The 118,271-nt window shown below is 39.1% G+C and overlaps 8 protein-coding genes and 1 non-coding gene across 26 annotated transcripts in view; 5 read left to right on the forward strand and 4 right to left on the reverse strand.

The window, feature by feature from the left end:
- hps6 (HPS6 biogenesis of lysosomal organelles complex 2 subunit 3) overlaps positions 1-2,315 on the forward strand; it is a 5,530-nt gene extending 3,215 nt beyond the window's left edge. The window contains exon 1 of the mRNA XM_030155591.1: positions 1-2,315. This exon is cut by the window's left edge and continues 3,215 nt beyond it. The gene's annotated coding sequence lies outside the window, so the exon portion shown is untranslated.
- Positions 2,316-3,796: 1,481 nt separating this feature from the next.
- Positions 3,797-16,667, reverse strand: prom2 (prominin 2). Its single transcript, XM_030155592.1, has 24 exons — positions 15,241-16,667; positions 14,136-14,475; positions 12,463-12,527; positions 11,901-12,106; positions 11,614-11,734; positions 11,092-11,155; positions 10,883-10,972; positions 9,828-10,021; positions 9,190-9,264; positions 8,902-8,965; positions 8,653-8,809; positions 8,414-8,566; positions 7,755-7,878; positions 7,576-7,661; positions 7,312-7,396; positions 7,051-7,194; positions 6,893-6,958; positions 6,696-6,788; positions 6,516-6,569; positions 6,336-6,416; positions 5,342-5,410; positions 5,120-5,209; positions 4,873-4,985; positions 3,797-4,744 (listed from the first exon to the last, which is right to left on the reverse strand). Exons 2-24 carry the CDS (start codon positions 14,395-14,397, stop codon positions 4,693-4,695), a joined length of 2,508 nt encoding a protein of 835 aa, XP_030011452.1. The 5' UTR covers positions 14,398-14,475; positions 15,241-16,667; the 3' UTR covers positions 3,797-4,692.
- A 3,058-nt stretch (positions 16,668-19,725) lies between these two features.
- Positions 19,726-39,245, reverse strand: ldb1a (LIM domain binding 1a). Of its 16 annotated transcripts, none has more exons than XR_003937444.1 (13): positions 38,894-39,239; positions 36,494-36,594; positions 27,200-27,302; positions 26,247-26,291; positions 25,943-26,018; positions 25,056-25,158; positions 24,207-24,379; positions 23,989-24,111; positions 23,820-23,897; positions 23,567-23,690; positions 23,238-23,389; positions 21,227-21,332; positions 19,726-21,188 (listed from the first exon to the last, which is right to left on the reverse strand). XR_003937444.1 is itself a non-coding variant. In XM_030155601.1 (13 exons), exons 2-12 carry the CDS (start codon positions 36,519-36,521, stop codon positions 21,279-21,281), a joined length of 1,059 nt encoding a protein of 352 aa, XP_030011461.1. In that variant the 5' UTR covers positions 36,522-36,594; positions 38,894-39,239; the 3' UTR covers positions 19,726-21,176; positions 21,235-21,278. The 16 variants fall into 16 exon arrangements, 11 of the variants coding, with proteins under 11 accessions (XP_030011461.1, XP_030011459.1, XP_030011463.1 ...); XR_003937445.1 differs by having other exon boundaries at positions 19,726-21,196; XR_003937446.1 differs by having other exon boundaries at positions 19,726-21,168; positions 21,225-21,332.
- Positions 39,246-45,310: 6,065 nt separating this feature from the next.
- On the forward strand, positions 45,311-55,495 carry pprc1 (PPARG related coactivator 1). Its single transcript, XM_030156632.1, is given in 22 exon segments — positions 45,311-45,556; positions 47,407-47,502; positions 47,633-47,782; positions 48,444-48,524; positions 48,620-50,407; positions 50,471-50,645; positions 50,772-50,825; positions 51,986-52,046; positions 52,344-52,411; positions 53,173-53,184; positions 53,187-53,279; positions 53,282-53,439; positions 53,441-53,480; positions 53,483-53,856; positions 53,859-53,884; positions 53,974-54,100; positions 54,102-54,178; positions 54,287-54,362; positions 54,450-54,468; positions 54,471-54,570; positions 54,822-54,973; positions 55,150-55,495. Coding segments are annotated over 22 exon segments (3,972 nt in total). The 5' UTR covers positions 45,311-45,412; the 3' UTR covers positions 55,251-55,495.
- On the forward strand, positions 54,601-54,740 carry LOC115434801 (small nucleolar RNA SNORA50). The gene has a single exon (XR_003937599.1). It is a non-coding gene; the product is annotated as a small nucleolar RNA SNORA50 (small nucleolar RNA).
- A 2,119-nt stretch (positions 55,496-57,614) lies between the features above and the next one.
- oga (O-GlcNAcase) lies at positions 57,615-71,745 on the forward strand. Its single transcript, XM_030155606.1, is given in 24 exon segments — positions 57,615-58,147; positions 58,773-58,824; positions 58,921-59,018; positions 59,295-59,318; positions 59,321-59,425; positions 59,555-59,634; positions 59,636-59,724; positions 59,829-59,866; positions 59,869-59,925; positions 60,012-60,187; positions 60,189-60,300; positions 60,462-60,620; positions 60,755-60,945; positions 61,559-61,837; positions 61,943-61,992; positions 61,994-62,144; positions 62,390-62,564; positions 64,100-64,153; positions 65,631-65,716; positions 66,826-66,930; positions 67,334-67,425; positions 67,504-67,696; positions 67,780-67,939; positions 69,054-71,745. Coding segments are annotated over 24 exon segments (2,829 nt in total). The 5' UTR covers positions 57,615-57,981; the 3' UTR covers positions 69,191-71,745.
- Positions 71,746-72,154: 409 nt separating this feature from the next.
- npm3 (nucleophosmin/nucleoplasmin, 3) lies at positions 72,155-76,604 on the forward strand. Its single transcript, XM_030155605.1, has 5 exons — positions 72,155-72,313; positions 72,487-72,575; positions 72,757-72,876; positions 74,380-74,473; positions 76,051-76,604. Exons 1-5 carry the CDS (start codon positions 72,241-72,243, stop codon positions 76,158-76,160), a joined length of 486 nt encoding a protein of 161 aa, XP_030011465.1. The 5' UTR covers positions 72,155-72,240; the 3' UTR covers positions 76,161-76,604.
- A 12,416-nt stretch (positions 76,605-89,020) lies between these two features.
- On the reverse strand, positions 89,021-98,763 carry LOC115434674 (E3 ubiquitin-protein ligase TRIM8-like). 2 transcript variants are annotated; one of them, XM_030156748.1, is made up of 7 exons: positions 98,447-98,763; positions 97,228-97,835; positions 92,316-92,411; positions 91,316-91,549; positions 91,142-91,173; positions 90,425-90,540; positions 89,021-90,309 (listed from the first exon to the last, which is right to left on the reverse strand). In XM_030156748.1, exons 2-7 carry the CDS (start codon positions 97,795-97,797, stop codon positions 89,651-89,653), a joined length of 1,707 nt encoding a protein of 568 aa, XP_030012608.1. In that variant the 5' UTR covers positions 97,798-97,835; positions 98,447-98,763; the 3' UTR covers positions 89,021-89,650. The 2 variants fall into 2 exon arrangements, with proteins under 2 accessions (XP_030012608.1, XP_030012607.1); XM_030156747.1 differs by having other exon boundaries at positions 97,228-97,818; positions 98,447-98,762.
- Positions 98,764-102,503: 3,740 nt separating this feature from the next.
- On the reverse strand, positions 102,504-113,814 carry sufu (suppressor of fused homolog (Drosophila)). Of its 2 annotated transcripts, none has more exons than XM_030156142.1 (12): positions 113,468-113,814; positions 112,990-113,124; positions 112,591-112,727; positions 110,555-110,697; positions 109,607-109,692; positions 109,224-109,296; positions 108,257-108,410; positions 108,029-108,131; positions 107,544-107,678; positions 106,542-106,680; positions 106,383-106,451; positions 102,504-105,581 (listed from the first exon to the last, which is right to left on the reverse strand). In XM_030156142.1, the coding sequence occupies exons 1-12, from the start codon at positions 113,614-113,616 to the stop codon at positions 105,492-105,494; spliced, it is 1,413 nt and encodes a 470-aa protein (XP_030012002.1). In that variant the 5' UTR covers positions 113,617-113,814; the 3' UTR covers positions 102,504-105,491. The 2 variants fall into 2 exon arrangements, with proteins under 2 accessions (XP_030012002.1, XP_030012001.1); XM_030156141.1 differs by having other exon boundaries at positions 108,257-108,413.
- Between the last annotated feature and the right edge of the window lie 4,457 nt (positions 113,815-118,271).

Consider the following 118,271-nt stretch of genomic DNA (forward strand, 5'->3'; position numbering starts at 1 on the left):
ATTAACTTGTAATATTTAACATGAACAAGCACAATGATAATACACAAAATAGAACCACAATCTGACCAAATCTGACCATGTGTAATCTGACCAAACTGTGAGGTAGGGCTGAATGATTTGCATTAAAAAAAAAAATCATATTGCAATTATTATGGTTGTGACATCATGTCGTAATTTTAGTGGGAATGACTAAAGAAATTTAAAAATGGTGTGATCTTGCGGGGATGGAAGCCTGAGCAACTGCAGTGCTTCATTTATAACATTAATTTATGACACAGTTTACTTATATATCACCATATTGCAATTTTGACAATATTTGAATGAATTGTTCAGCCCTACTGTGAAGTAGTTTGTTTTCTGCCTAAACAGTACAGTATGACAATCAAAAGAAAACAATATTGTTGTTTTGCAGGTAATGACAGTGTAATGCAGTATATTTGGTATAATTCCCATAGTGTTTTTAATAGGTTGGTAAAGTCACATGAAGTATGACTACTAGAAACTATGAAATGACTACTGAAGATCATACCAGGGTAAATACTGGATGTAATTCTAAGTATTAATATGTATATACTGTATATGCCATGTTATTTATCTCTTAAGCCTTAAATGCCCATGGGCATGTGCATGTTATAGCATAATCTTGCATCAAATATGCTTAGCCTAAAGCAGAATAGCAGTGTTGATGATAAAGTATTGTGTTAACACAGTATAGTACCTAATTTACTCTGTCAACAACAAAGCCACTATCTTCCATTTCTGGGAATCTGTGCGTAGAATACAATCACAATCAGTCTTGGCCTTTAAAGTAGCTGATTCCTGCTAATTGTAGCCAAGTATAGCTGCCTTCTCTTGTACCGTGCGCTTAATGTCAAAGTGCATTAGACATTCATGCAGCCGGTAATCTACTGAGTGCTATTCAGACAAGCTGGTCTTTGTGTTTGAATGTTTGTTTAGAGTGAGGTATGTTTCAGAAGCGGACGGAGGGAGTCCAAGGTTCCTTTTGCCAATTTTGTTTTCATATTAAACATAAGAGCTCAATCGTTAACCTGGTTCCCATACACTCCATGCATACATCTAACATCTGTAAACCAAACTTTAAAACTGTACTGCCTGTCCCACTTTATGTTTCCGGAGAACATCTTGTCCGCTCTGCTCCTTTCACAGTTCGACTCACACGACATTCCAGGCAGAATACCCAGTAAAAGTGACTCATAGTTTGACTTCAAATTAAATTTTGAAGGTAATTTTGTTAGTGCTCTAGTGAGGCTGAGGCACATTGTGACTAGCACAGGCACTGTGCTCAGATAAGGTCACGTCTCCGTTATAGGACCTAGTGACTGTAATGATAATACAGAATTTTGGTCTCTGTCTTCCCCCCTGCCAGGTTTCCACAAGCAGATTGCACTTTTATATCTCAGACAGTATTGTTTGTGCCATTCTTTTGTTGCATGTGGTGAACGTGTTTCGATTTAGTGATGTTAACAAAAGTCCTCCAGTGCCTATATGTTGGCTTTTCTTTTCAGCAGTTTTGTACAGAAATGGAAGCCCTTGAAACAAATTATTTATTTCCTAATTGTCATTGGAAGACAGTGATTTTAGTTTCGCAGTCTTCCATGGACATATGAGGTACTGATAAAAAAAACAAAAAAAAACTGACATGTCTTAATTGTTTAGTGACAACCTGAAAAGACTCTAAAGTGCTGCAGAACAATCAGAGTGCCTTTTCGCAGTGCTGCTCTTCATTTACAGGGTAGTGTCACATTTCTGCTGTGTCTCTGCAGCGTCACTCAGACTGAGTGTCAAACCGGTGTTATTATATTCAGTATTGAGAGGTTTTCTTTTGTTTTTTTTGTTGTTGTTTTTTTATGCAAATCAGCTTTATCTTTGGGGGCAGTTTTAGATCTGTTTAGTCAGAAACTGCTTATATGTGAATTTTAATATCGAGTTCCTCCGCTTTGGGCTGGCTCATATTGGTATATATTTGTATCATTCAAGTTGTGTGCAGTTGAACAAGCATGAAAAAATGCAGGGGACTGAGAAGTACAGTACGGTGCTGTAAACATGTTTGAGCCCAACCCAGAGTCACTGGGAACTCCCTGACTTTACCAAACAGGCTCCTGAGCCTGATGACATGTATGAAAGTTCAGATGTTAAATATTAATTAGCCTTAAAAGTTGCTTCTGGTTTCTATTAACAAATACAGTTTCACACTTATGCTGTTGTGACTACAGACTTTTTGGTGATGCTCTCCCTTCACAAGAAATGTATTTATGATTGAAAGCTGTCAACTATTAAACTAAAGATAAAACTTTGGTGTTCTGTTGTGGGTTTTCTGCTTTTAGATAAACTTTTTGATGTCAGCCCTCTGTCATACCTACCTTATGTAACAACATAAATATCTGTCAAGCGGTTCTTTTTAATTGGCACTTTCAAACATGTCATTGTCATACACCTGACAAGTCCACATCCCCGTAAATTGCTGCAGTGCTGGTTTGTTCAGCTCTGTCAGCAGAGTCTATTTATATGACTGCAAAACAGGAGGTCTGCCTGACAGATAACACACTCTTCAGTCTCAGTGAAATATTCAGGGATGTTTTACTGTAGCTGGGTTTATTTTTAAAGTCTTTTTAATCTAACCTGAAAAAAAGTAAAAGTGGTTATCTGATTTAAAGGCTTAGCTGTGTAGCCATTTGAGGTTTTTATACAATTAATATTCATTCATGATCCTCTGTCTCCAAATCCACTTTAACTACAGATGTGTGTGCATGTGATCTAGTAGAAGGATGTGTGAAAATATAATAGATTTCCATGCTTATGGCCTTGAAGAAGAATGTTCAGTCTGTTACAATTTAACTTCTGAGTCACAACTTACTAACTTAACTCATATAACAAGTGAATCTATATGTGTGTCTGGTCCTCACAGTCAATATTCAGGTTCCACACAGACATGTGAAGGTATAATCACAGGAGTGGAACAAATGAAGTGGAAAGTGGAGGTTAGTAACTCCTGTATCCTGTGTTAGGGTAATAAGACACTGAGTAATGGCAAACAGCAACAAAAAAGGGAGCTGTAGCAGCAGTAAATAAGGTTATTACACACATACCTCATTTCCTCATTTTTACTGTGCCTTTTCATCTCCTCCCCACTCTCTGTACCATTTTTCTTTCCTCCAGATTGAGTTTCTTAGTGTCCATCTTCTCGTATTACCAGGTTTCAAGTCATACCGTAATGCCATTGATTTCACATATTCTATTCATAGCATTATAAACAAAAATAACCTGAACAGAAGCTGGCTGTGCTACATTCTGCAGTGTCCTCTGACTATAAACAGCTGACTTTAATCCAATGAGCCGCACAAATTGATGTATGAATTTAATGAAAATATTTAACAGGAAGCCAAATCAGCTATAGGAAGTCTGTACTGAACCCTGTAGAAGATAACTGTTAACTACTTAACAAGGGATTCATAGATTTTTGAAGGTCATATTTATGATTTGTAGTTACATTAGTGCAGTTCATGTATTAAATAGCTGCTGCTCTTGTACAATAGTGTTTAGATCACATGTACATGAGATGATTGTGTGAAATAAATCTGTCACAGTGTGTTAAAACTTTTGCTGACAGACTGGTGTGTTACAGTGAAGGTTCATATGAGATCCTAAGGGATGTACTATGCTCCTAAGGTACCTTGTGAAAAACACTTGCATGGTTTCTGTGGAAAATAAGATACGGACTGACCTTTGAATTCCAATCATGTTACAGTTAAGGTAGGAAAATGCGCAGCAGAAACGACGTGTTAGCCAATCAGTGGCCATTTTACTTACAGTAGTTTCACAACAACTGGTAGAAATATTTACAAGTTGTTATCACATTGACCAAAAATAACATTTAGAGTGCTGTGTAACAGAACATACACATTACACATAACATAGTACAAACAAATTCAGAATAATATTGGTCAAAATCAACAATTGTAAGAATATTTAAGACCACAAAAAAAAGCAAAAAATGTATCATTTTTTTCACAAAAAAGTGAATTCATTACATATATCACAGAATTAACAGCGGTAAACAGGAAACTAATTTTCAATATTAGTGCAAATATAATTAAGGATTCATTTTAAAAGTGTTTTCATTGGGATAGGATTGCCAAACAACAGCTATAAAAATACATAGGCTGGCACAACATAAATGCCACGTGGCACAACACACTGCTGGCAGAACACTGAACACCAAATGACTGTTTACTTTGATGTTAGATGTGAGCATCTGTGTATTTAACACTTTACAGAAAATCAGCCTTATAGTTTACATATTCACTATGTGATCTCACAGTTCAACAGCAGCTCATTTTATATATGTTATATATAAACAAATAGAGTAACATTCTTGAAATGCTCATTTAAAATATTGAAAAAATCCCTGCCGATTCCCTTATGCCCTGTGTCCCCCTAAGGTTAATTCCTCTTATAGGCAGAGTATGCAAAATACTCTGATGACTGTCACAAGTTATTACTTTGCTTCTCCACCCAGTAAACACAACTGGAATTGAAATGTAACCCCTCTTTCTGTGTTTCAGCTTGCGTTCCGCATCTGTTTAACAGTGTACCATATGTTTTTATTTGTCAAACGGTGCTTAAGTTGTTGCTACAGTTGTTTAAAAGCTGCACCACTTATGAGCTGCCTCCTCAGCTGAATGTCATTTGGGCTCGTGGGATGTGGTTCATTATAATGCGGTCACTGGAAAAAGACATCAACAGTCGTCAGAGACAAGGTTAGAGTGGAATGAACCAGACATGTGATTCTTGTACTGTGTGTGTATATGTTTTGAAAAAGTGTGTTTATTGGGTTTTGTGTGTGCTACTCACTCAAAGACATCAGAGTACTTCATCCTCCTGTAGTATTTGGCAAGTTTGATAGAGAAAATGATGCTGGGGATGAAGAAGATCAAGCACCATCCCAGACACAACCAAAATGCATTCTAAAGAGAGAGGATATAAGGAGGAAGTGATCACCACAAATGCTATAAGAGGAGTAAAACAACAATTTATCCAAGTACTCTAACTCTCGATCACTTAGGTATTGCTATAGGCAGAGATAACATCTACCCCTCACCAGAGATTCCACCATGTTTGAGCAGATGATGATCTGAGCCGAGTCAATGGCTCCTGCAACTGGCCCACAGCGACCGACCTCCTGTGTGATCTACAAAACAATAAACCAGGGCCATTGTGTAAAAGGCAATCTCATAGAGGTGAAACCAAACAAACACATAAAACACAGGCTTCACCGGACGTGTACACTGAGAATTAAAAGTGTAAATACATCACACTTTACCGTGATATTGGCCCAGTCAGCATAAGCAGTGAAGTAACCCAGCTGACAGTCCAAAAACGTTCTGCTCTCCTGGAATAGAGGGCGAGAGAGAGTAAATTCCACACATTTTTAAACTACTTTACAGTGGGAAGTCATAAGGAATCAGGGGAACCCACAACTACTTCAGCGAATGGATTTATGGATAAATCCTCTGAGGTGACCCGTAAATAACTGCATGTAGCAGACAATATGATTAGGCTGGGTTAATTTATTTATGTGGCACACAAAGGGTAGCTCAACATGTTCTATACATAAACAAAAACATTGAAAAAGATTAGATAATAATAACCTTCTGAGACCCAGGAAAGTGAAAATTTTAGCTTTTTGACATTAAACAATTGTCTTGATTGAAAATTGCATAATGCAACAGTTTTTTCAGATACACTTTTCAAATGATTTTTATTTATTTATTTTTTTAATGGAAAGTCCTTTGCAATGGACAGCATTTTTAAAGTAAAACTGTCACACTTTTGTCCCCTACAGAGGACAAAAATGCATTGCTGGGTGCCAGGAGGTTAAGATAAGTACAAAATAAATTAACATAAATATAGATATGTGTAATTTTAATTTACATTTAGAACTATGTGCGTTTAAGGACAGTCTTTGCTGGTCCACTCTGCTCTGACGATATTAACCAAGTAGACTTGTCCACTACTACCTGAGAGGTTTAGCAGATAGAGAAGATTTATTTAAAAGGGTCCTTCAAGTACTTATGTTTATTTCAAATCTGCCTGTAATGCATTGTTACAATTCATAACAGCATTTGAGGATACTATGAAGACCATGGTCCAAGAAGCACATTGTTTCAGCTACAATAAATACACTTATGTTAACTGAGCTGCAGCCCCTCCTCCTCGCTCCCTCTGGCTAAATGACTGACCGACCAAAGGCATTAAGGAACCACATGGAGCACTTTTTTTTCCCCCTGACTCATGTGACTTCTGGCTCCACTCACGGTCTTGACGATCTGTGTCGTATTTGTGTTGAAGAAGTCTTGTGCTGCTCCCACGTTGCTCAGCACCTCCCCCACTGTTCTCTGGAAGAGATAGAAGAAAGAAAGTGAGCTGCAGAAAGGGAAAGGAAAGAGAATGATCTCTATTCTTAGCAGTTCCAGGTGTTAAGTCAGTGTATTCACATTGATTTTCTCTGCCGTGGATCGAATTGCCTCGATGGTGGAGTTCAGCTCTTCCTAAGGGAGAAAGGAGTAGAGGTCTATGTTTAAATGTCTGTAAATTAATTTGGATGGGTAGCATGAAAAAGAACTAGGAAAAAGAGATTAGGAGTGATGACAGCCAAGATAGGGCAGACTGCTCACCAGCTGTGGGATGATGGTTGTTTCGATGTCAGCTTGGATCTGCCTCAGGCTGTTGGCTTCATTTTGGAGTTCTGTCTGAGTACTACCACTTGTCTTAAACAGAGTAAACAAATTGTGGATGAACACATTTTAGTACTAAAATATAAATGTGATACTACAAAAAAAATTGTAAAAACTATTCATTTCTCATGACTCACTTGGGTAGCAGCAAGATCAAGTTTGTCTGCAGTTATGTTCAGATTAATGCTGGAAATGTTATTCATCTGAAAAAGACAACAATAGATTGTATTAACAAAAATATGAATAATGACAGCAGACATGAATACCACAGAAAACCAAGTGCTAAATAATGTACCTGCTGAATTAAAGTGGTGAAGTCAATATTGTTAGCCGTGGAAGAAAAGTTGCTTAGTTGGTTTTTAACTTCAGGGCTCAGAAATGTGACAGTGGACAGAGTGATGTCTGTATTGTCAAACTCCTGCTTGATCTCCTCTGTGTACTGTGTGGGAGGGACAGATATATGTATATGTAAAGAAAATGCAATGGAAAATAAATGTGTTTTACTGCACAAAGCGATACATTAGGATATTGCTTATATTCAACAATTCAAACTCACTTTGGATATATTGAGTAAGTTTTCCAGATCTATCAGCTCATATAAATGAAGTGCTGACCACAGAGGCTCGTTTTTCTCACAGTCGCTGTAAAAATAAAGCTAAATTTAGCTGTATTTTTTAACCACATGACTGAAAGTACTGTACTGAAACTTTAAATCCACAATGACACAAAGGAATTCATAAAAACTTGGAGTAACATGAAAGATCTATTAACCAAAATTATAAATATGTGTGTTTCTGTGTGTGGATGAATAATTACGTACCTATAAATACCAGAAATACTGACGTTTTTTACTCCTAAAGTTGTACTGATATTCTGTTCTAGAAGTACACCTGGCGTGTCAATAACCTGCAAAAACGAGGTTAAAAAAGCTAGAATATGAATGGAATGATTTATGAGTTAAATGTCCATGCTGTGTGTGCATTTGTGTCTTTCGAATACCTTTAGTAGCTCCCCACTTTTCCAGGGCTGACACAGCAAAGTATAAATATTTCCACCCAGCAAGAACAACAGCACCACCAATATCATGAATAGCCATGAGAAGAGGAAGCTAAATCCAGCACCCCTGCAACAACATCCAGGTCAGAGGTCAAACATAGGTCCAACAGATTAAACAGTGTTCTATGTAAGTCATGAATACTAGCATTAACCACAAACTAAAAATTAACTTGAGTTTGCAGTAGAGTAGAGATTTTTTTAATACATGTCTTTCAGTTTGGTTTTAGTTGGCATAATGAGTGTATCACTAGTTGTATTTTGTGGAAATTATCAGTTTTAGTTATCTTTTATCTAGGTTTAGCAGTAGCTTTTCAGATATTAACAGGAAAGATTAGTAGAACTTCAAAAAGGTGGGATGAAAGAATGCACAATACGAAATTTGACATATGGTACACAAAAACAAAATCAAACAAAAGAAAGACAAACCTGTTTACAACTGCAGTTCTATATCATGGTAGTTTTTTTCCCAAATCAGCACATGTGAGTGTTTTGATTATTAAAACTTCAGTTTACTATTTTTTCCTCACTGCTCCTTTTAGTCTAGGTTTTCATTTATTAAAATAAAAAAATAAAATAATCCTACTGTGCAGTCAAGCACTCACATCACAAAAAAGGTCCCTCCACAGTCGGCTGTGCATGACCGCTTTGCTGGGTCCGCTTTGGGTGTCAGACCCAGAGGACCCAAAACCAAACCCAGGAGGTTACACACCACTACCAGGAGGACCACACAGCACAAGGCTAGACACACTGCCCATCTAGGAGAATATGCACACATGATCACATCACTGACTTGCCTTTTTTGTTTGTTTATCTTCTGTGTTATAACTACTGGAGGTTGTACCTGATGTATTCTGCTCTCTCAGCATATGGGGTGAACTTGCCAATGTCTCTCTGCACCCGATCCAGCGTATCCGTCACATCATCCAGGGCAGATAAATACTTTCCATCGGTCACCTGAGAAATCTGATTTTGTATGTCGTTCAGCGCCTGCTTGCTTTCTGTAAAGCACAAACACTTAATATAATACAAACTATTTGGTAATGAGTCTAAACATTATTATTATAAATAATATGCTACTAAGCTCACTTACTTTGGACCACATCCTTGGTGTCATTGGTCACGGTCTGGGGGATATTGTTGAAGTTGTTCTGAATCTGTTACAAAAACAGTATATATACATATATATATATATATATATATATATATATATATATATATATATATATATATATATATATATATGAGAATGTGTACTTAATCTCAAAGGTCAGGCTAAGCAACAGAGCCAGGTATAAATCAGTGCCTTTCTCCTATCTGTTCACTCACTCTGATATGCTAACAAGGGTGCTAATTTTCTTTTTGGGCAGGTTTTACTGACCTCTTTGATCCTGGATTTGAGATCAGCTTTCATAGCTTCATCCAATGCAGACTCAAACTCGCTCAGACCAGGAAACTGTAGAGAAAGACAGAAACGCCAAATTACATACCAGTGTTGTACTTTAAACTAACAGAAGGGGGCAGCAGACATCTGCATACCAGATTTAGTTTACATTTATTTAATGCAATACTCCTAAGTAAGATAAAATGAACTGTTGTCCTCTCGTTTTCCTTTCTGATGATGTCATATATGTGTTGCAAATAATTACCTGATTACTGAATAATAAAGGGGGAGGAAAGTAAAGCTGCTATGCATCAGAGTTAAAGGTGTAAGAGGAATACAGAGAACAAATGGAAGACAAATCTGCTGTTTATACCAAAGATAAAAATAAAGAGTAATTATCATGTGTCACAATGTCTATGTCTGTATGAGATGTAACACAATTGCATAAATCATATTTCCTTTCGGTTCACTGCGAAGCCAAGGCTGTTTTCTGAGTATAGTCAAATCTGACTTCTTTTGCATGAACATTTGACTTAACAGTGGCAGTTCTATTCAAGAGGAAGAGACATATCAGAATATGCTATCCTGTATACTAGGCTGCAAAGCCAAAATTTATATCAGTAACTAATACTTACCGTGATGGTGTCCAATGTCATTTTCTGTAGCTCTGGCCTCAGGTTGGTACAGCCAGTGCAATCTGGCTTGGATATGGTCTGGCTGGTATCATTTTTTACAGCTGTGACATTCGCCTGGAGGATATCTATACTGGACTGCAGTTTTGCCAAAGTTGTGTTCAGCTCCTTCAGCTGAATACTGGTGTTTACGATCTCTGGTCATACAAATGCCACACAGAAATGAGCATACAGTCGCGGAAAAAATTATTAGACCATCAAAAGTCATCAAAAATAATGGCTATGCAATCAAGTACTAACTCCTGTGTGTATTGTGTGACTAAAACAGACAGAAAAGAAAACATGGAAGGCCTAAAAGCACTGTTTTTGTCAGTACAATGCCATAGCTATTGATGTAAAAACTTAAGTGACTTTGGTTATTATCAAGAAAACCATGGAAAATGGCTAGATATCAGCTCTTAAATTAAACTCTTATGAGCTATTTTTGTTGTTATTATATTTGTCCAAACAAATGTACCTTAGCAGTTGTACCAGGCATTAAAATGAACAAGAAATTGATGAAAACAAGGGTGGTCTAATATTTTTTTCTGTGACTGTATTTGTAATTTCAGAACAACTGAAGGTGAACGATGAGCAAATGAAATATGTTATGAAGGAAAACATGACATTCAGACAACTTTTGGAGAGTATCATAATGTTTTCCAAACTTCTCTAACATTCCGGCTCTGTATTATTCTAAGAATGGGTGGTGGATGTATGAATTCCAACAGCAAATATCATATTGTTTGAAACTAATTATATTATACTTAGTGTTCATAACATCATGTATGAGTCATACAGATTCAAGTGAGATAGGAAAATACAACAGATGCTGCACAACAGGAATCAATTTGAGGAATTCTAATTTTAATGCTAAATTACTGACAGACATGTGATATAAAAAATTCATATCTGTGTCTGAACAGACTTGTCTATGTGATTACTGATCTCTTTTTGGATTCAGTCAAGCATTTACATGCTCAGACTGAAGCAAGATTGAGCATGCAGGTTCTCTGTACCTTGGTCCATGAGTAGAAGTGATTGTAGAGCTGGATTAAAGGTTCCTCTGAAGCGGTGCTGTATCTGAGAACCCAGCTGAGGCCCAATGGCTGATTCAGACAGAAAAACAGGTGTGACAGGGTTTATCATGAAACCAGAACATACAGTCTACGAGTGTAGTAAACAGGAGTGGTTCCTTAATTTTTCTTGCTCAGTTCCCTCTTCTTACCATCAAGGTTCTTTGAAACTTCCTGGACTGTGCTGTAGCTCTCATTTACCACGTACAGGACTTGCTGGAGATAAGCAACAAAGAAAACAAACTTATTAAGTGTGCACAAGAGATACGGGTTGAAAAACAGCTTACAGTACGTCAAAGAAATGTGCTAATTGTACATATAAACAACAAACAGCACTGTCTGTCTTTCCAACGCATTCCCACTCTCTTTGATCTTGAGATAAGCATATTGACACTGCAGAATACAGAGGTGGTATTTAATCAGTGGGGCGACTGGAGAATTGACGTTCTATTTGCATCACACACAAAAGCTGCCAAGTTACAGTAGATTGATGGCAAGGATGCAGAACTAAATGTGACTAACACTGAATAGACAATGGTATTTTATTTTTTAACAAATGGTAAAGAATATTACATAACCAGTACTGACGCTACAATAACGAAGGATGTGACATTTGACCATTGTATATTAGAATAGTCATAGCAATGGTTTCAGTCAGTTACAGTTTGTCTTACCTGAGGAACAGTAGTGAGGTAGGTGTCAAGGTTATCTATAGTTTTGTTGATATCCACTGCACTTCGATCTGCAGCCACTTTCAGGGCTTCATTACTTCTGAACATGCAAATGTTTCCAGCCCTACAAATACGCACACACAATCAAATCTGTCTCAACATAATATTCCGAGCAAGAGGCACACAGACAGTGACGCATGCATATTCAGGATGTCTTTTTTTCCTATCCAAATTTCAGATAGCATATCATTATACTGTTAAAAAACACACATTAGCACAAACACACTCACAGGATGATAACAGTGGTAACAAATGTGCTCCAGTAAAGGGTTCTTCTGCAACAGTGAATGGAAGATGTCTGTTTCTGGTACATCTTTCCACCACAGTTGCCACAGCAGCGACAGCATGCCAAGAAGAAACCAACTATGGGCATGAGAACGATGTAGACAACGCCAATGGCTATACACACCAGGAACCCCACTTCATATATCAGGATCTAAAGAGACAAACATAGCCCAGTAACACACATCTTTATAAAAAATATAACTAAAATGGCATAGATATCAATTTCAAGGCCAGAATGGCAGAACAGTAGCAGGTCTTTGTGGTTCACTGTGACGTCAAACAGTGAGACAACACTCAGAAGTAGTTTTGCTTTACTGTGGTTACAGTTCACAATTAAGAGTCTATGAAAGACTCACAGTAACTTCAGTGGAATAATGTTCATACACACAAAGATGCTTTATAGCTAAAAAATCTCAAATTACAACCTATAGGGGCTCAGAACATGGTGTGTCTGTTTCCCCCTACCCCAACAACCTCAACTATGTCTGGTTCATTTATTTCACTTACTTTGTTGATGAGCGCTTTATCTGACTGAACCTGGTTTACGTCCTGAACTACCGTCAGGATCAGATCTAAAAAAGAAAAGGGACAGAAAAAAAGTTTACATGCCAGGGATACCTGACTTTTCCTTTCCAAGCTACAGGTTCCCATCCTATCATCCATGTACAAAAGCCTGGCCAAAGGAACAATGTGTTCTCTGCTCCAAACAAAGCATGTCAATCTCCTGCATTGTAAAAGTAGAAATCTGACACCTCCATCTACGGTAACTAGGAAACCAGGACAGTTTTGAGGAAAGATTAGATTTTTTACACACAAAAAAAACCCACAATACAAAGCCTGCTGTTTATGGTCAGACTGAAACCCTGTTAACGTAGATATTATGTACAAAACAGGCGTGGACGACTGAGAAGACATGTTGTTCAGGTGCTTTTCACAAGCCACAAGCACAAACCTCCTGACTCATTCCTGTATAATGAAAATGCTCTGTGAATTGACATTTGACCGGCCAGTAATTGCTTTCATTTCTCTTTATCACTTATTTTTAATACTTAAAATTCCTCATTGTTTTTGTTCATTTCAGTGTACAGGTTATGTGACAAACATAGCATGGGAAGAGCCAACAACCCAACTTCCTACTATGAATCATTAAAACCTGTCTTAACAGTAGTTGAATAGATGTCTATTTCCACCACCGACTAATGTATGCTTTTATGCATCATTAAACATACTGTGAAAATATGTTGTCAAACTGATTACATTTCTTCACTCTATTCTGTTAAACAGCATTTGTAAATACATTTCATTTTCCCTCCAATCTACTCTGTCAAATCAGTAGTGAGGTATAAAGATGCAAAGGTAAAGTGAAAAATCTGTGTCTCTAGGTTGAGAATGCACAGCAGAACATTTACTGACCTACCACTGCTAATCTCAGGTTCTCTGGCTTAATGTGAAAAAGAAAATAACAAAATAAACCATAAAGCAATTTGCCTTATCATATGATGATAGCAGGCAGCGTGTGAAACAATTGTTGATACATTCAATTTAAAATAGTAGTTTCTGAGTGTAACTCCAGTGTATTTGTTTTCATTTGTCTACGACATCAGTATTGCAATCAGCTATATCCAACAACCATTGTTGTGGCTACAATGAGTCTGACCTGGTCAAAGGTATGTTTGTTCAATTTGTTTGCTTTTTGAAATCTATACGAAGCCGGAAGAAAAGAAAATGGGGAAGGATTTTATCAAGCAATTACAACCCTTCACAGGGATAGACAAGGAACCACAGGTGTAAGTTTGAGTCACAGAAAACACTGACATCAGAGCAAGACATAAAGGTTAAAGATTGACTGAAAAAATTCACATTAGCTCAATAATTAACCAATACAGTCATCTTTTGTAAGACCACAGTAGCACAGAGCAGGCTGTCCTAAAGGGATAAAGTGATGTCCTACTCTAAATGGAAACTCTGAATGGACCATGAAAGCCACATAAATTTTAATATGATTTCCATTTGATACATACATCTGGTTGTTCTGTGGCCTGGAGCATGTATGTACAATGACAAATGTTTTCAAAGAAGCAAAGTAAAACTATGAGTAAGTACGTACATCAGCACAATACTATGGACTATGGACTACTATGGATGTTCAGTTACCGTGTAACAAAAGTGAAGAAACTGACCTTTAGGAAATGGGTTAGGCTGGACTGTATTGAGGAAGGAGTGGACAAAAGCTGCTATAAAGCCCACTCCAGGGTCCTCCTCAGTTGAGTCCTGATAGTCTGGCTGGGTGAGGCTCTGTGGGGCCATGGCTGCTGGACAGACAATTTGTGGAGGGACAGACTGGGCCAGACTGAGCCCAAGCAGTAAGATTCCCACTCCAGCTCTGAATATTCCAGCACTGCCCCACAGCTTCCAACCCCTCATTTTCCCGTATATCCCCATGACCACTGGTGAGGACAACACTTGACCAGTGACAACGGTTTACAGAGTGATCAGCTCATCACGCATGTCCTGATGTGCCTAGAAACGGAACACAAAGACAATGACACATACTGTATTCACCAATCATACAAAGCAAAAGATGTAGTGACTGTGACTGGAGAAGAAATTCTCTGAAACCCACAGACTGAGTCACACAGAAAGAGGTTGTAGCACAGTTGGTTACAGAACAGCAACAGAAAAAACGACTCCTGTTTTAGAGAAGTAATACAAAAATGGCATTTGTTAAGGGGAAATGTAAATGTTAAGTCAACACCTGCTTGGTTTCTGATAATAACAATGCCCTTTAAGCCCCTATTTCAAACTATAAATACATCCAGAAACTTTCTGTAATGACATACAGCAGGTACTGACATTTAAAAGTTAAAAGCAGAGGGAACACAAGTGAAGAACACCAAAACCTGCTGGGCTCTGGTATCAGAGCTTTGTATATGGTGTAAACATACAGAAACTTCCTCATCTCACATCATCTGTTTATACAAATCCATGTTTTTCCACACAGTATAACATCTAACTGAAAAACCTTCTAGTAGAGAGTAAAAAGTCATCTATCTGCATACAATTCCCTTAAAACTAGCCTTTATAAACCGTACACAGTCTTAATCCAGTCATCCTTTAAACACACAGTATCCTAGGGAGTATTTACATACTCTCAAGACAAACGGAGCTGTTCCTGCAGTTTTAGCCGCTAGTCAAGGTAGTGTTGGTCTGAGCATGACAAGGGAGGAGGTACAAGATGAGAGATAAGGATATATAGAAATGCATATGAGAAAAAAGTCAACTGACCTTCCTTGGCGTGACACTGACAGACAGTCTTGCAGATTTGATCTTCAGTAATTTAGTAAATAATCCTGTGTAAATGTGATATGTTCTGCTACAGCTGTGAAGTTGAAGTTGACTGTGTGTTTCGTGTGGAGAGAATGGGCTCTATGAGGAGAGGGAGGGAGGCTTGACAAGGGATGGGAGGAGGGGAAAAAGGGTGGGACTTGGGAAAGATGTGAGTGAGAGGGTGGGGAAGAAACATATAACGGGAAATTAACTTCAGATATCAAGGTGTATAGTTTCATTTTTGGGAAGAGCGAAGAGATTTAAGATTTAATATTACATAAGCATTTCCTGAAAAAGTTCAAAACAAAGAAAAGCAGAAAGAATTTCAAGGAAGTAAACAAATCAAATCCACCCTAATCTTAAGATTATGGGGAAATGTATTTGTTAAAATGCTAAACCCTTGTTTAACTGAATTTTTCAGGCTTTCACACATTGTTACTAAATCTCTACATATCTGCAATAGCATTGTAACAAAACAAGTAAAGACATAGCCCAAATATGCATGATAAGATCGCTGAAAAGGAGACACTTGGTAAAGGGAGGTGAGAGCACACCAGATATGAAGCCAGTTGTGAAATCCTCAAAAATATTCCGTGAAATATAAATGACAAAGGAAATACAACTGTTCTGCAAGGCTGAGGTTCACTTTGACAAAAATCACAATCAAGATTTAATCATTACATACCCTTACCATTTCTAAAATTGTCTCATGAGGTGTAGTTAATGAACTTCACACACAGGATGGACTGCATTGTAATACTGCCAGCTGTGTGTAATAAGACACCCACAGTCCTCTGTCACAGTGATTATTCAGCCCCATTTGCATGACATGGCATATGATTCCTCACGCACTTACATCCCATTTCCCTCACTAAGCTCTATCAGCCCAAACAAAGCCTGGTCTACCTTTAATGCGGTGTGGTAGAGGTTCATATCCTCTGTTGTTGATCTTATGAAGTGTACACTCACCAATACCTGGGTCAACCCAAAGTCGTCAGTTGTATAGATATCCTGGAATCTGCTACGTAGACAGCACTATGCAGGTGTAAGAGTTATCGAGGCCTTACAAAGTTTCATTCAAACAATCACTGCCCCCCCGGTGACTGAAGTATTCAATCAACGTCCATTTATGTCATGAAAGATTTTGGTGCTTTGTAACTGTGTGGCTAATGAGCAATGAGAAAAATCACAGGCGTTAACGCTAGCTACTTTACGCTACTAACTCTTGGGCTACGTGCTATGCTAATGCTCAGCTATAATTGTGGTGGCTGAATTTGTCACACATACTTGACAAGAAGAGAACTTAAGAGCTCAGACCCCTGATACGTCCACTTTTCTTGTGTGACAGTGTTATTACACACACAAACCATAAATTATTACTCACGTATTACTTCTTTTCAGCTGTTAATGACAACGGTTATTTCAGCAACGGTGTTCTTGTTCTAAGCTAGCCGGGAAGTAGCCGTTAGCCTTTTTTTGTTGTTGTTTTGTTTTTTTAATCCATTGACGACAATGTTTGCCCGTTAGTACCCAAGTTCTAATATATTACTCCTATTGAAACATTTATTTTTCTTGTGTAAATATATGTGTGTATTTTGATAAGTTAAAGCAGTGTTTTTCAACCTTGGGGTCGGGACCCCAATTAGGGTCGCCTGGAATTCAAATGGGGTCGCCTTAAATTTTTAGTAATTGATCAATAAATAAATAAATAAATAAATAAATAAAAACTTACTAATAAAAAAATAATTTTTAATGATTCAATATATTTTTCATTATAATTAAAACACCACACATTTTTCCTTCTAAAAATCAAGTTCAAATAAAATGCAGGATATAGTATCTGAGAGGGCATATCTTGATTGACCGCATGCATTACTACACTTCAACCTGCCTGGACACAGTTGCAGTCAAAAAAAAAAAAAAAACAGGCCGAACTAAGAATGGAAAGATTTCTTCGCCTGCCTGGCCCCGCTAAGACATCTCAAAGAGAAAAATGTCTCTGTTTTGAATGTCTGGGGTTGCTAGAAATTCCCCATGTTAAAATGGGGTCACGAGCCAAAAAAGGTTGGGAACCACTGACTTACAGTAACTTTCTAGTTTCCTCTTAGTTGCCTGTTTGTTATTTTGTAAAACTAGCCAACATTTGAGCTCATGTATCAGGTCAGATATGTGGGACTGTGGCTGTGACTCACTCATCACTGAATTAGGAACAGCATGCTAATACTAGGGCCTCGATTATTTTCTCAAAACATTCGCAGTTCTTTGTGGGGTGTATGTAGGAAACTGGTCACAGAGCTATCATGGTCGTCGGAGTCTGTGAGCTCGTTAAAATGTAACTTCTCATAAACATGGCGACTCCTCTGAACAGCCTGAGGGTTGTGCATGAAAATCCCATGAGAGCATGAGTTTCAGAATCACTCATACTAGTCTGACACTAGCTGTCAGATAATGGTCAGATTCAATCATATGGCATTTTGTCTCCAGTCTGACATCTGAATTTAACAGTAAATATAACTCCTGGTCTGTTCTGTTAGATTGTATGCGTTGTACTGTTGACACATGATTAGTCAGCTGAATAATAGCACCAATGTGTGCAGTGTTTCTACTTCTAATTATTCTTTCCTGCGATTTTCTGTTTTTTTTGTTGTTTTTTTTATCCAAGCAAACATTACTTTATATTCAGTGTTATATTCACCCTGCCAAGAAAAATGTAATGACATACTAAAAATGGCAGTGAGATGGGTCACATTGTTTTTAACTCACAAACAAGAGCTACAGTGTCTTCCCTCCATATTTTGTTTCAACAAGAAAATCCAAGATGCTACATTGAGCAACAGCTCTGGAAACCGTTTTGTTTGCCAGGAAAATCTTGCCTTTTTCAGTATGTTTTCTTAAGAAAGCACTGGGGACTGTAAAAATTCACTGAGATTTCATTATCAAAACATGAGTAATTGTTTTTCTAGGATTACTAAAGAAAATTAGGTCTTTTTAGGCTTTTGGATGCACACTTTCACATCATTATTATTTTTTTTAAATATTACATTTCTGTCTTTACAGTCCTACGGAAGAGGATAAGGGCCGCTGGAGAAAAAAAAAAGTCTAATATATTTTTATATTATTATTATTCTGAGAAAAAAGTCAGAATTCTGAGATTAAAGTCAGTATTCTGAGAAAAAAAAACATTTCTGACTTTTTCTCAGAATAATAATAAAAAATATATATTGGACCTTTTTTATCTCCAGTGGCTCTAATCCGCTTCTGTACCAGTCAGATACAAGAAGCTATAGAATTTCAGTCCTATCTCACATATCACAAATTTATTAGTAATGTGTAAACCTCTGAAGAATGTAGAGTTTGTAGGTCACCTTTATGTTTTACTCTGTCAACCTTGTGAACTTCTACAGCACAAAAGTAGGAGAATGATTAAAGACATGACAGTCTGCTACTGTGTGGATTTACAGATAAAGTGTTTCTTCTAGATGCAGTAATGGGAGGATTTCTCCCAAGCTGCTCTTTCTGTCCTGGTGCTTTGACAGACCCCTGCTGGGAGCATGTGCAAATGACTGTGTTGGTGTAGGATGTTATTTCATTTTATCACTGTACATCACTAAGCATAGCAGCTAATGATCACATCCACTCTTCTTTCTGTCCTGAGAAACACACCCAGTGATCAGCGTTATATTTAATGACCATTTTGTTTTCACACAATCAGATTTGTAGTGTATTTAACTCATAAAGACCCAGTGTTTCTTTTATGTCAGTTCCCAAATGAAATTTCCTGTACATCTAACCTTTAAGCAATTTGTCACCATTTATTTATATTATCCTCTGTATATTGTATTTTAACAGTATAAATCGGGTATTTTCCTATATTTATTTTACTGATCATGTAGATGTTCATAAAAGCTCAGAATAAGGTTGAGAATTATATCAAAAATAGAAAAAAACTGCAGAAAAAGTGACTTTTTCAGTAAAATACATCATTAACTGAACATAAAACAGGCATTTCCATCCATTGATATTGATTCAACTTCCTGGATATTTGGTGAATCAATGTTGTAGAAGATAACAGTGTTTCTATGTTCACCATGGAGCCCCTGAACATCCAAATGGGTCATATCTGATGATCATGAAAAGATGACCAACTGCATTTGACGCCAATTATTTACATGTATTGAAAAGATTAGTCGATCAACAGGTATTCAAGATTTTAGATCAATGGATGCTTTTGGTCCACAGTTGAGGTTTGGGTCTTTATGGGTTAAACACTAAGGGCCTCATTACTGGAGGGTTTGTTGCATTGTTGTCATTTTATTTACTGTGAATTGCACCACTGAGGAAAATTTTCAGCATCTGTGGAGTACTTGGTTCATCTTCAAAGCATAACTCAAGATATAGTAGCTTCACAGTTGATTAAAAAAAAAGACATCTTAGAAGTTATCATTGTCTCTAAATGGAAGTTATTTATTGATTTTAGTGCATCTGGTACGTTTTCAGATAGAGCAGAAACCTACAACAGCAAAAAATGGCTGTCAAATCTGTCATTATTTTAAACATAGTGATCCATTGTAATTATTGGGTCTGAATGACCCTGGAGCCGCCTGTCAAAAAACACAAGTAATGAATGACCTCTAACAGCATTAACTGACTCAGCAGCCCCACAAACTCCTCCATATATTATCATGAGTATTGTACAGGTGGGTTGGACCTAAACAGAATGTCAGTACATAGAAAAATAAATACAGTTTGCTAAAATGAGGGCAAAATTCTTTTATCAGTGATTGTACCATTAAAAATCACGTTAAAAAAACTTTAAAGAGGCTTTTCATCTCTTTACATTAGATTGAGCTTCTCATAGTTCTAGGGAGCAATACATAGAATAACTTTTACAGAAATTACTACCTAAAAATATACAAGCACAGACACAAACATGAGGAGTAAAGCCAACAAATTGACAGCGCAGTGTAATCAATATCTAAAGAATCTTTACATGTAGCTCCTTGGTCTGCAGCTTTCATAACTGTGTTTAAAAACATTTTTTTTGGGAAACTTAAGTTAATACAAAAGTCTTTTTTCTTATTTTACAATCCTGTCAAAATGCATTTTTAAAATATTTTTTTGAGTAGCAAATTTGAGAAGTTTGTGTTATTCTGTTCTCTCAAGAGAGCACCCCCAGATAGATAATAGGAGACAAAGCAAACAGTTCTGCAATGACAAGACGACAGATCCAAGTCAGGTGCGTGATGGAAATTTAGTGGGGAAACTGGTATCCAGTGTGCTGCTTTGGACTCACATCAAACAAGATGTAGTACAGTATTAAACACTAGCCTTGTTCTCCCCCAGTCTGTCTTCTCTGAAGCCACGGACCTGATGACAGTGTGAAGTCTGACACAGATGGATGACATATCAAGCATAGACTTACATGAAAGTTATTACCATCACAATAAGAATGATCTAACAGCAATACTTATACATTAATATACTGCAGGTTTCAGATGTTTTACAGTTCTTACATTAGCAATAATAGAAAAGAAAAATACACTGTCAATTCATAAGAAAAATAGATTGGCGTTAATAGTGGAAAACAGTGCAAAGAATATTTTGGGGTGTTTCGTTTGCTTGCTTGTCTGTTTATTTTTAGAAATTGTTTACAAAAATAAAAAAAAAAAAAAAACAACAAAACAACTCTAAAACATAGAAAATGAAAACACACTCCTGTAGCGCCTGGTGCTCTGGTCCAGACATGCTGCGTACCACCTCTCCAGTACCTCATCGTTTTATGCTGTACGTGTAGGTGACTGTATTGGTGTGTGTACTGGTATGAGTGGGTGTCAGTGTATGTGTGTGAATGCTTGTGTTTGTGTGTGGGTTGGTGGGTGGATGTGTATGTGTGTATGTATGTGTGTATGTATGTATGTATGTATGTATGTATGTGTGTGAGAGTGTGTGTGTGTGTGTGTGTGAGAGAGAGGGTTTAAGATTTAGCGTAGTGGTTCTCAACTCCGGTCCTCAAGCTCCGGCACTGTACAGGTTTTTGTTCCAACCAGGTCCTACAAAAACAAATAATTGAGTTTTTACAAACCGAACGTTGAATTTTTTAATACTAAGAGTGCACACAGTTTCTGCAGCCTGCAAAAAAATAAGTTAAATAAAACCTAAGCATTTTGTTCCCTGGGACATGAGCAGAACAGAAACAACGAGGTGCGTTGTCAAGGAAAACGCACGCCTGAGAGACCCGAGGTTGGAACAAGAACCCACTGACACGGTCGCCATGGCGAGCACTCGGACAACAGGAATCGCCAACTCTGGCTCCAACTCTGTGGTGAGCGGGGGGATAAACACAAATGTACACACACCGACACCCCGCCAGGCTCACCACACCTCTAGGATTGACTGATAAACCAGAGGGACAGAGCTAAGCACACAAGGGCCAAGGCTGAGCACCACTGAGCATGTGCAACAATGTGAGGGAGCGAGAGTGGGATTCTGCTGAGACTGTCCTTTATGACAGCTTAGAGCTATGAGTCCATCAGCTAGCCTCCCTTTCCCTAACCTCTCTCATTTTGTCTTTAAAATAATATAATGAAATAAAAACAAACAGAAGTAACTGAACACAAGTGCTCGAGGCCACCCTCCCTGACTCCTCTCGCTAGTGTTGGCTCAGGTGAATCCCAGTAGCTTTAAGCATTGAAAAGGGGCTGGCTGGGCCCTCAGCGCTCTCTACTGGGATGACTGAGAGTTGTCATTCTTGCTCTCCTGACTGGAAGGGGGCTTGTTGTTCCAGGGCGAGTGTGCCCCGAGCGCAGGGGAGCTGTTGAAACTGTCCTCGTCTTCCAGGCCATTCACCCCATCGTACTGCGTGTTCTCCAGCCGCGTGATCAGACGCTCGTCCTCGTCACCAAACTCCCCTCCCATCAGAGTGGGCTCTCCCACCATCATCACGTCCTAAAGGGGACAGCAAGGGCCGGTACATATTATCCCCATAATAGAGGGGGTGCGCGCAATGACTCTTACTTGAGCTGTAACTCAAGTTTGTTTTTTTTAATTTGTGGTCTAGATGCGATCTAACTGGATCCAAATCCAGCTTCATTTTTAAACCTCTGACTTGTAATTTTACATTTAACTTCAAAATCATTGTGATTAATAAAAGCTGTTTTCAGGGACCAGTGTACCCCAGCTTTAGGATCCTGAGGTATTAAGTTGTTCTCATCACCACAGGACATTGTGGTGTTCCTCTGGTATCAAAAGGCGCTTTAACCCTAAAGTCCATCTGGCCCTGACTCCCTGCCCCCGCTCCAAGAACCAGGGTCGAGGGGCTCTTCCTACTGGCCAGCAGTGGGCATCCCTGATCCTTGAGTGCTGCATCAGGGGGTTTTTCATTCCACCTCGGGTCTCGTTCTCTCAATCAAACAACCAAGTATGCAAAGACAGCAGTGCTGTGTGAACCATGAGCTCTGATACTCTTAGTGGTAACTGTGCGCAGTAAAAGTGAGTGGATTTAAAGAGGAAAAACCTGTCCCACTAGAAATCAGAGCAAGGTAACCCTTCCCAGTGGCCCCCAAAATGTAACATAAGCATTTCTGAAGAGATGGAAGTCATTTGTACCTCCTCTATTTAAACCCATAAACCTGTGGCCCCAGAGGACCAGGGACTGCCCATCACTGGTTCACATCAGGGGTCTACTAACTCAGTCTATTCTGTCTATGCAAAATTACACACAGTAACTTCTGGACCCCCCACCTACAGATTCAATCCCACCTCCTGAGGCCTCCCTTTACTACTTCTATCCTGCCCTGCTACTAAACAACCCCAGCAAACCCCCTACAACCAAAAACCACCTCCCCACAAATTAACTTCCTTATGCATACAGCCCCTCCACCCTCTGTCCTATTCCTCCTATGCCTTGCTCAGCTGAATTTGGAGGTCAGTCAAGTTCAAGTAGATGTAATGCTTACAGGTACCTGGCTGGACAGAGAAAAACTGTTGGCTGGACTCTTCTTTTTGCTGTTGCTGTTGTTATTGCTGCCTCCACCTGAGCTCACGGTGCTTCCGCCGGACACCTTCCTTTTCCGCCGCTTGTTTGGTGCTTGTCTGGCTGGCTCAGCTGCTTGATGCAAAGAGAAAGTGGCATTAGCAAGAATTTGATAAGCCTTTTCAGGATGTGGATGCATCTTTTCCATATGCATTACAGATGAAAAATAGCGGATGGACTTATTTGTAGGCTTCATGAAGACACACAAACATAACAAGATGTGATGTCAAAGGGTTCATTTCAGCGTGTTACCTGGAGGTGCTACCATTCTTTGCCACTTTTGGAAAAGGCATGTCTTCAGGCAGTCTCTGGGGCTCAAACTATAGGTCTTATGCCTGGACATCAGCTCTTGCATGGGCTCCAATATCACACAAAGCTTTAATGGAGATTGAGAGAGGATCCCAAAGGACATGTTAGAGGATACTTCTGAAGATTTATTGAGTTGAGCAATTCAAATGACTGATGAGATGAAAGTAAAAAGGTGATTTGCAGGAGATCCACTTACACGGAGGTAGTTGAGTGTTGAGTTGGACAGCCCACATCTGGTGATATTTTTAGCCAGCTGATCGAGCATCTGGGGATCCTGCGCAAATGAGTTAAAAACATCGTAAACAAACAAGCTTATGTGCTGTGTTTTAGTATTTAGTCCATATACACTGAAGTCTGAAACTCACATGCATGGCCAAAATGCTTCTGGGGAGCACTTCTCTGTGTTGTCTGATGCTGAAATGCCACGTCTTGATCCTCATCATGTCATCAAACATGAACTCTAGGTACAACCGACCCTCCACACAAACCTTCACACAAATTTAAAAAAATTAAGTTCCACAATAAAAAGCAGAAGTGCAGACTGTATTTCAGTCACAGTGTAAGGAAGAAATATTAACTGTACCTGTGTAAACATGGGTTTTCCGTTCTGAGTCACCATGGTGCACTGGTCACAGTCGAGAGAGACGAAGTTACTGTGGAAGGATTCCTTTGGATGCTTCAAAACATAAAACAGCTCTGTGGCGCCCCCCTCAAAGATACTTCGGAAATATCGTGGAATCAACGTCCTGCCGATTGCTGCAGACAAAAGATAAGTTTGACAAACATTTCATCAGCAAATAAAACAAGTTAGTGATAAATTAGCGTTAATAAAAATAAAAGACACATTAGTAAAATAGCTCTACATTTAGATCATCTAAAGAGACATTTTATTTCTTTATGTTATGAGCAGACAAATATAACCTAATATAAGTTAAAAAATACAGAAATTAAAGAAAGAATATGGTGCTTATACAGCATGTTCAATGTGAGAATTTGTAAATGCAGATATACAGTCTTTACTTGAAATTATAAAGTTTAGGGGCAACACCTAAGCCATTTTTGGCACCATTTCAAGTAAATTAATGTAAAATTACATGTAGAGCATTTAAATTCAACTGAATGGCCCAAGATACAATGGTCACTATTAACCTAAGCAACTTTTGTTTTTAAGCTTTTTGGATGTTTATTATTATCTCTAGCTATTGTCATACACTGATGTGTACAAATAGTCCAGATCAGGTAGGTCTGAATTATGTAAAATTGTCAAATTTTTATTTAAAAATAAAGGACGGAAAAAACCTCGAGGACCCCAAGTGATCCACAAACTCAGCGAGAATGTGAGAACCCAGACAGCACATACCTGAAAACCTTGGGTAAAAGCTCTAATATAAAAAATTTATGCACCATTATTTTCACTTAAGATAAATCTTACTGTATCGTTTAGGTCCATCTTCCAGACAGAAGGTGATAGTGAGCATGGCATCATCCTCAAAAAACTCTGTGGTGAAGGCATCCCACCAGAGATTGTCACAATCCTAAAAGCAAAAGAAGTTCACGCTTTTATTTCCTTAAAATCCAAAGGAGAACAGTACAAAATGACAGAAGTAATAGTAGATGCAGAATAAAGAAAAACAGTCTTGGTTGGTTTTACCATCAGAGGAAAAACACTTTTATTCAACCTTACTATTTAAAAGATCAATTATCAAAAAGCAATAGACAGCGTGTTTACATAAAACAGACATGAAAGTTACTTAAAGATCAGAATTGAATACTACAAATATTATATTTTAATAAGGAAAAAGGTTCTACTAACCCTTATGTGTATTTACGTTCACCTATATAGACTCTATCTATAGAGAAACAGTTTGTGGAAACCAGTGAGAGTTTTACAGTACAGGACACTATGTAACTGGTTTAAAACCTTCTCTAAAAGACATATTTGGTTGAAATAAAGGGTGAAGGCTTGTTTTAGACTACAGACTGACACACAGAAAAATGATGGTTTTAACAGCTTCTCAGTTGCACGCTCAGGCATATAAACAGTTGGCACTCCAATTATGTTTTAGCCAGGTTGATCAGATAATCCTATTACAGCTTGAATGTAAATTAAGTCAGTGAGTTCTCAGGCTTAATTTCCCACAAAATCCCTAGCATGGTTAGCTACTCATAAACAGCAGCTGGAGGAAAAATCTGAAAACAATTCAGAGGGACTGAAAAGTATAATTCGAAGTGAAGTGGAAAAATAAAACAAGAACCCTGTGTTTTTAGATGGCATATTTTCAAAACCGTTTCTGATTACTCTTATGACGCATCTCTCACCTCTGTCCAGTTCTGTAGCCTTTTGTTCAGCTCATATATCCGGTAGTCTGTCTGGTTCCCATACGGTGTGGGTCTCCTGAAACAGAAAACGCAGGGATTTAGCACTTCACACTTTGCAGTGTGGGTTTGGAAAATCTACTGACGGATCTCAAACAAACTCTGGTGTGTCTCAAGAGTTGGTTCAGGAAAATTAAAACCATTACATATTCTGTGGCTAAATTTATACCTCCCTGAATAAATACCAAATAAAGTATTCATGAGTTGTAGCCGCCCAAAACTGTACCATCAGTGTAGGTGTACTCACCCCATTCCAGGCTCCATGTATGACGGAGGGTACATGGGTGTAGGCCTGAGAGGAAACAAAAACACAAGATTCAGCACTAGATTTCTCAGAGGAGAGAAACACACATCCAATACAGCCAATTTATCATTTGCCTAGGAAGAAGGTGTTTACCAATGGCTAGTTGTAAATTCCTGGCTTTTTAAACTGTAGGCCTGCAACTTCATTTTCCATCATTTTTATTCTAAATTAATTAGCTGTTTAATTGCTTACTCACAAATAAGGTGAACATTGAGGAAAAGAACCATACAATCTTGTACTACCTCAAGCAAAATCAGTTTTGTTTGTTTTTTTTACAAATTACTGGTTCAAAGCCTAAAGATGTTTCAATTACTTGTGCAAGACAAGCATTTAAAAAGAAAATGTTTGTAACTTTTGCTTGAAAAGTCACAGAAACAATGAATCAATAAAGATAGTAGTTACCAGGCATTATTGTTGTATTACAGTATGACAGCAAATAATTAAAAAAAGAAAAACAACTGCTACAAAATTTGTAACAGAACAACATTTGTCTGATGTGAAATTTGATTTCCCTCTCTGATGTTGCTTTAGCTCTGTTTTTACCTTTCAGGTAATATATTCAAAACTCATCTGTGCTCCCAAGTGCTGTCAAATCTAATTCTATTTTATGCCCAAGTAAGAGGAGCAAGGATGTACCGTATTATGTGCTGATCAAACAGTACTATCTGACAAATGCACTTAACTAAAAACAGACATGCTGCACTCTTCAATAATTATATCTAGGTCAAGTCATCAACAAAAATATCAAAACTCAGTGGATGAAAGGCGTAGAAAAGAGGCACAAAGAAAGTGACAAACAATTTGATGTTACAGCTGAAAATACATCAGCCTGCTTGTATTTTTCAGCTTTTCTAAGCAGCTAACGTCTTAATAATCAACAGTATATCCAGACCTACCCCACATCTCTGTCCAGCATAGCGCCTGGGTGGAAGGGGGGAAAGCTGCCGCCGTTGGGGGGCTCCTTAGGAGAGTACAGCTTGAATGACTTTGACGAACAGCCTGCACACAAGTACAGAGGGGAGGGGGGAAAAAAAAGAGAGAGATTTAGGAGAGATTTAGCTTACTTAGATTTAGCTGGTTTAAACTCACAGCATCATCTAAGTAATCTAATGTTGGATGATTTGGTTGAGATTTACTCAAATAAAAGCACGCTGCCAAATCAATTTCCTGCTGCCTTCATTATCTAATGCATCTTCAATCTGGTAAATGGACAAGAAAACAAATCATTCTGATGAAAAAAAAAGGCAATATTTATTAGCCTGCAGATATCACAGAAAACAATCAGTGAAATGGAGGAGAGTAGGGAGGACAGGGGCTAACATGTTCACCATCTAACTGTATCATCCACAGTATTATAGGGAACCCTCTTCTCTACGTTACAGCCACAACAGCACCTCTGCAATGTGCGTCTCCCCTCTAGTTGCCTCTTCTACCCATCCCCCACTCGCTGCCCCGGCTGTTGTTAACCCTTGTCTGCCCAGATAAAGCATTCAGCCCTAAACAATCTGGGGCTCTGGGAAAACATCTCGTCTACAGAGCAACTAAAGACCTCACACAGACAGAGACAGCGTGTAATTAGGTCTGAAAGATATTTAATACTTGAACGGAGAGTAGTGAACTGGGATATTTGAGAAAACAGCCACTGGAAATGTGACCCAGCCCGGTCCATTAGCGTACTCTTTATCACAGATACAACCCTTCAAAGCATTAAATAAGTGGTGAACTAAAGGAATTTCATATGTTTACCAGTGATAGAAACATGAACTTGAAATCTAACTTGTCTATATTTGTGATCCACACACACTGAGGCTCCTTACCCATGCAGAAGAGCACATAAATTCAGTTTACATATACATTTGTGACCTCTGATCCGTGCGTTCTCCAACACAGCTCAGTTTCCCCTCCTTCATTTACTTAAACCCTATTCTTCTTGCTTCAGTATGCCCGAGAGAGCCATCGCAGGTCATGTTCCCCTCCCCATTAGTATGTGCATGAACCTGTTCAGGAGAACGCTACAATGGTTTTCTATGCGTTACCTCTGACCTTTAGGCCCAGCCCCCCAATCCTAACAACCATTAGGCCTCTACAAACCCATATGATACGCCTTTGTTCAATATGATGCATAGTGTGCAAAACAAAGTTAACTAGCACAGATAATTTTTCAAAAACCTGTTTGTAATTGTACCATATTAGTCTAGAGATGGTGCATTTTGTGAGGATCACTAATTATTCACTGAATTGGAAATGTGCTGACATCAAGAAACACATTTTCTTGGCATAGTAATAACATATATCATAGATAGATTTTTTTGTAAATTAATGCAAAAGTGCACAGTGTAATAACCAAAAAGCCATCGCAGCCCCAAACAATCTAAGGGAAACAAAACATGCTGGACTTTATTAATGTGCAAAACAATCTGAAAGCATACATTTCACATAAACATCAACTGACACAAGTTACTTAATTAGTCTGAAAATATCTACCAACAACGTCTGACCATGATGGGGCCCAGACTATGAGGAGCTCATGTAAATGACAGGTCCATTGACAAACAAGACAGCATTATGTTAAAAGCATCATCCGGATGTGCTGATCCGTGTAAACGCAAGAAAGTGACATGAACTAGGTGCCCTCCTTTTGCACAATAAACCGATTAAGATCAGATCAGACTCATCAACTTTTAATACTGTGAGTTTTGGGACAGTTTAGGCCGCCCAAACTACTCGTTGCTAACAATAGATCTGCATCCAGACGCTGCACAGTGTAAATGGCCCTCCGCCAACAAAACAACCAAAGCTATGTGCAAAGATTTCAACTTATCCATACTGTCTGTTGGTGTTGGGTTATTCTTCGTTTTGCTGACATACACAGTCGACATTTAACTCAGAGCAGATATTCACTTTATCTCACTTCACGGGGCGTAAATTGAACTACAGGGCCGCATTCATTAACCGTTTGCTGAGATCGGATACCATTGCTAAGCTATTAACCTAATTGCTAAACTGCAGTTATCACCGCCATCCATTTATCTACACATATTATTAAATTCGACTTATTTATAGCAGTTTGTCGAGAACCAGCAGTGGCGATACACTAAAGGGGATGAAAGCTTGGGGTTACCTGCAGAGAAAGGTCCACTGAAACGCGGCGTTGCCCAACACCTCCGCTCGGTGTTTCTTTAGCCTGCTAGCCTCGATGCTAGCCGGAGCGTTTGGATGGTTAAAGCCCCGGCTCCGTCTGTCGGTAATGCGGTCCGTCAATCCCGGACAAGGCGGCAAATGATGGAAAGTAAAACCCAATTGCTAGTTCCTCAGAGTCCGGTCAGTTTGCAGTTCCCAACTATGTGCTTTAAGCCGCATTTGTTTGGGGGGGACGGTGCTACCTATCTACTACTACTACAGGACCCTTTGTTCCTGCCAGCCGAGACACGAACAAACAAAAGCCCCGCCTCCTCCAGCCTCCTCCGCCCATCCCGACGCACATTCCCGGCCGCAGACCAGCACAGACACGGGCCTACCTTCCAACTTTTCATGCCCCAGGATACGTGCCAGTGGCCCCCGGAGTGGCACAAGAAGAGCCCCCGGCGAGAGGAACAACATCCTAATTAAGGTAGTGTATTGTTGTTGCGGTTGTTGTTTTCACATTATTACACCAGGCCTGCAGACATAAACAATCATCTTGCTATTAGTTTTATTTATTTATTTAGATTTAACCATTTTTATATTGTTCAGGACCTAAAAGAATTGAGATATACCTACTGTTTCTCTCTCACCAGTTAAAAAAATAGGGGTAAAAAACAGTAACAGTGATGAAAGGTGAGGAGGTGCATAATAATGGTGAAAAAAAAAACCCAGCAGATATGACAACAGATTGTAATTCTGCTGAGTCTTATGTGTGCAAAACAGTTGAGGTAGAGTCCTTGTGTAAATGTGGTGGTGGGTTACAGTCCAGGGGCGGGCGACAGGGGGAAAAGAGTTCTGCATCCTGACAGCCTGATGGACAAAGCAGTTCAACAGGATTGAGGAAAGGACCTGGAGGCTAAAGGCAGGATGCTGAAGAGGGAGTGGGAGTGGGGGAGGTGTCACTACTGATGCTGATGGCTCTATATATTTATTTTGATAATAGGCTTCTAATAGTCAAATGACCTACTGAGGCTTAAAACATAATAAAGAGAGCATGCAAGTAAGTTAGGGGTGTCAAACTCATTTTAGATCAGGGGCCATATACCAGGAGGACAGACCAGTGTAATAATATGCATAGTAACCTTTTTTTACATTGTTTTAGTGTGAAAAAAGTAAAATTACATTATGAAAATGTAAGTAACCTGAACAACCATGTACAACTTGAAATTTCTAAAGAAAAATACATGTGATTTCAACAATATTATGTCTCAGCTTATTATTAAAAACAATTTACAGACCACAGTAGATCAACAAATGCACAAAACGTTTAGTAACAGGCATAATATTGTTACAATTGCATGTTGTTGTTTTTTTAAATATATTTCAGGTTGTTAGTATTTGTTCAGGTTATTCAGATTTTATTGTTGATGGATAGTTTGTAAATGTAAATATTTTCATAATGTAATTTTACTTTTTCACATTAAATAATGAAAAAAAGCATTGTCATCACTTATAAGTTGCTATGCGGTTATTTCACTTTAGCTTGAATTGGGCTGTATGTGGCCCCTGATATAAAATGAGCTTGACACCTTTGATGTTTAACATCTTAAGTATAATTTTTGCATTTTGCAAATTCATCCATCTGACAGACCGGTTTTGGCCCATGGACTATATGTTTGACACCCTCGACTTAATGTCTCAGCAATAAAATATGGACTAAAAGATGCCACTCACATTTTAGTAGATTGCCCAGGCTGCACATCTAGGCATGGAGATATTTGGAAAAACTTTGCTTAGATTTAGAAATGTTCACAGAACAGAGTTGTTACTTGATTTCAAAGTGAGAGAAGCCAGACTGAGATGGTGCAGAGGAGGGATTGTGAATATATTGGAAGGATGATGAAGGCAGGATGACCTGGCAGGAAGCAAAGAGGAGAACTAAAGAGGAAATTCGTGAATGTGGTGGAGGAGGAAATGCAGGGAGTTGGTGTGACAGCGTCAGAAGAAGGCAGATGATTTGATGTGGTGACTCCTAATGGGAGCAGCTGAAAGAGGAGGTAGTAGTAATATTAACAGTAGTTGTTGCTTCATTTATCAATCTGAATCTCATATGAAACATTCTGCTGTAATAATCAAGAAGAAAAAAAATTCTCCAGTTTGGACTGTCACATGACATTTGACATGATTGCCACTCCCCCTAAAACCATGTGGTATAATTCAGACTTCTGTTTACATTTCATAAACGTAACAATGCATGCATCACTAAATGGTCTGGTTTAATTCTAGAAACTGTATGAAGGCTTATAAAAATCAATGAAATCCCTTAGACCACAGACCTGAGCCTTTCATAGCTTCAGATTATGTAAGGATATAATCTGCAACCTCACTTTTAATCAATAACCACTCCAATGTTTACAAGCAATATATCTGAAGGCCGGAAAACCCTTTGTGGTCTCAAAGTGCACATGAAGCTCAGTTTTCTTTGGCATTCACTTGAGCTGCGGCCAGTTTGCAGAATTATATAAACCAGAGACAGAGGAGTAAAGCAATGCCATTCAATGAAAGGCTGAGCATAAATACATTTGACCCACACTGTGTTATTACTGCAAAAACCCCACCTCAGGCACAGAGCAAAGACGTGAAATGACAGCTACAGATCATGATTATTTGTTCGTTCACATTGGAGGAGAAACCACAAAAATCTGTCATAAGCCACATGTAAATAGAATCTCATTATAATAGACATACTTGTTATCCAAATGTTGCTCACGTACAATAAAATGTCGCAGCTCATTTGTAGCTGTAACAGTTAAGAGAGCTGGACTGATTCGCCTGTTAAAACACAATAGACCGAAACAACATGAGTTTTAATAGAACAGCATCTCCCTCTGCTGGCTACATTGCAAGCATCCTCCTAACGCTGAAGAGAAGAGGAAAATAAAACGACCCCATCTTACTGTGGAAATTGTTCCTAAAATTATAAAAATCGATCATGCACCAAAACTGCAGCTTATGTCATTTATCTCATACAAAGAACAACCAATTGGTCTCACCCGGACAGAACTATTTATACTTTAAGACTGAAACATCTGAAAGAACTCAGCCTTATATAACAGGCATTTCTCACACATTTCCCTTGTGATTCACAATTTAATCCCATTTCATCTGTATACAATAAAAGTGACATTTAGTACCTACATATAAATAGTGCCTAGCAAGAGGGGCTGGCAGGCAGAGATAACATTAAAGGGGGAATCAGAGTCATATTTCAGGACTAAAGAAAACTGTTTGGTCTGCATAAGATCAGACATTCCTCACACACTCTTAACACTTTACATATTTTATGCCTTATATGAAGAGTTAGATTATACCACATTCACCCTGAGGACCTGTGCACCTATGTATTATCAAGAAATGCATCGGCACAGCAACATTTCAGCAACATATTTTGATTTGGTTTATGACCAATATACATTTACAAAATTCATAGAAGCAACTAACATGAGTTATAAACTGACTTCACATTCACAGGCCTTCAACATCCAAAACCTTCAGACGAATTCAGTCTATGAGTTCACTTGTAGGCAGTTGAGAGATTAGGAAAAGACATCATGTTGAGATTCCTGTCACTGCTTTACTTAACACCACAGTGGTGGAAACACAACCCTGTCAGGGAAACTGTTGTGACACCTGACTCGGTGGCAATAGCAACGAGGCATCAGACAAATTGAAACAGACTGCAGCCAGTGGATGCTACTAAGACCTGACAGGAGGAAGTTTGATGGTGTGATGCACTAAAGATAGCAAAAAATGTGTCAAAGTTGGTGGTGTGGGCATGTATGAACAAAATCCCTAATCTGAAGCAGCTGAGGCAAATGACAGCAGCCTGCAGTTGAGTGACACCTTGTGTGTGAGCTGATTAGTAAACTCTGCAGGTTGTGAAGCATTTGTTGTTTTTCAACATCTAGAAAATTAAAATCCATGTAATGAAAAATACCTTCTAAACTTATACTAATAAAGTGTGTATAGAAAAAGTGAAAATCTCACAAAATGCACAGTGGGATATAGAATGCATTGTAGTTTGACTGTATTATAAACTGCTAATTTTGTTTTATGGTGGAAAACCTCTTTATTGGCTTCAAAATCTATATATTTGCTTTAATTTGCATTAATTCTATAGAGTGACATTCATCTATATGTATGTGTATGGTTTAAAATATCCATCTGCAACATCGCTGAGCAACCTTAACAGATAACATCCCCTAGTCAGTGGTTCATATACTGCACAGACTATTGAGCCTTTATAGCCTTGATCCATTCACCCACACAAACACATCTGGCACAGAGATGCTCAGAAAACAACTGCGCCGCTGTCCTTGCACCTTTTCTTTTCAGCTCAACTCTGTTTCAGTCTGAGCATTCCCACTGAAGTTGCTTTCATGTTCTAAAGACATCAGGTATGCTTTGCTAAAAAATCATTTTCCTCTGCCCACGCATTTAGTTTTTCTCGCTATCCTCCCCCTCCTGGCTGCGTGGCACATGCCAGCTTTCCTCTGCCATCCTGTCAGCCTGCAGCAGATGTGACATCACTACTCAACTCCCCCCACCCCCACCACCCAATCTCTCTAACTCCCCAGCATCTCTGTCTCCCACGCATTCCTCCTTCCTCTCTGCCTCTGCACACACAGCCATTTTGATCTTACAAACAAGATCTGAGATTCTCCCATGTAGAGAGAGGAGGGGAGGAGGAGAGAAGAAAAAGAGGAGGAAAACTAAGAGGTACAGGCTTTCAGTGCAGAGAGATAAAGCTGAAGTAGTCGTGTTGTTGTGTAACGGTAATCAAAAAAGCCCTGGCTGTTTGGCTGCCATCTTGGCTATGCTTTAAGTCACTTTTCTCCAATCAGGAGCCATGTGACTTTCTGCATGAGGTAACACCACTGTTGCTGCGAAAGGCAGTGAAGGAGGGATGAGGGAGCGACAAAGGAGGAGAGAGATGGAAAAAGAGAAAGGGGGAAACAGTAAGATGAGGAAGGAGGAGTGAGACATGGTGAGAAAGGGGGAGCTCATGCTTTAGTGGATGCATGTGAAAATGGGAGGGGGGGTCTCTTCAGCTCACAGGCAATCTATTTTTACCATTTAGTCTGAACAAAGGATGTGATTGGTTCATCTGTGTTATGACGGATCTCCTTCATGCAGAGAACAAAGCCTTAAAAAGGCTGATTCACAGTAAAGTCACAACAACACCAGGATGCCACAGGGTTGTCAATGAACTAGAGACATAAGAGAAGTGTCTTCTTTATCATGGCTCACATTCTGCCACATATAGAAACGCAAACATTCCTCTATTCAGCTATATTTCCTTGTTTTGACCTAGAAACAAAGAAAAAAAAGGGAAAAAGATGAGAACCAGATGAACAGAGGAAATGATGTCAGGATAAAAGAGGACATTTGTTTTTCCAGTGGGGATGGGGAGGATCCTCTATCCACCTTCGTTTAAGAATGTAAACAAACTAGGCTTCAACCACAGTCATGTACAGTACATGAAGATCAGTGTTGATCAGTGTTGCTTGTTGTTATCGAAGATATCCACCAGCCTGAACATGCCCTGGCAGGCTGGTCATGAAGGTGTATGCGTGACAGAGGATATATTATGTATATGTTGGACATTTGCATACATGCCTGCTTGATAAAACCTGCATAGTTTTAAAGTCTGCTTTAAAACATGCTTGTGGCAGATATTGTGGTGGACCGCTTTGTTTCTCTCTGCTCCCTTTAAAAACATGTGGATGTCATTAAAAGTTTCCTCTGCACAGAAAAGTCAGGCTAGAGAAGAAGTGAAGGAGGCAGTGATATAACTACAGGTGAGAGGAATCAAGGTAGCTGAGACCAGAAAAGATGTGAGAAGAGAACATCAAGAAGCCGCTCTAATATTATTCCATCTGATAGCTGACTGCCAATGAATCAGAGGAGCCCCATTAAAATGATACTGACACCCTAATTCAATCTACCCTCTCTGAGATCCCCCGGAGCAGATGCTACGATTCAATTTATATCTGTTACTCACTCCCTTGTGCTGCCAGAACCCGTCCCCTGGCACTGTGGGGCTTTCACTGTGTACAATGCAGCCGTCTCTGAAGCCTGCCTCTTCTCATGGGGTATGATTAAAGACAAATTGGTCCTGAGTCTAGTGGGATCAGAAACTTTATGGGAGAGAACAAATTATTTGATAAAAATAAATACCAAAACATGTTGCTTGCCAAATAACAGCATGTGCAGACAGACGAAAGATGTCCTCTTTCTTACTTGCATACAGTAGGAGAAGAGAGTGCCGAAACTAAGTACTAGTAAGACACCATAATTAATCCTGGGAACATCAAAAATCTCATTTTCGGGAGAGGGTTTAACCAACCAAAAACTGCAGAAATGCAAAATGCAAAGTCACAGTGACAAAAAGCTGTCATCCAAGCAAAATCCAAATGGTAAAGTAACATCCAAACTCCAATTAAATGTGCTTGTTTGCTAAATCTTCTTAAATGGTTTAAACTCATCAAGAGAGAACAGCTTTAAACCATTTTAGAGTAAGAGTAATAAGGAAATGAAAGCACTTTTGCCTTGGTATGACAAATAATTCCTTGGACCGTAAGCAGCAGCAGTTTCTATCAAGTCTTTTACAAATTCAAGCTCAAATAATCAAGCAGACCTCTGGAAAAGAGTAAGCATATGAAGTAGACTTTTGATATTTCAGTGTCTATTTCAGTGTCTCTGTATGTGACTAGCTAAAAGAGCCATCGATCCACTGCACAGCAAGCTTATGTGACTAAGGGTCTGCTGAACAACTCAATCTTTAAGTGTGGTAGCCTCAGTCTATATAACCTTGTCTTAGGACATGTGTTGAGAACACACACAAGCATGCACACACAGTCTCACACAGCTTGACACTGGCCCTAGGCGGCTTTGCAGCACTTTTACATAAGTCATCTTTCTGACAGCACCACTGAGCACAGAGACGGAGAAGGAAAGAGGGCAAGAGAGGCAGAAGAGAGTAAGCAGAGAGAGTAGGCACTCACCGGGACAAGCACAACCTCCAACAGACATCTTCTCACATGTTGGGCTCTGCTCTGAACAAAACAGCTGCACTCAGTCCACACGCTGCTCGCATGGGCTAACTCTGTGGAAAACAACACAGGCAGAGGGGTGGAGAGATAAGAGGGAGTGGTACAAAGCAGGGCATGCACACCAGAACTACACTCCTCTCTCTCTGTCAGAGGCAGGAAGTTGGCAGTGGTGCTGTAGCTGCATCATTAATAGGCATATTGCAACACAAGTGGGAGGGAAAATGAGAGAGCAGTGAATTACGAAGAAAGAGTCCTAACGGTATGTAAGACTAGAGTAAGTAATATGGAATGGAGTGAAGGTCTGTGTAGGGAGAATGCAAGAGGGAGGCAATTAGAGCAAAGGAGAAGAAAAAGAGAAATGCACAAGGTGTATATGTGTGTGTGTGGCAGTGATGCATCATCTATTTTTGCCTGGTGCTGCTGTGGGAGATAAACATACTCAGTAGGAGCCCAGAGGCAGAGGGTCATTACTGCCAAACAAACACACATGCACATACACACACACACACACACACACACACACACGGAAAACACGTACACACTCAGTCACACAGCCTGCCTCATGTATGACAGATTTCCATCTCTCTTTCTGTCTTTCTTTCTCGCTCGTTCCTTCTGTTTTTCTGCTGCAGAGAGAAGAGTGGTGTTAATCACTACAGACAGTATCGATTAAAAATGCAAAGCCCACCTGGAGCGCAGGGACACTGGAGACCCATGGGAGGCAGGAAGAGCGTGCACGTACAAGTGTGCACACGCGTACACTGAGCTGCATGTAAACAGTCACACTGTTTGCCCAGCAGCCATCTCATCTCTCTCTTTTCTACTCTTTTCTCACTTTTTAATCTTACTTTTCTGTGTCAATTTAATCTCCTCACCCTGTTGATATTACCTTGACCTTTCTGCAGCTTGATGTGATTTCGTTTCATTTCCTTTCCCTGCTTCACGTCTCTGGTTTCCCTTCTTGTTCATCCCATAACTTCTCTGGCTCGAGCGTGCCTGTTCTCAGAGCAATAATCTCATAATCTCACACTTCACTACACAAACACACGTGCACATAACTGATGATCGCGAGCAAGATGTCTTTCTTGCTCATGTACCTCATCCTGTCTAAAGGATAAGAGGCTCAGCTGAGTTACTAACAGAAGATCAGGCATAGCAAAATTGTCACATACCTCATCCAAAAAAAAAACAAACCACGCAACAAAAATAACAGTATACACATGCAGTCTAGTCTGGTGCAACTCCTTTACTACAGAACCCCTTATGTGAGTTGAAGCACATTTTAGAAAACCTCAGATCTCAGTTGTCTGTCACTCAAAACCAATTCACTAACAAAAGACAAACAACTGTCTCCACTGAAACGAAAGCTGACAGGCACATTCCCCATACACGAGCTCACTGGCAGAAGCATCACAGTTAAATGTCATACACTATGTCAGACAGTGTTTCACAGGACTGAGACACAATGAACAACCCGCAGGCCTCTCCTTCTTTTTCCTTTACTTGTCTTGTCGCCCCTTTTCCATTTTCCCTCCACACACTATATTTGACTCTTTTTGTTTCAACAAGGTCTGTCTAATTCTCAGTGTTCTCATGTTCTCTGTCAGCATTTGGCTCTTTTTGCGCCTTGCAGGTCATGATCTGCGGGTTTGACATTTACAGAAGATCTCACTACTGTAAAATTGTGAAACTGAACAAAGGCAGACATGAGAGACAAAGAAAAGCATTATCAACTCTGCAACAGAGAGAGAGGGAGAGAGGAGAAGAAGAAATAGAGGAGGGTGCATGAATGTGATTTGGGAAATGGCTTCTGTTTCCAGGAGCGATTTGGCTTTGAAGCTGAACACTTCACCACTGACTGCACTGTCAGGCATGCTCTCTCTTCTTTTCCTCTCACTCTCCTGCTCCTCTTGCAGCCACAGAGATTCCCACTCTGTCAACACATCCACACATTGCTCAAAAAAGCTCTCTGAGAATAATGAAGTTCCCCCCTCTGTTCGCCTCCTTCTCTCTCCACTGTGGGAACATGCAGCAGTTCCATAACACTATGTGACAGACAGTAAAGTGCCTGTACACACTGACTGCTTGGCTTACACAGGCTAATACATTCTCACCCATTAGTATGTTGTCCTCTGACAGCAGAAAGGCACATGCTCTCATGCCGACCTTCCTGAATTCACAAAAAAAATTCCTTAAAAGGCTCCTAGTGGCACACTTGTTATCTCAGGTGAGTTGATGCTTACCTCTCTTTTGTCTTGCAGCTGTTTTGCGCTCCCCTTCCTCTCTCTTCCTTCTCTTTACACTCTATCTCACAGACTAACACATTCAAACATCCTCCATTTCAACGCTTACCTTTGTCTTCCTCTTTCTTCTGCACCCACGCTCGCTCGCAAAAAAAGTCCGCCTGGGTCAGCCACGCAGAGGAAATCAAGCTGGGCCAGCAGAGAGAAAGAGAGGGAGAGTGTGATGAGCAGATGCAGATATGAGACACAAACGGAGGGGGGGGGGGATCTAGCAGTGTGCAAATTGGATGATGAGAAGGAGGAAGGAGGGAAGGAAAGAAGGAAAGAAGGAAGGGAGGAAGGGAGGAATGAAGGGAAGAAGGAAGGGAGGAAGGAGGAGGTGGTAAAGAAGGAGGAGGAGGGGGGGGGGGTGAGGGCAGCTGCACTGGTATGAATATGACGCAGAGGCAGAGTCACTTCTCTCCTCTCCTCTCCTCTCCTCTCCTCTCCTCTCCTCTCCTCTCCTCTCCTCTCTTCTCCTCTCTTCTCCTCTCCTCTCCTCTCTTCTCCTCTCCTCTCCTCTCCTCTCCTCTCCTCCAGCCCCATACCCACCAAGAGAGGCGAGAGGGGGAGAGAGAGAGAGGGCACTGTATCCATGGCAACGGCAGAGCAGCGGTAGGTAGCAGTTGGGGAGTGTGTTGGGGCACAGTGGTGTTCCTCTCTTTCTCTGTCTCTCTTACACAGACAAGCTCATAAGTCTTTCAGCTACCACAGACGTACATTATGCCTCCTGTGATATACCAGAGGAAATGCTGTATACAGGAAATATGAGCTGCTGCAAATTCACTAGGACATGACAGGTAATGAGAAGCCGAGTAATTGGGCCTGATGTGTGTCAGAGGAGAAACACTCGCGGTAAATGTTATGATAAATAATACTGGAAATACCTCACAACTTTTTCGCCCTCACCAGATACAGTTCAGGACAATTATACTATGAAAGACTGCCAACGCAATGATTTGCAAGGATTGTTTTGGATTTTCTGAAATGGTAAACACACTCTAAGCTCAGTGATTTATAACTTCCCCCAAAACTGGAAGAAAACTCAAACCAGCCTCATTCTTCAACTGTCTTTGAGAGTGTAATCACAAAAGGTAAAAAAAAAAAAAAAAAAAAGCAAGCTTCAATCAGAACAATGCAAATCACACAGTAAATGATTCCCGGCAATCAGGAACACAATTAGTGGTAAACCACAATGGAAGGCCGCAGTGTGTGTGAGGGAGTGAGTGTGGTTCACCTCTAATCTATTTCTGCCGGTGGGACACAGGGAATTGCCCGTGGCTTTTCTGTGCCATGCAGCATCGGCTCTAATGAGGTACGCATCTCCCCCACTTTGTATTTGACCCAATTAATCCCCACCCCTGTTTCACATCTTCTCCTCTTGTTCAGAACTTACCTTCCTGTAAGTGTTTACCTCCCCAGATATTCACGTGAAGAGACACATTTTCCTTTCTGTTTCATCTTTTGTCAGAGAAATGTTTCCACAGTGGTGTCCTTGTGGAAATTAAGTGTTTATTTATTGCGTGCAGTTATTTAAATGGCACAATTTGTTGTTGTATTTTGCACAGCTTTCATGTGCGCTCTATTGTCTTGTGTAACCTTTCAAAATCCACTTACCTAACCTAACCTTAGTACAGGGTTATGGTTATAAAAGAAGTCAGGGAGTGCAAAGACTTAATTTGAAAGGGAACCGCATCTAGTTTCCATTGAACATCTATCTGAAAATAACCTAAACTATAAGTTCAAACATGGCTCAAATGTAATCCTATCCCTAACCCTAGAACAGGTCACTGGTGTTTGGTGGATGTGAAAATATGGTTATAGGTGTGGGTGTGGTAACTGTCTGATATGTGTGTGTGTGTGTGTGTGTATGTATATGTGTGTGTATATATATATATATATATATATATATATATATATATATATATTAATAATGAACCAATAAAACCAGTTTCAAAATCAAAGTGTGTGTGTATAAGAATAGAATAGAATAGAATAGAATAGAATAGAATAGAATAGAATAGAATAGAATAGAATAGAACAGAAACACTTAATGCAAAAGGGACTGTATAAGCAAAAATTTAATAAACTAAAAAAAATATAGAGTATTAAAGAAAAAGTAGGACTGTGCAAAGGCTTCAGAATAAAATAGTAATACAGCTGAGGAACTGGAGGAGGTGTCTGGGGAGAGGGAAGTCTGGGCATCCCTGTTAAGACTGTTGCCCCCGCAACCCGGCCCTGGATAATGGATGGATGGATGGATGGATACATGTGCTACTAAAGTAATACTAGAACTCTTGAGATGAACAAAATATACAGAAAGAATATACAAAAGCTAACTCTATACTACAGATGAGCGATATGTACAGCGAATAGGATATATACAGGTAGTAGTAAGGTGCATGTGTTGTGGCATTTGCACTGAGGTAGGGTGAGTATTGCACTGGCCATTACTCTGTTTTTGTGTCTTTAAGCACATGAGAAAAAATATAATCATGTGATTTTAATATATTCATATATTTGAAGATCTGAATAAATTTATGGACATAATTTCTTAGAATAACTAAAAACTCATGCGTGTGACTTTCCTGCATCATTGCTTGTGTCAAGAGAGGTTTCAGAAAGGAGTGCATTTTAACTGTGGTGCAAATAACACAAAAGCATAAAGAGGAAACTTGTGCCACATATATGTTTTTTCTTTATTTGCAAATAATGTCTAAGTGTCCTCCGTTCCTACAGAGCCTTTGTTCTTTCTTTGTTTTCCTGGTCCTTGACAGAAGAAGACGCATTAAGGCCAAAACTGCAGGAGCAGAAACATCAAAGAGGTGGAGAAAGAACATTAGCTTTTTATTTTTCTCATAACCTTCAAAACCATTAACAGTGTTTAGTATAGTAGTACTTTTTTTAGGTTGTTTAAGGGGTATTTTTCTGAATTTGTACAGAATTTTGTGCAAAATTTTGATAGTTTTCAAACTTCATATCATGTAAAGTGAATTATTCATAAGCAATGGTAGAAACTATGAATATATATGTGTGTGTGTGTGTGTGTGTGTGTTGTGTGGGTGTGTGTGTATATATATGTATATATATGAATGAATGATGAATGAAATTGAATATGAGTGCATGCTGATAGCACTGCATGTTTAGCATAGTGTTTGTCCCATCTAGTGTCATCAGATGCCTGAAAGTGTGTGCAGTAAATTTGGTTTGGTTTGGTTAACTAACCTCACCAACTTATCCCTGACCCTAAAAGTACTTAACCCTTTATCGGGCAAGTGACTATTTTTTCGTAATTCTGAATATATTAAAAGACAGTGACAGCAACAGTTCCAGTGAGGACAGTGAGGCAACAATTTCAGGTCAAATGTGGTCTACATGGTCTGTAAGGTCCACCTCTGCATGAACAGTGAGTCCAACTGCTTTGTTAGGTACCATGAGTGATGGTATTACTGTAGGAATGATGTTCAAAGGAATAATGTTGACAGGTGTCTGTATCAGCACTAATGTTGTTGTAATGTTCAAAAAGTAATGTTCCAATGTTTTAAAATGTTCCTTTCACATTACATGTGTTTTTCTTGTTTGTTTGTTTGTTTGTTTTTGCCACTTATGGGTAAGGAACCAAATATGGCAACTTCACTGACCTTGATTTTCTGCATAACAATAACAATTTTTGAAAAATTTCACAAAAGTAATAAAGTTCTTGTGTATTTGTTTTCACTATACATTTCCTTTGTTGGTCTGTAAATATCTGTACATATGGAGAATTTTTGTTACTATTTTCTATTTTTATTTGCATATTCTTATTTAATCACTATCTTTCCTGTTCTGCATGCTCACTTTACTGTAAATGCTGCTGTGACACTCGAATTTCTCCACTGTGGGATAAATAAAGTCTTATTTTATCTAATGTTAATAATGTGATCTCTGCGAGAGGTGTTCCTAGCGTTCAATCATGATTTCACCTTTATTGCAGCTCTGTTACTAGCATTACAAAGTCGCGATAAAGGTGGGACCAATGATTCCACCATTTCATTTACACAGATGTCGTTCTGGAATAAAGGCGAAATATTCCTGTAACAGAGGTGCTGTGTAAAGGGGCTCATGATGACAGCCCACAAAAGGCACCATGGTCGGTCGAGGAGGTTCAGACATTTCTGTCCTTAGTGGCTGATTAGAAGATTCAGTGGGAGCTTGATGGGGCAACATGCAATGAGTTTACAGTAACTTATTAGCAACTCTCTGAGCTGATGTCATGGAAGTTATGCGCAGCGTCGCTATGACATCCAGGTACTCTAAGGTCAGTAGTACCCTGTAATGGAAATGGTCTCCAGGAATAATACGTGATAGTCAAGTCGAGCCAGTTCCATGTAGTGGAAACGCTTGCATTTTATCCTCCTGAGACCCAGGAAAGCACAGGTTTTGGCTTTTTTACAAAAAACAATTAATATGATTGGAAACAGCATAATGCAACAGCTTAAAAAAATCCATTGCCACCACATCTTTTTAGCTGTAGCTTAACCCTTTCATGCCTGAATTATGAGAACCTTAACCTCAAGATTTTTTTCCTGAGTGTTTTTATTCCTCTATAGGCATGAAAACAAAAAACAATGCAATTGATTTTTTTATGAACCTGTTTTTCACGGAGATGTAAAAATGTCCTCTCAGCTGGACACCATGCGTTTAACTCTTTCATGTATAATGGTCACTACAGTGGACAGTATTCTACAGCTGTTCTCTTGTATATTCATGGGTGTTTGTTTGTTTTAGTTCCATATCGCCAACACAGTGGACACTTACGCATCATCCCATACACTGTAATTCATACCATTACTGTAACTTTGCTGTTATTGATAAACCTGATCTGCAGTAACATGTTTCAGTGTAAATCAATTATTTGTTTTCAAAAAAAGTTTTTTGTTTTTTTTTTGCATATTATCTCCATGAAAAGAGTAATAATTAGCATTAGAATATGCTAAAATGTATGTAAGCAACATTATTATTATTTCATTGTTTTAATATCAATATCTGATATTGGGTTTTCAAACAAGTTTCTTTACTTCAGGAAATTCAATGCAATGGACATTTTTGTAACTCCATGAAAAAAAAACAACATGATCACATTGTTTTTTTTCATGCCTATGGAGGAATAAAAACACTCAAGAAAAAAATATTTACTAAGGTTCTCATAATTAATGCATGAAAGGGTTAATTTTAGAAGCAAAGAAACATGTATTTACTGATTTACTGTGAGAAAACTATGCAATAAAAACATTTTTAATGCTGCTAAACTTGATATTTTCTCACATTTTAACATACCTGTATAGAGGAGATAATATGCAAAAAAACAACTTTTTATTTAAAAAAATAAATAAATAAAACAAAACTGTCAATTACAGTCTATTAACAATTAGGATTAGCATGAAACTTTGCATAAACAGCAAAGTTACAGTAATGGTATGAATGTCAGTGTATGGGATGGTGCATAAGCGTCCACTGTGTCAAACGATATGGAACTAAAACAACAAATTCTTTATTCTTCTATTTTGGTTTTAATTATTCTTCTGTACAGCACTTTGGTCCACTATGATTGTTTTAACCCTTTCATGTGTGAATTATGAGAATCTTAGTCAATATTTTTTTTGAGTGACTTTATTCCTCTTTAAGCGTGAAAAAAAACAATGCAACTGAATTTTTTATGAACCTATTTTTCATGGAGTTATAAAAATGTCCACTCAGCTGGATACCATGCATTTAATTTTTGAAGCAAAGAAACATTTATTTAAAGCCCATCATTAGAAAGTGATATACTGTATGAAAACTATGAAATAAAAACATTTTTAATGCCGCTAATTCCATTTTCTCACATTTTAGCGTACTCTAATACTAGCTGTTACTCACTTCATGGAGAAAAAAAAAAAAAAAAACTTTTTGTTTAAGAAAACTGTCAGAGTCTAATAACAATTAGCAACTGACTTACACTAAAATGTGTTAGTGCAGATCAGGTTAATCAAGAACAGCAAAATTAGAGTAATGGTCTGAACTGCAGTGTTTGGGATGATACATAAGCACCCACTATATTGGCTGATATGGAACTAAAACAACAAAACCCATGAATATACAATAGAACAGCTGTCCACTGTAGTGACCACTGTGCATGAAAGGGTTAAAGTGCTTTACAAATAAAGTTGGATTGGATAAATATGCATGATCCCTATTAAATAAACCAATAAATAATACAAAAAAAAAAAAAAAAAACAGAACAGCTGTCCACTGTAGTGACCACTATGCATGAAAGGGTTAAATATAATTTGTGCTAACTTTTAGTATTTTTTAGTTTCTGTACCCGACTTTGTGAATTATTCTTTATTATTGGCTTTTGTTTTGTTTTTTTTCTGTAGTATAAATAATGTTGTATGGTAGTTGGATGGAATGTACTTTGTGGGCACTTTGGCAACTTGCGCCTTTAACGCAGACAACTCCAAAAAACTACAAAGAAACGTGATCACGTATCCCCGACCCCATCGTCACTTTGCGTCATTTTGCCGGGAATGTGGGACCACGTGTCTCTACCGGCTCGCTCGTCCCTCCAATGCGCGATTCATTACTTTTCATTCCGAAACGAGTCGGTGCAGGGAGTTGCTGTTCTCGCAAGATGGCGGTGCGGTGGGGAGCAAGCGAGGGCACTTTAACTGCGTGCAATATGGATTTTTTAACTTTGGATACACTAGATGAGGTAAGGAACTGATTATGTCCTTCATTTCCTGCTGGTTAATCCAACTGTTGAGTATTTATGTGAGTGTTTTAACAGCTGATCAGCGTGTGTTGTGTGTACTAGGGCTCCACTGCGCATGGAAAAGTGACACGTGGATGCAACCATAGTATCACTAAACTTATTTTAAACACTAGTTATCCTGTCAGAGTTATTACACCCAGTTAAATAGTATCTTATGTGTGTAATATTTACTGTATTTGCTTTATTGTTCCTCAGTCAGTGTGTATTAGCTGTGAGTAAACAGCTAGCTTGGGGTTCATTGTAGCTTCACCGGCCGGCTAGTGAGCCATGCAGTTTCCTCCTCTAAACTAAACTATCTTTTCATCAAATGAGGTGACAGCCTTGTATTTCTTGTGTAGTTGATCTATTGTGTGCAGCACTGGAGCAATAAATATATAACTTTTACTTTCTAAGCTCCTTTCAGGGAGTTAATGTGTCAAAGTACTTTGTGTACTGGTCATGTACTGATTCATACACACGTGGTAACACGCGCAGCAAATATGCTAGTTGCTAACTTTGGGATCATAGTCGTATAAATGTATTCCTTGTGCACATGCTCTGAGATTTACAGGCTGTTGTTCCGTAGTAATAAGCTATGATTTAGTGTTTTGTGCTGTAGGCTTTGTGCCAACACGTTGCAGTGTGTGTCATTATTTCAGTTTATCTGCATTGAGAATACTGCTTTTATACAACCACCATGTACAGGCTTACCTGTTAAAAATTTCTGTTGGGGTTTGATTGTGATATTGCTGCAGCAACTCAGATTTTCATTCAAAACCTGTATGTACATTCACATGTGGTTCAGTCATGGTGAATCACATGTTGGCTTCCGCACATGCGCAGAAGAGGCTTTATAGTTAATCCATTCCGTTTGTTTTTACTACATCTTAATGCGAGTTATTCATATCATTACATGTTGTTCTACCTCTAAAGTTTAAGTTTTAATATGTTTGTTTACTTTTGGTCTGTTACTGTTAACATTTAGTGAAAACTGGCCCTGCACTTGTTTGTTGTAGTGCAACACGTGGTCTGAGTGGGTCTCCTCCCTGTGGACAGGGTGAGGCTGGGAGCAGACATGTCTGCCCACTGTCTGTGCATGTGTGGACAGAAACACGTGGGTCACTGTACAAGAACCTGTTTCTGGATGAAAGTACATAATGTTATCAGCTGTGTTTCCATTAAAGAATGACCTTTATGCTGTAGTTTTGTTATTTTAAACTGAGGGAAGCCCTTTTTTTTTACTACTTGAACTTTACACTTGTATAATAAAGTTGGTTTTTACAATTCAACATTGTCCATTCAACTTTGCCATTGTAGATTGAAACGGACATCTGTAATATAGATATGAATAACTCATTAGATTTCTAGGATTCATTTTATATCAGTTGAAGTGCTATATATCTAATTAGCACTTCCATCATTTTATTTGTTAATTATAAAAGTGCTCCTGGTATTTTGTTTTTCCTCCTCCTCTTAAGCTGGAAAGTGAAGCTCGTGGCCTCTCTTGGCCTCCAGCGTTTCCTTTTCTGACTCTAATTTTCACATGTCTGGCTTTAGCTCAAGCGTCCCCTCTAACCACAAAACAAATACTCTTGATTACATTTCAGACTAATCTTGACTTGAATCTTTAATGAAATTTAAATGTATTCCACTTTGCATGACTACCACGTATTGTGGCATATAATTGCGTAGTTCATTGCAATTCCACTATGATGTTCCTCAGTGTTAGGCACTAAGTTTTGTTACTTCACTTAAAAATAGTATCTTAGTTGTTTATTCCTCATAATGTAACTGGTTTTCTCCTCTTTTAGGCTGCTGGACTGAACTCTGGAGACACTCTGGAGGCCCTTCAAAGCTCCTTAGACCCTTCTATCCTTTCTTTCTTTGAGGACACAGCAACAATAGAGGCAAGATTATATTCACATGCTGAAACATACAGTAACCAAAGGGACATCTGTAAGGTGTATGCACTGCCCTGGTGTTTGTTTACACTCCTTATGTTGCATAGTGTGACCTAATTCTCGTGGGCTTATTTAGACTAAAGGGTTGGATGAGGAGAGCGAGGCCACGCTGCTGACTGCCCTGACAGAGATCCTCGACAATGTGGATGATGAGAACCTGTCTCCGTTTGACACACTGCCTGACTCAGACCTGCTGTCAGGTCAGAAGGGCAGGGAACACTCTCCGGTTAGTACCCAGCTGTTGTATATAACTCTGAGTGATGTACCAGTCTGCCTCATAAGTTTGTGGCAAAGGGGGAAGGAAGGAAACCTGCCAACCAGATTTATCCTAGTTTTTAAAGAAGTGGATTTTTAAAGTTTGCTGTATAGTTTATATTTGGAAAGGGCTGATGATCCATTCATCAACTGATATAACCACCCACTAAAAGATTCAGCACTGTTGGATATGTACTATTTTTGATGTAATCAGAAATTAAGACAGCATTGAACTGAGTATTCTTGTCTAAGTAATGATTCCTTAAATAAATCAGTCAGATAAATCTGACGCTGTGCCTAAAACTAGCTAACAAAATATTAGCGCACTTTATTTTCTCAGCAATTTGCCTTCAAATTCATTACAGTTCAGACTCATGGTGCGTCTTATTACTCAGTATTGGATCCTAACTGCCAGAACCTATAGTTTGAAAACTTATCAGCACCAAAGCCAACTAGTCCCATCCCTATTATTTAGTCTTTATTTTCAGTTAAAGATAATGTATTTTTCTGCAAGTTGTAGTTTTTATGAACTATGTATCCAGGTCATCAGGGTTATTTTAAATGTTTATAAAATATTTCAAGAAGTCAAAATTTTAATGTTGTCATGCCTTTTTCTACCTTTGACTTTGTAGCTCAGGCGATTGCTGTGTATGTCCAGATCCCCTCCAGAAAAAGATGCACTATGTAGTGCAAGACCCTTATTAGCCGGAAAGGTAGTTTTCCACGTTCCTAATCAGCATACATAAATGTGTTCTTTAGACATAATTTCAGAATTTGACTGGATGTTTCTGGTCCCGTTTGTTGCCAGAGCCTCCCCAGGATCCACCTAGACTCCCAGCAGAGGAGTGATGGAGAGGAGGAAGAGGACAGCTCCCTCACTCTTAGCCCAGGTCGACTTGATTCACCTCCTGACAATGAGCTGCTAGACTGGGAAGGTCTTCCCATCACCTTTGAGCAGGAGGGTGAAGATGATGTTTCAGTGAGTCTGGGGGAATTGGTCAGGCATATGCACCCGTACTGCATGGCCATTTGTGTGGAGAATGACAAGGGAGAACAGATGCTGCCTGAAGGAGGCATTTTACTTGAAGTTGTAGATCAGGGGGAAAATGGAGAGCCCATTCTGGCCATTCCAGACATGAATCTTCCAATCTCTTTGCAACAGCCCTCAGAAAATGAGCAGAAATGTTCAGATGTAGCAGAAGAAGTGTTCTCTGACAGTTCAGAGCATATAGTAGTTGATGATGAAGATGTAACTGTTAGTGAAGCCCCAGTGAAAGTTGCAGCAGCTGCGACACCACGCCTATGTTTAGATGTGAAAGATGAAATGTCTGTAAAGACACACAAGGAAGAAATTAAAGAGAAAAGCCCCTGCAGAAGAAAAAAGAAAAAGGATAAGAAAAAGAAAAATCTCCAGCATGAAGTTGTGGAAGGAAGGGTCCTTCGAAGTGCCTCAGTAAAGAAGGCACCACAGGAACTGTTGAAAAAGGCTGAAAAAAGATCACACAATAAGAAGCAAAATAACATCTCAGTGACCCCTGCTGCTACAACAACTCCTACTTCATCTACAAAACCTAAGAAACTAAATGTAAACCAAACTGAAACCCAGCCGGAAACCACCACTACAGCAATATCGTCTGCCACATCTGCACCGTCAAGTCAGGACAAAGTTCTGTTGAATGCAAGCGTTGCGATATCTCAGTCTAGTTCTCCTCCAGTGTTGAGTTCTCTAAACCCTGATGAGCTGAATCAGTCGATCCCAGAGGTTGAGAAGCTGGAGGACTCCTCAGCAGCTCCCTCTGCTGTCCTGTCAGCAACACAGGCAGACCACATGTCTTCAGATGGCTCGGCAGCTGCTCCTAGCCCCGCCTCAGCTGTTAGTGATCCCACTCCCCCTCCAGCGCCTGCAGTCCCAGAACCTAAACCCAAGTCCCTCAGTCTGGCAGAGTACAGACGCCTCCGACAGCAGAAAAAGCCTGCGCCAGTGGAAAAACAGGAGAACTACAGCACCAAGTGGCCCAGCCTTCCAGAGCTCCCGAAAGAGCTCACCCCTATTCCCTGCTTGCCTGACCCCAGCCCCAGGGACCCTCGCCGACCCCAACACCAGTCAGCAAAGAAGGAAGTGGAAGAGGTGAAAGCTGCCTGGCAGCCCCGTGGGCCATGTGCTCCACCCACCCCTGAGGCGCTGTTGGTGCCACCAGCCTACATGGTCGCCTCATCCAACAAGGCTTCTTCTCCTAAACCCCAGCAAACACCAGAACCACAAACTGTGTCAACCCCTAAGCCTTCTCAGTCCCAGAATCCTGCTGCAGTTTCTAGTTCAGTGGAGAAACTACCAACAGAATGTGCCACTGTTCAACCTGTATTGCCTTCTGTGCCTCAAAGCTCCAGTTCGCCATCTGCTTTGAAACCCTCTCAGCCTGTGCAACATTCAAAGGAGAGGAGTCCTGCACCTTTAGGAGACGAGGACGGAGTCACTAATGGTCCAGACAATCAGCCTGTATCCTCAAAGTCTGTAAAGCTGCACTATGCTGAAACCACTACAGATGCAATGAAACACGATGCCCTGCTGCTGCTGTGTCAGCTCCCAGTGCCCCCCTGAAGACCACTACTATCCCAAATGTGCCTGAGGTCACCGGTTCTGCCTCATTAAATTCACTGAGCATATCTGCAGAAGCCCTCTAAATCTGCTGACTCCAGAAGCCTACCCAGCTCTTCTCCTGGTTCTCCTCTCCCGGAGACCCAGAGTCTACAGGCCGAGCCTACCCCAACAGCTAAACCCACCAGAGCAAAGAGTCCCACACAGGAGCTGATTGAGGCCTTCACCAGTGAAATAGGTAAGGGTTGTTTTTGTGCCCAAACTAAAACAATAGGCTAAAAAATTTTCAATATCCCGGGCTCAAAGGAGATTGGTTGATTTTCAGTGTGTTTGTTCTAATATATCATGTGACTTAATCTTCTAGGAATTGAAGCTGCTGATCTTACCAGTTTGCTGGAGCAGTTTGAGGAAACCCAAGGTGAGTAGTAGGTTTTAATTTGATCTTTCACCTCTCCTTCTGTTTTTTTTTTTTTCTTTCTTATGCATGGTCTGTTACTGTATCAAGGGAATACTTCCTGCTTTACAGGACTTCCCAGTGCATTAATGTAATTCCAACTATAAAGCTGGAGTGTGGTGCCCAGTATCTTAGTGGGTCCCATGCAGGTGTAATGGGGTAGCCAATATGGCATTGTATATTATGTAACAGAAGAAATGTGTGCAGCAGATATTTGGCAATATCATTACTTCCATGAGAGCTGTCCCTCAGTATCTGTGCTATATGAAGGATAGGCTTTGTAGCAAATGTGTACATCATAAGATATGAGAGCACCTTTAATTTGTCATGTGTCTATGGAATACTAACAGGCTATAAGTGGTCAGAGTATCAGTTTCCTGATTTTTCTGTCTTTGGTCAGTGGGTGGAAGGACACTTCATTTGATAAAAAGTACCCAGTTAAGAGCTTTATTTGTCACAATTTACACTTAGTTTGTTCACATGCTCAGGAAAGGGTCATCTGTCATGTCACACGATTATCGACTTCAGTCTTGGACCAACAGATGCAAACAGCAGGGCTGCCATTGAGTTTATAGTCCAGTAGAAGTGACCTATGAAATGGATGTTATCAGGACGTTCTAAAAACTAGACGCTTATCTGACTGCCATGGTGACATGTGCTTAACAGTTGTGGTTAAAAGGACAGAAATGAGTGGTTTTTAGTTTAGGTTTTCCCTGACACATTCCACTTTAAGAGATGGTTCTGCGGGGGGCAGAGGAGCTGCTTTGTGCTCTTGTCTGCTCAGCTGCTGGAATTTTGCCCTGTCCGCAAATCCATTTAACTCTCGCCCTGCTGTCTTTGTTTGGGCGGATGTACAAGCTCCAGCCCTAAATTGGCTGGACACTGCCATCACTCACATCAGCTGTTCTTGTTATTGAATCTTTACATTGTGAGCAACTCATGGTGGCTCACATATATTGTTAATGTCTCTCATGGAAAATACACTGTATCTCCAAAGAAATGACACATTATACATGGAAATAAGACCCAACCTGCTGCAGCATTCTCTTCACCTTGTTTCAACCTTTCAGGTTTTCTAACATATTTTTCGTGTTCACTCATTTCCCTCTTCCTTCTCTCTTCAGCCAAAGAGGAGCATTGTGTACCGGAGGTCTCTGGTAGAGCAGCAGCTGTAGGAAACTCTAGGTGAGTTACCCTACAGCCCTAAAGCTGCTCAGTGTGACTGACGGAGTTAACGGTTTCTCTGAAAACTCCTTACCGAGTGAAACCTGTTTACGTAATGTGTGAGTGTGTCTGAAAGTGGCATAGTCCACATTTTGCCAAGACCTACCGCAAACCCTGCTGTTATCCCATACAGCTAAGGGTCATCTGCAGTTTGACTTTGTAGATGTTGTTTGGTGTGGACTTTGTTCTATCTATTCTTATCTAGACTCAGACTAAGTTGTACATGTAATATTCTAAGATGCTGTGCTTACTTTACAGCAATGAGTTGGCTCCAGAAAAAACGGTTGTGGAGCGTGTGAGAGCTAATGATCTCTCAAGCACTGCAGGTAATTCAGCATTTTAATCTTGTTGATGAGTATATTCAGTCAAATGGATAAGGAACTTTTTATTCACATATAATGTCTACTTTAAAAGTTCAGTGTGAAAGACTTGGAAATACGTATGTCTAATTGTTTTAATTTAAGTGTAAACGCCCACAGATTAAGAGTCATTGTGTTTGAGTTTCCTTAGAATTAGCTGTTTGATATTTACAGAGGGAGTGGGTCACATCTAGTCAACCATGTTTCTACATCAGCTCAAAACAGACTGGTCCTTTATTTCTGTTTTATAGTGGATGGCATCTGGAATTAATCCTGCCAACTATGACCTTTAGTATATGGTCCAGAGCCATAATAGCTAAACCAATAAGCCCAAAATGGACCACCAAACACTGGGTCTAACCAAAAGCCTTTTGTATTATTTAGCACCTATTTTAGGGAGGGGTGATGCAAGGGGTGTTTAGTTGGTTGTAGATGGAACCACAACATCTTACTCACTGAAGCGTTCAGTGGCACAGTCATCAGAAATATTGCACACCGTATTTGTACTGCTGTGTATATGCATGTACATAATATATACATATGTAACTTTGTATGTATACATATTTTATTTAATTTTGGCGTTATTTTAGATATATTTTTACCCTGCCGCCTTTTTATTGAAAGTACTAAATAGCTTTTATCAGTGAATATTTAATTTGAATAAATGTTTACATTGTCATCATCACCGACAGTTATAATTTCATTACACTGTCTTTCTTCTGCTTCAGCTCTGACCCCCCCAGCACTCCTCCCCATCAGATGTGGAAACCTCTGACCCCCGTGGCCTTGCTGGGGAAGAGCAAGGCTGCAGAAGCCTCTAAGTTGAACCCCTCCAAGGTATCCAGATTGAAGCACGGCCTCTACCCTTGGCTAAGACCCGCAGCAACCCACTCCTGCTGCCCCCACCGTAGACCCAGAAACTGGCCTGCTTGGACCATGACTATTGCCTCCCTAGCAAAACCACTTCCTCTGGAGAGCCAGGAAAGCGCTGGAATGGTCAAACAGCAGTCTTTCATAGTTATAAAGCCAATCAAGCAGCCACTGCAACCACTACACAGGAGGAAGCATCCTCCATCCAATCTACCCAAAACCTTACAGATATAGAGAGAACAGTCGTACCGCTCAGAGAGCCGTTGGATGAGAGCCCCATGGGAATTGAGAAAAGCTCTGTGCTGGAGACCCCTGATGCTTCTCCATCACGACAGGACACCGATACTGGTCTTGGAGAATGGAGTCCCAAACGAGGGCCTTTTGGGAGGTCCTATCGCCGCCGTGCAGCTTCTCGCACACCCAGCCCTGAATCCAACTCCAGAGAACGGAGTGGAGGCCAGTCAAGGAAAAGAAGATCCCGTCGATCTCCCAGCCCTATGTCCAGCGCCTCAGAGTCAGACTCCCATTCCTCTAGCTCTAGGTCTAGATCAGCTCTCCATCTAAGAAAAGGTAAAACTTTTTTCAAAGGGTCTCGTATTCATAAAAAAAACCCTGTATTTTAGAGGTTTTTAATTCCTCACTGTTTTTGTTTTTAACAGGTATCGCAGACGTCACTCTGGAAGCAGTTCCAGGTCCTCGTCTCGCTCCTCCTCTCCATCATCTCCCTCTGTATCCCGCTCCTCCTCCCAGAGGAGGAGGTACTCTTATTCTTCTTCCCGTTCTGGTTTCTTGGAGTCGCTCCAGATCTCGTTCTCAGTCTCCTCATAATCAAGCACAGTGGAGTAGAAACAGAAGGTTGCACAGGTACAGTATATTCATCCTGCTCATCTATCCTGATTCTCAATATGTAACTTTCACTTCTAGGTAAATGTTTTTACAGTTAGTCTAAAAGTGTCTGCTTGTTGTTTTCAGTTCATCTTGTAGGCCTGTCTATGGTCAGTGTGAAAAAATGACTGTTGACATGAAGAGACGCAAGGAAAAAGCCATTGTGAGTTGTTTTTTTTTGTGTATATTTCATAAGACTCTGCAAAATATTTTTTCATCATGAGTCATATAATCAACATTTTTCTCCCAGGAGGAGCGTCGTGTTGTTTACGTGGCCGAATTCGGAGTACAATGACCCAAAAGGAACTTAAAGAGCGTTTCTCTTTCTTTGGTGAGATAGAGGATTGCACCCTGCACTTTAGAGACCATGGGTAAGTGTATAATAATTAGTGTCAAACATAATGCACTGTCTTTGAACCTAGTTGGTCCTGTCCATGACCTCTTAGGCCAAGCTACAGTGCAAAAGCAAAACCAGGCTTGTTTATAACTGGGGCTTCCTGGCAGCACCCCCAGGTCGCCCTTTTAAAAGCAAGTCACAGTCTAAAAACAGAACACAGACCTGAATTGGACTGCTACTGAACTTGAAATGGATGCAGACTGATGTTTTGATAATCTGTCACAGGGACAACTACGGGTTTGTGACTTACTACAACACCAATGATGCTTTTGTGGCCATTGAGAATGGAAGCAAGCTGCGCAAATCTGATGAGCTGCCATTTGATCTCTGTTTTGGAGGAAGGAGACAGTTCTGCAAAACCACCTATGCTGACCTCGGTATGCATGTGTATTTAATCAAATGCCACTGAAGTACTCCAGGCTACACATTTTGGTGAAAAACTCGTCTTGCAAACATTGACTGTTTGAGTCTGTTTTCTGGGTTATTGAAGCATCTCCATCGTTATGTGATCACTTTTTAATTTTTTTTTTGGATCTCCACTTGTGTCTTCTAGATTCTAGTAGAGAGTACGATCCATTGCCTACAAGAGCCAAGTATGATGCACTAGACTTCGACACTTTATTGAAGCAGGCCCAGCAGAATCTGAAGAGGTAACAAGAGGCCCGCCGCCAGAGGCAGCAGAAACTTACCTCAGAGCTGACAGTTGGCTCCTCACCCGCAACACTGTCTTTACATTTAGTTGTTGCATTAGTTTTGTTTTTATTTTGCAAGCTAACACCTTCTATTGAAGTGAAGATTTGTAATGAAAGTAGGAAAAGAGGCAAAAAAATGGCATCAGTGATATACAGTAATTTTTTAAAAGTTTATTTAAATGTATTTTTAAATCTGAATTGTATGGAAAGAATCGCTTTTAAAATGGAAGAAAATATGTGGAATGGAACTCCTTTATTTATTGGGGGAGGAAATGTAATACATATAAATGTGCTACAACAATAAATAAAAATGAGAAACTGAAGTGTGTTTTGTTTGTTTTTTGCATTTTTCTTTATTATTGCTGCTTGGGTCAAGTTTTTGTCAGTGATAAACCAACACAGCAAGCACCTTTTTTGGATTCTTAAACCTTTGTGTATTAGAAATTATTATAGTAATTATACTGTACAAGGGTATCAGATCTATTCAGTAGTCTTCATAAGTGAATAAGTGAACATACAAAAAATGTGCTGTCTCCTATGTTATAGTATTTGTCATTTTAAGAGCCTATCTGTCCCTGCTTCACCTGTGCAACTGACCACTTAATGAGGCTGTACAGCTTCTTTATCCCTTATTCCCCTTGTTTGGTGTGTAGGCATTTTTTTTTTTTTTTTTTTTTACAGCTGAGTGACAAAGCATAATTGGTATTTAAAAATTGGATGCAGTAGTTTCAGGTACAAGAATTATCCCAGGACAGTCCACAAACAGCTAAACAGAACATATTTAACATCATTGCTAACACCTGTCTTCGTTTACAAGACGGGATGTGTTTCGAGGAAAAGGTAAGAAAAACTGAAAGTTTGAAATTGCTTTCATTGAGTCTTCTAAAACTTGCTGAACTGTAGTGATTGAGTCTGATCAGGATCTGTCTGCTTTTTATCTCTGACATTGGAGCAATATCCTGCCTATTTATATTCATTATTTAAGGCCAGTTAATCAAACTGGATTTCTCTGCTTACCCCAACTATATGAGATTTATTAGTGAAGGGGGTCTCAGAACCAGCTGATGACAGAGGATTCACTTATTGGATTTGTGCAACTTGAACTTGAGGGTGTATTACAGATCAATTTGAGATGTAAGTGATTCTTCTAAAATATTTATATACATTTGGAAAATAATGCAATATTGATCTTAGTTTTCTTATATACAGATAATTCTCAATGATCAGTTTGTGGGGGGGCTTAGGTGCTGTGGTGGCTTTTTGCAGTAAGTATCACAATATAGTTTTCTGTCTTCATGGTTTATTTTGTATACACTACCAGCTAAAGTAGAATATGTATTAGTGTTTTATTTTACTTAATTTCCTTAAGCATCTTGTTTGATGCTATCATTACAATTGTTTTGATTCCTGAAATGTTCCACTGCTTGATAGCTGTCTGCCATGTTCATAACCCACAAATACTGTCTGGTGTCTTCAACTTTCAATCAGTCAGCTCATGACCTGGAAAGAAATATTGATTTGACATTTATCATGCTACTTATTGCTAGTAACTGACATGTTTTGGCCATATTGCCCAGTTTTGTGATAATGATCAGAGACTGAAGGCTTGATTCTGTCTCGCAAGCTTTTTTTTTTTTTTTTTTAAGTGCTACTTTGGGTGTTTCATATGGACCTACATTATTGGGCATGCAGGATCTCAATGTGACCTTTGTCCCATCTAGTATTGAGATGATTAAGTAGACCTCAAACTTCTTTGGCATTAAGTGACATTTGATTGGACATGCCATGGTGATTTTCTAACAAAGCATCTATGTTGTGCAGAGAGCATAGCTGCACCTCCCCTCTGTTTGAAAGTAGTGTTGGAGCCCAGCTGCATTCCTAATATGGACTGGAATCTCAAGATATTCAAACACACTCGAGATATTCAACACAAAAGACCGAGCTAAGCGATTTTGAGCGCAATTACTTACTTATTCTAATGCCAGAAAACTCGAATAGTTTTCCATAAGGCTTTAGATAACTATGAATAACGTTTATCTTTATTTAGGCGCAGATAATTAAATTAGGAAACACTAAGTCAACGAATTTCACATCGGAACGCCATTAAACTACTTTACTGAAGTAAATGCCGTGGCTTGAATTAATAAATAATTTTGCATCAGTAGAATGATGTAAATGCCACACGAAGCCAGTACAACATTTATAACATTACCTGTGTGTTCAGGTTTGATGTAATATTCGTGCAAATGTCGTCTATCTCTTTTCATAGTGACATCTTGGTAGTGTTTTTGTCACTCCGATCTAGTTTTGACTGGTTTAATCTAGTCCCAGGAGCATGCGCACCTCGGTGTAAACAGGAAGAACCGACTGAAACCAGGTCATATCCACCATAAGAGAAGAATATGATCGGAGCAAAATTAACGCAAGTCTTATTTATCTTTACATAGTTGCCTACAAAGCAATGTCCTTTACTACCTGATATCAGTTTCAATAAGGACCAGGTGCGGCATTTCGTGAATTTTGATAGATTTGCTAATACCTTACGCTAGCCGTCGGTAGACAGACAGTGACGCGCTTTATCTCCCTTAGGTTTTGCTTGACGAATTTACCTGCCTTCGTAAAGTGTAAATCCATTTTTGTCCCTTTGAGTTCGCCGGAACTTGGTAATTTTACACAGAGGGAAATTGCCAAAAATGGTTCAAAAAGACAAGACGCTAGAGACGCCTCAAGTGGACGCTGAGCCGAGCCCCAGCCCAGTCTCCGGAGAGGCTTGTGCCGAGGCCCCCGGATCGGTGGAAGAGTCCGGTATTGGAGTCGAACCGACGGGCCACAGAAAATTTATTAGTGGAGTCGTGGAAGGTAATTGATCCTATATAATAAAATTTGACGTTTGTGACATATTGTGGTCTGCGTATTGCCATAAATTGGGCCAGAAAATACTGCAGCAGCCTTGCTCTGGAGTCTTGATAAAGCTACATAAAAGCTGCAAAAAACACATCAGTGAAAACTGCTGTTTAGTAATTAGTAATCGTTTGTGGATAATGTTAAACGAGCAAGATTATATTTTTAATGTAATCTCTCGATGTAATTAATCATAAAGCAGGTCTCAAATGAACATAGCCACATTTGTATAATTGGCTAGATTGCAAAAATAATCATGAACGAGTCTGAGTATCTTAAATGCCATCTTTTGATACATGGATTTAACTTGGTGGCTTGATGAGGGTATGATATATATATATATATATATATATATATATATATATATATATATATACACACACACATTTTGACTCGGTCCACTTCAAGAGATTTGGCCTCAAAAAATATAACTTTAAAGACAAGAATTTAAATAGCACTTTCCAGCTCATGCCCACACTTGAGGGCTCATTGCCAGCTGTCGCATTTAAGCAGCTCAGTATGCATAGATCACAGCACTGCAGATTGCACTGAAACCAATAAATATTGCTTGTCTATATTGCAGGTTTTTATGGGCGACCATGGACAATGGAACAGAGGAAAGAACTGTTTAGGAGGTACACTTAAAAATATAAGTTATTTGCACATGAAAGTTTATCACATGTTATTGCTAGAGGATACGAGTTGAATCTGTTCATAATTGTATTTCACAGGCAGCAGAAATGGGGACTGAATACATATTTATATGCACCCAAAGATGACTACAAACACAGAATGTTCTGGAGAGAGCTTTACTCAGTGGAAGAAGCAGGTGACTATTTTATGAATTCTGAATACATTTTGTGTTCACGTGTCTTACATCAAAGAAATTATGCCTGACAATTATGCTACGGTGCAGCTAATGATAATAATAATGTAAAGTGCTTTGGTGCCTTGAAAAGCGCTATGGAAATCTAATCTATTATTATTATTAGCTATTAATTGTCACACAAAAGTGACACAGGAGTAAAATTTAGAAGTCACAAGTAATGGTTTTAACACCATAAAAAATGTTTGTAATGATGGATTTTTTCCATCTACATCCTAGAGCAACTCATGACTCTAATTGGTGCTGCAAAGAGCACGGGGTAGAGTTCATCTATGCTATTTCCCCTGGACTGGATATCACCTTCTCTAATCAAAAAGAGGTTTCTGGCCCTCAAGAGAAAACTGGATCAGGTATGTAACTATTTTGTACCTCAGTACATGAGAGTAATGAATAAAAGCACATGTTGTATAGATCTGAAAGCGTATCATTCTGGAAACATTTTGTTAAATGTTCTTTCGCACCCAATTTTCTTCCCTTAGTTTCACACTTTGGCTGCAAGTCATTTGCCTTACTCTTTGATGATATTGACCACAACATGTGCCCCGCTGATAAAGAGGTGTTTCAGCTCATTTGCACACGCTCAGGTTTCCATCACCAATGAAATCTACCAGTACCTGGGGGAGCCTAAAACCTTCCTCTTCTGTCCCACAGGTAGCTAACTATCATGCTCCTGTATCATTTGCACATGTCACACTCATCAGTATGATCTGCTTATTTATTCATTATTTGTGTGGATTTATGTACCTTTAAATACGAGTACTGTGGAACCTTCTGCTACCCCAGTGTCTCTCAGTCCCCTACCTCCACACAGTAGGAGAAAAGCTCCTTCCTGGCATTGAAGTGCTGTGGACCAGGTGAGTTGACCCTTCTCTGTCAAAGAAATATGAAGAACAACCCAGAGTCAGAGAAAGATTTAAAACTATGTTTTATCTCTTGCAGGCCCCAAAGTAGTGTCTAAGGATATCACTGTGGAGTCTATTGAGGAAGTGTCTAAAATCCTCAGAAGAGCCCCTGTAATCTGGGACAACATTCACGCCAATGATTACGATCAGAAGAGGCTTTTCTTGGGTCCATACAAAGGTCGTTCCACAGAGCTCATTCCTAGACTGAAGGGGCGTCCTCACCAACCCTAATTGCGAGTTTGAGTCCAACTTTGTAGCTATTCACACTCTTGCAACCTGGTACAAGTCTAACATGAATGGTGTTCGCAAAGATGTCGTCATGAGTAAGTATGAGTCAAGTTTTCCTTTTTGTGTGTGATATTTATAAAAATACAATTAGATCATTTTACAGTCAGTTTGATTTAATCTTTTTATGTTTAATGTGGTATCAACTGGTGGGTAGATGCTGCTGTTTTTCTCACTTTCCTCTTTCGCCTTTTACCAGCGGATGGTGAGGACAGCACAGTATCCATCCAGATCAAGTTGGAGAACGAAGGCAGTGATGAAGAACTAGAGACTGACATGCTCTACAGCCCCCAGCTCGCCCTAAAACTGGCTCTCACAGAATGGCTCGGGGAATTTGGTGTGCCTCATCAATACAATAGTATGTTTTTTAATATGCTGTCTGTTATAGGCCTCTCCAAATGGAGGATTTTAGGTTGAAAAGCTCATAATATGTACATGGATAAGTAGTTTTAATTCCAAAGTGATTCATTGTTATTATATTTTGTCTTTCAGGCCGACAGGTGCCTCAGAGCGGTGCCAAAAGCACAGCTATCGATGTGTCATCCATGGCTGCTCCTTCACTCTGCTCGTCTACGACCGTCACAACTGTATTTCAGCAGCCAATCATGTCTCCTGCCATGCCTCCTCTCTGTCTGGATCCACTCTCACATCCTATGGCAAAAAGAACTCAGGAGGAAGAGGAGGTGAAATTTATTAATACTTCACAGATCATGCTATAGCTGTTGGTTTTCATGAGTTAGTACCACTACATGCTATGGATAAGTGTCTGTAGAATATGTTACAATCATACATTTGAAATGACTTGTTGAACCCTGTTGAAGGGTTTCTGATGCTCCTTCAAAAGTGTAAAATACAATCTTTCATTTTTGGTCTTTAACCCTAAATACAATTGACATATCTTAAAAATATAAGATATGTATTAAAAATGGGTAATTGGAAGAAGAAAATGCTCAAATTAGGAACTTGGGTCCAAAGGTATTAGAATTACTATGGAAGTAAAAAAAAAAAAAAAAACTATACATAAAGCCCATGTGAAAGGGAGCAGGAAGTTGCTGCCATCACCCAATGTTTTGTGTTCACATTGGGACCCTCACCATCACAAGTCTGTCCCCAGTGCAGTGGAATGCAAAACATGTCTTAAATTGCATCCATAAAGGTCCTAAGTTGTTTAATTTAATGATCCTGCATAAGCCAACATTAACAAAATTCTTTTACATGCTCCGTACATATATTTACAACCACTCATTTCAGTGTTCTATGACTCATCTGCTGATTTGTACATGCATTTTTACATAGTACCATGTGTTTTTCAGGTGGAGGTTGAAAAAAAAGGACTCTGATGAGGAGCCCATGGAGATGGTAGTTGAGAAGCAGGATGAACCGGAGCCAGAAGCAGAGGGCGACCCAGAGGGCAAGCATGTTGGTCCTGTCTTAGCTGACAAAATGGCGGAAGACTTGAAGCCCATGGATACAGACAAAGAGAGCCTGGCAGAGTCCAAGTCCCCTGAAGAGTCTATCCAGGAGGACTCTGGGAGTGATATCGCCCCCATGCAGACAGATGATCAGCTCAAACAGGTGCCGCCAACATTTGTGAGTGTTTTTCTTCTATATGAACATGCAAATGAAAGCAAAATAAGAATGAACCCTTGAAATTACTTTGTTGCTGGTTTATCTCCTTAGGATGTGTTTGTGCCTGGTCCCAATGAGAAGCCCCTGTTACAGCTGAACTCTCACACTTGAGGATTTGAGCTTGTTGGCAGAACTTTTCTACCTGCCTTATGAACATGGACCTAAAGCCATGCAGATGTTGAAGGAGTTCAACTGGTTAAGAGCCAACAGCAGTGTTGTCAGTGTGAACTGCAAGAGAAAGGAGGCTGAAAAGGTAGGTTAATTTTTGAAACACAATAATAAAATGTATTGGCTGATTTAGATGTTAACACATAGATGTATGTTGGAACAATGTAGTTCATTATTTACGTAGCTCTGGGTGCTTCAAAACAAAATGGTGGATGTGTACTACCAGTTCTGCCCATCGGGTGGTGTGGTTATGACATGAAAGCACTGTTTAACCATTGCAAAGTCCTTTCTCACTTTTTTTCTCATCTTTAATCAATGTTTGGCCTGCAGGTAGTGGAATGGCAGTCAAGGGCCGAAAAATTTGAGGACATGTGCTGCTCAGTCATCCACATGTTCACACGTCTGTCCAATTCAGCGAACAGAACCATCCTCTACGACCTCTACCCTTACATCTGGGACATCAAGAGCATAATTTCTATGGTCAAGTCTTTTGTCCAGTGGCTAGGTATGTATGAGTGGGTCCCGAAACCTCTTAATCTTTAGCAAGCAATAGCTTAGCTGTAGTGTGATCAAGTCTAAAGTAATTTATCCATTTATTCTAAAAGATATATTAGAATTCTTTATTCATAATAATTTGATTTTTTTTATTTTATTTTGACTTCAAAATAAATGACAAAATCTTTGGTTTTTGACTGCATGTATATTTACCTCTTAGTGTAGAGCAATGTAGTTCAGTGAGGCACATGAATAACTTCATCATATGCATCGTGCACAGTCTGCTTAACAGATGGTGGTGTTACAGATCATAATATGGCTCTCAAAGATCTTAGCCACCACCTGCGTTCAAGGACAAAATCTTAGCAGCCATTAATACCCTCAGTTTAACTGATGGCACTTAACTGTAGATAAGATTAGCACAAACCAGGCTAGAAGCAACACCTCTTAGTAGGTGTGATTCTTTTGATTGGTTTTTGTTTCACATGTTGATTGTTTTCTTTTTTCATCTGACTGAATGCCGCTTGCACTGCTAGCATCCTCCTTGTTTATTTCATATTAAGCTGCTCCATCTTGGTGATATCAAAACTGGGTCTCTGTGGCAAACGTCCCAGCAGGGTTATTGCTGCTTGCTGTGTATCCAGTAACATCACTGCTGCATTCCCACACAGACACACTTGCTTCCATCTCTCTGTCTGTGGGGATGGGCGCCAGGGGGAAGTCCCCACACCCCCTTCCTCCATGCCCTAGCGCGCACGCGAGCTTGGAGAGCAAGTTGACTGACTGACTGACTGTGGAAGGCCATTCTGGTGCATAAAGTACATCATGTCTGACCTAGTCTGTGATAGGTCATATAGTCATAAATGTCAACATTACAAATGTATTTCAAGAGGTTTGGTATGTCCTCACCAAGTAGACTCTGAAAAGAGGCTGTTAATGGGTTTAATCTCAATCTGTATCAGGGTGTACACAAAAATTTCTCTCTCCTCTCCCTCTCCCTTCTGTATCATCTATCTCCTTTCTCCTCATGCTTTCAGTCTGTCAGATAGTGCACCATGATACAGTTTGTATAATGCTCAGTTTCTGAAAACATCTCCATGTTTTGGGAATGTTTTTGAAATAATCTGAAGCACCAGCATGGCCTGTAGGTTACTCCCTGTAACCCAGTTTCATTCACAGGTTTCTGTCCTGTCCGGCTAAAGCTGAGGACTCTAGCCTACAGTACACAGCAGGCAGCACACCCACACTGGCAAAACCACACCCAAAATGAAAGCTACTGTCTTAATGCTATAGAAAAGACCATCTAGCAAAATGCAGAAAATTAGTATTTCTAGATGTCTTTGAATACTCTTCATAGTATCTGCAGGGTCATTAAGCACCTAACTGTTGAACTCTGCTGTTGCTGTTAGCAGGTTTTTACATCAGCCCCATCCTCTCCCCTAGTCTGAAGCTGTGCAGCCGGCACTTAGTCACCTCCCTGGTTATTGTACTGAGAATACTTACTAATAATTATTTTCTACTGTTTTCTCCCTTCACTATGTACAGATGGAAGAATCCAAAGTACAAGTTTCTACTGCTATTGGATCGACAGTGGCCGATGTATGCACAGTGCAGGCGTTGTCTCTTTTCTTTTGCTCTTGTTTGAAATTGGATTGTGTAATTGTTTTTAAGTAGTCTCTAAATGTAAAAGATTGATTTGGAGGAAAGGAAGCAGCCCTTTGGATGAAGTCACATTTTGCGCAGCGATTTAGCTTTAAACCTTAAGTCTTAACTCCCAAATTTCTCTCTTTGGCAGCTTCTCTCTAACTTGTTTTTTTGTTTCTGTCAGTAGGCTTATAGAAATGGCTCATACCAGCCCGATGCACCTACTCAAGGGAATTTACACTTGGCTTTAAAAATTTAACCATGGGACATGTTATTTACTCTGCTCAGGAATGTATCTACCTGTGTAGTTGTGATTGTTGCTTTTTGATTTGCATGTTTTCTGCATAACTGTGCCTGTGTTAAGACAGCGCAGTCTTGGATCAGGTGGGAACAGTCCACTAACAGATAATGCTGGTGTCAGTTTTGTTGTTTTTAATTTGGGTAAGTAAAGCGGGTTCAGAGTTCCTTCCCGTGGGTGCATCTGCATGCTGCGTTGTGTCAGCTCATCAGAGGAATTGTCGTAGTTGTCAGGGTGAGGTTGATATATAAAGCAGTGTTAGCTGTTTTACCCGCGTGCTGCATTTGTCTGGTCACATGACAGGGCTCCTCGTCAACTAGGTGTTGACGTTGGCAGCATCAGTACCACTGGATATAGCCACTAAAAGCTGTGCACTCTGTGGGTGCATTCCCATATGTATATGCTTTGGTCCTAAAGGGAAGATTACTTCTTTAACTGTGGATTTGAACCTGAAGTTTAGAGGTCCTTTAACAGTGAATGTCCATGTTACCCTTCATTTTGTCCTCTTGGATTAATGGCTCGTGCTCAGCCAGTCATGTGACAAGGCAGATTTAACAAATGTGACTTCACACGAGGTGCCAAGATCGGTGGGGTGACAGCAGCTGAAGCTTACATAGACAGTTAGTTCTGATGAAGTCCGTCAGTTCTGGAAGTGAAGATTCTTCTCACTCAGACCATGGGGTAGTTGAACTGCTTTTAATTCTTGATGTTTGGAGAACAAGTGTTCACTTATGGAAAGCACTGATTCCCTAAGATCTGAAAGCCACGATATGTAGTGGATTTTGACAGTGTTGTGTTTATATAGAAATGATTTGACAGATCATAGAAATAAATAATTTGCCTGTCTCTTTGTATCAGAATTTTTTTAACCTTGGACCTAATTAGTTGTCCAAATCTGTAAGCTTTAGTTGCTTGAGCCCCATTCCATCACAAAATATTTCTTTTTATATATAATTAATTATTGCTAATTGGGTCCTTTTTATGTTTTAATGATTAAGACAAAATAATTATTTTATTTGGATCATGCTATTAGATACAGATAACCCCCTTCCTCCCCATCTCCCCACTCCCTTCATCTGTGTCCGAGAGCCCGATCCTGTGGTAACAATGTCCGCTTGGCTCTGCTCCTAACAGGGTGTCGTAGTCAGTCCTCAGCACAATTCCTTAGAGGAGACCAAGAGCCCTGGGCCTTTAGGGGAGGTCTAGCAGGAGAGTTCCAGGTATCTAATGCACTGAATTCACAGCAATGAAATGGAAAAAAAAGAGTGTTATGAGTAAAGAAGAAAATGGTAAAATGTGCGCTGGTATGAAGGGGTTTGGTCTGTCAAAGGTGAGCTGATTGTAATGTTTTAGGCTTCATTGCATAGGGTTCCATCCCCTTCACTTGTTCTTCAAAGAGGTGCATGTCCTGAGCAGCTTCTTTTCTTTAATAACCATCATTCTGGGATATGTCAGATGGTGTGAGGGGAATGGGTGACCTGAAACCCAACCTGTTAAAAGAGGTCACAGCCTGTGTTTGGCATGACTTTTCTCTGATCAATTAATTTGAATTTCTTTCAGCAACTGCCCAAGGAGATGTTGCTTTTCCCTGACGCACGCAGCGCAAGCGAGCATGGCTAGGTTTTATTTTCATGACATCTCATTTCTTTGCAGGAAAGCACAGCGCACAAATTACCAAGCCAGCCCTTTTCAAGCGCAAGCGCACGCACAAGCATCGCAGCGCCTGCGAGAACGCAAGCATGTTTGCAATGGGAAAACTCCATGATCAAATACACCTGCTCGGCATACAGCAGTATCTCCAACCTCGGAGAAAGCAAGACTCACAGTGGCAACTGTTTGAATGACTCAGTCAGCTCATATTTAATTTGCCTCTTTGGTTTTTTTTTCCTGGAGTTCTCTCTGTCTCTGCGCAAGCATCATTATTTTTCTCAACAGGAGGGTCCTGCGCAGCGAAATATTGCGATGCCTTACAAAAGGGAAAGGAGCATCTCCTTCAGCCAGTAAAACCTTAGTCAGACCAAAATACCACCCTTGATTTATTGGATTTGAAAAGCAAATATGAAAGTGCTCTTTGTGCTATTTTCCTTTAGATAAAAATACAAACGTGTTTGCTGTTGTCCACTGTCAAATGAACAAGGAACCTTGAGTCAGTTTGTCTCACACTTGTAATTTTCTGAAACAGTCAAGCCAAAGCACTTTGCTCTGTTCTCTGGTTCCTTTTGATTTGGTAGTGGCACAGCTGCAGCAAATACACAGTGAGGCAGTCAGCCAAAGCCAACACACCCACCTACCTCAAAGAAACTGAACCTGTTTCTTTTGATACCCACAGAGGTTGTTGCCAATAGATGGGGCAAACGATCTTTTCTACCAGCCTCCACCTTCAATGCCAACGTCCAAAATCTATTCCATGCGGCCGTACTTTCCCAAAGATGAGGTGAGATGTGTCTTTTTTTATATTACGCTTCCTGTTTTATATAAGTCCAGCTGTAGTGAAGCACTAATCTTTCAATTATTTTATTATTATTTATCATGCTATAAAACATGCAGCAATTGTAGGGATGTTAGGCTAGTTGATGAAATTCCCGGTAGAACTGGCCTAGTTTGAATGCTTTGTACTAAATGTCCCATGATGGTATGCTCAGCTGCTCTGGGTGTCAGCACATGCACAGTATGCGCTTAATATAAAGACAACCTACAATTTTTCAAAATGCCATGAGGCTTCTTGGCCATTTTGGGACTTAACATTGGAGGTTTAGTTCCAGCTAATCACATCGGGCCAAATTCCTCTGTAGGAACTGATTCACTTCAATGGCAGATGTCTGTGTCTGTTTCTGCAGGCTGCTGTTTATAAAATCTGTAAGGAAATGTACTGTGAAGGAACGGAGGATGTTCCTTTTCCTGAAGAGGATCCTGACCTCATCGGCGACAGGTAAAGCAGCTTGTATTTGTAAATAGCCAACTGGACTATGGGTTTCAACATGTCTCATTAAACCTTATCTGCTCACAGGTTAGTAGGAGGTCTGCTGACTTTGAGTCCAGACTACGGATTTGTGTTAGAAGATGAGGAAGGCATCTGCGGGTATGCCCTTGGCACTGTGGATGTTAAGCCCTTCATCAAGAAATGCAAGCTGAACTGGATTCCCTTCATGCAAGAGAAATATCACAAACCTGACTGCCAGAAGGACCTCACTGAGGCTGAGGTAGGAGCTTAGGAAGTTTTTCCATTAAAATGTTTCTTATCGGTTTCACCTTCTTTGTTGTTAAACTATCTGTCCTTCTGTAGAAAATGATGTTAAGTTTCCACGAAGAAGAGGAGGGTCTTCCAGATTCGTTTCTATCCAACTTCCCCTCTCTCATCAAGGTTGACGTTCATGCCAAGGTCACTGACCCAAGTGTGGCCAAAAGCATGATGGGATGTCTGTTATCCTCCCTTAAAGCCAATGGTAGGTGCCTGTTACATTCAGTTGTTTACTGCTGAAGCTTATACATAAAGAGAAAATATGTGGTATATGTTTTGATTGCTTCTGTTAGTGATGTGGCAGAGGTGAATTTATAGTTTTTGGACAAAGCAGATTTGTGCCATTAGTAGAAAAACCGAGGGATGATGTGTAATTAATGAAGTTTTAAGATGGCGTGAATGTCAAATGATGTTTTTGCTGGGTATCGAGAATGCCAACAGTCCTGAATTTAAAGCAGCGTTACAGAATGTATTCATAGTTGTCTGAAATATGGTTTCACTTTAGTTGCGAGCAGTGAGAGTCATTGATCTCTGTAGAAATAATGTGAAATATTTCTGATCTAGCAAGAATAGTAACATTTTTTGTTGATTTGTGTACCTATATCAAATACTTTCAGTAAAGTCAATGTAAACAATACATTAGCCTGGCCAGCCATCCGTCTTTCTCGATGAGAAATCTGTGTGGAATCACGGGGCTCTAATCCAAATATGAAGTTGGGACCAACAGGCGCAAATAAACCAATCACACATAAGACGGATGAGATGCTTTTGTCAGAGAAATTTAAGAATACAGGGTGTAATCTGTAATTCAGTCCTTATTTTTGAATAAAGTAAACAACCGACAACATTTGTAAAGAGATTTGCAGACTTGGAACTTACTTTGACTTGCGACAAAAAGAAACACCTGCCCCCATGACTTGTGATTGGTTCGATATAGAATAGATTGTACATTTTTCACAGCGACTGGCCCAATTCCAGACTGTTTTGTCAGTATTGAATACACTGAGAAAACGGAATGGCTGGCCAGGCTAACAATACATTATTTTGACTATGAACATGAGTTCTGCCTGAGTCATATTAGGAAATTTTCATATTCAATGGTGGTGAAAACGCATGTTTCTTGTGCTTGTTTTGATAGAGACCCTGCATGACAGAAATTAATGTAAGCTTTAAAAATAATTAAATTAAATATTGAAATCTACCTAATAAGAGCACTTCAATCCAGTTTGTTACGAGTCAGGAAGCCTCAGAAAAAAGTGAGATTATATCAGCAACTGGACATTTTTTTAGTTCTGTCTGTTTTTGTCCTTCACTTCCAGGGTCCCACGGTGCTTTCTGTAAAGTTCGACAGACTGACAAGAGAATGTTGGACTTCTACAGTAAGCTCGGATGTTTTGAAGTGGCCAAAATGGAGGGCTTCCCCAAAGACGTCATCATTATGGGACGAAGTTTATGAGGAAACGTCCTGCAACAGTAACAGAGAAAGAGAGCGAGTCAACACGGCTTACATGATTGCTACGTTCATGAAGAAAAACTTCCATGATGATTTTGTAGTACATTACCATCTGGGCTAGCCCCGGGAAACCTGTTTTTAATCTTTGTGTACAGAAGCACAACGGCGCTCACACAGGTTTCCAGAGCTGTCCTTAGATGTTGTGGTTCTTTTGAAATAACCAGATCTGAAGCTATAAGGCCAAGCAGTGGTCTGTAGTCAACTGATGTGAGCCAACTTGGAAGACTGGCACTCCAGCATTGATTTCTGGGGTACCACTACTTATATATGTATAAATATACCTCCAGGAGGCAGGAAGTGACAACTCCATTATCGTTTTTCTGATTTAATCCAGCATCATTACCTGGATATTGTCCACATGACCCCTAATGCAAAGTGTTTGTATCAGAAGTGGAGGCAGAGCTGTGAAATGAGGACAAGCTCTGTCTCAGGTAGTGTGTTACTACCCTCGCGTCCTGCTTTCCCAGCTTTGATACAGAGAAATAATACAGCTGGAGACAGAAATAGGACATCTTTATACAAAATGGGAGGTGCAGGGTAAGATTTTGCCTTTCACTACCACATCATGGTATTTCAAAAAGCTCCACAATAGGCTTGGAGAAAGAGGCCTTTTAAATGGGGTCTGACTCAAATATAAAGCCACGAGAAATGTTGAGTCTGTGCACAAAAGGATGGGAAATTGCAGCTTTTGGAATATGTTAAACCTCCAATAGTACCGTTGGATCGTCACAGGCCGGCAAATGAAAAGTATTTGTTCAGATGTTTCAAGACCTAAATATGTCCTCTGAATTTCTGCTTGAGTGGAAGACAGTAGGAGTCCGGCAGAAAAGCGTCCATGAGTTTACAAACATAGCTCTCAGACTGTCTCTACTCAGCACTTTGCTTTGGCCATTTCCATTTTTTTTTTTTTTTTTTTTTTTTTTTGGTAATTCAGCATTTTTGCTTTCCCCTCCCTTTCAGTTATTGCCTTTTGGTTCTTTGCCTTTGAATTTTAGGTTTCTACGCTGCAAGGGCCCTGGTGTCTTCTGCGTAAATGCTTTCCTACATGTATCTGTTCAGTAGATCTAGAGGAGGGAGATTTTGGACATAAGCCTTGTTGTTGCACAATTCAGAGATGTAGCTTACTTTTCCAATGAAATAGGTAGTCACATGTCTTAGCTTTGGCCTAATAAACTCCAAACTCCAGCACAGAAATCCTTCAGGAAGTAAAGTTTGACCATCCAGCAGTTTAAGTTATGCAAAATGCTTCATTTACTAAAGGTTTTGGAAAATGTTAGTTTTGTTCATAAAGTTGTTTTTAAAGTCTAAGCAGTAAAAATGTTAATCTTTGTTCTTGAAAGGGACAGTAATTCTAATGTCCAAGCTCTTTATTAGACAAATGCAGAATTTTTTGGCAACATTTCCCATTGGAAATAGTCCCAAAAATAGGAATCAAAGAGATGTGGAAGCATAACCCTCCCACTGTCCCAAAGCTGCTGAGTCCTTAAACAGTACTTGACTGTAAAGCAGCAGGCAATACGAGCTCCACTCTGTCCAATAGACTGCGGTTTGTGTTGTCGGGTAGATTTCAGCACTCGGTGGTAATTAATCAGTTTACGTCAGTCATGTTGCACCCCTTCCTGCATTATTTTCATCATTGCATACTCTCAAATGAATGTTTTCTCAGTTGAGCTGTAACAAGCGCACTTAGGATCGCCAAGGTTATTAAACCCTGTCACCAAATGTCACCGAAGTGGCACTGACTCCCACACGAGCGCACTGTGGGTGTGGAACAGAAATTCCTAGGCCTTTTCCTATCTGTCTGTTGAATGTTTTATATTGACGTATTTGTTTTTGGTAATCTATATAGATAACAAAAAAGCACTTTGATTATAGATAGGAGTGTTCTGTTGGTTATATGAGGATCATCAGTTGCTCTTCAGTAGCTGCCTGCCAATGTGATATTTTGTGTACATTCATGGTGTGCATGAGGTGTATTGGATTTGCTGTGGCAGTCATTAGAATAACCTCATCTTATGCTGCATAGAGGAAGAAGCATGCCACTCGCCTCTTTGGGCATCTTACTGTAGTAGAGAGACAGTTTGTAAATACTGTCAATCATAAAGTGTTATTATTTTTATACCTTTATTAAAATGTCAGCAAGCATTCTGTTTTCTTTCAGCAAAGTAAAATGCTGGCCTTGTTACAACACCCTGTCCTGTACAGCCGCCCTACCTGGCTGTGTCTCAGCGAGGTGTGAAATTTACTAACCTGCTGACCATTTTGACAGCAGAGTTTTCACACTCAACTTAAATGGTTCATTTTTCAGTTTGTTAATGCTTGTGCTTTCTCCTCTGCTAACCAGGGTTTGATAGAAATGGGCTACAAGAAAGGGCTCAGTTGTACATTTTGATTATTGAGTTTGGGGTTTTGGGGAGGGATGGGAATATTATGAAACAATTTACCAATGTAAAATTTGTATGTAAGATAAAGATTAAAACCCAATAAACCATAATAAATTAATTTGCTGCTTTGTGTCATTTGTGTTGTGACGTATACTTTAAAGCAGGCTATGTGTACCAGATGGTTTATTAATTCAGTATGTGGGTTAAATAAGGAAAAAATTAATATGTTCATAATGGTATTGAATAGACTGAGCTTTCACTACATGACTTCCATCAGCAGGTGGTGTTGTCATGGTGATAGCAGGACAGTTGGAAGTAGTTTCTAGTTGCTTATGAAATGCATAATTTGCGGCTGTTTACGCACATTACATGGTGAATTTTACAAAGTTAAAAAAGCAATACATTTACTATATAAGGCCTAAAACGTTAGATTAGCAGACGTGATGTTTGTGTAAACTACGATACGGTATAAAAAAAAAAAAAAAAATCATGGTCGCCGGGTGATGACGTAAGCGTACGTACTTACCTGGCGACGAACCTCTTATGTTTCGTGGTGGGCTTATTTAGCTACAATTTCTACAGCCCAGCCGTAATTTGTTCCCTGACAAGATGTCTTTCCAAGAAGAGGAGTCCTCGGATGTCGCACTACCTGGTCAATCAAAGTTGGAGAGCTTCTTGTTCAGTAAGAGACATTTTTAATGCAGTTTATCAGTGCGGCTCCATGGCGCACACGTGGGTTTGTCTGTGATGTTCCCACTGTGAAACAGAATAATGGGTGTTTCTAGTGTCAGCTTGCGAATCCGTGCATCTTAAATCAAAAGGCAGAACTGATCGTGCTATGTGTGTTTCTCCCAGGTTGCGAGCTGTCCTCTAAAGTACCTTTCTACACTTTTCAAGGGGATGAAGAAGAGGAGGATCTGGAGCATTTCCTTGAACTCAGAACAGTATGTACAGTATCTGCAGAAACACTCTTTGAAAATACACAAGTCTTGCTTACAGGCAAACATGGCATTAAAGTATCAAGGGCTGTAAAATTCATATGCTAATGGAGTGACAACATAAACCACCAAGCTTTTCATTTACATCTGGTAGCAAACAGTGTGTGAATTCATTGAATATCTGCAGGTGTGTCTCGGAGAAGGTGCTAAGGAGGAGAGCAATGTGGTGGAGGTCACGGCCATGAACCACCAAGGAAAGACCATCTCAGTACCCATTGCCAACCTTCACATCAGCTGTCTGCCCATGGTACGTCAGGTTTTAAGCCTGTCAGCCAGTATCACAAATGTGCCTAAATGAGCCTCACAATCCACCCAATATACCATCCATTCCCAGACTCTGCAATAATGCATTTATTTTGTCTAATTTTCCTGTTTTCAGTTCATAAAGAAGCTCTGATTCATCAAACATATTTTTCTTCAGTGTGGAAATGGCAGTAAAATAGTCAGAAACATTAACTTGTGTAGAGATCCACTGAAGCCACAGTGGTTTTGTTTTTCTGTGTATTTTAGGGTCAAAACAGGGTGGAAAAACAGAAAAAGACAAAGTGAGGAATTGAAGTTTAACAGGTTTTTACTAAATAAGGCACTCAGAATGTACATCAATAAGAGATTTAGGATGTTTAACATGAACTGTGAAATGAAACACACTGAACAACAAGAATTTGAATTTTGGTCCAGTAGTTTTTGTTTTGGGGCTCTTTGTTTCTAAATCAGTCCAGCTGTTTTTTGGCGTGTGGTTGAACTCCAAAAAGCAGCTACACGGTCACAACTCTGAAAAACAAACAGAGTAAACTAGAAGCACTCGGAGAGCACAGACCTCCGCCAAGGCAGCTCAGTGCCCTGGATTTGGATGAAAATTTCAGGAAATGTTGATACTGGCACAAGGAACAAATGATTAAATTTTGGTGGTGATCGGGGGTGGGGGCGGCAGAGTGCAGACCTCCGCCAAGGCAGATCAGTGGGCCCCCATGGCCCAACCAATCACCACCAAAATTTAATCATTTGTTTCTTGTGCCAGTATCAACATTTCCTGAAATTTTCATCCAAATCCGTCCATAACTTTTTGAGTTATCTTGCACACAAATAGACAAACCAATGCCGACAAAAACATAACCTCCTTGGCGGAGGTAAAAATAAAGGAAAATTAACAGAACATTGCAAATAACAGTAAAACAAAAAACAAGGAAAATGGTGTAGAAAAAGCCCAAACTGTCTATTTTTATATTGAGTCGCCCTCACTCACTGCTCTGTATTTTACCCCCACCGACCATTCCAGGCAGGGAGTTCACTGAGTATGCTCAGATGTCTATGGAGAGAATAGGTCTATTCTCTCAGGACATTCTGAAGTTTTTCCTATTGAGCAAACGGTTGAAATTTTATGAATATTTAAAATAAATCATATTTTCAGAATGCTCGCCACAGACACATCAGGGGTTAAAGGGTTAATTTAAAAAAATCCCCCTAAAAAGGTAGGATTTGGGAAAAGACAGACACAACTTCAGAAAGATCCACAAAGGAAAGATTCCTCTACCAGGACACCGCAATAGGTGTCATATGTGAAGAAACATACACTTACATTAGATACAACAATGTATACACCTATGACATCAGTGGTTACACAGAACATAATAAAAGAGATGAGCAGCAATGTAGGTGCTGTAGGAGTCAGACACATGAAACTTTTAAGATATATTTATATATAATATACATTAGTCAAGAATGCATTTTCACTTCTCCATCCTTTTCTCAGGTGAGTTTGGGAGAGTTTGAGCTGAAAGCCCCAGTGACCATCCGGCTGAAGGCAGGCACGGGTCCAGTGACTGTCAGTGGGCTTCATCTCATTGGTAACAATACTTCTACTTTTAAACTTCATACTGTTGTATTTTTATGTACCCTTTATTTAGCCAGGAAGGCTGCAGCACAGTTAACACACTTAGTAGGGTTGAGAGAGGGCTACAACCAAACACACACATCATAGAGATTATGTAACAATAAAGAAATTACAACATAATGAAATAGATGTCAGAAAATGTCCAATATACAGCTGAATCAGGCATAAAATCTACAGCAAAAAGTTTTGACATCACTTTGAAGATGTAAAAAGACCAGCTCCTGAAGTTTTAGGTCATTATTTCAGGTTGTTCCAAGCAGAACGGGCAGTGGATATAAATTTGTTCTTTCCCAGTTCATTGTGAACCTTTAAATCTCAGGACTGCAGACTGTAACTACCTGTAATTTCCTGACTGATGTAGTTTTAAAGATATAATGGAGATAGAAATATGATACTCATAAATAAGACATTGCCAATGGTAGTCTATGGGTGGACACAGTGACATAAGCCAAGTTATTAAAGCAAATTATTCAAGTTTTTACTTTATGAAAATACTGTGAATGACTCTTCATTCATTGTTTACCAGTTTTATTCTCATCTATTTTTATAGTTGACCTATAATATATGTTGACACCCACACAAGAGCTGCTGTTGCTTTTTTTTTTTCACTGTTTTTATACATATGGTGTATAGTTTTAGTAAAACTATTTTTGAGTCATGCAGAAAGACAAAAACGATGACTAAAACCATGAATCATGCTTACCACAAAAATTATATATTTTTTTGTCTTAATATCCAGTCTTAATTTAACCTATTTCTCAGTATGATAAGTGGGTAGTAGATCAACAGAAAAAATGCTTTAAAGAATGTTTTTTCCCCCTCATTGATCTGATTAATTATGATAATGACACATACAGCGAACTTGATACTAAACAGCTGCCCCCCCCCCCCAAAAAAAAAATACATAAATAAATAAATAACTGGCACAAAATTATTTTTTAGAAGGTCTTTTCGCCATCTATACAACCACATAGATAAATGACTAATAATTCTACTTTACATACAGGTCCTTTACAAGCAAAAATGCTAAAATGTCACCCTTTCACAACTTCTTAGGCGTGTCTCTGCTTGTCAACTGTTTACTGATTGGTGGCAAGTTAGAAATCTCAAGATTAATATTGAAATGTGTTTTTAAGTTACATTTTAGATGCCCTTTCTTCATCTATGAAAGGTAATGGTTTGCCGCCCCATACTACTTTTCAGATGGGGAAAAATGTACTAACGTGGAAACTAATGTAAACACATTCTATCCAATGTGTAAGTGATTTTGTGGGATAAAATGTTCGACCTTGAACAGAAATTTTACAAGAAGATAAGACTTGTTTAAATTGTCCCTGTATCCACACTGCAGGGAAACCTCTTGCTGAGGATCACACGCATTTCTTTCTTTGCTCTTCTGTATTTTTCTTATGTGTGAGGTGTCCAGGGAGAGCAGATTAAATCATGACCTTTTTGGCTTTATAAGTAAAATACCAGTGTTTATTCTAAAGCAGGGATTTAACATTTTCACCATCTTCTGTCCTCTTGCAGCCTCACAGATGGAAGAGTCAGATCTTTCAGATGAGGATGAAGACGAGGAGGAAGATGAGGAGGAAGAAATCAGCCCCATTAAACCAGCAAAGAAGAAACAGCAGCTGTAGGCCGAGAGGTCACCAACTTCTGGAAGAACATGTTTTAAGCTATATCAATCGTTTTGTACCGGGAAAAAACACATTTTACAAAGCTCTTACTTCTTCCACACCACCAGTTGAATGGTCAGTGTGGTGGCAGCTGAACCTGCAGATGGGGGAAGAATTTCACCTCTTACAGCAAGCATTCGGTCTTGACAATGTGTTAACTGGGAGAAGACATTCGATTAAAGAACTGTTTTTGCTGTTAAATTCTCCCCAGTGTTTTATACTGTATATACAGGCACCACCAACATGAATTTATTACACTGATGGTGGAAAACTGCCTTTTACCATCAGGGGTTTTTGGTATTGTTTAACAATACTCTTCTTGTAATAGTACGAAACATTTTGTCTATTTGTGTCCAGGGGTTAAAAAAAAAAAAAAAAGAATGGTTTGGATGATTTGCACACTTACAGGTTATTAAATATACTTTGTTTGTAAGAGTATCTGCATTTCCAGTGATTGTAATACAGAAATACTCTCATGACATTGACATGTCGATCATAAATGTGAACACTTGTTTTGTACATTTGCTTAATGATTTAAGAATTTATGATTTCTTGTTTTATCCCCATAATGAATTCCTACTAACAAACCATAATATATCCAGTTTATGTTTGTGTTAGAGCTGCCTTTGTAGCAAACATCACCAGCAGTTTGTGATGCAGTTTAATGTTACAAAACGGACTTCACTGGACAGAAGACTCAAATGAACATTAAAAATTGAAAAACTGAATGATTAGCCTGGCACTAGACAGGTGAATAAATACAGAAATCATCCAACAATGGCAGATGGCAGATGTGGTCTTATCAGGTTACAGTATGAATCATGTGCATACACGCGACTGAGTCAACAACCTCGTGTCTAAATATGATGTTTGTCCAGCAGATGTAAATTTCTAAGCTCTGACTCCAGATGCAGCTATGGAACGAGAAACATAATGCAGGACAAACCTTCATTCCTTACAGTGATCATGTAACCAGCAGAATTAAACTTTTTTTTTTTTTTTTTTTACAGTTCTGTTATCTATTATGTTGTTAACTACCAATAAATTACACTCCACTAATGAGTTTTACTTTTTATCTGTTTACTGAGTGAGAGCTGCTGCATCGAGATAAGACAGAAGAGGTGATGTCGATCCAAAACAGTCAACTGTAGAAAGTGCATGACATTAAAACTGAAAATTTGCCGCTGAGTGGTGACATTAAAATCCTTTCTCTTATTTACACATACATGGTGCACCTGTATGAATTAATTCTGCTACAGTCTGTTGATAATGAGAGAATGTCAAACAAGTGACACCGCTGAGCACCAGATGTTCATGAGAGGATAATATAAGTATGACTTTTGTTTTAACAACTTCATCATGTCAGGTGCTGCCATGGTAACCAAAGAAATGTCCATACATGAGATGCCCTTGATGGCAGCCTTCTGTTAATAACAAGCGGAGACTGAGAAAAGAGGGAATGTTTTACTCAGAGAACACTTAAATAACTAATTTCTCTTTAATAATGCACTGTTAGGAGAGTAATGCCTTAGAGAATCTTATCAAAAGATCACACATCCACAGTTCGTTCATTTCATTGTTTGCATAATCCACCAGAAGAAATTATTTGTAACATTTCACATTTACATTTTAGAAGTGAATAAGTAATGTGCAATGGATTTCAGTTCACTTGTGAAAAATATGAGTTATTTTTTTCCTCACTATTCAAGAATGAAAATTTTAAAAAGTCAGCAGTGTTCCATAGAATGTACAGTGTTGGAAGATGAAATACTTTTGACAGCATTATCATGTGCATCAAATCCAACTTTTGCTTTTGTGATTTTGCTCTTACTGTCCGACTAGGTGCTTTAGAGACACTGGCCTGGAATGTATTAAACTGCTACTCAGCAAAACATACATGAAATACAGATAGGATTTCTGCAAACAGTGGAAACTAAAGTGAATGTGTTGCAACTTGTGCTGACATCATGTTACATGTTTCATGATACCATCTGATGGCCACCACAGAATCCAGTCTTACCCACATTGAGATTCACTCTGCAGTACCATCCTCCCATCATTAGTACAAGATCTCGATGCAAAATTAATGCATCTATGGACAGAAATAAATGTTGTGATGTTGCATAAGCTTATTAATATAATGCTGCAGCAAGTGCATGAAATAATCAAAGCCAAAGGCAGCCCAACAAAATATTTGTGGTTTGTTTTTTGCCCAGGCTGTGCATATATTAACACTGACATGCTCTTTTTTGGTTTTTGGTAGATCTTTCATACATGAGCAATATGCATTTGTAATATAAGTGTGATTTTTGTTTTTATTTTTAATGCCTCATTAACCAATAAATTTAATTTATTTTAGAAAAATTTTAGTCACCACAATAGTGCTAGAACATGAGAAATAAACATTAAAATGTGAAATAGAGATACACCATGCCATCATTGCTTTGATGTACAAACAAGTTTTTTCTTTTTAACAATTTATTTTAAATTATTTTACAATTTTAACAATTTTCAAGCTATGATGTGACGAATATGTAACTCTGGATCTTTAAGATATCATCTACCTCTGAAAATGTCATATTTATATCATGAATAGTTTAATACAAATGACTTCTTGAACTTAGCATCTTTATCTGTACCAGGTTTTACTGTGAAATCAGGATCATTCCATGTTTTCAGAGCCCCAGCATTTCAAAACCTAATAAAGAAATACGGCTGAAATTCAACATGGTGTTCACCAGAACTAATAACATTATGTCAGGAGGCCTCCAGTGAATTCACATCATGGTCTGGAGTTTCATAGTGCTGCTGGTGCTGGTGAATTCAGTGTCAGTATGAATTGCTCTTTGTACTTCCACATTTTGAACCACAAAACGGTCCTCCCTCTCAATGACAGAGTCACTGCTAAGAGACTGGGATTCAGCAAAGCATCTGGTTTTTACAACCCCCAAATGAAATGCAGTATGGCTGCATCAAGATCAGTGAAGAAGAGACAGAAAATATTTCAACACCATGTCACTATAGCAATAAGTCTTCACAGTAGTAATAACAGTTCTAATTTCCAAAGCTCTGCCCTAGAGTATGTGATAACTAACCCTTTATTGGGCAAGTGACTATTTTTTTTGTTAAGTTTCGCACACATTACAAGACAGTGACAGCAAAAGTTCCAGTGAGGACAATGAGGCAACAATCTCATGTCAAATGTGGTCTACAGGGTCTGTAAGGTCCACCTCTGCATGAACAGTGAGTGTACCTGCTTTGTTAGGTACCATGAAGTTATGGTACTTCCACAAGGTATATATGAAAAATACATAATGCTGATGCCCCAGTGCTCTTCTGTTCCTGCTGTTGTGCATTTTTATAATGAGAACTTTATTTGAAACTGCTCTTGGGCTGTTGCACTGATGTTACAAGGGTCTGTAGCAGAGTCCATAATGATGATGTGTTTTTGTACTGTGTGATAAGTGTTATGAGTCCATGGCACTTTAATTTCCCCATTTGGGGCTTAATAAAGCGATCTATCTATCTATCTATCTATCTATCTATCTATCTATCTATCTATCTATCTATCTATCTATCTATCTATCTATCTATCTATCTATCTATCTATCTATCTATCTATCTATCTATCTATCTATCTATCTATCTATCTATCTAATGTAAGTAATGATGTTCAGAGCGATAATGTGAATGTTGACAGGTGTCTGTATCAACGCTTATGATGTTGTAATGTCCTAAAAGTGATGTTCTAATGTTGTAAAATACATGTTCTTTTCACCTTACATGTGTTTTTCTTGTATTTTTATACATACTTTGTAGATTTTTTTATTTTTTTTTGCCACTTATGGGCAAGGAACCAAATATGGTAACTTTAGTGACCTTGATTTTCTACATGACAATACATTTTTGGGGGAAAAATTTAACAAAAGTAATAAAGTCTTTTTATCTCCTCCAATAACACACTATGGTTGAAAAATTGAATTTCACAGTATTTCTATAAATGCCCTATAAAGGGTTCTACAGGCAGAACAAATGTTGAATCCTAGCTTTTAAGCTATCCAGAAGCTCAGTGGGACTTTCCAGATAAAGTATTACTAAAACTTTTAATGTGCTCACACTGAGCAGTGGGACTCCCTGTTGCCTCATCGTGCAGATGTTGACACAGTGAGATGTTACCACTGCTGTGAGTGGCACCCACTGGGCTATGAGAGAAGGGTGGTAAAAACACAAAGAATGAAGTCCAAAGATGACATTACTTCTCCTCTTCACAATTTTGACTGTCCAGGTCTTTCACTAGAGTGTAAAAATGCTCAGAAGTTCACATGGCTGACAGCAAATCAGTTGTAATGAGTTAATGTCACCTTGACTGAGAGCAGGTGCTGCTGCTTCTTATTTTCTGACTCATAAACCACATCCTACTGGTGTATGCTGAGTGGGAGGTTTGTGAACCTTCACACTGGGCGTTAAGAGTTTTATGGTCCAACGTCTGTGTTCTGTGTTACCTCACTGTGGAGGTTAAAATTACAGCTGGGGCCAACACACTGTTTTTAACTCTGATGTATAGTTAAGACACTCCATTCTGTTGGTTGATACATAGAAGCACAATACTAGCTATGTCACCGGAAATCCTGTCCAAAAGAAAGACAAATGTACTTTATTATCTGTTGTGACAGAAAATCATCTTCAACGTGACCCATTCACAATATATTAACCCTTTGATGCATGAATTATGAGAACCTTAGTCAAGATTTTTTTCAAGAGTGTTTTTATTCCTCTTTTGGCATGGAAAAGCCAGGGTGATTGAATTTTTTTATGAACCTATTTTTTATGGAGTTACAAAAATGTCCACTCAGCTGGGCATCATGCATTTAATTTTTGAAGTAAAGAAACATGTATTTAAAACGCAATAACAGAAAGTGATATACTGTGTGAAAACTATGAAATTAAAACATTTTTAATGCAGCAAATCTGATGTTTTCTCACATTTTAACTTACTCTAATACCAGTTATTATTCACTTCATGGAGATAATATTTTTTTAAAAATAAATAAAATTTTTGCTTAAGAAAACTGTTAATTACAGTTTAAAAACATCTAGCAATTGATTTACACTCAAACATGTTACTGCAGATAAGGTTCAGCAAGAGCAGCAAAGTTACAGTAACTGTGTGAACTGCAGTGTATGAGATGGTGCAAAAGTGTCCACTGTGTTGGCTGATATGAAAATAAAACAACAAAAACCATGAATATACAATAGAGCAGCTGTAGAATAGCTGTCCATGGAGTGATCGCTATGCATGACAGGGTTAAAAACAATATATAAAACACACAGCAAGACAACACAGATGACAGTATAAAGACAATAAAAGATTTATTCATGAATAAAACTATAAATGAGCATAAAATCTGCATTTGACTCATTTAATTAATGAATGACTGAGTAGGTGATGAAATATAACAAAATACAAATGGAAAAATTATTGTTTGTTTTGATTATTTATGGCAATGGGAACAAAAGAAGCTGGTTAGAGGGACTTTATAGCTTTGGCCTGATGGTAGAAACTGAAAGCAGTTGAACAGAGGATGGAACTGATCTGTGGTGATCGGCTGAGCTTTCCCTCTGACTGCTGTGTTCTGGAGTTCTGGGTTTGTGTGTGTTTTTATCTCACGTTAGTCAAAGCTATTACATGTCGGAGAGAAGACATTGTCTGTTAGTGATTTTCCTCCTTCAGCTCTTCTTCACATCTGTAGATTTATGTTCTTGTTTGATTCCTTTTTCTTTTCTCTCTTTCTCATCTGTTCTTTCATCTGTAAAATCTGTTTTTCATTCTGAGACAGAAAGCGAGAATTATAGGTATGAGTTATGCAGATCGGTGGTATGACCTCTATGTGCCTGTTTTGTTTTTACTTTCTTCATTTTACTCTAAGGCTGTCTTTGCAAGTTATGTATTTTTATACTGTTTGTTCCTGCCATTCTCAACCAGAGCTACCTGGTAGGAGAAATCTAAATGAAAGGACCTTCCTCGCTGAATAAAAGATAAAAATTTATACATTATACTGACCATATGTGAGTCTAAATTGTAACATTTTCCTACTGGTTTTGGCACTATGTTGTGAGAATGCATCATCTGCGCATCATCTGTCTGATGCAGACAGAACAGAGAAAACTAATGATTTTTTCTGCTATGGCCCCCAAACTTCATATTATGTCATTATTTAGGTCATTTATATACCTGTATGATATTCCAGTAGTTTGCAAAAACTTTGACACAAACCGTTATTAAGTAAAACAAAATCTGATGTGATAAAATAACTATAAATAATGTCAAAAAGCAACACCTTAAACCTAAGTCTTTAAATTACTGAACTCTACTGAACTGTCCTGCTTTATTAAATTTCACATTTAGCCTTTGAATACATTTTTGGATCAGGCTTCCAAAAAAGGAAACAAACTGTGTGTCACTAGCCTACATTAAACAACACTGGGGAGTTTGTGACTGTAGCAACTCCAGAAAAGAAAGCTGACTGGGGAGTTTTGACCTGCAGTCCATCTGAACACACTGATCTGACCTGAAATGATGCAAAAACTGGGGAATGTGGACCGCATTTGCAACTGTATCCTTCCAAGCTGAAGCAATACCGAAGTTATTTTGTTCGACCCTTAAAGACCTTGAACTTTTGTTGTAGTGACTTCCAAATCTATATTTCCCTACATCTAACTTTTCTGAAGTAATTTATCACTATTTATTATTTTATCCTCTACATTTTTCAGTGGAAACCAAGTCTTTTCCTATATTTAACCCATAAAAACCCAAACAACAACTGGCAAACAAAACCGTTTTACTGTTTAATAACTTCTGATCCACTAAGCCTATTAATTCATGTAAATAATTGGTGTAAAATGCAGTGTGTCATCTTTTCATGGTCATCGGATATGACCTATTTTGTTTGTTCAGAGGCTCTGTAGTTACCGTGGAAACACTGTCATCTTCTAAAACATTGATTCACCAGTACAACCCATAGAGTTGGATCAATGACAGTGGATGGACACACTGGGGTTATGATTAGTTAATGATAGATTTTGTTGGAAAAAGTCACGTTTTCTTATTTTTTCTCCATTTCTGATATTGTGACAATCACCTTTTATCTGTGCTTTTATCAACAGCTACATGAGCAGTAAATTAAATATGGGAAAAAAAACCAATTTTCACTTGAGAATGCAAAATACTGAGCATAATATTGGAATAAATGGTGATAAATCCCTTAAGAAAGGTTAAATAGAGCAAAAAATTCATTTGGGAACTGCCACAAAAGAAGCACTGAGTTTTTATGGGTTAATTTAATGACCATAAAGATGTCCATAGAGGCTCAGGGTAAATTCAAAAGCTATCATAAAAGAACAGAGAAAGAAACTGACTTTTTCAACAAAGTACAGTACTACGCAAAAGTTATAGGCCACCTTTAGCTTTGGGTTGAAATGAGCATACATATTTATTTCTCATTCTCTTCTTCAAATACAACAAGAAAACACAGAAATGATGCGCATGACAAGAAGCAGCACAAACAGAAACATTTGACATGTATTGAATGAAACCTGGAATAAACAAAATCAGGAAATCAATGCAATAAAGCTCATATTTTCTGAACAAAACACATTAAATACTACCGGTCTGGTTTATAGAAGCTGTTTTCCCATGAAATTTTTGTTTTTACTGCTGTACATATGTCATATATATCCAGATTGGATTTTAATACAGAGACTGAGAAATGAATATATGTGCCCAATATAACTTTACTAAACCAACAAACCTAATGTTGGACTGAGAGTTTTGCACAATACTGCACATCATGAACTGAATGTAAAAACAAGTCAACTACACCGTTGCCCATACAGTTGGAATACAATATTTTTACACCTTATGAAATGACTGTGACAAAGTAATTTATTCTTGACAGATAAAGTGTAACTGGGACTCTGTGTGTAATCATTGCACTTGGTCAAAGGTGACTACTGATGTGTATAACCTCTTGAGACCCAGCAATGCATTTTTGTCCTCTGTAGGGGACAAGAGTTTCACAGATTTCCTTAAAAAAACAAACAATTATTTTATGTAGTTTGTTGTTTGCTCTGCTTTGCCTTTTTTTTTGCTTGTTTTGTTTTTCTATGGTGCTAGCTGCGTTTAATTTACACCCATGTTTACTTAAGATTTCTTTAACGACCATTCAGCACTGCACTTGTATTATATTGAGAAAACTTCAGTAAAAAGATCTTCATCAAAAAACAAACAAACAAAAAATGCCATTGCTGACATTTAATAATATCAAAAAAAAAATGTGTCTGACAAAACAGTTATGTTATGCTGTTTCCAACTGAGACAATTATTTAATGCATAAAAGCCAAATCTTTTACTTTCCTGGATCTTAGTAAATAGGGATAAAAAGAGGAATGTATCTGAAAACAGCATTGTTCCAACTTTATGGGTAACTCTGTATATTGCTTTTCTACTGAATCAAAGTTGCAGAAGAAGACAGTATTTCCATGTTCCCTGCGGAGCCTCTGAACATCCAAATAAGACACTTCTGATGCTGCGGAGAAACTGCATTTTACCCAAATTATTAAATGTATTGATAGCATTAGCAGTTCGGAAATTATTAAACACTTTTAGATCAGTAAATGCTGTTGTTGTTTAGGTCTTTGAGGGATAATACCTGGCTGGACTAACTTCCTGTGGATGATGTCACATACTGCATCGATTTTGAGTGAATGCACATACTTTAATTTACTTTCCATCACTGAAACACAGGTGTCACTTCAACCCTGGTGTTACTATGGTAACAGCTGAAGCACGCCACTTTGCATTCTCACTGCAAAACACATACAGCTGTTCTTCACTTAAGACCCTGAACTGCCCTTTAATTCTTCTATATGTGTGCCACGCTCATATTCATGAAGGTAAACTCAGTGGTGCATATCTCCTGCACACACAACTCGTTTTAACATATACATTGTTGTTGCTGCTTCCCTTTGGCTGAAATTCAGCAGAAGGCTGGTTTATGTTACACCGATTTCCACGAGCAAAAATAGACCTGGGGATCAATAAACATTGGCCACGGATCTTTGTGTTTGATGTTTGTGTACTCTGTCTATGTGTGTGTGTGTGTGTGTGTGTGTGTGTGTGTTAGAGTTTTGGCACAGATTTCAAAGGTCTTATCAGATGAAGGTTAACATTCTGCACAGTGGATGAATAGCTGCTCAGTATTCATATACTGCACATGTCCTGTGAGTGTTAGTGAAAGAAACATGTGTGGTTGTGTGTCATTCGCACTAATAGGCTCAATCTATATTCCACATACTCTTCATGATGCAGCCCTATCAATCATTTTTCCTTATACAAGCTGTATATATGTATTATGATTATGCCAGTAACATTCAAGATACACAGGAAAACTCCTCTCTGAAAATATTTACTTGTGATAAATCACTGATGCTCGGTACGTTCCAGGAGTTGTTCTGTTCTTGTCAGTAAGCAAATGTGTTTAATGATTCATTTGCTTCTGCTTCTTCAAACATTTAACTTCACTGTTTTTAGTTACCACTTAAACACCTATGAACTGTGGCTTTGTTCATATGTTCCATGTTAGAGTATCAGTGGTTGAGTGACACATAGTCCTCTTATTGATTTCAGTCTTTCTCTTTCATTCCATACCAGTTGACAACTCTTCTAAGTGTTAAGGTAAAATAAAGGTGATAGTTCAATGACTCAAATGTACTGGGAACAAATGCATCATTTGTGTGTCAGTACTGATGAACCTGTTTTTGTTTATTGTCACCACACACTATATTTGTTTATAATAACACACTTTATCATGCACATAAACTTACCTTTGCTCTGGGTGTCTGTCTACACAGTTGTTATAAGTGAATGTCTGAAATAAACTAAACCAATTAAACACTTTGTTTTTGCCTTTTTTTGGTAAGTGACACCTGTTTTTCTTATATTTGACTGTTTCCTGATCTGTGTCAGTGTGTATGTACTTAGTCAAACATTTAGTCTTTGTAGTTTTTACTGTTGTTCTGTCATACTGTTGGTTTTGTTTGTTTTAGTGTTGTTTTTTTAAAGCCTAACCAGGGACAAGGCCTGAAAATTAGCAGGTAAAGCTCTGCATTGGTTGCATACTTTTATCCCTTTAAGACCTGTATCTGCTTTTGTGAGGATTTCCAAATCATTGTTTTCTCTATATTTACCCTTTCCTATGTGATTTATCACCATTCCTTATCATATTTGTGAATATCAAATATTTTCCTATATTTAATGTACTCAATATGTAAAAGCTCAGAGTAAATTTGAATTTGAAAGGAAGTTTTTCCTCGGCACTGTCACAAGCGTTTGCTCCTGGAGGATTCTGTTGGGTTTCTGTAAATTGGCTTAGAGTCTGGTTTCGACCTGCTTGATATGTGAAGTGTCATGAGATAACTTTTGTTATGATTTGGCACTATATAAATCAAATTTGATTTATTGTTTGAATTCCATAATATAAAACAGAGAAAACTGAAGAAAAAGTAACTTTTCAATTTAACTCATCAGTTTGTTAAACTACATGAGTTTGACTGATGAATCAATGTTGGAGAAAACAATGGTGCCCAAATGAGGCACATCTGATGCCACTGGAAGGCTAAGAAACAGCATTTTTCCTATAATATTTAATATACTGATAGGATTTTAGATCAATAGATGCTTTTGGTCGCCTGTGGCTGTTTAGGTCTTTAAGGGTTAAAGGTAATAATGATTATACATTTTGTCCCTGCCAAATAAAATTAAATTAAAAATGAAGTATAATACATTTTTTTCTCTGAGGCTGTTGCAGATAGGTTCCAGTGCTTCTGCATGTGCACATCTGTTACAGCATAAACACTTCATCATATATAAATACAGTTCATAAATATAAAAGAACTGGGTAAGAAAATATGTGTGTGAGAGATAGTGCCCACTGTAACTCCAACTCCAACCGTACCTCCAGCCGCTGGGTAAAACACACAAACAACAGCTGCACAACAGCTGACAGTTCCCTGTGCATTGAAAACACACACAGACACACACTTCAGCCTCACGTCCTGCTGCAGGCACACTTACAACGCTACACCAACACACCTGCCACAACAGAGCACAGCTGTCAAGTGCATCACCCTTTACCCTATATGTAACCTCATCGAGCCCTCACACATACACACACTCAGCCTACTTCTGCACACCGATGAGGGAAATACACACTGGCTGGCTGATTGTGCGTTGACACCTGAGCACACATTCGCTCACACAACAGGATCCAACTCGCACCAAACCTGCCCACGAGGAAGCACAAACCAAACACACACACACGAACACACACATCAAGTCTACACGCCTTTCTTTCAGCCTAATGTTGGTGCCATTTCTGAGACTGAAAACTGCAATGTTGCTTTGTTGACCTTGTAATGTTGTGTTCTGAAGTAAAATAATAGCTTTAGAAATGTTTTAAACAACACAGTTCTGAATATATTTCCTAAAATAGGGTGCAATCTGCCATTTACTTCTGTTTTGATGTGTTTATTCAAATGTTGACACAGTGGACTATAAATCAAATGATTCATATGGACTAAATTAATGGTATTGGCTTCCTCACAATATATTCTGTATGTTTTATTAATAACACACAGAAGGAACAGAGCACAAGGGGAATGCTAATAGGCAGCCACACACACACACACACACACACATACATATACATACACAATAAATGTCAGATTGATGCCACACTATAACGAAACCTCAGCTCCTCCTACTCCTGTGCCTCGTACATTCAGTGCTTAAGGGGGGGTGGGTTGTTTGGGAAGCGCATTAGACATTTTTAGCATGAATTTCAATAAAAAAAGAGCCTGGACTAAAGAGGAAGGACACAGAAACGGGAGAGCAGGACATTTTATAAGCCATAAATAAGTGATATGCCTCACTTATTCTGTATTTCCTCCCCTCTCAGACCATTCTCTGCTCTCCTCCCTCTCCTCCCAACACTCCGCCCCCTGGCTCGTTCCCTACATCACCCCCACCCCCCCTTGAGTTTCACTGAGGGGGGGAGGGGAACGATGAAAGCGGTATGAGTGACAGATAAGTAGATGACTATACTGTCCCAGCCCTCATTAAAACTCTGTGCTTATATCATCCGCCACTCTACCCCTCCTCCTCTTCCTCCTCCTCCTCCTCCTCCGCATCGAGCCCCGGCAAATGATACCCCGGGAGAGGAAGGGAGAGGAGGGGGAGAGGGAGGTGCTGCTCATCAGTTATTCCTGTTCTCTGACCTAACTTGACAACTAGCTCCAATAATGAGACAAAGAGGGATAAGACAGAGATTTTGCCAGAGACCAGGATGTTGACAAGGAAGTAAACCGTCCAAAATTGGCAGATAATGGGTCTGTGGTGACCTGCTCTGTAACAAATCGTTGTCCAAACCTCGTCCATCTGAGATTCCTCTGAATAAAGCAAACATGTGGTCATTCAGTGTCTTTTCTTTAGACTATGAATAGACTGTGGGTGACTTTCAGGGTGGGATGCACTGAAATAACGACTTTACTTTTTTTTACAGGAAGCTCTGACATTTCAAGAGTAAGTCAGTGAGTCAAACTGTAAAACTTCTTAACCCAAGCAAATCACACATTGTGTCTCTTTGTGCTAAAAGAGCTCAAATATAATCAAACATAGTGTTAAAAATAACCAACACGTGACTCTGTTTAAAGTAAAAAACCATACGCAAGGGAGTAAAGATAGCCAAAAACAAGAAGACTAATGCTTAAAATAAAACAAGGAGTAATTTAATGTTTCTTTATTCAATATTTTCCACTGATTTTGGTTTATTTATAATCTTGTATAAAATTCTTGAAAAACCTGACAAGCATTTCTAGTCCAGTGTGTTTCTAAAGCCACATGGACTTTGGAGTGCATGGAGAGGCTCCCTGCATGCTTTCAGCCGCAAACAGGAAATAATCAAGAGCTAGGAACTTGCAAGTACAATAAGAACATGTTAACAGTCTTTAGGCACTGAAGTCTCTGGAGTCCCACGTCAGGGCTCGTGATGAAAGATACGTCTGTCTACCTCACTGCTTGAACGGATTTAAGACTACATTATTCACATTAGCATTTCCAGTCGATTTGAAATAGAAAATAAATAAAACACAGGGTTGTGTTTTTAGATTAGGCCATTGCTACTGTCACTGTGCTTCAGAAAGAAAACAGGGCAACAAAGTTAAAGATCACATTTAAAAAAAAAAAAAAAAAAAAAAAAAAAAAAAGGGGTCAAGTAAATGTCAAAATCATCATCATGGAGGCGTGTTGGAAACTAGACAACATATCTTTGAACCAGAACAGAAAGGAACAATAAAGTAATTTGGGTAAAAGGGAAGAAAATGTAGATTCTGGTTGATTATTTGGTCCCATAATGCTTGGTTGAAGACTGGCCGTACAGCCCATAAAAGTCAGGGTGCCTGGCTGACTGCGACGCCTCCATCAAACCCCTCATGGGGAAATGCTGCAGTGGCTGGCTCGCAGGTATCGGGGCATGATGGGTAAACTCCTGAGAGGTCATGGAGGGGAAGGAGTCTGATGCTGGGTACGGAGGACGGCCGCGTGCAGCAGGAGCCCTGGAGCAGCAGCAGTTATTCAGAGTGCACATCAGTACTTTTCTCCCTTCGTACATGGCTTGTTGTGAGGCACCTCCGCTGGGAAAGTGGGAGGGAGGGAAAATTGTCCCTGAGTGGTGGCTAGAGCTGGACCCTAGACCGACCATGTGATGGGCTGAACTTTCAAGCAGCCGACTGTGGCTGGGGCCGGTGTGAGGATTCTGAGAGAGGCCTTCAGAGGAATACATGGACGAAGCACGGTGGCTTTGGTCGGCCAGGAACGGCTTTTTGGTGCCGTAACGCAACAACGCAGCATCCTGGGAAGTGGCACTTTCTGTGTTACTATCTAAGAAAGCCATACTGTATTTCCTCTTCTGTACTCCTGAACTAGTCCCCATGTGGGAGCCAAGAGAACTGCTGTGAGACTGGACTATCTCAAGAATGGGTGCCTCATTGAATGGTTCTGAAAAAGAAGAACAGCAATGTGACAGGAGAAGAAGAATTAGCAAAGTTTAAATATAAATCCATGAAACTCTTCTGGTAAGTAGACAGGGCACTTCATCGCAGTTTTCTCTTACCATCCAGAATTTTACGCAGGTTCTTTTCTCTTGTTGACAGTTCAGATAGCAATTGATGACAGTTCAGCTGGCCCACTCTGAGTGGAGGAACGGCATTACTCAGATGCATGTTTGACCTACAAAACATGTGGATCATTAAAAAACAGACAGACAGACGATGCTCTTTATGATTATGCCCAAATGCTCTCTGTACTTTAATGGTTGAAGTGCACGTGTAACCAGTACATTGTTGCTCTGTCAAATATACAAATACAGTCTTCAGTGTTTATATTTAAAGGTTATATGTAAGATTTATACATGGTCATAATAACATGAAATATTTATTGGAGCCAGTTTTGTGCTAGGAGCTGTGGTTTGTTGTAGCTAACTCCATTTCTAGGCTAATGACTGTCGATGCCTGCCTACATCCATGATAACAGCCTGCACAGTGATATGTATGTGCATGACTCAGGTTGTTTTTGCTGTGAAAATCCTTATACTTGTTCCTGAGTGCCTCAGTGCCTCTCTTCTGCTACTTTGCTGCTGCAACAGTGTGTAACACAGCCTACAGTTAGTTGAGAAATTGAGTTGGTTGTTAGTCAACTCCAAGCTCCGAGACCCCAACACAAAATTCATGTAAGCGCATGGATGTGCATGTGCAAATCTAACTGAACCTTTGATAATAAAAGCACACATTACTATGCATTTGTGATATTTAACTAACAGGGAAACGCCTACCTGTCCATTAGCAGCTGGTAAGGTTTTGTGTTCTGAAATAGAAAACAAGACATAATGTTATTCAGATTGACCATCTGTCTGTACATCAGATGGCAGAACAGATTAAGATCTAATATAAGCATCACAGAGAAATATGAATGTCACGTGAGAAGTGTTAAAAGTGTAAATTTGCACCTTCATGAAGTTAATGCTTTCTGCTTTCCGGAAGAACGTCTGTACTGAGCTCAGGAGTTTTTCTGCTTCCTGGCGCCTCTCATTGAGCTGCAGAGCTTGTTGAGAGTTCTTCCTCGCATACATGGAGTAACTGCTCTCAAGCATTTGCATGGTTTCAGTCTGGTTCGCTTCGAGCATCGCTTGCATCCGCTGATACTGGGCCCTCACACGCTCCTTCAGTTGACACACTGCATCCTACGGAAAGAACACACAGGGTTGACAACAGCTTTATAAGTCAGATCAATACCATTCAATCCCATATTTGCTAAACAATCTGTACAACATATGACATCCTATATCCCTTTACCCTTGGTTCAAGTAATGAAAATCCACATAAAACCTTTTAAATGGGGAAAAAAAAATGTAGGAAGTCTCTGTATGAGCCACAAGGAGGGATCCCATTTCCAGAACAGACAGTAAAACAGTTGTTGTGTACATCAATGAACCATCAAAGAATAGAAACACATACAGATAATAAAAATGCATTCACATCCAGAGTAAAACTACACACATATTTAACACAATTAAATCTATTAATAACGGTATGTTCTGTAAAACAATGTTAGATTTTCTGTGGCTTTGTCAATGTCAGTAATGAATAATTTGATCTGTTTCTTACAATATAAGTTATTGAAAACATCCGCCAAAAAAAACAGTCCAAACAAAAGACAGGATGCTTCAATGTAAGGAAATGTATTAACTGAATTTTAAATGGTTTAATTAAATAGACATCATTCGTGTTATAAATGCATTTTCCATCCCAATGAACCAGCCTTTCAAAGCAAGAGAGGCAGAGATAAATCAGATTTTTTTCATTTTCAACAGTGAATAAAAGCAAACTGTGAGTTCATTACAGTACAAACTAGACAAAATTGAAGCAGGAACCCACACATAAGTACAAAGAAGCCATACTGGAAATTATGTGTCTGTGACAGCATGTACCGGATGTCTTTCACTGTACCTTCATCAGTGTTTTGTCTGATTCCAGCTTGGTGAGTTGCTCATCAATGTTCTGAACACGACCCTCCAGTTTGTCTTGCTGCCTCATTAGCATGGCCTGTGGAGGGATGACATATGGATTAGATAGATGAACAATGCCATAATACATTGAAATGGTAAAAAAAAAAAAAGTAAAATAAACACCCAGGCTGAAAGTTGCATGAAAGTCAGGCCTTTGCTGTGACCTTAGCGGATCTGGCTGCTATTCATGAGTCACTAAGACAACCTCCTCCACAATCCTGATTAGAAGAAGAAGGCAACAGCTGTCAGCGACAACCACATGCATTAATCCATTAGGGTGCACAATCAAACACACAACTGCACAAATCTGTATCCAGTTTCAACATCTATCAGGGATTCTGCAACTAGAGGTCGACCGATATGGGTTTTTCTAAGGCCGATACAGATTTTTACAAATTAGGCTGATATTTGCAGCCGATTTTTGAGGCTGATATTTAGGGCCGATTCTTTTTTAAGCATATTGACTGTAAAATACAGTTGAAACACTCAGATAATTAAAATTTTTATGCAGGAATATAAATGAAACTATTTTAACATTTATTGAACTTCAAGTGCTGCCCACACAGGTGCCTGATCAAATATCTTAAACATTTTTACAACTGATCAAATACCAGCTTTCAGAAAAAAATTTAAGGCTGATTGGCAATATTGAAAAATCAATATATCGGCCCGATATATCAGTCTACCTCTATCTGCAACATCCATGTGAACTTTCTCTGTGTGCTAAATCAGAGTGCAGGGAAAAAAAAGCCAAAGGCCAGTAAAAGAACAGCTAAACATAATCCTTCTCCATTTGCTGCAGGAGAGGGAAATCAATCTACAGTCAGGAGCTGACAGCAACAACTAGGAACAGGGGAGGGCAGGTACACTTTTTAATGAACTGTTTCTGCATGTGAAAGGCACTATACCCAAATAGGAGGAAACCTGCTGTCATGGCAACAAAGCTGTGTGTATGTATTTATATGTGAACGCTAATGTGTATTGTGAAGGAGCAGGAGGGAGCAAAAGCGGGGGAGTCTCCCTACCCCTCTCTGCTTTCTCATTTTGCCACATGCATCGCCCCCATTGTTTGCATTGGCCTCTGTGTCAGTGATAGATTGTCATGTCTGTGTGCATAACGCAGGGGTATGCTCTCTCCCTCTGCACAAGTGTGAGGCCGAGAGCAGGACCGGGGAGGAAAAGCTAAGTGTTGTGTAGCTCCGCTTAAACATATGCCAAGAACAGACAGAATGAAAGTAAAAAAGACATACAAAATCAGGAGTGAGGCAGAGAGAGAGAGAGAAAGTTTGATGCATAAAATATAAAAAAAGGCAGAGATAGGGAGAATAGGGACATTCCTGCGGTCTCTAGTGAGCGAGTTTCAATGTAGCTACATTGCGGTATCACAGCAACAGGCCTCTTCAGCTGCTGACAGCACTCATAGAGTCTTATGGACAACAACTGGCAGGCCACTGTGCTATACCACAATGGACTCTTCTAACCCCAAATAATAAAAGAGCCAAAATAAACAACACAAAATACTGGAAAATACAAGGTACTGCAGATAAATGTGGTCGTTTTGATGTTCTTTAAAGCCTTTTTGGGGAAAAAGAGACTGGCAGGCACATGGGAAATCAAGGAAATGTTTTCTTGTGCTTGTTTAAGAGTTCCAAGAGTCAAAATAAATTGCACGCTACCACAACCATAAATACTGCAGACTACTGGGCATTAATATTATAATTTATGACTTAATAGGACTATGTATCAACAGAAACATCTTTGGATTTACTGATAATTTACAAGCTGCTGATTAAATGTGCAGCCCTTTAAAAGTACTTGACAATGACTTTTTAACTATATCACATGTAAATATATGTCTAAATTTTATGTATTTGTTTTTATTATACACTCCTATCTATTATATTAATATCTACTGTATGCAACTCCCCACTTAATTATGTGGCATATGTACGTAGATAATTTCTATTCTATTCTATTCTATTCTATTCTATTCTATTCTATTCTATTCTATTCACATTGGAAGCAGTACCACGCAATGTACTGCCAAATAAATAACATAGCAAAGCATTTGAACTGCTCAGAGGAAGTACTGCATTTTCAATAATTTTATAACATAAAGCATTATGCAATTGTATGGCAAATATGTCTAAAATTAAAAATCATCAATGTCTCTCACATCACAATCACTGGTGCCAAGGAATATAATAAAGAAGAGGCACATGAAATGTTGATGTTTTTGAGCTGTTGAAACAGGCCCAACCTCAAAAAATATTAATTATACAGGTGCCAGGGTAACAAGCCTATTTTTAATTAGTTTTAGCAACTATCACAAATTTAATTTGGAGGATGTCACTGATTCTCAGACAACCATGAGTGAGTCGTGAATAATTGCTTTTCTAAGAAGAGGCATGCATTCATCATGTCAGTACATACACAGTACCTGGCTGGGTCTACACCTACAGTATTACTACTTAGCTATAGCTTAGCTAGCTGTCATTGATCATACTAAAAACCAGCTTAGGTGATCTTAAACCTGTGTAATAGATTGATAATGATTATAATGATAATTGATTGAATAATTGATCCCACCCTTGTGACACATCCCCACACTGCAGCTTGTTCATACAAAATGTAGTTTCAGTAAAATAGTAACTGTCAAATACTCTGATTACCCTCATGATGTCTGATTCTGCTCAGTGTTTCACATGGTGACCAGACGGTAGCCGGCTGTTTCACTGGTGTCTTTCAATTGTAAGTTACTGTACATGGAGACGGAACTGTTCCTACTCAGTGTATGTGTTCATACAAACTCATCAGTATTGGCTCATACCCTATCGACTGTGGCACAGACCAAAAACAGTGAGTCTGGGTTATTGCGACTGTAAACGGTGCATGAACTGCTTAATGTGTTCTGGCTTCACATAATGGCAGCAGCTTTTAGGGTCTGAATGTTTCTGCTCAACAACTGTGTCTTCCTCATTTTACCATGTTTCTCTCCAATTCCCTTTTTTGCCTTGTTGTGTGCTTGAAATAGCATAAGGGGACAGGAGGGAACTGTCTGGTGCGTAGAAGCAGCGTGAAAGCCTACCTTTATCAAGATTAAACCCACCAATGATCACTTTCCCCACTGTCCTATTTAGGCATCCAGACACCCGCGGGTTGCCAGGAAGCTCATGTATAAATGAGGAGCCTCAGGCTCAATGAACAGAGAGCCTCTTTCACAATCAACTGACAACTATTCCCCACTTCTGATGTCAATGGACTGCCCTCAGCATTCTGGGGAACTGACTCACTCCAGCCAAGATACATGAAACTGCAAACGGCAGAGCTTCCATGAGCGATGGTTTCCTGCTGAGGTGCCTGAGAAAACCAAGGTGAGGTTGTGTGGGAGGGCTCCTCCACTGCCTGTCCCAGGGATGACATTACTATTATATTACTCTTCCTTTTTCGTACTGAAATTACGAGCATGTGGGCTAAAGGTTACAGAAAAAGTCTCCAGTGAGAGCCAAAGATAAGTACAGATATAGGCAGGTTTTTCCCCCTCGTTGTTTATCCCAAAAGCAACGAGAGCCTGGCCAGGGGAATCTAAAATCCTTTCACTAAAATAAACCGTGGCTCTGTTAAGGAGAACAACCTCATGGTACGTAACGATGAGAAGCCCCTCTGGCCTCAGGTTACTTTAACAAATGACCCAGTATACGAGAAGCCTAACTTTTCAGCCAATACTACATTTATCAGTTATAGAGTTCACTGTGGGTCTTTCGATCTGCGTATGGACAGCGTTAATTTGAGAAGAGCCAGGAACTCTGACTCCTGGATAACTGCATTTACCCTGCAAACATACAGTTGTCAAAGTACAGAAACATGGGTGGGTGTGTGTGGAAAGCAGCTGTGGAAAGGGCTGAACAGACATCTTTTGTCCCAATAATAGCTCTGAACCCAGCAACAGTTTGCAACAAGAACTTCAACCGATTTAGCACTTTGCACTGATATACACAGTGGAAAGAAATGCGTCTGTAAAGTCGCCAACTGGAATAATACCATCAAAAAGCGTATTAACAGGACGGCAACACGGCAGATGCTAAAACAAATCTGATTCTCACTCCCACCCTTCCGCAGATAAGGAGGAACAGGGAAGAAAATGTGTATAAGGCAGTGTGGGTGGTTGTTTTTCACACCTTGTTACTTACATTAGACTACTGAAAAGCAAGTGAACTAAAATAAAAATACAGACGTGATGGAAATACATAAGTGGCCAAAGCCGTGACACACCGGCCATATGGCGCTATGAGGTTAACCCTGCCAAGAAAGATCACGACCGATGAAAAACATGTCCACTTATGGGCATTTACAGCCCTGCTTGTAATTTCAATCAGCCTCTAAAGTCTTGATTATCTGCATTTCATCGTGAAAGCAGAAACTGATTACAAACCTGTTCACAAAACTGATCAGACTGACTAACTGCATGTGGAAATGATCCCACTGCACTGAGATGATGATTTCCAGTGGATGCAGATTGCATCACAGCGCTTACCCGAGGGCACAGGGCGGCTAATGTGAAGGCGTGGCGTTGTGGAGTGGGTGGTATGATCAAGGTTAAAGAAATGTGTGACGTTCATGTGCGTGCGTGCTATCATCTACCCTAAGGGGTGGCTTTCACCTGTCCAGTCCTTTCACATCAGATAAGAAAGAGACAAAGAAGGAGAGGGGGCCTTTCTAGTGGTCACATGGTAGGAAGGATCTTTGTTGGCAAAAGTGTGTGTGTGTGTGTGATCTTTTGACAATCACCCGTTTCCCTCTGACAGATTCAATGAATGGGTGAGTGGGAAAATGTGTGGGTGTGATTTATCTACCTGCATTTGTATGCGTTGCGTATCCACATCGCAGACTGTGTGTCTTTGGTTAGTGCAGTGAGAGATGCAGCAGAATGGACACAGAGCCACCTGCTCCTCCTCACAGTGGAGCAGCCTGTACTCCTCATGACTGGGACAAGTCCAAGCGCTCAGCTCCTCGGCGTCCACTAACAGGTGTCCGGGAGCAGCACAGGGCTGCTGTAGGTGCGTCTGAATATGAGTTTGGCAGCAGGGCTCTTTGCAACGCAGACAGACTTTGCGTACAGGCAGCGGGGGGCCTCGTCTGCAGAGGACACAGTGCAGCACAGCAGGGACTTTGTCAGTGTTCAGAGCGTTAAACCGCTTCACTATGTTGGCAAGCTTGAAGTTCTTCTCCAGTGTGGGTTTCTGATCATACTCGTGGTTGCACTCGGGGCAGCGGACACCAGCGTTTTCTTTGGTCCACGCCTCAGAGATGCAACCCTTACAGAAGTTGTGTTTGCATGGCAACTGGATGGGTTCATCAAAAACATTCAAGCAAATAGGACACAAAAGCTCCTCTTCGAAGCAGTTCTTCCAACTTTCATCCATGTCTTCAGGCTGGATGGGCGACTAAAAAAAGAGCAGAACTAGAAATGAGTAAAGAGAGAAATGCTTCCTACACAGAGATTAGTTAAAAAAATAGGAAGAAAAATAGGTTTTGTTTCAGTTTAATTTACATGTTGCCCCAAAATGACACAGAAATATGTGATCTATACAACCCCCAGATGGAAAACGTAGCTGTAAATGCTGCTTATTCTAAGCATATTACTGAGATAGCAGATAGGAAATGCAGCTTTAGCAGGCGAACACGGACTGGTAAGAAGGAGGTCAGATTGTCAGTGTTTTCATTTCCAAAGCGACAACAAAGTGACAAACAGAAAAGCAAAGTGAAACTCACAACAGATTTAACTGTTTTCATACCAGAAGAAATTTCACGCGTAACGACAGTGGCGTTATTAGACTGGGATGTTTTCACTGGCAAATCCACAACAGATGAGCTGTGGCTATGAAAGCAAGTGACAAGTTGCTACAGAAAAAGCCTGTGAATGGGACTGGATCTGCTCTAATAACATGTCACCGGTTTCCACTGACACTCGGGGTTTTACGCAGACGCACGGCGGTGTACGGTCACTAAAGGATTCAAACACACACTTACACACATTAGGTCGGTTTTAGTAAATAAAAAAAACAGCCTTACCAACTATTTCTTGTCCATGTCGTCGGCAGACTCCTGTACACCTATAAAGCCGAACAGCTTCGCATCCACTCGGCGGTGAGCTCCGGTTCTGTGCGTGGATTTACCGCGGGGTGTCCGGGTTTTTACCAGAATTCCCGGCTGTAGATCTGCTCGTTCCGCTTTCCCGTCAACTCTTTGACTAATACGTTATGGTAAGTGCAGGCAGATTGCAACTCGTCGGGAGGGAGCTCAATGCTTCCACACCGACGGCCCCCCTCCGATAACGTGACCCGTCAGAGTTGATACATGGACGGGGAGGAGCCGAGAGAGAGGAGGAGGAAGGAGCGGACACAGCAAACTCTACCGGAGAGACTGCAAATGACCGCCTGGATGAAGAGCCCACATCCTCTGCACCACTGGGGCCCTGCGAGGAATGTGCTTATGCTGGGGCCGAGGCCCCCAGGGGCCCCAAGAGGATGCAGAGAGAGACTGAGAACCAGGACTGACTCAAAAAGAAAGAAAAAATACATGAGGACTAAGAGGAGAAACACTGAAATTAGTCATTCTTCAACTGAAATTTTCTCCACGTTTAACCTTTTCTAAGTGATTTATCACCATTTATTTATTTATTATTTATTGCCTTCTGCATTTTTCAGTAAAAATCAGGTATTTTCAGATTCAATTAATTTTCATTACACATGCATAATAAATTGCACCTGTATTTGTGTGTGTGTGTGTGTGTGTGGGGGGGGGGGGGGGGGGGGCTTCCACCCACAAGCAGATAACCCCCCCCACACACACACACACACACACACACACACACACACACACACACACACACACACACACACTGAATAACCACCACCCTCAGTTTAATAAACCTCTGTGCAATAATCACAAATCATGTACCCTATATACCAGGGGTGTCAAACTCATTTTATTTCAGGGGCCATATTCAGCCCAATTTGATCTCCAGCGAGCCAGACCAGTACAATAATAGCAGAATAACCTAGAAATAATGACAACTCCAAATTTTTTAGCCCAAAAAATAACATTAAATAATGAATCTGTTTCTATCCAAAACAAAAAAAGATGTGAAAACCCTGAAAAAAATTGAAATTTCTAAAGAAAAATAAGTACAATTTTATCAATAGTATGCCTCAACTTATGATTTATACTTGTGTATTACAGATCAGATCTACTAAGGTACAAAACAGGCAGAATATTGTTAAAATTACACTTATTTTTCTTTAGACATTCCAGGTTGTTTATATTTAGGTTATTGACATTTTCGTGTTAAAGGATATCAGAATTTAATGTTCTTTGCAATAACTCAAAGAGAAAAAAATGGTGTTGCCATTATTTATAGGCATAATGTCATATTATTTTTTATTCATTAAACCAAGAAGAACATTTGGACTCATTACTTTTAGGTTATTATGCTGTTATTTTTTAGTTTGATGCCCTTGACTGATCTTCAGGGTAATTTTTGCATTTTGCACTTTGTAAATTTGTCTTGCGGGCCAGATTGGAACCCTTGGCAGGCCGGTTTTGGCCCCCGGGCTGCATGTTTGACACCTGTGCTATATACCCTATATTACATGTACATAACCATTATATGTTGCATATATTTCTTCCATCTATATCAGGGGTGTCAAACTCATTTTAGTTCAGGGGCCACATTCATTCAGCTAAATTTGATCTGAAGTGGGCCGAACATGTAAAAGAATAACATAATAATATATAAATAATATCAACTCCAAAGTTTTTTAGAGCAAAAAAGTAAATTTACGTTATGAAAGGGTTCACATACACAAACTATCATTTCAAACAATGTGAATAACATGAACAAATTGAAAAAAGTGTAATTTTAACAATATTATGTCTCCGTTTATCATTTACACATGTACATTATAACTTACAGATCACAGTGGATCTACAAATACACAAAACATTTAATAACAGGCAGAATATTGTTGAAATTGTATGTACTTCTCTTAAGACATTTCAGGCTGTTCATATTTGTTCAGGTTATTCAAGATTTTTGCAAAATTATAATTTGTTTTAAATACATAAAAAATATTTACATTTACAAAGAGAAAAATTTGGAGTTGTCATTATTTATATGTTATTATGATAGTATTTGACTGGTCTGACCCACTTGAGATTGAATTGGTCTGAATGTGGAACCTGAACTAAAAGGATTGTTAATATCTTAGTGTAATTTTTGCATTTCACAAATTCATCCCAAGGGCTGGACTGGACCCTTTGGCAGGCCTGATTTGGCCCCTGGGCCGCATGTTTGACACCTGTGGTCTATATTATAGAGTTGGCTTTTATATATATATATATATATATATATATATATATATATATATATATATATATATATATATATATATATATATATATATATATATATATATATATATATATGTATATATATATATATATATATATATATATATATACAGAGTGGGGAAGCAAAATTTACAATGGACATTTAGTTGTTTTTTCTCAGCAGGCACTACGTCAATTGTTTTGAAACCAAACATTTATTGATGTCATAATCATACCTAACACTATTATCCATACCTTTTCAGAAACTTTTGCCCATATGAGTAATCAGGAAAGCAAACGTCAAAGAGTGTGTGATTTGCTGAATGCACTCGTCACACCAAAGGAGATTTCAAAAATAGCTTGAGTGTCCATAAAGACTGTTTATAATGTAAAGAAGAGAATGACTATGAGCAAAACTATTACGAAAAAGTCTGGAAGTGGAGGAAGCAACAAAAAACGTACCAAAGCTTTTATTAAAGCTCTCAAATCCAAAATCCTAAAGGATCCAACCAAATCCATGAGAAAAATGGCAATTGAACTTGAGGTAGACAACAAGACCATTAGAAATGCAGTAAAATATGATTTGAAGTTAAAATCTTACACAAGAACACCAACACACTTGTTGACAACAGCAACAAATCCAACTTTAGCAATTTTTGGGAATCATGTTTATGTCCACCTTCTAGCCCAGATCTAAACCCTCTGGATTATGCTATTTGGGGCATTTTAGAACATACTACCAATAGAACATCACACAGCGATGTCGACTTTCTTAAAGATACTATTAAAGAGGAATGGGAGAAGTTGTCACCTGAATATTTGAGGAACACTTGCGCAAGTTTCAGGAAGCATGTGAAGGCAGTTATTGAGAAAGAAGGAGGACACATAGAATAAAAACATTTTCTATTATGTAAATTTTCTTGTGGCAAATAAATTCTCATGACTTTCAATAAACTAATTGGTCATACACTGTCTTTCACTGTCCCTGCCTCAAAATATTGTAAATTTTGCTTCCCCACCCTGTATGTATGTATGTGTGTGTGTGTGTGTGTGTGTGTGTGTGTGTATATATATATATATATATATATATTTCTTGTAGTTTTGTATATTGTCAATATTTTTGGTACAAATTGTGTGATCTTTATTTTGCACTTTAAGTGTTTACTGCTAAAGAGAAGCAGAGCTGCTAAACTTTTCATCATTCCTGTAACAGTGACACAGTCCCATTCTATTCCATTGTGTAATGTCAAAGGGGGGTCACACTAAATACTACCACTATGTTTCATAGAAGCTGTTTTATCCCTGATACCTTTGTTACTGCTGTACATTCTTCCCCATATATCCAAACTACATCTTAATGCAGACTGACAAATATGAGCATGTGTGTAGTCACTATAACTTTACTAAACTGGCAAACATTGGCTTAGGATTTTTATATATATACACAACAGAAATATAATACAACTCAAGAAAATATTCAGATACTGAAGAATACACATTTATATATTATTAAACTTTGGGATGAATGCTCTACTGGACCTAACAGTCCACGTCAATCAATACAATAGAATAGTTTTGCACTGGTGCACATTCATTGACATCATGATTACTGATGTGGTAGCATATTAAAAATGACCTAGAAGTCTATTTTATTAAATACAAGACACCAAAACATTAAAGTTGTATTTTCTACTGCAAAGCCAACATGAATGAAAAAAACAATCCAAACAGTCAGAAATTACTTCCTCTGCTACTGTGCATGAAGCGTTCCAGCTTTATTTGTGTAAATACCTACACTCTTTAATGCACTTGGGATTACAATCAGCCAGTTCAGTCAAAATAAGACAGAAATTACAAAATACCATATCAATTTCATCTAAACTTTACATTTGTCACTCTGAATAAAAAGACAAACAAAAATAAGATATGTCATCACTTATTGTATAAAGAGTACATTTTTGTAAGAAACTGTAGTAAAAAGTAGTCATTTCTCTTTTTTTAGTGTTTATATGGAATGTAATGACAGTATCGGAAAAAGACAGTGAACGCAGCTGCCTTTAAGTGACGTAACAGTTCAACATGTGAAGGCAGCATTAGGAGTCAAGAGAGAATATGTGGTCCGTTTCAACTCAAGGCACTAAGGAATTTTTATCCAAACCCTTTTCCAAGCAGGTCCTGTTGGCAGAAACAAAACATTTCATATTTGCGGCAGTTGGAGACATCACTAAAATGACGGCAATGAGCTTCTCAGCCTGTAAAACTGACAAGACTAAAAAAACCAAACAAACTCATAATCAACTGTGAGAGACGCCAAAAAGAGACACAATACAGGAGGCGTGTTCTTGGCACAAGGGAAGCAGGTGGTTGTATCTGCAGCTTCTGACAGATACACATGAACAGTTTAGATGCTTGTTTGGTTATCACAGTACACAGGCAGTAACAGTCATCACAGTGAAGCCTGTCATGGAATTGCAGCTGAATTATGACACATTTGTGGCAAAACTGACAGGGCAAACACATACAGTATAACTTTGGTATGACCACATACAAATAAAGAGAAAAATGTCCAGCATTTGTCAATATTTTACACATTACCTCAATTAAAAGAACACTGATACAAAGGCTCAACATATTACTTTTCGCCCATGCTCAAATAAATATAGGTTTTTTTTTTTACGTATTGCTCGGGACATGAATCTCTTGATCACAGGATGCATGCTCAAATGCATTAGTGATGTGAATTTTGGACCCGAGACCTGTGCAGGCCATAAGGGAGGAATGACAACATCCTAATTTCACACAACTAGTGTGTCGCCGATAGTGATTGTTCTAACAGGTCAACCATCTGGACAGGCAGGTTTGGGGCTGACTTGGCATCTCCAACAGCATTTACGGCTCTGAGAAATGTTGTAAACAGTGGGGCTAGTGTGAGAACGCAGAAACAGTGAAGAAGTCTTTAGAATATCCTGTTGATTTTCTGATCAATCTGATTTTCAGTCCAACAGTCTCCAGCCATCTACTGTGCAAACAAGATGTATGTGAGCGACTCAAGGGCACCATAGGTCATCATTATGTCCTGGGAGGTCACCTGTGCATGGTGGTCCACTCAGGAAATGTGTCTCTTCAGGAGCCGGTTGCACCAACAGGGCTTACACCTGGTTTTAGCCAAGTTGGATGTAACTTGGTATTTTAAGTTGTATTTTAATATTCATGCCAACTGCACCATTTAACCTCAAGTCTTCTTTTTTGCTACAACAAAACATATATCTAACACAAATCTTACTTCATCAGGAGCAAGCGTTAGCTCGACATCTACGTCATTTCTATAACAACAGCACACCTTGTAACATTAAGATACTGTCCATCAAGCAAGACCTTTTTCCATCTGGATGTTCTCTTATTTTCTGAGTAAGACTGAAACATACAAGTGTGCAAATGGTTCTTGCTTGATGCTTTAAGATGGGACAGTTGTTAGGGATGGAGGCAATCCACAGGAATATGTATAGCAAAGTGGAACTGGTTGTAAGATTTAGATTCTGTCTGGAAGAACTGGACTTGTACTTTAGGTCAGTGCACCTAAAACCCTGTTGGAGAGGGTGCCAGACGTTTCGCCTCCTCTGTTTCACACCTGAAGTCTGGACGTTTCGCCTCACAAGCCTACTGGGCATAATTAGCATGGTTTCTTATCTGGTGAGGGTGGCAAGGGGTAATCTCTGTAAGCCCTCCCCCCATAACTCTGTCACTCAGCTATACAATTTTACAGTGATTTTTGATGCTTCATTCAAGGCATAGCACATTTTAAACTCCTCCCCCAGTACATTCATGTTTACATTAATTAGTTAGGAAGAAGATATTCTAAATATGTATAAAATAGATTATATTAATTTCAATATCATGAGATCTACATCGCAAATGACATGTACCAAGCTCTCTGAAATGCTACTTTCAAAGTTATTGGGTGACAAACTAATCAAACTATTCATCTTATCAACAAATTTAGGTTGGATTTCAATCATGATACAGTGTCAAATATGTTGTACACATTTACATATTTCATGTATTTATGTGTTTATCAATGCGCTAAGTCTGGCCCAAAAAGTCTTTATCCCAGGGTTCGAAACATCCAGGTCGGGTGCAAACTGTGTCATGCAAAACGCTCAGCCGCAAACCGTCTCATGCGAAACGTGCAGGGTCCGAAAAGACCTGCTCCCATTGGAGACATGATCAGCGTCCATATGTCTACTGTCTGTCAGGTCTTCCATAGGGTGTAACTGTCACTGCACTGCCTTCCTCGTATGCAATGTCCAGTTATTTATGGCCTCTGGTGTTTCTTTCCAAGTTGACTGCTTCCTCTTATTTGTAATAAGATTAACTGTTTCAGAGTAGACATTTTCTTACCCTGACTGTACGACTCAATACTTTTTTTAATTCCTGTGTAGCTAAATTGTGTCTTTTTTTTCTTTGGTTTTCATGGTTCCTGCAAATGATATAAAGTAACAACACAGTGGAATATTTTTTAACAATATCTCAGTTACATGCACTGCTATAGGCACTCACAGGAACAAACTGTTAAAACTGGCTGTAGTTAAGAATAAGCTTAAGTTCGGTTGGTGCAGTTGACATAAAGTTCTTTCTAAAGACTGCTCTTAAGAAAAAAAAACAACTTGGCAGTCAGTTTAAGTCCAGCTGATGCAACTGCTCCCAGGTGTTTTTGTTGGCATTTTTCTCACTGCAGTGGATTATCAAACACAGAGTCTGGCAGGACTGAAATCTTCAGCTTCTTTTCTGGCCAACTGTACTCCTTTGGTAGTTTTGTCTAGAAAAAAAGAGCAAAGATTTATAAGGCAAAATATGAGCTCATGATTTTAATTATATGAACAGTTCCCACAAAATTTTACTGACAAAATGTAAGTTTTCATGATTTTCTATGACCAGTAATTTCAATGACAACTCAAAATATAAAAAGATGAACTTTGATTATTGTATGAAAATTAAACAGTAACTTATCAGATATGTTTATATTCACTTCCAAGACTCCAAAAAAATATTAAGTAATAAATATTTGGGTATTCCTTCATTCTTACCATTCCTCCTCAGTGTTCCTGTCTAAATTTAACATGCTTGTTCTGTTTTGTTGGTTTCATTACAGATAAAATTCAAGACCAAAACCTTAGGGGTGGAAAAAGGTGACCACACTCACTTAGTATCAGGTTTAAAATGTGGATTTCCAAGGAAAAACCCACCCAAGAATGAATGTAATTTTGCTGTACCAATGGTAATGCAATGCAATTTACTTTTATCAATGTTGAAGCCCACCATTTTGAATGTATTTTATCTGCATTTTACAGTGTATTAAACATTCTGTAGCCTATGAGCTGTGTATTCACTTATTCTGAACCTTAGCCTTGTGAAAATTAGTCTTGGTACACGTTATGAAAAATGTATGTAATTTTATTGCTGATATTTCACTTCTAATAGTCAATGGGTGAGGAAGACGAGAGAAGCTGAGGAACCTGTATCCCTAAAATGACTTTGTTGAAAACATTTTTGACAATTTCATTTTAATTCATGACTTTTCCTGGTTTTTCCCTGATAAAATACAGGAGGTTTTACTTACTTCCTCACGAGTGTTAAGTTCCTGTAAATCCCCGAGCATCTGCTCCACAAACTCTTCAGTCAACAATATCTTAACAGAGAAAGGATGAAGTCAAATTACTACATTAGACAGCAAGAAACTGGCCTGATATTTTGTGTTTGTGACTGTGTGTGCGTCTACCTGAAGCCAGGGGCCATGGGCTGCATATGGATGCTCCTCAGTAGCAAATGCTCCTTCAACTCCTGTCGACACAAATGTGATAGCTGTGTCGCCGTTGATGCTTTTGTACGTAAAATGTCGCCCATGAAGCAATCGACCTCTGTAAAAAATTGAATACAATATGAAGTGCAATTTCCATTTTAAGTGTATATATTTGTGTCTTCCTACCAGGTGTAGGAAGTGAATGGATACAGAGACCAAATGAGCAAAAATATATGTGATGGGTACAGGTTAATTCCATGAACTGGCTATTACCACAGTACTGTGGGACTAAATTTCTCATTTGTCTATTACCACAGAGCCAATTAGCGCCCTCGTTATATCATGTGTAGACTGGCAATCTGTCACCCTGCTGCCACAGTACTGTGGCAATAAACATCGCACATGCCATATGCTTGTCCAATTACAGGAAAAGGCTAGAGTACCAGTTACCATTATCCAGACGACAACGCTCACAGTATTTTTCTTTTGTGGATTCTATAAGTTTCGCGTCCATACATGTATCACTTCAAAGAAATTAGTTCATGTAACAGTATCCATGACTGGCTCTGTGGCAACGAAATGTCATTAATGCTTACTGTCACAGTACAAATGTGAACATTTGATTGGCTCTGTGGCAAAAGACAAAATATTTTGTGACACAGTACTGTGGCAGTAGCTATTGCCTTAATTTTAATCTTTACACTCACTCTACTCACTTTGAATAGCACTAAACATACAACCACTTCACACATATTTTCTTCTAACCCAAAGCGAAAGTGGAAGAAGTAAAAACCAGAACTCAGGCCCGACTCGCTGAAAGTCCCTGGAACTTGTAAGAATGTGTCATCATCTGTGTTTTTGCTCTAACGTTGACATACTGTCATCTATTCAACAGAGGCATGTCTCATCTGTCTGTGCTCGGGAACATTCCACAAAGTTAAAATATTATGCGTGGGAATGGAAATGAGAATGGTGCCGTACCGCAGGCATAGGGGCAGCAGCGTGCCCGACTCCTGGTTGAATTTCAAATGGACGCTCTCCAACTGTCGCGTTCGGACCAGCTCGTGAGGAACAATGGCTGCTGAGCTCTCGCTCTCCAAACTGTCCTTTCGACTCCTGAGAAACAGATAAAGAAACAAAAATGTAGAAAAGAACACAGACAAATTTAAGTGAGAAATGGCAGATGGATTTCTCTCTATGAAGAAAACCATCTCGTGTGCGTGTTAATGAGAATACACAGATACAGATTTCACAACAGTGCTGATAAACCTGTGTTTGAAGAGCAGACAATGCTTTCCACTGGCCAGAAAACACCACATTCTGCTGGTAGCTAAGAAACAGGAGTGATAACAGTTTCGAAGTTGACGTGGCTGTGAGTCACTGAGCACGGTGAGGAGTGTTATCCTCATTCAACCTTTGGCTACGCTGAACCCATAACATGCAGTGTGTGTGGGATGGACACTTACTGGGATCTTTCATTGCTCTGTCTCTGGTTGTTGATGGGTGGCAGTGCTGCTTTGCTGTTGAACTCCAGTCCTTTTCTCAGGGTCTCCCTTATCTGCTCTGTGTCTGTCAACACACAAAGATCAGCATGAAATTAGACCATCACACATTACACTGTGGTGACGGCATTAAACCTAAACTCTTGAGTTGAAAATCACAGTGTGAAGAGGCCTGAGGGGATTCAGTGGTACCTTTGTCTGAAAGCCGCCGTGGCTGTGATGCGATGCAGATGGATCGGCTGTCCTCCTCATCCTCTGGTGGTCGACTCAGGTCATCCCACACACACTTGGCGCTGACCCCACTCAGGTTAGAGCCTTCTGTCTCAATTCCCTGGTCCACCCTCTCCTGCTTGGATGAGCAACACACATATGCAATCATTAACACAAGCTAATGTTAAACTAACATAAGGGAGACATTTCAACAAAGGAGAATATTGGGGGCCTCTGGGACTGAGGGTGGGCTTGAGCAAAACCCACAAGATACCATTTGTTTCTACAAGAGAACCCTGACTTCATGCAGTTTTCAGATTTTTTCAACTGTAAAATAATCAAGGACGTAAAGCACCAAGTAATATTACTATAAGCAGTTACTATTTGCCCTATTTAGAAGCCACTATGGGGCTGCTTTATGCATTATATAATAGTGCTGGTTTATAATGAATGCTCAGTTCGTTCATGAATGATCAAAGTTCAGTTTTATTCAATAATTTCAGTTCAACACTTGGAGATTCTCAGAAGACATACATAATTTACAGAACATAATACTATGTGCAAATGGAGCAAAATAAAAACACATTTCAAGACCTTATATTCATTTCCATGGGTTCCTTCATTACCTGCAGCTTTGGCTTTATTTTTTGAAACAGTCAGTTATTAAAACAGAACAAAACAGAGAAGCATCAGAGTTGGAGGTGTAAACATAAATAACATGGGCACAAAATGAAAATGGCTGCAATTGTATATGTAATGGGACTACACTGCACCAAGAGTCATTTACCTACAGTGGCTGAAAAAGTGTACCTTGTAGGTGTGGAATTTAGCTGTAGTGTTTCAACAAATTCCTGTTAAACATGTTAGCTAGCAAATCACTGTTTGTCATCTCAGTTTAAGTGTAGTAAATTGCACATAGCGAAGACTGCATAACTTAATAAAGCCTTACTTGTAGGTGTGGGTCGATGTCGAAAATGGTCTCCCCTCGCCTCATGTCTGTGATGAGCCACGGACCGCCGGCTCTGTACACAGGACAACCATCAACATTAGTCACACAGCATTAACTTCAAGTCAAACACAAAAAGTTAATAAATAAGCATGTAACTATGCCCTTCTCCTGCTCACTTGTTGTTGCTAAGTCAGACAACACACATTTTATATTTGCATGGGACTGATGCTACCAGCTTCACCAAGTGCTTTGGATTGATTCTCCTCACTATTTAGATGAGTGACCTATTTGAGACAACTACAAATGTTACCCTGTAATAGATAATGCTCATCTAGGCACTTAAGTAAGGCTCATTAATCTAGGTGTTGCACAGTTCAACTCACACTCTGACTCCACGCATAAGCTCCAGGATTCCTTGGCCGTTCCACTGCTGGGCCGCCTGCAGCTCTTCTGTACATACACCAACAATCTACAGGAAAGAGTGCTCAGAGTGAGTTGGTGTAATCTGAGTGCTACTGAGGCCCACTTTGTTTTGATAAATGATGACAGGACCTAAAACCCAGAGAACCAACAGATCAAATCCATCATGACTGTGGAAGGAGCACTTATCAAAAGTTGGCAGACCATAACTCTGAGAAATAGTCAATTGATATTGGACACAATAATAATGTTCTCATCAATAAATACAAATTACATTGAAACAGTGTTAATATATTAATCAAATTCGGTTGTGCCAGTTTCATTTAGCATTCCAGCTTATGTAAGTTACAGTCAGCTTTTATATATGCAGAAGTGGAAAAACGTTTTTGGACACCTTTCAAATCTCAGACATCATCATCAAATATCTGGAGAAAAATCTTTTTTTGTGTTTCAAAAGATATGGCTGCATCAGACAGAGATAAACTAATGCAAATGATTTTTTTTGTTGATTGTTAAGAAAAAACAACAAACCTATATTCTTGACAGTTTCAACCTATCATGCTCTGGGTGTGTTTTAAGGGACATTTTGCTGAAAAATTCAGTTTTGACCTTGAACGAACAGTGCACATGCGAAGAGGAGCATAGGGGTTTCAGAATGGTACAATATTTGTCAGACTTCTTTGACTTAAAAGGGATTCTTAATGCAATATATCACAAATGCATGGAGTATCCAAAAACTTTTTTCCACAACTGTATAATGGAGAATTTAGATACAGATTCAAAGTATAAAGAGAAGCCGACATGATAATATATATTGATTTTTTTCACCATATCTTCTATTTGATTTCTATTGAACTATCTAGTAAAAAAGTCCTTGATGTAACGTGTGATCATAACATATTTTTACTCACCTGCAGAAAACTCACTAAACCAAACGGCGTATGAACGGGTTGGATCTGTGGGTCTTCTGTCAGCAACATATGCTGGATGCGAGACTCACTATTGTCTAAAGGACTGTGCCACGATACATGGTCACCACTACAAAAGGTATTTTCTGTAGAAGAGAGAAGGAACAAAAATGTTTGATTTTAGAGTAGGGTATAAATTAAGTGAAAGGCTGATGTCAAAATAGCCGCTTTTTGTGAGTTGCATCTGTTTTATATCCTATTTTTCATCATTTGACAGTATATTATTACTCTATCATGGCTAATATGAAATAAGGAGACACAGATCAGCAAGAAAAGAGTGGAGAGAAACTAAGACCCAAATGGGAAAAGAGCATAAAAACTACATTTACAATGTGAGGAATCCATCTGCTTGGGAGGTAACATACACCCAGTCCAGATATGCTGCAACAACTAAGCAAAGGGGAAGATGGCCACGAATCAGCATTCATTTTGCTCAGGGGCCCAGCCCACCCACGCGCAAATTGACCCCAGCTGGAGAGTAGAGACGGGTAGGAAAGGGAAGCCAAAGAGAAAATGAGAATAGCCTTTTTCTCCTTATGGATGGCTTTTAACACCCCCCACCTTCTCTTTCAGACTTTGCTGACTGCACTATATAAAGAACTTAAGATTTAAAACACTTGGTAACACACAAACTTGGCTCAAGCACATTTAGACAAGAAAGAGACAATAAACACAATAACCGTAAACTCATAAAAACAATCCTATTATAATGTTAAAAAAAAAAAAGATAAAAAAAAGGAAAAGTATGCTTCCTGTCAATTCCCAGTGCTCCACCTACCACAAAGAGCTAAGTCATAAGTTGGCAGTGGAGTCCTCTATTCATGCATGTTTGTATGTAACACTGGAATCACAAACTTGCTTTACAAAGACCACATTCTTCACATTCACATAGATCTGACAGGGTGGCATGGCAACTGCTGCCAAAAGGGAGCTGTTGTATGAAGAGTATTAAATATAAATCAATTACTAGACTATGAACAAGCTGTGGTCACATAAAAATATAAATCAGGAGTCTTTGTAAAACATTTTCCATTACTGAAAGATTAAAAAAATGTGAGGATGCAGCTAAGTGGGTGGTAATAGAGAACTTGATTGCAAAATGTCCAACTCATCGCAAGTATATGTCTCCAAGTTCATCAAATAATTCCCTTTATTACAGCCAACACGTTCTTCTGACAGTCGAGCACTACACAAACACTGACATCAAAGTCCTGTGTCTACAGTGCTAGAAACTTGCAACAAGACAGGGTTATAATAAACAAGAAGAAACAATCCAAAGAATGGCTTCATCCCACAACAGTGCTAGCTGAAATGCTGATTTCAGACCTGAAGACCAGAAATATGTTTAAACATTTTTTTTTTTTTTAAATACAAGACAGACATAAATTTTTGGAATGCCATGAATTTGACACTTGAGTGGCCCAAGTGCCACCGTTTGCAGAGAAAATAAAACAGTAGGTCTGATGCTGACAAACCTATGTAAACTTACGCTTTTTATGAAGAAAACGCATTGAGAGCCAACAAAGAATCTGACAGATATACATAATTAATCATGGTATGGCAACAATAAAATCAGCAAGTAATTATTTGCTTAAGATAAAATAACAACCATATTAGAAGAACAACTAGTTGTAGTGATTGTAGTGGTTGTGGAGTTTTCAAAACCTAAAAAACCTTATATTCAGTTACACTACATTGAAATGGAGAACCCTATAATTTATAATAATATAAGTTTGTATTTTCATTTAATAATCACAAATCAAAGTAAACACATCCTATATTACTCTTCCTAAAAATAAGTCTACAGTCCACAATAAAAAAACATTTTTATAACATAATTACCTTACAAGACAAATTTAACTACGCACTTATTCAGAGAATTGTGACTAATTTGAAATGTATTAGTTGGTGGATAAGCGAAGCAGCACTTTGGTTTGGATATTGTTTTCTGCGTAGTTATGCACATTCAGTATTCTTACCTGACTGGAACACATAACGGGCCAACCCTTGCATGAGTTCAGCTGGCCAGGTTGGTGGTGCAGTCTCTCCTGCCTCCCTTTTGAGCCTAAACGTGAGCTCAAAGCCAAAACCACTGGGTCCATCGGCCCCTGTGAATCTGACACACAAACACTTACTGTGATTAACTGAATAAACAAAAGCACTAAGAGCTGCACTTGCATTTCCCTCTTATGTATTAAGGCTTTGAATAGCACAAAGACTATCAGGACCAGCATGTTGCAGAATAATAAAGAATCAGTAGGGTGCATGCCAGTCAGTAGGTGGTCCATTGTTAACACTTATAACATTAGCAAATATTTAGCATACATAGAAAGCCTCAAAGGAGACAACAATGTTGAATGAAAGGATAAAGAACTTACTCATGAACCCTGTTGTCCCCGTACAGATCACTTAGTCCAAAGCTGACATAGTGCCAATGTTCCTGGATGTCCTGAGCAGGGCAGCCCAGATTTCTATACATGCTAATGTAGTCTAATGGGTCTGGACCCCCTAACCTGTGGGAAATGTAAAAGTAAAACATTTAGTTCTGTCTCATAGTGGTCACTTGTTCTTGTTTATTACTGTGCCTGTGGAGAAAGACTATGTCAGGAAACATGTCCAAAGTGGGCTGGACATTTAAGATTGGGCGTTGCTGTTCATTAACTTTTGTTAAGGTGTGTTACTGACCCCCCCACAGTTCCCAAAACAACAATTACATGCAGTATAAGACATGACTGTAACTAGCTGAGATGATGGCTAACTGCTAGCTAAACCTTTAATCATCAAGTTCACAGGTTGTTCAACTAATTCAAGTTTTAAAGACGTGTCGGACCAGACATGAATGCACAGAACACCTACCAGTATTTTACAATAGCTGTAACTTGAAGCGGGTTGGCCTGATCGGGGTAAAGTCGCCGGCATTCTCCGTAGATAGCTTGCAGTCCGGGGGGAAACAGAGGTACTAGCCCGTGGGCTTGAGCTCCACTGGTAGGCCGTACTTCATCCATGGCACGGCCTCGAACAAACCCGGTTGTTCTATTAAAAGTCAGATACAGTAAACTCCTGCTTTCCACCCAGTGTTAAAGAAAATGGAATAGGGTAAAACTTAGAAATAAAGGGTTCACTTTAGAAAGGCTATACAACGGGATACAACTTTAGCTCCGACCGTTGTGTTAACCTCAACAGTGGCCCAGCCTGTTGCTCATCCGCTACACAAACATGAAGAACTTCCTTATTGGCTAAACGGAATTATACGTCATTGATCGATAGCGACTACAACCAATTAAAACGAGGCTAAAGGGTTGTGTGGATTTTGAGGTGAAAATGATTGGTTAATGTATTGTCAATCACGTAGTAGGCAGAAGTGATTTGGGGGATGTGGGTTCCAGGTTTTAGGGGCCAAATGATAAAGACAGGGCCAAATGGACCTTGAAAGAAAAGCTCAATTTACAAGTGATAGAACAACCTTGACATGTAAATGCTAAATAACAATGCAGAGTATAAGTTGTAGAATTAAGTTGAATAGAGTTATCTGATATTCATGAATATAAATGTGTCATTTCCATATATACTCCATATGTTTGAAGTGTGAACCTATGGAAACTCATATTTTATGCCAACACCATTGATTATAAGCCTATAATGAGCCAGACAGTGATTGATAAGGTGGTTTATATATCCCTGAAGTTAAGAAAAGGAAGAATGCAATAAAGCTGGAGGTGAATGAGTTAACTTATAGTGGTTGACTTAACTATAAAGGGTCTATTTAGTATAGTTTACATAAAGGATATTGAATATGTTTCTGCAATTTTTATGGTTATGATAAACTGAAAGTGTACAAGATGTACTTCATTCTTGATTAGAAAATTAAAAGGAATTAGAGAATCTAAGATACCTACTATTTCTGCATCTCTGTCTTTGGGAGACACAGTAAAGAGACTTTTTCAGTCCAAGCAAATAATAACAAGGAGCAACTGTCAGTTTGTAGAAAGAAATAATTTATTTAAAAAAGCAATAAAAATGAGACAATCCTCAACCAGACATATAAATAACTTCTGAGGTGTTACAGTTTTTATCCTTACATCAATGACAAAACCAGGATGACAAAACAATTTTGGCAGATTTCCTGTAAAAACATAATCTGAAACCAACTGCCACCTGTGAGAGTGTTCTTTCATTTTCCACACTTTTTTTAATCCTGTTTTACAACACATCATCACTGACATTATACTCAACCAGACCTGATTATGACTTCCTACAAAGAAAAAATGTGAAGAGTAACTGTCCTGTGATGTTGCGTCACCAAGCATTATGTCTGTAAATTCATCGTTTGTGGTAGAATTGCAACACAGACCACTATGGTTTTGGCGTTCAGCCACTTCAGACCCACTAGGCCTTACATGGGCAGAATGGGTGTGTAGTCCTTCCTCAAAACTACTGGACTGTAAAAGAAGCTCTTGTGTTGAGTCCATGATACATATACATATCTGTACATGTTTGATGAACCCCTCTATGGCAAAGACTGGAAAAGTAATCTTATTAAACAAGAAAAGAGGCTCAGGCAGGGAAAATTTATTGGTGATGAAAAAAAATAATCATAAATAGAAAAGGAAAAAGAATTCAGTTATGAACCCTTCTGATTTCAATGTCATCACATTAAATTTGACTTCACGTTTTGCTGATGAAAATTCATTTCTTAAGGAATGATGATTACATCTTTAACATGTAACATTTAAGACCATTACTCATTCTCTCATATCTTTATGTAAATTATTCCTTAATATTTTTTATGTCTCTTTCAGTTTAATTCAGTACACAGAGTAACGTGGCATTAAAATGTCCGAGAGTCTTCCTGTTCTGAATTTTACACTTAAGACATAGCAGGAGGAAATTTCACTTCTTTCTCATGTTGTTGTCATTAAAAAGGATGTTGGCTGCCATGACAAAACTATCAGTAACATTTTAAACAAAAAGACAAAAAGAAAAGACCAAAGACACAAAAAGTGAACAAACCACGTGGCATATAACAACCACAATTTTTTAAATATCATTGTTCTCGGATGATCTTCCTCTTTCTTGTGAAATGAATTAAGAAACATTTCCAGTGCTTTAAAACACATATCAGAAAACAGTTGATGAATTACACAGTAGTATAATTCTCCTTTGTTAAATTTATTGATTAGTAAATGCAAATTAATTCCTGTCTCAACATTTTTAAGTGTAACAACAAGTGCTCACAAACATCGGAAAGAAACTGAATCACACAGGTATCGATGCCTTTTGATGGTCAGATTTTCTGTGTAGCAGAAAAAGTAGTACCATACCAAAAGAACTGAGCCCATAGATGACACCTGAAGATGCCACCATCTATGGAATTCAGTTCTCATAGTGGAGCACTCCACAACATCTGTTCCACAGAAGCTGCTTGATCCCTTGAAAGTAGTTTCACCATCAAATCTGACACAACGCATGATCAACAAGAACAAATACCATAATCTACTAAAAAACATTTACTACTATGCCTGACAGAGTATGGTTTAAGATGTGGGTCTGTGACACACATACTATGCACGTTGAGCAACATTTTGAAGCTACACCACCAGTGACCCTCCCCATTTCTTATGAACAACATGGTCATGATGAGTTCATAACGTCAGCCTTTTCGTTGGAAAATTGAGCAAGATCTGAGTCTGAGTACTTCCTTAGATGTGTAATATGAAACACATCAGCCTACTTTGGACATAAATTTCTAAATATATTTAAATTTAGAACAGATTTGGATGCATAATGTGGCGATGAAATGAAACAAAGATTGAATACAAACCTCTTAAATGAAATAAGTGTTTAATAGATCCCATTCTGCTGTTTGACAGAGTCTGTGGTATGTCCATGTGATCCAAGCCTGCTCTCAACTCAAGTGTTACAGAAACTACTTGACATCTACTGAAATGAAAGCCTGACCACCCAGCTGAGGTAAGCACTGCATCTGATTGTGGTGATAATGCACTGGTCAAGACATAAAATGACTCATCAGTTATAGTGGAACACTCCCCAGAAGAAAACAACTTTTGGACAGTAAATCACACAGTTAGTCGATGTATCTTTGAACCCTCAATACCAAGTTTGACATTAACCCACCAGAGTGTGTTACTGGATCACTTCCTTCATCTCCAAACAGCTCAATCATGGACTGAAGTCAATATTGACAGTGAAAGTACAGTGAGATACTGTCTCAATGTTATCTCTGTCACTGTAGTTTATTGAGTATGGGTTGTGCATTCTTTTGGGATACATGTAATATGGTACAATGAACTTTCTAAGAAGGCCACACCTGACTATGCTCAGGAAATTGTCTCCCTGGCAGTTGCACCAGGAAACAACCGGTCTTGCTGCCTTTTAGTTTGCAAGAAATCCTCATATGAAAAATTTAATCTAATACACTGAAGCATACATGATTAAACTGAACTCATACAATCTTCATACTGTTGGAGACATTATGAGAAAATTAACAAGCTATATTTGCTGGCAGTCAGAAAATGTGGAAGTGATTTCTTTGTAAGTGCTCCATTTATTTGAAACACACTGTAACTTTACACTTACAAGTTTTCTAGATGTATATCTGACACAATATCTTTGGCCAGCAACAAATAAAAACACTAAAAGTACGGCTGATAGTAGCTTTTTTATTTTATTTTTTTTTACCATTATACTCACATATTGACTGAGTTTACTTTCCAGAGCTTGAATACATCAGAAATCCATCTCTTCATACAGGCTTCCCAGTGGTGTCAAACTTCAACCCCGCTTAGGCAGTCCCATCTCAACAGAAAGATGTTTTAGTGTTGAATCAGCAGCAAGGCTTTCCACAGTGGCCGCAGTAATAGTGAGCCATCCTTCATCAATTCACCTGCATGTTTTGCTCGCTCTCCCATGTCCTCCAAGTCCCAGGGAAGGATACAGCATACTGACTGACATTCAGAGCAAAGAACCTTAAATACCACCACCTTTCACATTACCCATCGGCCTCCCTCCCTCTCAAACTGTTTATCATGCACTCCCTCTGTACGGTAAGCCTGACAGTCACTTCCCAGTAAGAAGGAAACAGTGGGAGTGAACAGCACGCCCCCTCAGTGAATCAACACATAATAGTTTCTGAGGAAAACCATCTGACTGGCCCTGCCCCCTGTTCCCATAAAGTAAGCAGGGGAAAGGCTGTGTCTACTCGAGGAACCAGGAATTCCCCCACAGGCCATCAACAGCTGTCGAGATGAGAGACCATGACGAAGCTGACACGCTGGAAGTTTGCCGGGCGGGCATATGCAAACAGAAACTGTGTTTTGTGTTCAATATGTGCGTAAGAGAGAAATTGTGTTAAACAGTACAGTATATTTACATACTAAGTAATTGGAAATTCTGTCCACACACTGTGGGTGTTGAAATGCACAGTCATGTTTGAGCTGGTGACACTATATTTCCTACAACAATATTTTATCTTTGATAAATATTTTTTTTTTATCAGCAGGGTGTATATGTCTTGCGTCACGGAGATATTTAGGATGAGAGGGTGTCATGTGAATATTTGTGTAGCTGGAATTTGTTACTCAGGTGAGGTTTGAAAAAGGTGTATTCATTAACACAGCTTTCCTAAAATATCTTTGTTTGC

The sequence above is a fragment of the Sphaeramia orbicularis genome, chromosome 15 (genome assembly GCF_902148855.1).
Source record: "Sphaeramia orbicularis chromosome 15, fSphaOr1.1, whole genome shotgun sequence".
Lineage (NCBI taxonomy): Eukaryota > Metazoa > Chordata > Actinopteri > Kurtiformes > Apogonidae > Sphaeramia > Sphaeramia orbicularis.

What these genes read in the sequence shown, in the direction of transcription:
- sufu (XM_030156141.1), bottom strand. Translation starts at nt 113,616, where the DNA reads ATGGATGAAGTACGGCCTACCAGTGGAGCTCAAGCCCACGGGCTAGTA. An exon ending in ACAGCTATTGTAAAATACTG is followed by an intron (nt 113,125 to 113,467) that starts GTAGGTGTTCTG and finishes CATTTCCCACAG; the next exon opens with GTTAGGGGGTCCAGACCCAT. An exon ending in CAGAGCAATGAAAGATCCCA is followed by an intron (nt 107,679 to 108,028) that starts GTAAGTGTCCAT and finishes TCTGTTTCTCAG; the next exon opens with GAGTCGAAAGGACAGTTTGG.
- LOC115434674 (XM_030156748.1), bottom strand. Translation starts at nt 97,797, where the DNA reads ATGGATGAAAGTTGGAAGAACTGCTTCGAAGAGGAGCTTTTGTGTCCT. An exon ending in TACCAGCTGCTAATGGACAG is followed by an intron (nt 90,541 to 91,141) that starts GTAGGCGTTTCC and finishes CATGTTTTGTAG; the next exon opens with GTCAAACATGCATCTGAGTA. An exon ending in CCTGCGTAAAATTCTGGATG is followed by an intron (nt 90,310 to 90,424) that starts GTAAGAGAAAAC and finishes CTTCTTTTTCAG; the next exon opens with AACCATTCAATGAGGCACCC.
- ldb1a (XM_030155593.1), bottom strand. Translation starts at nt 36,521, where the DNA reads ATGTCTGTTGGAGGTTGTGCTTGTCCCG. An exon ending in AGATGGACCTAAACGATACA is followed by an intron (nt 24,380 to 25,055) that starts GTAAGATTTATC and finishes TTTTGTCTGCAG; the next exon opens with CAATCGGCAGGACGTTGATT. An exon ending in CAACACTCAACTACCTCCGT is followed by an intron (nt 23,691 to 23,819) that starts GTAAGTGGATCT and finishes TCTCCATTAAAG; the next exon opens with CTTTGTGTGATATTGGAGCC.
- prom2 (XM_030155592.1), bottom strand. Translation starts at nt 14,397, where the DNA reads ATGGGGATATACGGGAAAATGAGGGGTTGGAAGCTGTGGGGCAGTGCT. An exon ending in TGACATTGGACACCATCACG is followed by an intron (nt 9,265 to 9,827) that starts GTAAGTATTAGT and finishes CTTTCTCTACAG; the next exon opens with TTTCCTGGTCTGAGCGAGTT. An exon ending in CCACGGCAGAGAAAATCAAT is followed by an intron (nt 6,417 to 6,515) that starts GTGAATACACTG and finishes TATCTCTTCCAG; the next exon opens with AGAACAGTGGGGGAGGTGCT.
- npm3 (XM_030155605.1), top strand. Translation starts at nt 72,241, where the DNA reads ATGTCTTTCCAAGAAGAGGAGTCCTCGGATGTCGCACTACCTGGTCAA. An exon ending in ATTTCCTTGAACTCAGAACA is followed by an intron (nt 72,576 to 72,756) that starts GTATGTACAGTA and finishes GAATATCTGCAG; the next exon opens with GTGTGTCTCGGAGAAGGTGC. An exon ending in CAGTGGGCTTCATCTCATTG is followed by an intron (nt 74,474 to 76,050) that starts GTAACAATACTT and finishes GTCCTCTTGCAG; the next exon opens with CCTCACAGATGGAAGAGTCA.